At 43.2% G+C, this 114,335-nt stretch overlaps 3 protein-coding genes across 5 annotated transcripts in view; all 3 read right to left on the bottom strand.

Annotated features, from left to right (window-relative positions):
* The window catches only part of tmtc1 (transmembrane O-mannosyltransferase targeting cadherins 1), a 117,491-nt gene extending 84,212 nt beyond the window's left edge, over window positions 1-33,279 (bottom strand). The window contains exons 1-4 of the mRNA XM_080754675.1: window positions 32,729-33,279; window positions 20,655-20,832; window positions 8,251-8,324; window positions 6,589-6,765 (exon numbers count right to left, since the gene is read on the bottom strand). Coding sequence (XP_080610801.1) covers window positions 6,589-6,765; window positions 8,251-8,324; window positions 20,655-20,832; window positions 32,729-33,132 — 833 coding nt within the window. The 5' untranslated portion in view covers window positions 33,133-33,279. The remainder of the gene's footprint in view (window positions 1-6,588; window positions 6,766-8,250; window positions 8,325-20,654; window positions 20,833-32,728) is intronic.
* Window positions 33,280-47,714: 14,435 nt separating this feature from the next.
* ipo8 (importin 8) lies at window positions 47,715-87,325 on the bottom strand (the record flags this gene model as incomplete). 3 transcript variants are annotated; one of them, XM_080754179.1, is made up of 25 exons in its annotated part: window positions 87,181-87,325; window positions 83,433-83,514; window positions 82,541-82,697; window positions 81,054-81,212; window positions 80,691-80,847; window positions 79,476-79,565; window positions 78,027-78,121; window positions 77,447-77,531; window positions 76,484-76,618; window positions 75,410-75,509; window positions 72,922-72,998; window positions 71,130-71,246; window positions 69,426-69,515; window positions 68,339-68,504; window positions 67,206-67,366; window positions 65,712-65,837; window positions 64,362-64,437; window positions 61,469-61,594; window positions 60,435-60,532; window positions 59,636-59,731; window positions 55,873-56,093; window positions 54,491-54,696; window positions 52,131-52,367; window positions 50,722-50,851; window positions 47,715-49,269 (listed from the first exon to the last, which is right to left on the bottom strand). In XM_080754179.1, coding segments are annotated over exons 1-25 (3,072 nt in total). In that variant the 5' UTR covers window positions 87,265-87,325. The 3 variants fall into 3 exon arrangements, with proteins under 3 accessions (XP_080610305.1, XP_080610306.1, XP_080610304.1); XM_080754180.1 differs by having other exon boundaries at window positions 64,371-64,437; XM_080754178.1 differs by lacking the exon at window positions 47,715-49,269 and having other exon boundaries at window positions 50,718-50,851.
* Window positions 87,326-90,037: 2,712 nt separating this feature from the next.
* caprin2 (caprin family member 2) lies at window positions 90,038-112,929 on the bottom strand (the record flags this gene model as incomplete). The annotated part of the gene is made up of 21 exons (XM_080754272.1): window positions 112,837-112,929; window positions 111,504-111,756; window positions 110,516-110,578; window positions 108,991-109,077; window positions 107,985-108,223; window positions 102,492-102,574; window positions 101,572-101,685; window positions 101,022-101,056; window positions 100,706-100,927; window positions 99,819-99,950; window positions 99,344-99,428; window positions 97,244-97,296; window positions 97,030-97,137; window positions 96,699-96,803; window positions 95,513-95,650; window positions 95,056-95,200; window positions 93,112-93,291; window positions 92,208-92,269; window positions 91,543-91,609; window positions 91,102-91,419; window positions 90,038-90,294 (listed from the first exon to the last, which is right to left on the bottom strand). The coding sequence occupies exons 2-21, from the start codon at window positions 111,738-111,740 to the stop codon at window positions 90,038-90,040; spliced, it is 2,730 nt and encodes a 909-aa protein (XP_080610398.1). The 5' UTR covers window positions 111,741-111,756; window positions 112,837-112,929.
* Window positions 112,930-114,335: the final 1,406 nt, after the last annotated feature.

Genomic DNA, 114,335 nt, shown 5'->3' with positions numbered 1-114,335 from the left:
TGTGTGTGTGTGTGTGTGTGTGTGTGTGTGTGTGTGTGTGTGTGTGTGGTCAGGAAGTGGACCACCCTGCACTTGACTTTACCCAGCAGCAGGCTCCATAAACAGAGCGTACTGTACACACTGCAGTAACAACACCTGACTGACTGCACTGTAATTAGGAGCCGGCAGGACGCAGTCAACACAGTGTGTTTAACACTGAGTCACTGAGAGAGAGAGAGAGAGAGAGAGAGAGAGAGAGAGAGAGAGAGAGAGAGAGAGAGAGAGAGAGATTCTTAAAACCTGCTGAAAACATTGTATTAATCTATATACTATAATCCTCCTACTATAAAAAGAGGAAACCTCTGTCTGTGAATCTGTGGGTTGACCAGCTGATCTGAAACTTGCACACAGGTAGTGATCAGAGTGACAAAGCCAATTCTTCCACTTTTCTCGCTATGGGAGATATAGTCAAGGAATGTGGACCCGTTGCCCGGCTGGAGCTTGGCTGGAAATGTCGGCTATGGACTACAAGTGATGATAATAATGTAGACCGTATTAATCCCGCACGGGAAAATCAGTTTCAACTTCACCCAGATGATGGCTGCTCAAGAATATCGAGTACCCGACATGGGAGGAGTTAGAGTTACGTGTCTTTCTCATGGATGCATTCAACACATTGCCAGGGCTGGGAATCAAACCTGGGACCTTATGGGTGCGTTTGGAAACCCGCACCGGGTGTGTGCTCAGTGTAATGAGTGCAGTGGGCGTGACGTTGTACAGTGCGTTCAGTGTGGCTTATTTACGAACGACCAGTTGAGAGGCAACTGTGAGCTTTTTCACTCTGAAGGTAAACTTTCTGAAAAGCAGCAGTTGCTAACGTAACGTTGATATTGAAAGGAGATGTAATTCATAACATTGGCATACCTGCTGTTAGTTTACACGTTGATGCGTGTGAAACTATCAAGCCCAAACGACCAATTAAGCTGCAAATGCTGCATTTTGCGGTAATTTCCTCCATTGTTCACACTTCACAGCTGAGAAGCGCTGCGCTCGAGACATGGCCATGAAAACCAACCAATCAAAACACTGCACTTACGCACCACACCGTCAAACCCCATCTTCTGAGTAGGGTCGGTCAGTGCGTGCACTCAGCACACTGGTGCGCCGCGCACTGGATTTCCGAACGACAACGCACCAAGTGCACCGAATAAACGAACGACAACATGGCACACCAGTGCGTTGAGTGCGTATTTCCGAACGCACCCTATGTTTCCCAGACGATCCCTCTGTACCAACTGGTCGCCTCCCAGTGAGGTCCATATCAGCTTTACTCTACCACAACAACCCATTACTTAGGCTTACTGCTTTCTCTGTGTGCATGTCTGTGTACTCTACTGTATGTGCATTCGTGTGTGCACTGTGCATGCATTCTGTGCGTGTGTGCATGGCATAAGGCAGAGTAGAGTCTCACGGTGGCTGGTGATAATCTGAGAGACGAACATAAACAAGACTTAATTTCTAAGCCTTGCGCTAAAGCTGAAAACATCTGATCTCCAAGCTCAACGTGTCACAAGCTTGGAGATCAGCCGTTTCCGGTGCACGACACCGAAGCGCAACTAAGCATCAAAAGGGCAAACCCTAAAAATGAACTAACCCCTAGAACTATCCTCGAACGGTCTAATCCTAATCCCCGATTCCCCGGTTGATTCTTGTCCTGACTAAACAGCACTCCCTCTCGCGAGGTCCAGGATAATTGTTGTACAAGATCTTGTAGATCGTCTATTTTCAAAATTTAAATATATTTTTTTCTTTTTTTTTTAAGGGAAGGTTTTGGACATACAATATTTCCACCTGACAACGACGATATATTCGCGGGAACGTATGGTACACACAGACAGATGCACGCACACACACACACACACACACACACACACACACACTGTGGCAGGAGCAGTACAGCAGATGTGTGTCATAAGCCAAATCCCCCCCTTCCTTCCCTGCAGCCTTACGGGGTTAACATGCTATCAGCCTGCAGCAGGAGGCAGGCTAATTCCACCGCATTCCAACAGGGCTTTGCGCTGCAACTATGACCCCCGAAACATCTGGAGGCGGGCGGGCGCCATGCATACTGCCATTCGACAAGCTCCCAGTCACGCTGCAAGGGTGTCGCACCAAATTCTGGGCCCTGGGTACAAGGATTCACTGCGGGCCCCCCATGAATGTTCTTCATAGGGGGGAACTGGGAACGCATTATTACGCATTTATTTTGTGCTTTAACTATGGAAAAATATCAGATATACAAGCTCACAGCGCGACACCGAGTGCCACGCTGCGAGCTTGTAGATCTGCAATTTTTTTTAAATCGTGAACATTTGCGCAAGTATTTGAATGTTTCAAATCCTTCTAAGGTTTTTTGAAAAAACCTATGTTTCTATGTCAGTGGTGGTGCTCAAACTTTTTCGTGTGAAGGACCCCCAAAATGATGTGTATTTGGCCACGGACTCCTATCTCAAAATATTTAGTTCCAGGGACGCCCCTGATTTACAAATGTTCGCTTAAAAAATACATATATTAAAAGATCTGCACACATTTTCACGACTTTTCAAAAATTGATCTACAGGCTCGCAGCGCGGCACTCGGTGCCACGCTGTGAGCTTGTATATCTGCTATTTTTGCTATTTGTCAATAGCTAAAGTATAAAATAATTGAAGCTCCACCGGCTGTCTGTCCGTCCGTCCGTCATGTCACACTTTTGCCCCTACTCTATCTCTGGCACCGTTGGCCCTATCGATGCAAATTTACCCTCCACCTTGGGTCCTAGTACCTCAGTCCCACTTTTCCCCCCTTGTGATGCCCCTTGTGATGCCCCTGCTCCTGTGGTTCTTTTTTTGTAGATCTAAAGGCATTTCTTTGATAGTGTGGTTACTAATAGGCAACACACTATTGTTCTAGATTCGAGAATTCCTTGCCTGCAAGTGAATTAGACAGGATTGGTCATGCTTCACTTGACTTCACTATATACAATATACAGGGTAAGATGGAATTCATTTCCCACTGATTGACGCGCGTCAGTGCAACCACACTTGCAATTTCACAGAATTGCACCTTTATTCTATTTTTAAAATTATGTTATTTTGAAATAATAATAAACTAAAGAAAACTAAAGAAGAGGAAAACAACAGATATTTAACTTAAGACCAATAAAAATGGGTCCGCGACCCAAACATGTGCCTGGAGCTCTGGACCCTGTGTTTGGGGAAAAGGAGCCATCAGAGAGCTCCAGTGCTGGCTGCTGGCAGTGGGGACGGGTGGGGAGTGGGGACACACCCACCCATGGGAGGTGGGGACGTCTTTATGAAGGAACACAACAGCAACGTCTGCCAAAATAGCTCTGGGTGAACGTGAACACAAGCTACTTGTTTTGCACACACAGAGTCTAAACAACAGGAAATGAGTCAAGAGATATTGTGGTAAAGCAAGAGCGTGCATTCAATTTGGTACAACTTTGCGTGCATGCGTGTGCATGTGATAGGGATAGGTCAATATGAAAATGTCATATCACGATTATTGTGACCAAAAAAATTGTGATTTACGATATTATCGCAATAATCAAAATCCATTATCCTGGGGCGGAGCATTTGCGACACGTTGTGAGCTTGTAGATCGGCTATTTTTTGGCAGAGACATTTGATAGAGATACAAAGACTGTATGTAGTACATAATATTAGAAGTACATTTTACCAATTATAGAGGGTTTAAATGGTACTGGATATACAGCTCGGCAAATAAAAGCTGAATTGATCCCAGTGCATGACGGAGGACGATATCACGATAAATTAAATCAACACGATACGATTATCGTGAGTGTTTTTTATCACGATACAAACGATAATATTGCGTATCGTCCCATCCCTAGCGTGTGATGTATATTACTTTGCTTATTGTAAGTCGCTCTGGATTAACTTTTTCTCTGCCATTTTAAACATAGCTGTAAGCAGCTGCCAAATTGTCCTTACCTTTTAACGTGGGCACGCGCACGCATCGTGCACAATCTGTGCGCGACTCATCTAGTAGACGTGTAGACTCGGTGACAAGCTTTCGAATACAAAAAACCCCATTGAAAAAGACATATCCGTTGCCACGCTGCATCTCTGCTTATCAGCCAGTGTTTACATGAAAAAGCATTGAAAAAAGACAACTGTGCGCTATGGTAACACGTGGACACGTTCGCGCACAAAACGCACGATATGTGCGGGGATCATAATCCAGGCGTGTAGAGACTGGATCAAAGTTTCCAAACGCAAAAATCCGATTGAAAAACGAGCGTTCCATCGCCCAGTAGCTTCCACTTCTGTTACACAGTAAACCAATGGAGGCGGGACTATGGCCCAGGCTCAGACTGGATACGGAAAGCTGGATCCGGTCCAGACCGGAAATGACCGGATACAGTTAGGGGGGCGGGCCTAAAGAGCCAGAATCAGCGAAAATCTGCGCTAATACTTTTAATCCTTTCATAATGATTAAAGCTAATTAAACTTTGCGGGCTCTACGGGCATGGCAGCGCGGTACAGCGGGAAATCTACGGTCTCTACGGGGATCGCGAGGTATGAGTTAAGAGCGCCTGCTAAATGCTTAAATTGTAAATTGTGCGCGTCTCCATGTGCATCCTGTGTGGGTTGTAAATGGTTTAAATTTATGAACCTTCAGGAGAACACCAGAAGCAACCTTTTCAGAGCGGTAATGTAGCCTATCGCTATCATTTATCGGACAGTGGAGCGGACTGTGAAAATATTCATGTTCATCTATTCTATGTAGATGACAAGCCATAAATAATGCAATTGCCCTTGTGCCAGAGGCGATGAAGAAACAAACACGCACGCACGCGCGCGCGCACACACACACACACACACACACACACACACACACACACACACACACACACACACACACACACACACACACACACACACACACACACACACACACACACACACACACACACACACACACACACACACACACACACACACACACAGGAATAAATTGTCCAATGCGTCATACAGCATGCTCGGCCTCATGTGCGCTCCATAACACACATCTATACTATAATTTTGCGAATTTTGCGAATGTCTGTCTGTCTGAGTGAGTGAGTGTCTGTCACAGCGTTTCTCCTCAGTGGCTGGAGCAATTGATCTGAAATCGCATCACCATAAGCATATGAACACACCTAACATAACTGTGAAGCCCGTTTGTCACTTTCACAAATCGTATGCTGTATATTAGCATTTTTATGGTGTATCTACTATCTATTCTGCATCTAGCTTGAGGCTCATCTATTCTGCATCTAGCATGAGGCAACATGTTTAACCAGCTCTCTCTGTGTGTGTGTGTGTGTGTGTGTGTGTGTGTGTGTGTGTGTGTGTGCAGGCAGGCGGGTGTGTGCGCAGGCGGGTGGGTGGGTGGGCTGGGGGGGGGGGGGGGATGGGGGGGGTAGCCATTAAACAAAACGGGTTTCTTACATTGATGCTCCTACAGTACATCATGCAAGCACCAGTTAAAGTTACTTTCCATCCCTCATATACTGTGTGCACAGTGCACATCCCATAACCCACACACTGCACATCATTTTGGAGCTCATATCTTTGAACGGGTAAGGGCTAGTTCTTGTATAAATAAACACACATAACATTCGGTGTAATTTTTGTATTTTGCGGCGGCCATTCAAAAATAAACTGGCTGCGCGTCACACACTGGGAGCTTGTACATCTGCCATTTCTGAACTTTTGGGGAAGAATCTTGAAAGTGTGAGAAGAGAAGAGAACATGTGAGAAGTGTGATAACTAGAAGGCATTTGTAGAATGGACCTCGGGTCTTAATGGGTTAAAGCAGCGGTTCCCAAACCTTCTAGCTCAAGACCCAAAAAAGAAATCAGACCTCTGCCAGGGACCCAAACTAGTGAAAATAGCAGATCGGCTATTTTCACTACTTCTTAAAGGACAACTTTAGTTTTTTACAACAAGGGTTCATATTTTAGATTGTAATTAAAGAATATAAGAGATGAGTGTTACAATTATTTCATTAACTTCTTTCTATTGTTTTAGAGATTCTTATTTCAGTGGTTTGGGGCATGCGTACAAGTGGCTAAATATGTAATTTTACACAGAATAAGCCCATTCCCAAGATACAACGCAACCTTTCATGGTTGGATGTGACTTATGGGGGCTAAAAGTGTTACTGTATATATCAATGAAGAAACTGCTGGCTTATTGTGTCTAAAAAGACATATTTAGCCACTTGTACGCATGCCCCAATGCGTACGCATGCCCCACATTTTAGCACGCTAAATGCGATAAAACAATAGAACGAAGCAAATGTAAAAGATTTAACACTAACTTTTTATTTTCTCTAATTACTAAAATATGAACCCTTGTTGTAAAAAAACAAAGTTGTCCTTTAAACACTTGTTTTCTAATGTATGGAATTTCTTTGATTTCTTATAAAATTACAGAAAAAAACATTGCATTAAAAAAAAATGTAGGAAGCAAACCCAGTGTTTGGGAACCAGCGCGTTAAAGAAAACAAAGATTACTTCTAAAGGGGAAAACTCACGAGAGCAGAGGCTTGCGGCAGAGCACCAAGGCGTCGTAGAGCACACACACTCCGAAGGCGGTGATGCCCGTCTCTTTGACCAGCATGGCACAGGTACCCAGCAGCAGGCTGCCCACCAGCCACCACGGAGCCACCGTGGAGGGCAAGCAGTCCGCAGAGTCACACACATCCACACTCCTGTGGAGGGGGAGGAGGGTTATGAGCAGGGGTCATCGTCAGGGGCGTCACAAGGGAGGGGAAGTACTTGGGCCCAAGGTGGAGGGGCCTGGAATTATTTAATACTTTAGCTGTTGAAAAATAGCAGATCTACAAGCTCACAGCGCGGCACCGAGTGCCGCGCTGCGAGCTTGTAGATCTGCTATTTTTGAAAAGCTGTGAAAATGTGTGCAAATGTGTATTTTTTAAACATTTGTAACTCATATTTTGCTTCCGGGGGGTCTCTGGAACTAAATATTTTGAGATGGGGGTCCGTGGTCAAATACATATCATTTTGGGGGTCCTTCACGTGAAAAGGTTTGAGCACCACTGACATAGAAACATGGGTTTTTCAAAGAACCTTAGAAGGATTTGAAATATTCAAAGACTTGCACAAATTTTCACGATTTTTCAAAAATAGCAGATCTACAAGCTTGCAGCGCAGACCGTGCTGTGAGCTTGTATATCTGCTATTTTTCAATAGTTAAAGCACAAAATGTGAGTGAATCCTTGTACCCAGGGCCCAGAATTTGGTGTGACACCCATAGGTCATGGGCATCGCCATGCTGGCTTGTGGTGGACATTTTTTGTCAAAATTTGATTTTTGCCACAGACATACAAACTGAGAAGACAATGAATGATATTACCAGAAACACACGAAGAGATAGCCCCTAATGACCTTGTAAATAAAACATTTGAGATCCACTAGTACTAGTGGAATCCTAATGCCGTAGAGTGTTGTTGCGACCATCAAGTCGCAAGTTACTATGAAAAGCTCCACCGGCTGTCTGTCCGTCCGTCCGTCATGTCACACTTTTGCCCCTACTCTATCTCTGGCACCGTTGGCCCTATCGATGCAAAGCTTTGCACACACACTCCTTGGATGGCAAATCACAACCTCTAGCCCTGATTTCTCACTCTTTTAGCGCCACCATCAGGCAGATTTTTGCAAAACACATTTTTGGACACTACTCCTACAGATTTTGGCCTAAAATCACGCAAAGTGGTACACAGTATCTCTAAAGTCATGTCATCAACATGGATCTGTCCCATTTCCCATATTCCCTCCTGATTGGCTACGGTTGCCTTCTAAAGTTAGTGTATGCGACGTGGCGGTCGCTTATCTCCCGAAAATGTGTTTTGCAAAGAATCGGCCTCATGGTGGAGCTAGAAGAGGGCCATGAAATGAGGGGTGGAGGTTGTGTGTAGTAACTTAAAAATAAATTATATAAATACATATAAATCAGTGAAAACAATCGAAACATCACTCGCTCATTACAGAAAAGGCCCATATACTGTATGTCCATCTCACTATCACAGGCATAGACAAGAGTTCTGTGTGTGTGTGTGTGTGTGTGTGTGTGTGTGTGTGTGTGTGTGTGTGTGTGTGTGTGTGTGTGTGTGTGTGTGTGTGTGTGTGTGTGTGTGTGTGTGTGTGCATGTGTGTGCGCTGAGGAGTCTTCTTACCTTATATAGCAGAGGAATGTCAGCAGGAACAGCAGGCAGGCCAACACATCAGCCCTGCCCACGATACCAGACACCTACACACGCACACGCACACACACACACACACACACACACACACACATACACACACACACACACACACACAGAGAGAGAAAGGGATTATTGTGGTGACATATCTAGAGAATACACAGAACAGAATGGCATATGGGATGCATCAGGTTTCTAGGCTCCAACAATGTGCACAGCTTAGTCTTGCTGTTACATAAAACTGTAATGTCTTCAGCATTGTGGCATGGGGTCAACGCTGGCTTCCTCCACACACAATGCACACACGTACTGTATGCACCTTATGTCTAACCTCATGTACTGTACATGCACTGTACAGTACTGTTCAGCTGGATTACGCTATACGCAGTGGTGGAAAGTACCCAACTATACTAGTACTGTACTTAAGTACAACTTTTACTTAATTGGAATATTTCTCCACTACAATTATTTGAAAACTTTATTTACTAGTTACTTTGTAGATTTAGATTATGACAACAAAACAGACATTAACCACTTGCCATTTGAAAATAGCTGATCATCTACATGCTAAAAATGCATCATGTTGTGAGCTCGGAGGTCGGCTATGTTCGGAGTGAGATACCGCACTGTGACTGAGCTAAGCATAATCAAGCCAATACTGGAGATGTGGCATATACGGCATGGATTTCTACACAGAGAGGGCAATTCTTTCAACATAAAATGCTGCATTCAAGTTCAGGAGAGTTTGGAAAAGGCAATTCTCTTGAATGCTGCCAAAAACTGCATTCATGGTCGGGTTAAAGACCGGTAAAAGGGCAGGGGCTCAAGCCCCCCTTTGATTTCTACGTGTGCACGTGCCTGGCGTGAGTTAGTAAACATGTCGTACGGGCAGGAAAAAAAATGGGTAAGTTCATCCTGGCGGGATGCGAAAGGAGGGGTGGATGGAGGGATGGGAAGAAGTAATGGAGGAAGAGGAAGAGAGATGGGAGGGAAGGAACAGAGGGAGAGAGACCGTTTCGGGGAGTAGCGGACGGAGAGAGATGGAGGGGAATACATTAAGATGCTGGGGAGAGCTGGAAGAGGGTGCAGGGAGAAAGGCTTTGATGGAGGGCTCCTGAATCTGATACAGTGAGAGGGATGGGGGGATGAAAGAGACGCAAGTAGACAGATAGAGGACAGAGGGCAAGGGATGGAAAGAGGGATGAGTAGAGAGATAAGAACAGGGGGCAACAAGGGATGGAAAGAGAGATAAGTAGAGGGATACTGTAGGGACGGCTTTGGTAACAAAAGTGAGCTTGTATACTGTAAATCAGGCTTAGTGTCGTGCTTAGTGGTCCTCCAGGTTGGGCGTGGGGCTAAAAGTACCCCACCCCGTAAAACAATGGCAGTTACAGAAACGCCAACAAGAAGACTAAATACCCTTGTCGACGGCCTATACCCCAGTAGGGGTGTAAGGCGTAAGTAAGTAAGTCGTGCGGTATCGGGAGATTATGATGTCCGCACGAGTCACGACAGTGCCGCGTGTCAAATATATTGGGGAATATTGGGGAAACAGTAAGTATGAATCGAGCTCAAGTGTTTGTTTCTATCTGTCTCTCCTAGACCTAGACGATCCCTCTGCTTAATGAAAGCAATTGGTTTACTGCTGCCTGCTGCTGCCTGCATGCTTAGAAAAATATGTATTTTGTTTTTTGCGTGCGTGTATGTGTGTTTGCGGGTGCGTGTGTGTTTAAGAGCTCATTAGATTGCGAGGGAGGATGCGAACACCTTCATGCAGAGAGAGAAAGAGAGAGAAGACTTTCCCCTGTCTTTCATCCTCTCTCGTTCCCTCCCCTCACTTCTTTCATCTCCCCCCTCAACCTGCTCCGTCTGTCTACCTCTCTTTTCATCATCACTCCATCCTGCTCTCCGTCTGTCTACCCGACTTATGGTAAATGGTGCATTTATACAGCACCTTTATCAAAAGTGCATTACAATGTGTATAACAATTGCTTTCACATACAGTACACCAGGGTTCCCCAATTAGTTTTCCCCAAGCATTATGTCTAGGGTACCAAGCCGAGGGCCACAACATTGCGGGGCGAAGGCGGCGTTCCCGCTACTCCAGCGACAGTTCAGCTATACTAGTATTCAGCAGCGAAGTGTGATGTCACTTCCGTGAAATGGCGTGAAATGTCGCCCTCTACGGGGTTCATGCTGGTATTGTTTTGTATTCAAATCGCCATTGAGGAATTTGCGATCACCGCATATAAGAACTGTGTTAAAAATATAAACACACCATGTGCGCGGACATGCTCTCAGCGACAGTCTGTCCCAGACACGAGTGTCTCTCTGTAGTTTCCAACATTTAGGACAGCGTTGATTACATTTTCTCTGACAACAGGCTATATCAGATATGAATGAATATCATAAACTATGCAGAACCCCCCCGCTGACAGAAACACGCACACGGTGTGTTTATTTTTTTAACACAGTCCTTATATGCGGCAATCGCAAATTTCCCAATGGCGATTTGAATACAAAACAATACCAGCATGAACCCCCTAGAGGGCGTCATTACGCACAAATGACGACATGGCTTCGTTTCTCTATTGTTGCCGCTCTTATGCCTCATTCACACTACAGATATATAGTTGAACGTTTAGCTTGGTAATTCAATGTAATCTCAATGGAAACCAGCTTTAAAGCTTTCAAAGCTTTGTTCGGAGCATCTCCTGCATCTTTAAAGCTGGTTTCCATTGAGATTACATTGAATTACCAAGCAAAACGTTCAACTATATATCTGTAGTGTGAATGAGGCATTATACCACCATTATTATTATTATTATGAGAAATGCACTCCTTAAAGTTAAAACAAAATAAGCTAAGAACCAATTAACCAGTCTGCTTGAAAAGTATGCAGCTGTACAACAGCAGCTAGTTGACAGTGCAGAGACATAATTGCCTTCCTTTGATCCATTAACGAGGGTCCGTCAACTACTTACTGGCATCAGCTGGGCACACACACACACACACACACACACACACACACACACACACACACACACACACACACACACACACACACACACACACACACACACACACACACACACACACACACACACACACACACACACACACACACACACACACACACACACACACACACACACACACACACACACACACACACCTTCCCTCTGCAGTGCTCTGTGTCTGTCTCATTTCTCTCCAAAAGCCCTTGAATATGATTGAAAATGATTATGGATTACTGTGATTATGGTAAGCCTACGTTTCATATTGCACTCGCCATACCTGTAACTTTCACTAAAGGCCCGCGGGCCACCTATTGGGGAACCCTGTAGTACACCGATGGTGGAAGCAACCATGCAAGGCACCCACTTGCTGATCAGGAGCAGTTAGGTGGTTCATGGTCTTGCTCAAGGACACTTCGGCAGTAACAAAGGGGAAGCCCGGGATCGAACCACGGGAACCTTTGCGATTCCCAAGCGTCCGCTCGACCTTCTGAACCACTGCTGCCCCTTATAACCGACTAACTGAGAAACAAGGTCATCTTGTGATCAGTGTTTTCTTATATACCAACGAATAATCTACATGCAATAATCCAAAAGATATTTGTGTTATCGACTAAATTGATTACCACTTAACCCTGCATTATACTTTGTTGTACACAATGTATACACATAATGAAAATAGCAGATCTAAAAGTTCACAACAAAACGTTTGAGCCCTATGTCCTACCTCCTTTTCAAAACCTCTCCATCCTACTCTCCATCTCAGGTATGTGAACACATAGACATCAAAGGAGGCTTGAGCCCCTGCCCTTTTATATCCATGAATGCAGTTTTTACTGTGGTGAAAGAAATGCAAATGCCCCCTTTCCATGCCATACCTGAAGGCAGCATTCAAGAGTCCAAACTCTCCTGAACTTGAATCCAGCATCTAATGTTGAAAGAATTGCCCTTTCTGTGTAGAATTCCATGCCCTATCTCCAGTATTCACTTGATTATGCTTAGTTTAGTGTGGTATCAAGCACCGAAAATAGCCGGTCTCCAAGCTCACAACGTGACGCAGTGCGAGCTTGGAGGTCTGCTATTTTCGGTATTTTCACCAAAAGGCCCTTTTAGAAATGTCAGCCCCTGCCTCTCTAACATTCTCTGCACGTCCCTGCTCCATCTGCCTCTCTTTGCACATATTTGCATCCAAACCTCCAAAATGGTACGTGGGTGATGAGGCATCATTATAATGCACATGCAAACGCACTGACATGCACACACCATAACCACTTACGTAAAAATGTGAGAAATTCCTCTTATCTGGCACAAAGATCAAACTGTGTGTGTGTGCGTGCATGCACGTACGCACGCGTGCACGTGTTTTCCAGAAGGTTGTGTGCCCCACCCCTTCAGGGCTGCAGCTGCTTCCAATAAGAATGCTCTCGCAGACACACCCTCTGCCCCTGGATCTGCCAAACGGGACATTTGGCTCTGATTTATGTGTGTACGTGTGCACGTGCGTTGTGCGCATGCTCGTGTTTGGCTTTTTTCCTCTGAGAGGCCAAGACATCCAATAAGCCTATGATCATAATCACGCGCCCACAGCCATTACCACAGTACCACACGCACGCACACGCACACACACGCACGCACACGCACGCACGCACGCACGCATGTTGTCGCGCAGTGGTGGACAGTAAATAAGTACATTTAATTTTTACTTCACTTGTCTCTATTTCTGTTTTTCTAGAGCAGGGGTCTTCAACGGGGGGTCCGGGACCCCTAGGGGGTCCGGGACCCCTAGGGGGTCCTCAGAATTACTACAGGGGGTCCGTCAAATCTATGTGTGATAGGATCATTCTGAGCATCCCTATTCTGAGGAGAACTTTAGCCAAAAATAGCAGATCTACAAGCTCTCAACGCCTCACGCTGAGAGCTTGTAGATCTGCTATTTTTGGCAAATAGGTTTGGAGAGGTACAGAGTGAAAGGTCAAATTGACTAAGTAAACGGTCAACGATTTAAGTGGTTAAATGTCTGAGAAAGAGAAAAACACATTAACACGAATCCAACTGATGATATAGTGCTGTCAAACAAGTCGATGAAAATCTGCAACAAAATTGTATAAATATGTAGTGGGGGTCCCTGCTTTATCTCCCTCTCATCAGCTAAGGGGTCCTTGGCCTGAAAACAATGAAGACCCCTGTTCTAGAGGTAGGATGTTAGAAGTGACTATTGTACTGTACTTTTTACACCACTAAAGTTGTTTTGTTGCCGTCAGGCAGAAACCCAAACCTCTCCAACTTTTAGTTATTTTTTCTCGTAAATTAAGGCCCCACTTGATCACACTACAGCATCACACAAAAGCAGCAAAAGTGACCACTTCGCGCTTGTAGATCTGTTACTTGAGAGCTGCTACTAATATGCATGCACCAGAGAGCCTTATTATTGTCCACTGTCCTCCACAACTAGGTGTTCAATAATAACAGCCTCTGTGGCCATAATGGATCATAATAATAAGCTACCTTCAGAAACATTCTTCTCTCTCGCTCTGTCTATTTTGTTGTCATTGGATATAGGGGTGGGCGATATGGTGATAATTATCGTTGAGGCGATACAATGTCTCCACGATATGCCTTTTCAGAGGTATCGTATATATATCGTGATACAATTGAGGGAGCCTTGTAAAAAATCCTGTTTAATCGTTAATACAGAGATTCATTGCAGAATTCAATTTAAACCTGCATTTTGATCTATATCAGTAGTTCTCAAACTTTAAAATGTCAAGGTCTCCACTTAACTCTGACAGTATACAAATGAAACCAAATGGACCCGTAAGGGTCCATTTGGTTTCATTTGTATACTGTCAGAGTTACATACTTGTAAAGTTCAATTTAGACATCCCAAAAGGAACCCAGAGAGTCTAGTTTTTGTCAAGTAACTTGAAAAATAACCATAAAAACCAACGTGAAAAAAGAATCGTGATAAAATCGTGTATCGTGATACAGCTTAGGAAAATATCGTGATATTGTATTTTTCCATATCGCCCACCCCTAATTGGATATGATTTTGTCAACACTTCCATGCTGTATTGACATGGCACCATAGGAGAGATGACAGGCAAACGCTGAACAAAATAACAATTCCTCTTGTAAATTAAGTAATGCAGATGTTTAACAATAGTTTAACAATAAATTAAACCAAATGTTAAACTCTCAAGAGTTAAAGATCTATGAGGGTCCATGTGGTTACCAACTCTTCATCATTTAGCTGGGGACCACCTGGGACCCCCTCAAGGACCACTGGTGGTCCCCGGACCACTGGTTGAGAACCACTGATCTACAAGGTCACAATGCATCGCATTGAAAAAGAAAAAAAAGAAAACACGTTGAAATATGGAGATACAAGGTTTCTGCCCAACAGCGGCGATGCAATTCGGACCAGTTACATAATAGAGCAGGAATTCCATACAAACACACAGCTGCAGCAGCCTCCCCTCCTTCTAAAACCTCAACTCAAGGGGATAAGGACCAAAAAAAAACTCAAATACACTCACACACGTTTGTATTACTTATGAGGACATCCACATTTTAGAATGCCGATTTTAGGAATGCCATTTAAAGGTTCTTTGGCCATGGTTGACGCAGCAGTACGGGAACCTATAGGCTCCAATGTAGCCTGAGAGCGCATCGCAGGATCGAGTCCCGTTCCAGACGGGACTTTGCTGCATGTCTCCCCCCATCTCTCTCCCCCTGTGTCCTGCCTGTCTCTACTGAAATGCCAAAAATAGCCGATCTACAAGCTCACAATCAGCTATTTTCAGCACATGATGATGACACAGGAACAGAACTTATTATAAATCTGACATAACTCCAATCCTTACCGCTAAATGACTAATCCTAACCACCCTGAATCTTTTCCTAATTGTAATCTCTAAATAAACTAAACATTTTTAACGATGAAACACATTTTTATCTTGTGAGGACCAGTCTATTTCTCACACTCTACTGTACTTAAAATTCTACTACACACACACACACACACCCACACACGCAGATGACTTTAGCAGGCAGCCTCTCACCTCAGGCAGATTCTTGGATGACTTGTTTAGTATTCCCACAGTGCTGGCTTGTCCTGGCCTTCAATGACAGCTCAAACACCCAGGGAACACTTTATTGTGTGTGTGCGTGCGTGCGTGTGCGTGTGTGTGTGTGCGTGTGTGTGTGTGTGTGTGCTGTGTACACACAGAGACATCGTGAGGACAATTTTTCTGGTCATCACAAGAGAATTACTTGTTTTATGGTTAGAGAAATATATATTTTTTTAAGTTAGGCTTTCAAGGAAAAGACCGAAAATAGACAATCTACAAGCTCACATTGCCTTGCAGCGTGACACATTTGTGATCTTGGAGGCTTTAGAGTTATGCTTAAATTCTTTAAAAAAAAACCTGCCAAGTATAAAATCACTGTCCTAGAATGTTGATGTCCTCACAAGCATAGTAATACAAACGCGTGCATGTGTGTGTGCGTGCGCGGCTGTGCGCAACCAGAAGGGCACACATATGGTCGGTGCGATCCACACACATGGCCAGCACTCTGTCGTCAAGCCTCCACAGAGAGGAGTAGAGAGAGAAAGGGATGAATAGAGGCTTTTCAGGCCTGAAACAGGAGCCTTCATTCACCGATTACAGACAGAAGGCAGAGCTACAGCAACTCCATACGGGACACAGAGAGACACAGAGAGACACAGAGAGAGAGAGGAGCAGTGTTGCCATGTATAATGTGTATTAAAAGCGACTTTTTTTTCTGTTAAGTCGCTTGGCAGTGGCATGTTTGCACGATTTTCTGGGCTAATTTCTAAAGCTTATTTGGGCTTATTTGGGCTTATTTGGGCTTGCTAATTAAGCAATATTACACGAGAGGGTGTGCATTATCGTGGTTATTGACAGGCCAGCCTTGCTGCAGGAAGGAGGCGACAGCCGTGTTTCGTAGTCAGGGCTGAAGTATATAGAGGTTTAAAGTGCTCATGTGGCCTACAGTCGCCTCTTTTGCGCTCGTTTTCATAGACCTGGTTGCTCAATTCTCTTGCAGAATCTGGCAACCTTGTACAGGACTCAGAGACAGACAGAGAAACAGCAAAGCCGTCAGTGGGTGTCCCAGGTGAAACCGTAGAAACCTCGTATCTCCATATTTCAACTTTTTATGTTGTGGTTTTTGTGCCCTTCTTTGTCAAACTACGCACAAAGTCCAAAAGAATACTGGTACATCTGCCATTTCTGCTTTATATATTTTCTTTTTGTTGGATATTGCATATTTTTTTGCCTAAGTAAGTGGAGACCTGCTATGCACCTAGGCTACATTAGAGCCTAGGTGCCCAGAACGCTAGGCCGGCCCGGGCCTATTTCTGCTCTATTTGTTAAGTGACACTGAAAGTGGTGTCTCTGGGTTTTATAAATAATTAACCAATGGAAAGTACTGTATAAACGAGAGCTTGTGTCTAAATAATAACTTCTGGATCACATTTCTTTCCATTTCCTGAAAAGTAACGGTTTTGGACATGCAGTAGGAGGTTTCCATCCGACAGCGACACAATGTGATAGAGCAGGAGGCAGGGGAGCACTCAGAGATGTCAGAGTGTGTGGAGCCAGTGAGGAGTATGACATGTCCCAGGGATATAGAGACATAAAGGACTGGGGACAGTAGTAGAGGGAGCTCGGCGATGGAAGCGTCTTTTTTCCAATGGGATTTTTTTATTTGAAAGCGGTGATTGCGTGTACACACGCCTGGTGCATGATCCGTGCACAGATTGTGCGCGATGTACACACACGCGCCCACGTTAAAAGGTAAGGAAACGTGGCAGACAAGCCCGACAGTCGATGTTTTAAAAGACACCAAATGAGTTAATTCAAACATTTAAACATTTTTTTGATCTACAGGGTCATGTTGTGATGCATTTAAAGATTGTAGATCGACATGTCCAAAATTGGGAAGCCAAATATTTATGGGTCCCTCTATCTTTTGTTTCCCACATTTTGTTTTTAATTATTATTAAAAAAAACCTTCCCAGAAAAAACGTTTTTTTTTTCATGAATTAACGCTTTCAATGCCACCTTTTCACCACTAGAGGGTGCCCAGTGGCCATAGAAAACACCCATCCACAAGCGCTGTAACAGCACAAGCCGTGCGCAGCCATGACAAGCCTCAACACTTTCCTTTGTGTCATCAACAGGGACAGGATGAAGTTAGCTTGAAGTTAGCAATTGGCTACCAAGCATTTTAGAAGCCCTAATTTCGGCGATTTAGCCATGATTAAACCTTGCACACCTCATGGATATGCATGGAACAGAGAAAATGAGCTCTAAAGATCCTGGATTGCATTGGAGTGGATGGTAAATATCGGGGCGCGACGCTCTCGCGGGCCGTGTAAACAGATGACGGCCGGCGGCCGGCTCGAAAAAAAAAATAAAATAAATAAATTAAAAGCCGAACTAGTTCGGGATAGGCACCCAGGACGGTCCAAATGATCCCGAACTAGTTCGGGATAGGCACTAAAGCAGTTAAAAACAAAATTCAACGTTTTTTGTTTTTCAATAATTTCATGAAGAAATCAAAGAAAAATCGAAGAAATTCCATAAATTAGAAAACATTTTTTTAAGAAGTAGTGAAAAGAGACAATCTACAAGCTCACAACGCTGCACGAAGCGACATGTTGTGAGCTTGTAGATCTGCCGTTTTCACAAGTTTGGGTCCCGGGCAAATGTCGAATCCCTCTTTTGGGTCTCGACGAAAAATTTAGAGCAGTGGTTCTCAGAGTGAGGTCGGTGTCTTAAGCATAGAAGATGAAAAGCGTTTGCGGGCAGAATCTTCAGGTGGTTGATGACGTGTCGTGGGTTCTGGGGTGTGTGTTGTGCCTGTGTCGGTGTGGCGTACACAAGTCTGTGCCTGTGTGCACCTCAACCCCATCTCATTCCTCTTGGAGATAAGTGAAACCGGCTACTGTCTGCATTGGGCTTAATGACTGAACCGGTTTCTATTTAGTTGGGATCATCGGGCTCTCAATGTGTGTGACTGTGGGTGCATGTGCACATTATGCATTCTTGTGCATGCATGCCTTTGTGCGTTCGTGTATCTCTCTGTGCATGTGGGAGGTGTGTGTGTGTGGGTGCGCGCGTGTGTGTGTGTGTGTGTGTGTGTGAGTGAGTGAGTGAGTGAGTGAGTGAGTGAGTGAGTGAGTGAGTGAGTGAGTGAGTGAGCGAGAGATAGAGAGAGATAGAGAGAGGGTGTCTGAGAGAGAGTGCAGTGAAAAACCCTGTCAAAGAGGTGCCACAATCCAGTTCTTCAATCTCCCTCCCCATCAAACTGACTCCAGGCTTCTCTCTGCATAACTGAATGACAGAGTTATTGACTGACTAGTAGATGAACATGAAAGCAAGAGTTCACTATGTCACCCTCTTTTTCTCCACCTTCCATTGGGAACACCCCATTTTCGCTCATCTAGTTTTCATCTCTGGTCCTCATTATGTCTATTTCTCAAATTATACTAAAATACTTTAAAATGAATTCAAGTACAAACAGCATTCATTCACTCTCTCTCCCTCCCTCTATCTCTCACCCTGGCCAACACTCAGAGCATCCCAGCACACATGAATACGTCTACATTTTCAACCCAAACCCTCAAGTACGACTTTAATAATTGCGTACTGGTGTCGTCATCCACCCAAAATATTTTGGGTGAGCGACAGCTTCGAACAACTAATTCGAAATGTAACGTTTCTTTTTTTAGAACCATGAAACAACCATTTTTGGTCCCCACAATGTCTATTTCTCAAATTAAACTATACTTGTGAAGAGATTACAATTAACACACGCACACGCGCACGCGCACACACACACACACACACACACACACACACACACACACACACACACACACACACACACACACACACACACACACACACACACACACACACACACACACACACACACACACACACACACACACACACACACACACACACACACACACACAAAGAGTTCACTCTCCCTCCCTCCCTCTCACCCTGGCCAACGCTGAGAGCATCCCAGACTCTTCTCCCCCCTGGCTCCCAAGCTGCAGAATTAGTCACGCGCACACACACACGCGCACACGCACACACGCACACACACACACACACTCACACACTCTCCCCTTTCTTCTCCCTCCAATCTACCCTCTTCCAATGGCTTCTGCAGAGCCTGTGAGCGTGAGAGAGCTCTTTTATTCTCGCCTCACCTGTTGGAGGGAATAACAATGTCCTTTTTGCTGCGGCGGCACAGAAAATGTCGCAACTCGCACAACTCGCCCTGTAACTTTTCAGAGCCTTTCCCACAAAAAGGCATCAAAGCGAGGTGCACAGTTTTCATTTTCACAGCGAGGAGAGAGAGGCTGAGAAGCACAGCAAGGCTGCAGACAGTGGTGCAAGAAGTACTCAGATTATTTTTTAAGTCTTAAGTTTTCTGAAAAATGTCAATTATTAAAAAAAAAAAACATGTTGCTACATACTGTACATGTTTTCAACATTGAACTATGTTACTAATATACCTTGGAGAATGGAGGCGTTGTTGTTGATGATGTCATTAAAGTGTACTTTGCAAGCCAAACCCCACAATCAATCCTCCAGTTCTAGGCAACACAGAAGGGCTTTTTTCTTATTTTCACACAACTCCAAGCTATATTAATGACATAGTTCAATGTTCAAAATGAGTGGTATTCCCGTTGAAAGCTGCACTATGTAACTTTTCTCTTGTACCCCTGATTTGAACCCGGTTTTATGCAGATGTCCCGATTTATTTGTAGGCCTGTCACAATATGCTGCGGCGGCACAATATAGGATATACTATTTATTTATTTTTAAACCTCCTTTTTTCAGCACTGAGAGCTATATGACTATTAATTTAGGCTATTGTTTTGATTTATAAGTCACTTTTATTTGAATGACAATTGAGAATGAGAATAACAATAGGTTTAACATAAACAATATAAAATGTGGGTTTTTTGCCCCAACAACTGACATTTTCATGCACAGAAGTGCATCGTGATTCGGACTGTGATTTCAATTCATTGAATCGAACGTCAATTTCGGTTCGATTCGTGATTCGAAATCGTGACAGCCCTATTTATTATTTGTATTATTATTTTTTACCATTGAGCTAATAGAGCCTGCCTGCTTGCTCAGGGGATACATGTAATCTATGGTTATGGCCGAGTCATAGTGACAACGTGGCCCGCTGGCTCGTCAGCCTGTACTCCCTTGCCTTGAGGCAATTTTAATATAGAGGTGTGATGTGTTGGTATGAAGTGTGTGTGTGTGTGTGTGTGTGTGTGTGTGTGCTACTCACAGCCTCGGTGTGGATGGGGTGCACGGAGAACAGGAGCGCCGCCAGGAAGGCGAGGCGCGAGTCGTGGAACACGCAGCACTCACACGTGTGCATGAACAGGCAGGTCACGGCCGAGTGCAGACACACGTTCACCACATGGAAGTAGAACGGAGTCATACCGCCTAGAAGGATGTTCAGCCTGAGAGATAGAGAGAGAGAGAGAGAGAGAGAGAGAGAGAGAGAGAGAGAGAGAGAGAGACAAAGAGAGATGGGTTTAATACGTGAATAAGTGAAAGCAAAACATTTAATTATTGCTGCCATTTCGTTGTTGTCTGGCGGAAACCTTGTATCTCCACGTTTCAAATTTGAATGTTTTCTCATAAATTAAAGCCCTGCTTCATCATACAAGACTGTCACACAAAACCAGTGAAAATAGCTGATCTACAAGAACACAACATTGCGAGGCGTTGCTTGTAGATCAGCTATTTTCACAATTTAAATCGTTTTTAAAATACAAATCGGTTTCTACCCGACAACAACGATTTGTTTATGCCAAGCTAACTTTTCTTCTTATGGTTTTGTAAGATAGCTTTTCTTTCTAACTATACACAGCTCTCTTTACACATTTCATTATTTCCTTTTAAATTGTACAAACATTATTTTGTTTGTATTTGTTTTGTTCCACTTTTGCATTGGCAATCTAAGCATGCCAAAAAAGCTAGTTTAAATTGAAATTGATAGAGATAGAGACATTCAGTGGCTCCGTGATGAGATTTGCATTATGCATTGCCAGACGTGCTTTTCCATGCATGGTACTGGCTCAACTCAACTCTATAAACCTTTTAGTGTTTTTTTTTTAACTTTTTTTAAGTACAGTAGTATTCTTTTTGGTAATATCCCAATTGATGTTCCTAGATTGTTATCCGAGGGTGATAACAATCAATATGTGAGGTGAAATCAATGGAGATTAGAGATTACTGACTGATCAGAGAGAATTGTCACTAGCTTCATTGCGTTAAAGTTTTTTAATCTATTTTCTTTGCACCAGAAATCATTTTTGTTGAACTGTACAGGTGAAATAGAGATTGTTTAAGCCACATTGGGGGGGTTGCTATCTGCAATGCTACCAAAGGTGAGTGGTGGTGGCAACATGCCATGGCAATGTGAAACATTGGGTTTTAACTTTATCTGTTACACAAATTCAAACTGGTCTATTAAACAACTTCTTAAGAATGTGCCCCCCTCCCCCCTCCCCCTCCCTAAAATCTATTAGTTTGATTATGTAAAATGCAGTTACATTCTCTGGAACACGGCAATAGTCCAAACCTTGAACAGAATTCCAATTCATTAACAGTGTCTGAATTTCAAATGAAACAGCCTGCTTGCTAAACTGAACATTGCATTCTTGGGATTCAAATCACAGCCTGCTTAAGCTCTACCAATATGTAATTCCTTGTGAGGAATAGAGGTCTGATATGTAATTTAATTAAATATATCATAGTCGAACATTATGACAATCACTTTAGATAATAAGCCAAAGTGTAGTGAGCCATCGATTCAGATTCTATTACACATTCACTGCATTTAGATAATTGCCTTGCCTTGTGTTGAATCCACCATTCTCATCTCATTGTAAAAACCCACCAACAGCCAATAATGGCAGATTCAATTACATAGCCTCTCTAAAATCTGTCTTTTCTTCCTTTATCAAACTACTAGAGTATATTAATATGAAATGCCCTGCTCGGAAAAATCCAGCTCTTTGAAGATCAAAGGCTTTGCAGACCAGAACAAAAATCACAAGTTGAACAGAACGCAGATTTGGATAAAATTGCAGATCTTACATGAAAAAGGACCAGCATCTTTTTAAGAATTATGTTTATCATACGGCACAATGCACATCCCAAGATTCCAGTGATCATATCTGTAAACCATTTTTAAATTGGCACCACAGTTACAGAGAGATGTCCACTGGAAGGTTCTCAGCATTTTGTAACAATGCTAATGGGAATTATTGGATTAATTTATGCTACCCCTTATCTACTGGATGACCTCAGTCATTGTCCATTATTTGACAAAAACACTGGGGATGTGAGGTATCACAGAAAACGGAACTATCCTATTTTGAATGGTATGTCTCTGATGTGACCTGGCGTTTGTCAACGAACCCAAGCACAGCTGTGTGGTGGGCAAGGAGGTAGGGAGCACTTCGCTGTGTTCACTTGGACCGCGCAGAGGTGCCGAAAGTCAGGGGAACGAAGATTACTATAGATACCATTGCTATAGATACTATTCTGTCCATATCGTGACATAACTCGGTAACAGTAACAGCGCTGAGTCGGCTCATGTGACCTTCGCAACGCTCGACACGGCGACTCGCTCACTCGACGGTGTCTCACATGGCTCATGGTCGCCTGAGACGGCGAGCCTCCGTCATCATCACCGAAAACAAGCGCTCCTTTCCCTTGCAGCCCCCCGCGCCCCCACCGTTGGTCTTAGGTTCATTGGCAAAAACAATCACGCCTCTCTGATAACAGACTCCACGTCTTTGATGGTAATTGGTGATAATGTAACTCAAAGCCAACATCTGATTCATTACATCAAGAAGAATACTCTGTCCTTTCCTGTCCCTAGTCCATTGAGTTCTACCCTGTTCTATTCTGTTGTGTTCATAATTCAATTGATAAAGAATGTGAAAGCTTGTAGAGAAAGCAAGTTTACCCTAAAGATTATAATACAGATCTGACAGCTGATAAGTCACACCCTGGTTTTTAAAGTTGAGCTGATACATTTGTTTTAACACTTTTAGACCACATCCTTAGTCATAGTGTGCACACAATTATATGCCCCCCCCCAAAATACAAAGAAAACTAGAAGCAGTGCTCTTCTGAGCACAGGTGTGCTGGTGGTGCTACTGTATAATAGGCCAATGTAAAAAGGGTGGCATATGTTCTTCACCTTAGAAGACCTTTCATGGCAATCGGACGCTTGAGGCATTGTGTTCCAAAAATGTGCTTTGCTAAAGTCTACCTGCTGGTGGCGCTATAACAGGCCAATGTGAAAAGGATAGCGTTTGTTCCTTGACATAGTGGGAATATGTGTGGCAAATTTCACGGTAATCGCAAGCTGCGTTGATGATTTGAGGCATTTTGTTCAAAAACGGAGCAATCCTGCAAACTTTGGAAGCCAATATTAGCCATTCAGGATGGAATATGAAATATCAGACAGATCAGACTTGATCACATGACTATAGAGGTACTGTGTACTGATTTGTGTTATTTTTGGAGAAAATCTGGAGTAAGGAGTAATATCCAAAAATGTGTTTTACAAGTCGGCCCAAAGGTGGCTCTATAAAAGGCTGGTGTGAAAAATGCAGTGAAAAGGTTTTTCCTTGAAACTCTAGGGAGTGCGTGTACAAAGTTTGACACTGATCGGTGGAGTTATAGGTAAAAACACAAATTGGCCTGTTATAGCACCACCATGGGGCTGATTTGAACATTTTGACGTGGCATTTCTTCCTCGGCCTAGTGGGAATGTGTGTGTGCGATTTCATGATAATTGCACATTGCGTTTGTGATTTGAGGCATTTTGTTCAAAACGGCTCAATCCTACCAACTTTGGAAGCCAATCTTAGCCAATCAGGATGGAATATGCAAAATCGGACAGATCCATGTCAATCACATGACTGTTGAGATACTGCCTACCGATTTGTAGGATTTTTGGACAAAATCTGTAAGAGTAGAAATGTGTTTTGCGAACATCTGCCTCATGGTGGCGCTAGAACAGGCCCATTTGAAAAATGTGGGTCAAAGGTTCTGATTTGGCATCCAGGGAGTGTGTGTGCTCATTTTGGCAGCGACCGGGCCAACGGCGACTGAGATTAGGTGGTAACAAACTGCGAGGACGCACGGACGGACGGACGGACGCACAGACGGACGGATGGAGGGGAAAACATCCGTCCATCACGAAAACACGTGATTGGATCAAAATCCAATCACGGTTTCTTCCTATAAAACAAAATATGAAGTGTGCTTGCATCGGCACAAGTGGGGATTCTCTTAAAAAGTAAGGTAAAGACTTGACAGAAGTGGCTGCTGCTTGTGACCGTCCTCTCTCACTACGTCCACCTCTCGATACATTTCTGAATGTTGAACGGCATCGACTCATCCATTAAATATACAAACAGATCGCTAGGGTGAGTCATGCCAACCTGGGGGTCGTTCTTCTGGTACATAACAGTGTTTGACAGCGCAGGCGAGGGGAGCTGCATGGGCTTTGTGTCACTGCTCAGCCCGCATGTCCCTGGAGGGACACTAGAGTCCTCTGATGTCTCGCTGGTAGAAGACGCGGAGGGTACCTGACGGGTGAGATGACACAGCTCTCTTGTGCGCTCTCTCTCTCTCGCTCACTCTCTCTCTTACCGCACAGCAGCAGCAGGAGTGGAGCGGAACACAAACTACATTGGTCTATCCCAGTGATGTAAAGAAACTAAGTACATTTAATTACAATATTATAAAACATACGTAAACCACTTTAGCCCTATTTTATACCATGGCTATTTGAAAAAGCTCACAACGTGTCGCATCACGACACATTGTGAGCTTGAAGATCGGCTATTTTCAAACATTTATTACTTTTCCTTTTGGATGGTACTTTAAAGGATAATTTAGTTTTTGTATAACAAGGGTTTGTAAGTAGAGAAAAGAAAAGAAAATATGAGTGTTTTCATTTACCAAGTTCTATTTTTTTGTTTTAGGGATTTTAGTATTTTGATTTCAGTGGGTGGAGGCATGCATACAAGTGGCTAAATATGTCTTTTTAAGACACAATAAGCCGGCAACTTCTTTGTTACTATTTACACCAGCCCCCATAAATCCCATCTGCCCATGAAAGTTTGCGGTGCATCTTGGGAATGGGCTTAGTGTGTCTAAAAATACATATTTAGCCACTTGCATGCCCCCAACCTCTGGGCATGCATGCAAATCTAAATTGTTAAAATCACTCAAATGATGAAAATGATCATCTTTTCTTTTCTCTAATGACTATCTAAAATATGAACCCTTGTTGTAAAAAAACAAAGTTGTCCATTTTGATGCCAATACTTTTGTACTTTTACACAAGTACATTTTGAATTCTGGACTTTTACTTGTAACAGAGTATTTCTACATTGCAGTATTGATACTTTTACTTAAGTAAAACATGCAAGTACTTTTTCCACCACTGCACAGCAGCAGCAGGAGTGGAGGGAAACACACACTACATTGGTCTATCCTGGCTGGTATAGCCCGCCACTAATTATTCCGGAGGCGAATGTATCAGCAAGTAAGGACTAGGACTACATTTTTCTCCCGAGCACCCTGCAACGTTGTCTCGACTCAGTGCATTACATTACACCAGAGGAGGAGCAGCGTAAAATGGCATCACCTTTTTAGGTCAAATTGGAGAATCTCTCGAGGGAATACAGTTCAATGGTCTCAAACAGAAACTTACATTATTTTTCAAATTGATTAGAAAATGTTGCCGTTTTTGACCAAATATCGACCAAAATCCTTGGTCCGTAATTGGATCGGCATCGGTCTCAAAATTCAGTTGGACGTTGGTCGGACTCTAGCCATCAGTACATAGTGTTTTTAAACTGAGGCTTTGATATTTCTTCATCCATTTTGGCATGAGAGTAGTCTTGTTTGTGTTGAGTCCATACATCCATCACTTGGTTCTCTCATCCTTTTCTTGCCTCCATCCAGTACAGCAGGGGTCTTCAATGTTTTCAAGCCAGGGACCCCTTAGCTGAGAGAGAGATACAGCAGGGACCACCTCTACATATAAAATTGTGTTGCAGATTTTCATTGATTTCATAGATAGATTTATAGACTTGTTTGACAGCACTGGCATCCGTCTATGTTGGATTTGTGTTAATGTGTTTTTTCAGACATTTAACTACTTAAAATGTACTTGTACTTGTTCTGCTAACTAACTCTGAGGACCCACTAGGGGTCCCGGACCCCCTGTTGAAGACCCCTGCAGACAGTACAGTGTAGAATCCCCAGTGTTGATTTAACTGAAGAGTTACAAACGGACAAATTAACAGAGGATTCTACTAAAGAGAGCATGTTAACAAGAGTGACTGAGGAGAACGCAGAGAAAACAGAAGCAGATGGATGTGGCAACCCCGGAATTATCCAAAAGAAGATGCAATTTAAAAAGAGCATGAATGCCACCTCCTGTTTCTCATTACGACAGATTAAAACAGTGTTCTGTTCTTTCTTTTTTTTTACAGTCTCCCTCGTCATCCCTTGTTATTCACTTTCTCTTTTTACTCTCTCATTGACTTGTGTGCTTCAAAGTCATTTCATGCTGCAGTGTGTCTCTCCATACTGTCTCTCTCTATTCTCCCCATCCCACCTCTTCTCTCCCCAGGTTTATATCCACCTGAGCTAGAAACGTGTGCACCCCCAGTGATGGAAAAAGTACTCAAATGTTTAAAGTAAAGGTATCAATACTGCAGTATAGATATACTACAAGTTTTCAAGTAAAAGGGTGCCCTCAGACCAAAATACCTATGAGAGTGGAATCCGCGTTCTGCCAATGCATTTCAATGATAAGGGAGCGTTTTTCGCAGAAATCCTCTGCTGGCATGAAACCGCTTCACTCTCATTGAAATGCATTGACGGAACGCGGATTCCACTCTCATAGGTATTTTGGTCTGAGGGCACCCAAAGTCTGGAATACAAAGTAGAAAGTACTCATAATACAGAATTTCAAATGTCCGAAATGTTTATGGCTGAAGTCGTTAACGGCCTACTTCGTCATACAAGAGTGTCGCCACAAGAGTTGCAAAAAATCATCAAATTCACCGTCTACTTTTGAAAGATTTAAGGGTGGATAATAAGGGTGTCTGGGTATTATAAACCTTAAAACAATGAAAAGTATTAACAAGACTTGCGGCTAAATAATGACTACACTGGATGATCCATTAGAAACATTTGTTTCTTCTGTACAATTTGAAATCTGAAATGTAACGTTTTGGAAATGATGAAATGCTGCATGGATTGTAAATTCTCCCCCGCCAGTCGTTTCTCCGTCCAATGTGCTGCTCATCAGTGCTTGCCTTCATGTAACACTGTGTGTGTGTGTGTGTGTGTGTGTGTGTGTGTGTGTGTGTGTGTGTGTGTGTGTGTGTGTGTGTGTGTGTCTTCCTTCTATCTCAAAGGTCCCACAGTGCCATAAACAGACTGCTAGCTATACTGCGCCCCCAGGTCCCTGCTGGCACACTGCAGGTGTGTGCACGTGAGTGTGAATATCATTGTCTGCCCATGTGTGACCACAAATAAAACGACCCCAAAGAGCGCGCGTGTGGAATAAAGAGTGCTGTGAATGTGACCACACACACCATGAGTTTGTCTCAATTATTGCTTACACACCTGATCGCAATAGTTTCAATGTTGAAAATATTCAGATACATTCATTACTACATTACTTAAATTACAACAACAAAAAGAGTAGAAATAGCAGATCTACAAGCTCACAGCGAACAAATGTTGAGTATAAAAAATATGACAGTACAATATTTATAATGATTATTGGTATACAGTCAGTTCTTTGTACATTTAAGTTATTTGCCACATCTGCCCTGTGCAGTTTTTGTTTGTTTATGAAGCTATTAGAAACAGAAATATAAATAACATTTACATGTTCCAATGTTCAAAGCCATAAACACAATTTAATCATTAATCAGCATTATTCTTTGACAATTACTCGTCAAGTAAAATGTCATGATGGTGACAGCCTTACACGTTGAGTGTGTGAATATCATTCATGTCTGCCCAGGCGTGACTCAAATACAATACACCTTTAAAACGACCTCAAGGGCACAGGTGTGGAAAGCGTGAATGTGACCGCTATAAACCGTTCATGCATGGGGGGGGGGGGGGGGGGGTCTAATTCGTCCTGAGCTACTGCAGTGGGAAGCAATTTAAATTGGAGCTCACTGCTAGTCTTGGGTGATTAATTTAGCAGCCTATGCTGATGCGAGAGACTTGCGCTGAATGGGGACTGGCGTGGAGCTGACAGCTAAATAGCTCTGCTGGGCTAGTGTCCAAAAAAAATCTACCCCCCTCCCCCCCCCCCCCCCCTCCCATTCTAGAGAACAATATGGTAAAGACTGATCGCTGAGTCATTCCTGAATCACCTCCACTGTCGATGGCCATTACTGCTCTCTCTCTCCCTTTCTCAAACACACACACGTGTGTGTGTGTGTGTGTGTGTGTGTGTGTGTGTGTGTGTGTGTGTGTGTGTGTGTGTGTGCGCTTCGAGCCACTTTACTGAGAGCAGATGCTCTTGCAAAGTGAATGGTGCGGTCGTACCCAGAAGAAACATGATTAAACGTATAGATGTTCAACAACTGTACCTCCGGAAGGGAAAAGAGCTTGCATTCAGCTGCTTCTACACTGGAAGGCCGACTGCGGTGAGTGTACTGTGTACTATACAGGTTTTCGACCTCGTCTGGATCATTCAGGGCTAGGGATGGGACGATAAGCGATATTATCGTTTATCGTGATAAAAAAACACTCACGATAATCGTATTGCGGAAATTTAATTCATTGTGATATCGTCCTCCGTCATGCACTGGGATCAATTCACCTTTTATTTGCTGAGCTGCATTTCCAATACCACTTTAACCCTCCATCATTGGTAAAAGGTTCTTATAATATACGTACTTGATACAGTATTTTTTTCAATCTATCAAATGCCGCCCCAGGATAATGGATTTTGATTATCGCGATAATAACGTAAATCATGATTTATTTTGTCACAATAATCGTGATATGAAATTTTCATATCGTCCCATCCCTATTCAGGGCCCACTTGAACATCTCAAAAAGCGCTCACGGACCACCGCTCTGACCACTTAACACGGCAGCAGCCGAAAGGTTAAGTGTTCAGATGGGTGGGCCGCGGGCAGAGCGTGTTTATTTTAACACGCCATCAATCGATTGTGTTCCAGCTTGGATCGATGGAAGTTATCATTTCTCTGTACCACGATGAAAACTCATTTTTCAAGGTTTCAAACAAAAAGAAAAATACAACTTTTTTTTTTTTTTTTTTAAATGTCACATTATCATTCAAATCTTAGTGTCTGGCCAATTATTTGGGGGCCCCAGTTTGCAATATCCTCACGGGCCCACCAGTATTAGACCATCATTGGACAACATCGCCTCGCTAGTTCTATTAACACTGCATAAAAGCATTGGTTTGTTTCTCTCTCTCTCTCTTTCTCACACACACACACACACACACCCACACACACAGCAAGTGACGACCTCACTGTTCGTTAATCTACTACTCAGCGGACCTGTTTGAAAGGCTCCATTATTCAGAGCAGGTCTTTGTTATCTTTTCTCCACTGCGAGAGATGTAGAAAAGGAAGGGAGAAAAACAATCCTGTATCTTTGAAACGTCTTTCTCTCGCAGACTGGTGCAACGCACTGGGAGGAGCTGTCATCGTGGTTGGTTGCTCAGGGTCTGACAGCACAGTGACATACAGCCATGCAGTGTGTGTGTGTGTGTGTGTGTGTGTGTGTGTGTGTGTGTGTGTGTGTGTGTGTGTGTGTGTGTGTGTGTGTGTGCGCACGTGCGTGCGTGCGTGCGTGTGTGCGTGCAGGGGCGTCAAAAGGTGTGTGGGGGGGGGGGGGGGGGGGGGGACTGAGTTACTAGGGCCAAAGGTGGACCGTGGAGGGCCCTTAATTATTTTATACTTTAGCTATTGAAAAATAGCAGATATACAAGCTCACAGTGTGGCACCGAGTGCTGCGCTGCGAGCTTGTAGATCTGCTATTTTTGAAAAGTTGTGTGCAAATCTTTGAATATATGTGTTTTTTAAGCGAACATTTGTAACTCAACTTTTGCTTCTGGGGGGTTCCTGGAACTAAATATTTTGAGATGGGAAAGATAGGTTCTTAAAAACTTAAAAGGATTTGAAATATTCAAAGACTTGTTCATGTTTTTTCAAAAAATAGCAGATACAAGCTCACAGCGCGGCACCAAAAGTTAACGCACAAAATAATGCGTAATAATGCGTTTCCCAGTCTAAATGGGTTAAACCCCCTCCCCCTATGAAGAACATTCATGGGGGCCCCGCAGTGAATCCTTGTATCCAGAATTTGGAGAAACACCCTGGAGAAACACCCTGTGTGTGTGTGTGTGTGTGTGTGTGTGTGTGTGTGTGTGTGTGTGTGTGTGTGTGTGTGTGTGTGTGTGTGTGTGTGTGTGTGTGCGCGTTAGGGTTGGGATCCGCAGGAATTGGGGAACCGGATCCAACATTGAGGATTTTATCACACAGTCAGGGCTGGTTTATGCAGACTTCCAACTGCTATACATCTACAATACCGGTGTGGTTCACAAACTTTATAATTTCAAGGACCAACCATGCATATCTCTGAGAGTGAACAAATGGAACCAAAAGGACCTGTGAGTCTGTGAGTGTCCATTTGTACGCTCTCTGAGTGCAATTTAATTGCAAAGGATGTGCAAATGTGGAGCCATGTCATGAACTACCATCAGCACAGACCACACTATGATGAATTTACAACTCTTATTATCAGCCTCACAAACATAGATTGTTTGTCATTGATTGTTTGTTTATCCATCATGTTGTCAAAGACAAGACTGTAGGCCAGGGCGTGCTATATACATACAAATGAATACACAATACAATTCCACTCCACTCAAGTTCACAACACTGACAGCATATATTATGATATCCTACTGCAGGGGTCTTAAACAGAGGGTCCGGAACCTTAGGGGGTCCTCAGAGTTACTACAGGGGGTCCTCCAAATCTTCCAATCCTTTATTAACAACTTGAACCCTCGTATCCATATTCTGAGAACTGTAGCAGAAAATAGCAGATCTACAAGATCGGCTATTTTTGACAAAGAGGTTTGGTGTAGAGGGGAAAAAGAGCAGACTGAGTACAGAGTGAAAGGTCAAGTTTATTAGGTGATGACAGCTCAAGTGGTTAAATACCTGAAAACAAATTGACATGAATCCAAAATACACTGATGATTGTGCTGTCAAACGATGACACTATATGGAATCTCTGAAAGGTTGTGGGGGTCCCTGCTTCATCTCTCTCTCAACTCAAGGGGTCCTTGGCCTGAAAACGTTGAAGACCCCTGTCCTACTGATTTCCACGACATCACAGTTTACCATTAAATGCCATTCTGCAGAGACACGCCCTCCTCTCGGTCAGAGAACCCAACTCTACCGGTGCTCTGCTCCCATTGAGCCCCCCGCCCCCGGTCTCATGGTCGTGTTTTCAACTCAAGCCCGTTGCTGCACTTTCAGGGCTGTTTATCTATGACCCACCCACCTAAAATAATAATAACAATAGGCTACACGTTCAATAAACTGCATTGAAATGCTGGGAAAGTTCCAGCAATGCTGCGCAACAAGTAGTCCTACTTCTTTTTATCGGAAAAACATCTGACACAATGTTTTAGCCTGCTGGCTAAATCTGACGTCGTGTCTTGACTTTCTTTTTCTGTTTTATCGCTTTATAATTATTTATTTTGGTAATGCTTCGTTGTGTGCATGCATGCGCCTCTGCTCTGCACCCTAATGTGTTGTTTGCTTAGCCTTAGAGTCTGTAGACTCTGTGCAGCTGAATATTTCCATGCAGATTGCAAAAGCATGTCGCAGTGTTTTTTTTTGTTTGTTTTTTTATTTTTTTTATAAACTATTATTTTGTAATACCCCAACCCCCAGACAGACAGACAGACAGACAGACAGACAGACAGACAGACAGACAGAGGTCCAAAGTCAAACGTTAACCGTTTTTTTTTTTTTTTACATAACATAAGAAGAACTCCAAACTTCCCATGCAGACAGCGCATCTGTATAGCTCCAGATGTTTGAAAGGATTGTGCCGAGCTTGTAGATCGGCTATTGGCTATCACATTTGTCGGCCACATCTGGGGGCTTTTTAGAACAGTTACTTTGTAGCGGGACGCAGTCAGCGCTGCGCAGGGCAACATGTGGAACGGGAACGGATCAGGAGGAGGAGGGTTTGGTGTTGGTCGGAGAGAAAGAAACTTACTTGAAGGTGAGGATGCACAGCGGCCGGTAGGACTTGTGGCTCGTGTTGTCCGCCATCCTCTTGCCCCAGAAGTCGTCCTGGAAGACGCTCCGCAGGCTGGAGCCGGGGCGCACGTCCGGGTTGTTGGCGATCGCCCACACGTCGTCGTGCACGAACTCGCCGCGCAGCGAGTTGCCGTAGCAGAGCGCGCACAGGGCGACCAGCACGCAGAGCCTGCCGGCTCGCAGGCGGCCGCCGCCGCGCATGGCGGCGACGGCCAGGATCGGGTCCAGCCGGACCTGCAGCCGCAGGAGCGGCTGGCGATGATGGCCCTTGTTGGAGGTGGGGACGGTCGTCTTGTCGCGTCCTCCTGCGGTTCCTCCGTGGTGCTGCTGCTGCTGCTGGTGGCGCGCTGACGCTGTCATGTCGCCGCCGGCCTGGTCGCTTCTTGCTGCTGGGGGAGAAGAACGCACGGCGGCGGTGCGTCGGAGCCCATGTCCGTTCCTCTGGGGTTGGATGGTAGCGACTGACTGACTGGCTGCCCCGTGCCACCGATCTGCAGCAGCGGGACTGACTCAGTCTGACTGGCTGACTGACTGTGTGAGTGTGTGTATTATTCTATTGCTGAGCCTGAGTCTGACTCTGAACAGCAAAGCAAGCAACCGCCTTCTGACGCATGCGCAGGACACGGCTGCCTTTCTCTCCTTGCCAGATTCCATCAGCAGCACCAGTGGTGGAAACTGAGTAGGCCTACACCACACACACACACACACACACACACACACACACACACACACACACACACACACACACACACACACACACACACACACACACACACACACACACACACACACACACAAAGAGTTCACACACAGCTAGAGGTACTTTTACCTTTTTTTCCCTCTCTCATTTTAATGCAATTGTACGCAATTTTAATGCAACACTTTACTTGAGTGTAGGCAAAACAAGAAAAGAAAAAATATATATACGTGTGTGTGTGTGTGTGTGTGTGTGTGTGTGTGTGTGTGTGTGTGTGTGTGTGTGTGTGTGTGTGTGTGTGTGTGTGTGTGTGTGTGTGTGTGTGTGTGTGTGTGTGTGTGTGTGTGTGTGTGGTTAAAGATCAATAATTGAAGCCCAATAACATGAATCATGATCATATATGATTCTGAAATGGACAGTCACTTTTTGCATAATGAGCAATGGTTCTCAAACCTTTTCATGTCAAGGTCCCCCAAATTGACACTTTATTAGTCTGCGGACTACGGACCCCCATTTAATGGCATTTCTATCTCTGAGACACCAATTTATATTATAAAATCAATGTTAATTTAACTCAGAGAGTGTACAACATCTACAAATGAACTATCATTTATAGCTGGGTACCCCCTGGAACTCCCTCAAGGACCCCTGGGGGTCCCCGGACCGCACCTTGAGAACCAAGGCTATAAAGTACAAAAGTAGGCTACTATACTGGCAGGCTACTTCCTCACCACTGCTGATGATGGCCTCTCTCTCTGTGCAAGAGAGAGAGAGATGTTCATCAGCACCCACCTACACCAGAGAAATCAATAGCGCTCAACCGATGATTGCAACGGCAGAGATTTGACCTTTCTCTGCAGACAAGGCCGATAATAAACTAATGATGCGCTGCTAAGCGCCCGGGATGCACCCGGTAATAGAGTGTCAGCACTGTCTGGGACACACTTTAGGTCAGGATCATCATCATCATCATCATGGTTAGGGAGGCAAGGAGAAAACTTAATTTGGATAGTCCTGCAAACCTTGGAAGCCAATCTTAGTATAATCAGGATGGAATATGAAAAATCTGACCTGTTTCCTTTAATGACTATTCAGAGATACTATACTGTGTACCAATTTGCGTGATCTTTGGACTAAATAGGAGTACTGTCCAAAAATGTGTTTTGCACAAATCAGCCTCCTGGTGGCGTTATAACAGTGTGAAAGATTCCGGGCAGAGGTTCTGCTCTGGCACCCAGGGAGTGTACATGCACAGTTGATTGTGGAGATTAGCTGTCCACAGACGGAAGGACACGCGTCGCGGACACACGGACGGATGGAAGGACAGTGTGCAAAACATAGTTTCCCTATGCCTTTCGGCCTGGCGCAGACAAAAAACGATTCACCACGGAATTCTCCTTTAAGTGTCTGTAAGTGTACAATTGGAACCAAATGGACTGTTACGGGTCAATTTGGTTAAAATGTGAACACTCTCTTGAGTAAGCCCATGCATCTTTATTCTGGTGGACGGAAAAAAAACTGGTCCACGATAGTGCATAACCAATTCAGGTCCAGCTTACGAACTCTAGGGTTTAAGTGGTTAAGTGAGCACTCAGGATGAGTGTAAAACTGTAGGCCTAATAGGTCAGCACAAGACATTTCAAGGACCCCCATAACTCTGAGTGTGTAACAATGGAACGGTTCCATTTGGTTCCATTGGTTCACTCTCAGAGTTACAGACCACCTTCATGGGACCCCAAAGTCCCTTGACCACATACTGTGCTATACTGTACATACAGTATATTATGGGTTTCTGGTTATTGTCTGGACATTTCTATGTCCGTGGCAAAAATATAATTTTAACAAAAATGTCCACCACAAGCTAGCATGTTAATGACCCCTGATTTAAAGCTATAATTAAGGCCATGGCTACACGGAGCTGGATTTTTCATATATCCTGGTTTTTCAGATATCCACATAGAAAAATATCTAGGTCCACACGGAGCTGGATATTTCATATATCCCGGTTTTTCAGATATCCACATAGAAAAATATCTAGGTCCACACGACAAAGATATCTAGGTCTAACAAGCACACCCACAGTAAAGTCTTCAGAGATATCCGGGAATCATGACTACACGGATCCAGTGAAGCGGATATTTTTCAGTGTCTCCACTTATTTATCCGGATTGAAAAATATCCAGATTCACTGCCAAAATATCCAGCTTCGTGTGGCTACAAGCCCCAACAGCACCAAAAAATGTCTAGATTCACAAATATCCAGCTCCGTGTAGCCTTGGCCTTAGTCAACCACCAATCTATCAGATGCATAAGTAAGGACAGGGAACATTATATGTCAACAGGTTCGGGTCAAGGTCACCGACTGGAATTGCAGGAAGATGTCGCTCAAGGCATTAAGACGTGAGCTCAGCTTTTACTATCCAGAACACACACACACACACACACACACACACACACACACACACACACACACACCTTCAAAGGGTGGGCTTAATAATTCATATGAGGGTACATGGTCGGCTGATCCAGAGCATCCATCAGTTCCAGGTGGGTGAGGAACAGATGGTGTTCTTGTTTGTTGTGTGTGTGTGTGTGTGTGTGTGTGTGCGCGCGCGCGTGTGTGCGTGTGTGTGTGCGCGCGCGTGTGTGTGTGTGTGTGTGTGTGTGTGTGTGTGTGTGTGTGTGTGTGTGTGTGTGTGTGTGTGTGTGTGTGTGTGTGTGTGTGTGTGTGTGTGTGTGTGTGTGTGTGTGCATGCATGTCACGTGACAGCCAGCACAGCAGAGGAACCCTCTTCCAACTGCAAAAACAAGTCAGGTTTTTAATTTGTGATGGAGAAGTTGATGCATTCAACAACAACAACAACAAAATCATTCCGACTTGTTGGACACTCATGAAGAAACTGGACAATCAGAACATGCAAATACATATTTATTATTTAAAGCAACTGTTAATTAAAATGCTTCTTTTTAACGAAATAGTGTAGTAGGGGTCAGTAATACCCCAAAAGCCTAAATTATGCTTCATCGGTTGACAGTGTCAACATTAACAGATTAACAGCACACACACAACCAGACAGCCTAAGGGTAGACAAGACAGTATCAGACAATTATAGCGAGAACATCTGATGTCCCTCTTGTGGACACAGAAACTCATTGCCATTCATGTCCTGTTGTAGCTGGCTTGCCACTGACCTTTCTGTCTCATTGGTGCTCAGCTCAGTCAGTCCAACAAACCTCGTGTTTTGAGTTTGAGGCAACAAAAGCACAAATCCCTGGTGCTCTAGACTAGATAGCCTGGAGGAATAAACTATGTTTTTTGTTCAAGGTTTCTTTATTATTTTTTATTTTTAAACAATTAGTTTTTTTCAACAAACTGAATGAGGACATCGGTGGAAGCTAGCCTGTGGTTGTCCCTCTACCCAACAGTCATTTACCACTCCAGAACTACAGAAGTTAAAGGGATAGTTCAACTCCAAAATGACTTATTTTCCTATTGATTACTCACGCCATGGAGACTTGAATTCACACACACACACACACACACACACACACACACACACACACACACACACACATATATATATATATATATATATATATATATATATATATATATATATATTTTTTTTCCATTCTTTTGATCGTCGCATTCCTAAGCCAATAGTTTGAGGAGACTCTTTGTGTATCCATAGGTAACGAAGCAGACTCTTTGTGTCTCCATAGGGAACCACTGCTGGTCATCAAATTATTGGCTTAGGAATGGGACCAAAACAAAAAGATATCCATGAATTCAAGTCTCCATGGGATGAGTAATCGATATAAGTGTAATAATTTTTGGGCTGAACAATCTTTTTAAATTAGAGTCCTCTGTTCCTTTGTTGTGTGCGTGTGTGTGTGTGTGTGTGTGTGTGTGTGTGTGTGTGTGTGTGTGTGAGTGTGAGAGAGAGAGAGAGAGAGAGAGAGAGAGAGAGAGAGAGAGAGAGAGAGAGAGAGAGAAAAGACATGGACAGAAGTTGACAGTGACTCCCTGTGTCGTCCAGTTCACCCGGCACATGAGTGGCACCTGAGCAGCACAAGCTGACAGGCTGCCAGCCCGCCTAGACTGGTGTCTGTCTGTAGTAGAAGCAGGGGTGTCACAAAAAATTCTGGGCCCTGGGTACAAGGATTCACTGCGGGGGGAGGGGGTTTAACCCATTTGGACTGGGAACGCATTTTACGCATTATTTTGTGGTTTAACTTAAAAACTTAGAACGTAAAACTTAAAATCTTTGAATATGTTTGACCCGATTCTTAAAGTCTCCTAAATCCTTCTAAGGTCTTTTGAAAAAACGATGTTTCTATGTCAGTGGTGCTCAAACATTTTCATGTGAAGGACCCCAAAATGATATGTATTTGGCTACGGACCCCCATCTCAAAATATTTCGTTCCAGGGACCCCCCCAGAAGCAAAATTTGAGTTACAAATGTTCGCTTAAAAATACATATATTCAAAGATTTGCACACATTTTCACATCTTTTCAAAAACAGTCCCACTCCCCCCCTTGTGACGCCCCTGAGTAGAAGACATCGTTATGCTGTGCTCTACCACGCGCACGCATACACACAAACATACTATACTTGTGAGGACATCAACGTTTGTTTTTCCATTTTAGGACAGCATTGAAAATAGGTGAAAATAGCTGGTGTGTGACACCACAACTAAGTATAAATTAGATGTAATTCCAACAATAACACATAAACCCCTAAATCTAATCCTAACTCCAACCTGAAACTTTTCCTAATCGTAAGCCTATAACCTAAAACTCTGTTTTAACCAAGAACAAGTTTTTATTTACTCATGAAAGGAGGTCTGGCTTTGTCCGGTTCCACAAAAATGTCCGATAAAAACGGGAGGCTTGATGAGATTAACTCATACATAGCACCTCTCACTTTACACTAGGTGTGATTTTTCAATGTCTTATTCTCAACTTTTACTACACTTGTGGGGACATTTGGACCGCTACAGTAATACAATACACACACACACGCACACGCACACGCACACACCTCATTAGCAAGGCTTCTAATTGCCGGGGCAGTGCCTCAGAGAGTGGGTGGATGGTGACACCTCAGCGGGGGGACGGGGGCAAAGATTACTGGGAGGCATGTTAACATCCCAGCAGGACATGCTGCCTTCACCCTGTACACACACACACACACACACACACACACACGCACACTGACCTCAGTCGTGTGCGTGTGTGTGTGTGTGTGTGTGTGTGTGTGTGTGTGTGCGTGCGTGCGTGCGTGCGTGCGTGCGTGTGTGTGTGCAGAATGGAGAGATGCGGGAAGTTTGAGGGAAAAATGCATCTAATAATGAGAGAGAGAGACAGAGAGAGAGAGGGGCGGCTGATTTCAAGGACCTCCATTTTGATATGCATTAGGCCACGGACCCCCTTTTGATAACATTTCTTATCCCTGGGATAATCTCCACTGAAAATCAGAGAGTGTATGAATGCGCTCATGCTTTTCAGTGCCATTTTCAGATGGCAATTGGATCTCTTGTCTTGGAACTCTCTGAGTTACAGGCCCGTAAGTCCACGAACCCCACGTTATGAGAACCACTGGTCTATACCACATCTATACTTGGGTCACTGAAGATATGCTGCTCTTGGTCACAAAAGTTCACAATGATGACGATGATTGAAGCCTTGTCTTTTCCAAACTTTACCTTCACTCCTCACTATCATCACATAACCATCATAGTCCCGGTGAAGCCAGCTTTGGGCCTGTTCTCGAGCCTCGGATCAAAGGTCGTCATCTCGACGTTGGTCGGCCAAAACATCCCATCCTCTACCCATGTGACCGACACAGAGAAACACCTGTTCTCGGAGTCGGGGTTGGGGCCTATAGGGGGATGGCACCCTGGTCACATGAATCTGCAGACACCGGAAGTGCTGGTTAACGGAAGTTACGTCATGCGTTGGTTGCAGTCTTTCGGTGAAATTCTCCCGGCGGAAGTAGCACCATTTCATGCCGTTTCAGCCTATGGTCGTAACCAGGCTTTTCTCTTCGCAGATGAGTAAGCCTGGCGAGGCTAGGGGGATGGCGGGGAGAAGGGGGGAACATGGGGCGATGGTGGGGAGAAGGGGGGAGCGCTTGTCCTTAATCAAGGTCTCCGTGTAATCACAGCCACTGTAATCACTACATCAGCTACTCAACACTCTGGTGTGACTCTCGCCAGAGACCTGCTGCTGGGAGAGAGAGAGGAAAATTAAACAGCTGCTCTCTCATTCAATTTCTCCCCCTGCCCTTCCTCTGTTTCGCTGCACCGCCCCACCCTCCCCATCCCCGTTTCGCTCCTCTCTGTGTCCATAGGAACAGCTCGGTCAGTGGACCGCTCAGCTCACCGCTATAAGTCATTTGAAATATGAGCCCGGCACTCTCTCTCCCGAGCTAGAGTTTTCTGTTTGTTTAAAGGGCGTGCTTTCTCGCGGAGAGCTTTGTACAGTCTGCCAGCTATAATTACCCTCTAAACAAAGAAACCCCCCAGTGCACAATATTAATCAACAGAGTGCACGGCAAGTCCAAATAACAGTTTCATGTTCTCAATATAGGCGCGCCGTGCCGGCATCCTCCACACAGTAGCATTTTGATTGCGTTATTACAGCCGGGGCCAGATGATTGCTGTTCAAACAAGGTGACGATTCCCGTTATGTGGACGTGGCCTGTGCCGACCCCGAGTGCACTCCGCACGCTCGAGTCTCGCAAGTAGTGCTTGAGAGCAAATTGGCCATTAGCGGAAAAGGGTGATTAGCTCTGAAGAGCATAGGGACACTTAGGAGACCGCCTCAATGATGCAACACAAGGGACACGGTCAGGGGCGTCACAAGGTGGGGGGGGGGGGGGGGGGGGGGGGACTGAGTTACGAGGGCCCAAGGTGGAGGGGCCTTAATTATTTTATACTTTAGCTATTGAAAAATAGCAGATCTACAAGCTCTGAGCTTGTAGATCTGCAATTTTTGAAAAGTTGTGAAAATGTGTGCAAATCTTTGAATATTATATGTATTTTTTAAGCGAACATTTGGAACTCAAATTTTGCTTCTGGGGGGGGTCCCTGGAACTAAATCTTTTGAGATGGCGGTCTGTGGCCAAATACATATCATTTTGGGGGTCCTTCACATGAAACAGTTTGAGCTCCACTGACACAGAAACATAGGTTTTTAAAAAAGAGCTTAGGAGCTAAGTCTAGCACACATTTTTACGTTTTTTCAAAAATAGCAGATCTACAAGCTCGCAGCGCGGCACTCGGTGCCACGCTGTGAGCTTGTAGATCTGCTATTTTTCAATAGTTAAAGTACCCAGGGCCCAGAAGTTGGTGCGACACCCCTGGGGACACTTAGGAGACCGCCTCAAGGATGCAACACAAGGGACACGGTGACAAGACGAGGCAGGGGGATGGAGCAGGTGCAACGTTTAACATGCAGTCTTGACAGTACAATTAACAGCGCTAATGTAATTAGCTGCCATTGTGAGACAGGCTGCAGCTAAGAGGTTCATTATGTCTTTGGAGATGATAAAAGCTGCCGTTGCAAGGCGGAGGTCATCTTGGACGTCAGGGTCACGGCGGCGTTTAGCGGACACCAGATGGAAGGGGGTGGTCCTCCTTAACTCAGGGGCTGTACCAGACAGCACAGGCATGAATGTATTCGTGCGCGCATGCACACAAAACACACACACACACACACACACACACACACACACACACACACACACACACACACACACACACACACACACACACACACACACACACACACACACACACACACACACACACACACACACACACACAGGGTTATGGGGCTCCATCAGTGTCTAAATTCCCACCCGCGTGTAACACATCTGTGCTTTGATGCCTGCGCAGCAACGCATGACGTGTCATGTACTTCTCCATTAACTTAAAGGACAACGTCACCACTTTTCAACCCATCTTCACACCAGTAAGACCACCGACCGTCACGTCGCATACACAAACTTTAGAAGGCAATCGTAGCCAATCAGGAGGGAATATGGGAAATGGGACAGATCCATGTTGATGACATGACTTTAGAGATTCTGTGTACCGCTTTCACTTTGCGTGGTTTTGGGCCAAAATCGGTAGGAGCAGTGTCCAAAAATGTGTTTTACAAAAAATTGGCTTGATGGTGGTGCTAGAAGAGGGCCATGTGAGAAATCAGTGGCAGAGGTTGTGATTTGCCATCCAAGGAGTGTGTGTGCAAAGTTTGGCATCAATAGGGCCAACAGTGGCGGAGATAAGAGTAGGGGCAAAAGTGTGACGTGACAGACAGACAGACAGAGGGACAGACGGACGGACAGACAGCCGGTGGAGCGTTTCAGTCAGATCACAATAATTCGTCCTCACTAATTTTGATGATAAAATAGCACAATTTCTTTCTACTCGATCTGTGTCCCCTAGGAGGGCTGTGGGCTGTGGCAGTTCAGAAACCTGTCTGACCAATTATATGAAGATAGGTTGAACAGTGGTGAAGTCGTTCTTTAAAAAGTGATTACACACAGTAGTCGCGTACATAGCCTATTATATGGTAGGCGTAGTCGCCTGCCATATAAATAGTACGCTAAGCAATTCAGGTGGGAATTTAGACACTAATTGAGCCCCGTGTGTGTGTGTGTGTGTGGGGGGGGGGGGGGCAGTCACTGGAGGAGAAGAAAGCACATCGACACTGTTAAAAAGTAAAACTCTACACTTGATCAAATATGGGGTTATTTCCTATATAGTACCATCATTGTGCAAGGCTAATTAAAAGGAAAATTTGATCACCTTTTCAACTTATCTGTGCTAATTGGGAGGTAGACCTTGATTTTCTTCTATTAACTTAAAATGTTAATCTATTTTTGTCATGTTTACATAATCTTTAAACAAAGGAAGTAAAATTGCAGTGTTCAAATGAAAAAACCTTTCCGCAAATGCATCTATCCAGGTATGTGGGTCACTTCCTCTGACACACACACACACACAAGCTTAGTGAGAGCTTTCTGCTGGAGGGAACAGACACGCGGTGGTGTCACAGTACACCAGCACTGCACACAGCTTAAACTGTCATTGTAAAAGCTTGTCATCTGACTATGGAACTGTCTGAGCCTTCTTCCACCATCCTCATCATTTAGTGCTGAATGGGTAGAGAGGCGCGGCATGGGAAGCCCAATGTTCCAAGTTTGATTCCTGGCCCCCAGAAATGCGCTGAGTTGTCCCTGAGTAAGACACTGATGATGACTGATCCCCCCCCCCCCCCCCCCCCCCCCCCCGTGCTCACTTCAGAAGCACAGCTCGGTGAAGCTGAAAACGGAATTCCCCCCATGGGATTAAGGTCTAATTATCAGCCTCGCCCTGAAACTAACTTTAATCTCTACCTCTGTGGACTTGTGCCCCTTTGTCTCTTTTTTTGCGTCGCCCCACCAACCTCTTTTTTTTTTACTCTGTTTTGTATTCATTATTATTCTTTCCCCAACCATTTCCATGGCCCAAGAGTTCAAAACCTTTAATCCCTATCCGAATGGATCAGATCAGAATCAGAAAACATGACTGGGGTGGCTTTTATATCTGATCCTGAAAATGATCTTAGCAAACATTACGTCAATAAGATATACGTTTAGTTAATATCTTTGGACAGTACACCCCAAATCCAAATCCCTTGGATAGGAATTCAAAGTGTTGTCCTCTTGGGGCCCAGGGCGTTTGAGGTCCAAGCCAGGCTGGACAACATGCTTAGAGAGGTTACAGACAGCTAAATGTGACAGAGCTGGCATCATACATTAATCCTTTTTAGAGACTTTAAGAGACTCTACACATCACCTACTGTAAGTGTGTCTGTGTCTGGAAAGCCAGAGAAGGAGGCCGCAAATCTCCCCAAGTACGTCCAGTGACATCCTAACCTTTTTCTTCTTTATTTTTCACTTCATCCTCTTTGCCCTCCAACTGTCTTTTGACTTTTCACCACTACCTCTGGATCCCATCTCCTCTCTCCAACTGGTGCAGTGCTGCTCATTACTGCTGCTGTTCGTTACCAGTGTTGCCACTAGGTCCGCTTATTTTAAGCGACTTTGGGCTTGTTGTGATTTTCTGTAAAGTAGTGTTTTTTGGGGCAAAGGTTGCTAATTTGGGCTTGTTTCCTAAGCAGTGGTTCAACATTTTCATGTCAAGGACCTCCTAATTCAAGGGTCTTCAACAGGGGGTACGGGACCCCTAGGTGGTCCTCAGAGTTACTACAGGGGGTCCTCCAAATCTTTGTGTGATAGAAACTTTTTTTCTCCCTTTTTATATCAACCACTTTCCCACAAGCTTACAACGCCTCGCGCTGCGTAAAAATAGCCGAAAAATAGCCGATCTACAAGCTCACAACGTATTGCAGCGTGAGGCGTTGTGAGCTTGTAGATCGGCTATTTTTGGCAACGAGGTTTGGTGTAGAGGGGAAAAAGAGCAGACTAAGTACAGAGTGAAAGGTCAAGTTTATTAAGTATTGACGGAATCCAGAATATACTGATGATTGTGCTGATGAAACTATATGGAATCTATGAAAAGGTTGTGTGGGGTCCCTGCTTCATCTCTCTCTCAACTAAGGGGTCCTTGGCCTGAAAACGTTGAAGACCCCTGCAATGGTCCCACTGCCTGGCCTCGGTGAGGCGCTTACCTGACAGGCGGCTTCCCCTGCGATATGTTTAAAGTGCTCATGTGTGGCCTATCGTTGCCTCTTTTGGGCTGGTTTTCAAAGACCCCATTGCTTATTTCTCTTGCAACATCTGGAAACAGTGTTCGTTTCTGTGCTGCTACTGTAACTCCTTACAGTAGCCTACTGCTGTTCGTTACTGCACTGCTCGTTACTGTACGGGCACAGCATTCTCGCTTGGCCTAGAAACGCCAAAATGCTCGTGCTCACATGCTCAACAGAGGATTACAACGCTCAGATACACACTATACTTTGCCATACGACCCTGTCACTCGCCGATCATTTTATTTATTTTTTCCGTAGCAATTCTTATCCCATGATTTTTGTAACCCATTCTTTTCACCCAGTGTCAATTGTCTAATCATGTAATCCTAGGTGCTACACTACACTCCCTCTGCCAACCTGGGGAGAGCAACGGAGACCAAGCCGCTCCTTTTCACCTGACGGGGGTTTCCCTGGTAGGACGTAGCGTGTGGAAGGAACACATTATTCATTTTTTTTCCTTTTATAATTTTTATCCCAAGATTTTGGAACCCATTTTTTACCGTACGTAATCTTGGGCTCTGCTCTCCCTCTGCCGCGCCTGGGGAGACAACGGACTGACCTCATGCTTCCTTCTATGCATGAGTAGTCCAAGTTGTTTCTTTTCACCTGACAGGGGGGATTTCCCTGGTATGGACGTAGCGCGAGGAAGGAACCCGTTATTCCAACCAGTTCCTTTCCCCTCCATCAGGCGCCCCGGCTGGCCAGTGGGAGGCATTATAGAGACCAGGATTACTGCATGTTTTTGTGAGGGTATCTATACCCTACGAGACACGGGGAGAACATGCAAACTCCAGTTCCTCTCCCCTCCATCAGGCTGGCCTGGGGAGAGTAACTTTTTTCATATATTTTTTATTGTATTAACATTTTTTCCATTTTCCCAAAGAATTATTAAAAAAAAATGAAAAAAAAAATGAAAAAGAAAAAAACATGGCCTGCTCACGTATTAGGAGGGTAGTATGAGTCACTAGAAAAAATAATGGGTGTTTTTAATGAATCTATCCTGGTTAAAATGGAGTTTGAAGTTACAATGGGTGTGTTTGGGGCCCTCCTCCTGGAGGAGGACTGATAGCATTTACATCAAATATCTAAATATTGAATGAAGCAAATTAAAAACTGTCCAGGGTGTTAATAAAAGCCTGATTAGAAGATAACATGACCAAAAGTGTTTTTGAAAGTGAAATATCCCTTTAAGTAAAGCGCTGAGGCGAACACGACCATTAAAAACACCTCCTTAAAGACTGCGCCTTTCATCTAACAAAAAGCCCAATTGGCACAGAGTTTTCCAGACCTCGTTGGGGGACTATTATGAATTATTGGCACAGTTTACACCAGGCGACACCGGCTATAAAAAGGGGCCCACACCTGTCTTCTCTGACGTATCCCATAATACTAGAAGACCTACATAGAGGCCTCGTGCAACCAGATTAGCTGAGAGAGAGAGAGAGAGAGAGAGAGAGAGAGAGAAAGAGAGAGAGAGAGAGGATCATGAATGGATTACCAGTGTTCTGGAATAACTCTCACTCTTTTGTCACAGTCTAGACAGATCTATGACCAGTGGTGTAACAAGAACTGTAATTTCTTACTAAAAGCTAAAAGTAAAAGTATTAATACCACAATGTAGAAATACTTTGTTACAAGTAATAGTCCGGAATTCAAAATGTGCTTGAGTAAAAGTACAAAAGTATTGGCATTGAAATATACTTAAAGTACCGAAAGTAAAAGCACTCATTATGCAGAATGTCTCGTTTCAAGTTTTCGAAATGTATATAAATCTTTTGAAAATAGCCGATCTGCAAGCTCACAACGCGCCTAGATGCAACGCATTGTTATTATTATGACCTTTTTTTTGGAGCGGTGGTCACACCGTCTCCTATACGTGGCCGTGTGTGTGGGTATGTATGCGTCCGTCCGTCCGGCCGTGTATGTAGCCTGGCAGTACCTTTTCTGACCACACATGTTAAGGGAGGGGCGCTGTTGTTCACACACACACACACACACACACACACACACACACACACACACACACACACACACACACACACACACACACACACACACACACACACACACACACACACACACACACACACACACACACACACACACACACACACACACACACACGGGGGGGGGGGTTGGTGGGTAAACCACCGCTCAGTTCACACGGGTGTGATTTATTTTAATCTATCTGCTGTTTAAACGATTAATATTTGTTTTGTAATGACAATCTAAATCTTAACTCTCCCAACGCTTTGAACGTTCACGTTCGCCCGATTTCGCAAGACCTCTCCGCCAATACGGCGCTCGTTCGGTTCGTTCGTCTGTAAGCTGTAGAGGGGTCGCGCGGCCGTCTACTGTAAACCCATTTTCCGCGGTGATGGTGTAAAAAATCCATTATGCGTTAGATCAACGGAGAACAATTCACTTCCTTGTTGATTTCCTCTGGCTGTAAGGCTCTGTGGCCAGTGACTGGTCTTCTTCTTCTTCAACACATAACAGGCAAATTCACATTCATTCTTGCATAACGCCGCCTTCTGCTGCCTGGCAGACCAAAGTGCACTATTGCACAACCAAAAAAAATAAAAAAATAAAAATAAATGTCTGTCTGTCTATCTACTATAACGTCGCAAAGGTAAGCCGCTTTTTGATGGCACCAGACCCAATAAATAAATAAATAATCTGGCAGTAGGAGAGTTAATAATGGTAGTGAAGTAAAAGTACAATATATTCCTCAAAGACGTAGTGGAGTAGAAGTAAAAGTATTGGAGAATTGACCCCAGGGGGGTCCCCAAATTATTTTGGGCGGTCCCCAGATGATTAACTTAATGTGCAACTTAGTGTTTTCTCACTCAGTAAACAAGTAAACAAACCACATAAAGTTTAAGTGAATAGACGGTATCTGCGCATTTCTAAAGCGACAATTTAAGGACTTTACCTTAAAATGACAAACTAAACATTGGCAGAAATTGTGAAAATAGCCTATCTACATGCTCACAACGCCTAGCAGCGCGAGGCGTTGTGAGCATGTAGATCTGCTATTTTCACAATAGAACCGTGTTATAAAAAATGTAATGCCTCAACGCTTAGTACTCGTCAGGGTGGGGGGGGTCCCCAGTTACAATATGATTATTTTGGGGGTCAAAGACTGTAAAGGTTGAGAACCACTGCTTTCCACCACTGGCTACGGCACTCCCTGAAAAGAGGAGGGAAAAAAGGGAGTAGGAAAGGAAAGGAAAAGAAAGGGGAAATGTAAGAAGGGAGAACGAGGGGAGGGTGGTGTGTGAGTCAGCATTAATGGAATAAGTAGCGAAACAACACCCAGAGAGATGTTACAGGAACTTTTATGATTTTTCTTAAGTTAGTTTCTGAAAATATTACAAAAACAAAACCCAGAGACAAACAGAAAAAAAAACAAGAAGAAAAGTAACTGCTTCTTCTTCCAATTATGCCCCTCCCCCTCCCCCACCACCACCATCATTTCATGTGTGTGTCCATTTCCTATTATTATATATATATATTTTACATTTCATGTGTGCGTCCATTTCCTATTATATATTTGTTTTACATTTCATGTGTGTGACGCGAAGATCACCAGGCGTCAACCCTTTAAAAAAAAAACACACAATAACAGAAAACAGAAAAGACACCGACATGGGGTTTGTTTAAGTGGTTCAACCCCGTCTCCGTTCGTCCCATCCTCTGTCCGTGTACAAGGCACCCTTCTAGGGGTGGGCGATATGGCGATAAATATCGTTGAGGCGATAAAATGTCTCCACGATATTCCTTTTCAGAGACATTGTATGTATCATGATACAATGAGGGAGCCTTATAGAAAACCCTGTTGAATTGTTAATACAGAGATTCATTGCAGAATGCATTTAAACCTACATTTTGGTCTAAATCTCAAACTTTAAAATGTCAAGGTCTTCCCTTAACTCTGACGGTTGTATACCGTCAGAGTTACATACCTGTAAGGGTCAATTTAGACCTCCCAAAAGGAACCTCGCCTCTAAATGGTCTCTTACTCCTTTTTCTTTTAGTTTTTGTTACCTTGTAGGTGGTTGTACTGTTAAGTTGAAAAATAACCATAAAAACCAACATGAAAAAGAATCGTGATGAGATTGTGTATCATGATACAGCTTGGAAGAATATCGTGATATTGTATTTTTCCATATCGTTCACCCCTACACCCTTCTAGTCCACTCCGACGCTCCCATCTCCACTGAGATGATTTAAGGTGGCGAAATACGCGCGTGACCGCTGCCGCGCGTTCCGTCACTCGACACGTGCGCTCCGCAAAACGCCCCGGGAGGCGTGCACACATTCGTGTGCTCACGCGCTCAAACGCAAGTTGACGACTAACTCCAGACCAAAGGACTGCACCGCACGAAGGACACAAATCAACTTAGCTGGTCGATGATATTATATATATATATATATATATATACACACATATATATATATATAAAATGCAGACTTTACTCTACACATGCATCCGTGCCTCTCTCTCTCGCACGTACATATTAACTCATCCTTCCTAACACGCACGCGCGCGCACACACACACACACACACACACACACACACACACACACACACACACACACACACACACACACACACACACACACACACACACACACACACACACACACACACACACACACACACACACACACACACACACACACACACACACACACACACACACACACACACACACACCTCAGCGGTACAGTCCTGGTTGTAGCAATAGTCCAATAGGGGCTGTGGTTCGGTGTACAGGGTCTCAGGCTCCTGGGGGCTAAAACGTCACACTGAACCAGTCCACTTTGTAACTCAAAGTCCAGCTGCGATGGAACCCTAGAACCTGGTCTCGCTGGGGATCCACAAAGACCTCCGCTGATCCGCGATCTGGTCTGATCTGGATTGGAAGCCAGCAGCGGATCCATTTCAGATCAGGTCAGGCCAACTCTTCTTCTCTCTTCTCCGCCGTCGGGGTCTGCAGTCCTCGCCGTCGGCACCTCAGCGCTCTGAGAACAAACACATCGAGGTCGTGAGGGATTGTTCAAACAAAGCCATGGGACAATGAACGGGAACAGGAAATTATAGTTAGAACTGATGCCATGTACCTTCAGGGAAATTGGGACTTTTTCTTTTAACAAATTCACAGAGATTCATTGACTTGGATGGCCAAGACATGGCGCGACCTCGCCCGGTGGGATCGGGATTCGAATCCGCGACACGCCGTCAGGTCCCCCAACTGGGACTAAAGTAGGGATGGGACCATCACCATACGCGATATTATCGTTTATCGTGATAAAAAACACTTTTTTAATTTATCGTGATATCGTCCTCCATCATGCACTGGGATACATTCACCTTTTATTTGCCGAGCTGTATGTACTTGATACAGTTTTTTTTCACTCTCTATCAAATGTCTTTGCCAAAAAATTGCCGATCTACAAGCTTTCAACGCGTCGCAATGCGACGCGGTGTAAGCTTGTAGATCGGCTATTTTTTTTTTAATGTTCTGCCCCAGGATAATGGATTCTGATTATCGCGTTAATATCGTAAATCGCGATTTATTTTGTCACAATAATCGTGATATGACATTTTTATATCGTCCGATCCCTAGACTTAACTCACCCACCGCTATTTTTAAGACCCTTCTGAGGGTCCACACCGCCAGGATTTTGCCTACCTTTAACGTGGGCGCGCGCGTGAATCCATTGCGCGATGGTTCACCGATTGCATTTACAATACGATCCAGGCAGGGTAAGCAACAAAGCACTACAGCCTTCCATCGCTCAAAGCGAAACCGACGGAGCGCCACGCTGGTGTTGCACAACATTGAACCGGATGATATTTCGGCAGACAGGATACAGGCGTCGTTGTCCCGCCCCCCCATTTCCGTTCTGGAACATCCAGATCCGTTTTTTGTGAATAGGGCGGGTCCACAGAGCGCTATGGACGGCGAATCGGCGATCATACTTTTTTGTTTTATAGTTATTAAAGCTAATTGATAGCTCGTCATATTCGTCATAAGCAGAGTGGACCCATAACTATAGCTCGTCAAACTCGTCCAATGTAGTGGATGAGTTAAAGGAGTAATTCACCCCCAAAATGACTTTTTTTCTATTGATTAGTCACGCCATGGAGACTAGAGTTCAATAATATTTTTTGGTTTTTGTCGCATTCCTAAGACAAAAATTTGATAACAATAAATGTACCCCCATTCGTTCCGGATACCATCCGGAATCAATGGGGGTAAATTTACTCAAATCAATTTTTTGTCTTAGGAATGTGACAAAAAACAAAAAATATTATTGAACTCTACTCTCCATGGCATAAGTAATCAATAGAAAAAAAGTCATTTTGGGGGTGAACTACTCCTTTAAGTTACGCAATATGTGCCTATTGGCCCACAGAGCTCTCTTTCTGTCCCCTCTGCTGATTGGCCCATTGCCCCATGGTTTCCTCACCATTGTCCCTTGGCGGCGGTGCTTCTCCTCTGCTGGGACAGGCTGTAGATCTCCTGCAGCTGCTTCTTCTGGTCGTCACTGAGAGGTGCTGTGAGAGTCTGGTACCAGCCTGCGTCTGTGTTCTGCACCCCTACACACAGGGGCGTCACAAGTTACCGGTAGTTTATAATATTAACATCAAAACGAGAAAGGATCGCTCTAGGCTATTTTAAGTAATTTTCAGGTTCCCCCCATCGTTTGATGATGACGTCATCAAACGATAAAGTCGACTTCAACACAACTTTTTACTTCGTCGACTTGCAAAAATCACAAGTCGTTAACACATGGGCTGCTCAGGTTTATAACATTTCTAGCTGTTGCTGCTGCCGCAGTTCACTCACGCTTTATTTTGAAGAGCCTCGGAAGCTTTGTGCGTGTGCACGTGGGTGTCCACTGACGATTGAGGAAGATAATCCCTTTGTTTACAAACGCTCGCGAAACTAAAATCCAAACGGGAGCCGACCATCGCATTATAGTGTCGCCGTGAAAACAATCAGATCTCTGCTTCCCTGGCGTTCTTTTCACCTCATTCAGAGATAAAGCCCTTTTTATGTTTCAGAGTAGAATGGAAATCAATGCAACCAGCTCGTGCCATTTTCTCTCTCTCCCTCTCTCTCTCTCTGCTACAGGGTGACGTATGGACTCGGGTCATTCAGAGGGCAGGCAGCTGCACGTACAGTTAACCCTTCGTTGACTCGTTCAGGGACGAGACAACTCCTTTTGGCAGGGTGACACCTAGTGGCCTTAACTCGTTACTGAACGAGTTTGGCTCCTTGGGTGTTAATGCCCTACATTGCACTAGTCCAGGGGTTCCCAAACTGTTTTGTCTCAGGGCACCCCATAAATATTGTTTTAATCCGAGGCACCCATACATTATAATTTTCACTCCCAGCACCTTATATTTATAGCATATCGTCGTTGTCGGGTGGAAACCTTGTATGTCCAAAACCTTTCGTTTTGTATTTATCATCTATAAAATGTACTAAACTAGTGAAAACAGCAGATCTACAAGTACACAACACTTCGCATCGCGAGGCGTTGTGTGCTTGTAGATCGGCTGTTTTCACTAGTTTTGTGCGACTGTCTTGAATGATGAAGCAGGGCTTTGCTTTACCAAAAGACGTACACATTTGAAACTTGTAGATACAAGGTTTCTGCCCGACAGTGACGATATTTTAGTGATTATGTTGCGAGGAAAACGTTGAGATAATAGCCATTTTGGTTAGAACTGACTGAAAATAACTTTGTACTTTAAGTTTAAAATGATACTAAATAATCTTTCAAGTTATCTCACGGCACCCCTGGACCGCCGGCACGGCACCCCAGGGTGGCCCGTCACACACTTTGAAAACCACTGCGCTAGTCCTTACTGAGCAGGGCAGCCGTGAAGAACTGATACTCGTCCTCTCCGTTGTCGTAGTCCAGCGGCGTGCTGTACTCCTCCAGTGGCGTGCCCTCAAAGCCCTCCTCCTCCCAGTAGTCATCCTCCTCTTCCTCCTCCTCCTCCTCCTCCCCCCCCTGGCCCCCCTGGCCCGCCATGCTGGACTGCTGCTGCATCATGGCGCCGTGGTTCTCCTTCACCTCGTCCTCGTCGCTGGGAATCTCCTCTGGTTGGCACCGAAAAGGAGCAGAAACAATGTGTCACCCAGGGACGTGCAGAGAATGTTAGAGAGGCAGGGACTGACATTTCTATAAGGGCCTTTTTGTGAAAATATTGAAAATAGCAGACCTCCAAGCTCACAACGCGCATATATTGGCATTCCCAGAAACAAAATCCCTTTTATGCCCATATGGAGATTCCTGATGTCATCAATCCCAGGCCCTAACTGGTCCAAGAGCATGCTTTACTCGGATTTACACCCTACCTTCCCCGAAAACATTAATATTAAGTCCATATATGTATATGGATATATATTAATAAAGGATAAAATAAATAAAATGTCCATATAGATGATGCCCTGATAGGGTACCCCTTATGCCCATATACTGTATGGAGATCCCCAGGCACTAACAATGCAGTGTTGTAGTTAAGGGTTAGTGGTATGTTTAAAATGTCAGTGTTCAGTGTTTAAAACACATTAAACAAATGGGAACCTGAACTTGGGCTAGCCTAGCGCCCCAAGTACATTCCCTTCTCATGGTAAACTTCCATAGTTTCTGGCCACCAGCTTTTAAAAGAAAACAAAACAAAAACAATAGAGACTACAGTAATTGTGTCCCTGGAAAGATCCCTTAGCCCTCACCTCAGGTCTAAGTCCATTTATGCATTTACCTGCACTACAAGCACTATACACAGTTTAGAAGTCTAAATCTTTACGTAGGACAGCCAGAACTATAGGGTCTGTGCAGGGACATGTGGTACAGCTAACTGGACCTCAGTGCAGGGCTGAGGTTTGTACGTCAGGGTTTCTCAGGTCAAAAGCAAAAATCTATATACCTGTACTGTAGTTTAACTTCAGTATACTTTCCCCCCTTTATGCCCGCAATCGGTCCATTTTTATTATCTTCACTCTTTATCATTTTGTCCTGTCTCAGTCTTTAGGTCTCTGCCTCTCAGTTCGTCCCTCTGTAACCTTTGCTCCTCTCTCATTTCTCATCCCATCTCTTACCTGCAGCCTCAGCCTCAGCCATCAGACTCTTAATGGTAAAGAGTGACTGTGCAATAACACTTGGTACTTTCTGTTGATATTGTGCCCTGTTTGTTCCGTTTTTATCGACTCCTTTTAGATTTAGATTGTCTTTATATCCACTCGTTTTTGGTTTTTAAGATTAGTTTTTGCTTTTCTGCCTTTATTGATAGTTCAAGATAAAAATGGACAGGAAAGAGGGAGAGAGAGCGAGACAGGGACCGACATGCAGCAAAGATTGACAGGAACACATTAGAGCCTATCAGCTGTATTTTTCGTCCATTATACCTTCTTTGCCTTTTTTTTTACTATTTTGAAAACCATTTTAAAATAGTTTAACTAGCCAATCTACATTGACACATTGTAAGCTTGTAGATCGGCTATTTGAAGTAAAATGTTTTTTCAAAATAGTAAAAAAAGGCAAAGAAGTTTAGGGATAAGGGGTAAGGCATGTATGAAAATAGAGCCCTATACTGTATGTCGTATATGCACCCAGACTGCTAGGGCAGGGGTGTCGCACCAAATACTGGGCCCTGGATATAAAGATTCACTGTGGGCCCCCCATGAAAGTTCTTCATAGGGGGAGGGGGTTAACTCATTTAGTCTGGGAACGCATTATTATGCATTATGTTGTGCTTTAACTATTGAAAAATAGCAGATATATAAGCTTCTAGAACTGCTATTTTTGAAAAATCTTGAAAATTGTCTTTGAATATTTCAAATCCTTCCAAGGTTTGTTTGAAAAATGTATGTTTCTATGTCATTGGTTCTCAAACCTTTTCATGTGTAGGACCCCCAAAATGATATGTATTTGGCCACATACACCCATCTCAAAATATTTATTTCGAGGGACCCCCCCAGAAGCAAAATTTGAGTTACAAATGTGTTAAAAAATGCATATATATATAAATGCATATATTCAAAGATTTGCACACATTATCAGAACTTTTCAAAAATAGCTCACAGCGTGCCGCGCTGTGAGCTTGCATATCTGCTATTTTTCAATAGCTAAAGTATAAAATAATTAAGGCCCCTCCACCTTGGGCCCTGGTAACTCAGTCCCACTGCCCCCCCCGTGACGCCCCTGCTTCCAGCTTTCTCACCGTTCTGGTCTTCGTCCTGGGTCGCGGCGCGGGCCAGCAGGTCGGGCTTGTTGAGGAGGCGGGAGGCGTACAGGTGCTTGAGGCCCAGGAAGAGGAGCAGGACGGAGGGCACGATCTGCGCCGCCACCCCATCCAGCACGGCCGGCCGGCGAGGCAGCTCCATCAGCACGCTCAGCCCGATGATGCACATCTTACGGTCATGGAGGCTGGTGAGCCCGGAGGGAAGGTGTGGTGAGTGGAGAGACGGAAGGAATGGAGAGAGAGAGAGAGAATTACAAGAGCTCCAACTCCAGAACAAAGAATGAGTATTTTTACAAAATGATGGGTGGACAAAACTAAACATTTATAGGTCAGAAAAACTAAGTTAAAGGAGTAGCTCACCCCAAAATGACTTTTTTTCTATTGATTACTCATGCCATGGAGACTTGATTTCAATAATATTTTTATGTTTTTTGTCGCATTCCTAAGACAAAAAAAGAAAAGTACCCTGACGGTTTCTCCATCCACTGCCATTCATTCGGGTCCCCAACCAGGGCCATGCATCCGGGTCCCCATCCAGAATCAATGGGGGTACATTTACTATAATCACATTTTTGTCTTAGGAATGCGATAAATAAATACAAATATTATTGAACTCAAGTCTCCATGGGGTGAGTAATCAATAGAAAAAAAGTCATTTTGTAGGTGAACTACTCCTTTAAGTGGCATCATCTAGTCTAGTGATCATTGGTTGCTGTTGCTTGGTCGGACAAAGCAACAGCATTACATTCACTACCATTAAAAAAAGTTTTTTCAGTTCCCTGGTATTTATATTTCATGTATTAATTTATTATCTTCAACTTGGCCTCAGTAAAAAAAAAGACAATCCCAGCTGCAGTAGCCAATTACTGCCTTTTTGTGCTCCAAAAACCGAGCTCAGCTTAAACCAGAAGTAGGCAGAACAAGGCGGAAGCAGCCAGCTGGTTGGTCAGTCAGGGACCAATCAGAAGGCTGACAATGGGTCAATGACGCATATTTACAGTCTACGACAGTGTTTTGCCAAGGACTATCCATACTCTGATTGGTTGAAATGAAAGAAAAAGGAACTGGCTGTTTCAACACCTTTTCTTCTCCGCCGTATGTTCTGTCTGCGACCTATCAGGACTGAGTTGTCCCGATAGAATCGTAAATCACGTTTTGGCGGGTGAGCATTCGGCACAACTGCCAATGACCACTGGCCAATCCCGGCGGGTCTTTTCTGGGACTCGGAAAAACACTGTTGTAGATTTTATACGATGTCAAAGCCACAATGGAATGAGGTTCTTGGAGATCAAATTTTGTCTGACATTTTTGGCCGCTATGACCTATGAGCTTATTATGCCACGTCACCCCCCCAGCCTCACCCCAGGAAGAACTCTGTGTCGTTCATCCACTGGTTGATGAAGTGCGCCGTGATTGGCTGGGGGTTGTGCGGGAAGTGCATGTTGTCCAGGGTGTGGACCAATAGGGCGGGGTTGTAGTAGAGGGCGGCGATAGCCACCTGCAGGCACATGGTCCTCAGCTCGCTGGACTTCACCCTGCGCGTCAGCCGCTCCAGCACCGCCTCCACAAACAGGGGGATGCACTGGGGACAAGTGGGGGGAGAAGGTACCCTTTTTTACTTAACCCATTTAGGCATAGAATTATTTAACCCATTTAGAACGGGAACACATATTGTGTATCATTATTTTATGCTTTAAAGTTATACTATGTAACTTTTTTTATAAAACATATCTTAAAATTGTCCTAACTATTAAATCGCTAATGTTTTAGAACCCCCACTCCGTTAATTTCAGCCCCAAAAGCCTTTTCTTTATATGTTTTCTACTTAGCCGTGACAGGGGCAGGATTACGCGGCAAAATGACATCATCTGCATCATCCGTATACGTTGTGTATACGTTGGCCAATCACATTGCAGATCATACACACATGATACACTACCGGCCAATGACAGTGCATCTTGAGGTCTCTTCAGGAAATAGCTTGCTTCAACAGCTTTGTTTACACTGGTCTAGAAGTCTAGCCTGTAAACCTCCCCAACGCCGGTCCGCAGAGGGACACTACGGATGCGTGACGACTTGGCGAGGCGGGCGAGGCGGACGCGGGGGTCTGAAGGCCCGGTCCGCGGCGAAAAACGGCCGAAAAAAGCAGACGCGACCGCGGTTTGCTATAGCGCTACTGACCACTAGTTGAGCAACTTACACAGTATAGCTTTAACTATTGAAAAATAGCAGATATACAAGCTCACAGCGCGGCACCGAGTGCCACGCTGCAAGCTTGTAGATTTGCTATTTTTGAAAAATCGTGAAAATTAGAATTTTTACCCGATTCTATACGTGTCTTTTGAATCCTTCTAAGATTTTTGGGATAAACCAATGTTTCTATGTCAGCAATCTGGCCAGCCATCGTCAAAGAAAAGGTCCTTTTCACTTAAATGGAGCTCAGTTAGTCTGTTCTTGAGAGACTACTATGACAGTGGTTCTCAAACCTTTTCATGTTAAGGACCTCCAAACTGATATTTATTTGGCCACGGATCCACATCTCACAATATCTAGTTCCAGGGACCACCCAGAAGCAAAATTTGATTTATAAACATACGCTTTGAAAATACATATATTCAAAGATTTGCACACATTTTCACAACTTTTTCAAAAATAGCAGATCTACAAGCTCGCAGCGCGGCACTCGGTGCCGCGCTGTGAGCTTGTATATCTGCTATTTTTCACTGGTTAAAGCATTCAATAATTCTAGGCCTAAATGGGTTAATGCTTTAACTATTGAAAAGTAGCAGATATACAAGCTACACAACATTTTTGCACGATCTGACCCGATTCTAAAAATGTCTTCTAAAATCCTTCTTCTAAATCAGTGGTTCTCAAACCTTTTCATGTCAAGGACCCCCAAATTGAATTGACCACAGACCCCAAGTCTTTGAATTAAATACTTTTAAAAGTGAACATTTGTAACTGACTACGACTAGTGATGCATTTTGCATCACTAGTACATGATGAAATACTAAAATATCTAAAATCACAGATTGAACACGAAAAATAACTCAGGATTGTGTTGATCGTGTCCCAAATAACAATACAATAAGATCTGGTTGTCCCAGAGGTGAAGTGGCCCTTTAAGTAAAGGTTCATGGCTTAAGTAAAAGTATCAATACTAACAGTGTAGAAACATTGTTAGGAGTAAAATGTACAAAAGTATTTTTTTGTACACACAACACAGGCACAGGGTCAAGGTCACGAGTATGACACTTTACACAACAATTAATTGTCATATAATTGATTGGGATTAACAATTTAATTGTGTGGCTGTTTATGTCTTGTAAACAAAGGTTGCAGGGGGAAGATGACTGACAATTACTACAATGACAATTGTCAAAAATAAATAATGTATTTTGGCCAAGATACGTTGTTGGAAATAGAAAATTTATGAGCTTGCATCGTGTCACTCTGCTTTTAACGGCAGTTTCTAAAATGTTCTCCATATTTTTTAATGACAGCCCAAAAGTCTAAAGTTAACGTTAAACTGACACAATAATGTTATTCATTGAATTTAAGTTACTGCACACTTCCCCCCCTTCATTTTCCTGTTCTTTCCAATTGGCTGCTCTGGTGCCCTCTGGTGGCCCCCACTTTCTAAAACACTGAACACTTAAAATTTCAGGTGTCTTCAACGTTTTCAGGCCAAGGACCCCTTAGTTTAGAGAGAGATGAAGCAGGGACCCCCACAGCCTTTTCATAGATTCCATATACGGTAGTTTCATCGTTTGACAGCACAATCATCAGTGTATTTGGATTCATGTCAATGTGTGTTATCAGACTTAACCACTTGATCCGTCAATACTTAATAAACTTGACCTTTCACTATGTACTTGGTCTGCTCTTTTTCCTCTCTACACCAAAGCTCTTTGCTAAAAATAGCCGATCTACAAGCTCACAACGCCTCGCAACGTTGCAGATCTGCTATTTTGGGTTAAAGTTCTCAGAATATGGACACTAGGGTTCAAGTGATTAATATAAAAAAGGAGACTTTCTATCACTCAAAGATTCGGAGGACCCTCTGTAGTAACTCTGAGAAACCCCTAGGGGTCCCGGACCCCCTGTTGAAGACCCATGTTTTAAATTCCAAAGACCCCCACAACTCCCAGAGTTACAGACCTGTAAGGGTCCATTTAGAACTGCCCTCAAGTAACCCCGACTTTTAAAACCACTGCACTAGAAAAGGAGGTGGAAGCAGCAGCACAGGTGATCGGCACAGATAAAGTAACAGGTGTCGGGCCAGCTGCACCTCACTAATCACACATCAACTCATGCATTTTGAATGAGCTGCGGCTTAAAAAGACACCCTGCACGGGTAGAGAAGGCTTTAAATATTTCAACATTGTTACAACTATTGTCTCCCTGCCACCGATATTTACAGGGCCATTTTCTGATTTGTGTCTCTATGTCTTGCTTTTTAGCACCCTTTTCTCCACAATGTAGTAGTTACACCAATTAATTCCACCCATCACGCCACACATGTGTGTTGTCACTAGGTGTTGTATCATACTGGCTCACCCGCCAGTGAGGAGCACCCACCGGGAGAGCCTTCTACTCTTCCTGTCCCAACACTCCCTGCCCAGAGTAGTGTCAAGAGGAGAGTAGCATCACACTTTGATTTCGCCGCAAAGCGGAAGTTGTGTCACTGGAACCTGGTGACATTCCTAAAAACAGCCTGCTGCTCTTCAGCCCCGTCCACCTCCATTGCAACCAAGGCATTTTCACTCGCTGGTAAGTAGACTAAATCACGTCTTTTCCGCCTTTTAACGCATTCACAGGCTTCTCCAAGTTAGGCAACATTGTTATTTCATGTAATCGGGGTGGAAATGGGGGAAATTACATGTCCCGATTATTGTGGCGAAAATAATTGCGATCAACAATATTATTATTGAACCCCCAGCATCCCCGTTCTGGTGGGGAACCTTTGGCGAATTGAATTGTGTAGAGTGAAATAAGAGTGTACCAAATGCACTCCTCGCGTGCCTGTTTCGTCAATTTGCAGCTCAACGACAGCCAATTCATCCCAGTGCATGGCGGGGACAATTTAATCGCGATAAAGGTCCCATCTCTAGTTCTGACCTGGTCGATGCCCCTGCCTCTGCACTGCAGGATGATCACTTCCAGCAGCTTGGCAGCGTGGCACTCTGCATCTTCACCCGCATCGCTGGTCAGCACCTATACAGCAAGACACCAGTTAGAATCACAATTATTATGAAAAATTATATATTTTAATAACATCATCGATTTAGGGGGGGACATTATAATTGCAACCATAGGTCGCAGTATATGAACGGTCACAGCTTGACCTTATCTCTGTCTGTCTCTAACGCCTGACACATCACTGTGACATCACATGTGACATCAGTTTGATATCAGGGGAACCACTCTTAACAGATTGGGTTTGCCCCTCTGACATCACGCTCTGGCTTCACTGTGATGTCACACTAACAGAATTCCTTTTATGCTCATATATGGAGTTCCCTGATGTCATCAATATTAAGCCCATATCTAACATGACTTCATAATAGGGAATGCCCATATATGGAGGCCACATCGGCCACATACCACACTAACAGAATCCATATATGGCCAAGACAGATGGCCAAGACAGCCCATATCTGTGTGGCTGATTCTATAGACAGGGATCTCCATGTATGGGCATAAAAGGGTATGATGTCAGATGTCATAGACATCATAGGACTTTCACATAACGAATAACTGAGTAAGCATGTTTGGACTCTCACAGCACATCTCCATATACAGTACATGGATCTCCATATATGGGTACCAGGGGTCTCCATATATGGGTAACTGGTCTGATATATACATCACTGGCCAGATGGCCAAGAATTGGCGCGATTTTCCAGAGAATACTGACCTTTTTGCACATGGTATAGATGACCTCTAAATGTTTGGGGTTGGACAAGAGCATGTCTGTGTCCACTGTAACGTAGTTGTGCAACAGAGGCATCATATCTGTGGAGGAAAACAGTCCAAACTTCAATGCAACCGTAGTTCCAATCGTTAACACGTGCATAGTTACCGGCTAATACATGCATAATAAAGTATATTCTAATGTGAATAAAGCAACAAATGAGCGTGGGAACATTTTGGTCCACCTTTAAATACTAAAATGTATTTTTCATAAAGTTTGTTCAAATAAAAGGTTGCATTGCGTGAGGCGCATTCCGCGCCCGATCAAGTGCAGTATGTTTATTGACAGCAGGACTCATTGAGATGGCAGAGCATTTCTTGCATTTGCAGGCAGAGAGTGAGTGAGTGAGTGAGTGAGAGAGAGAGTGAGTGAGTGAGTGAGAGAGTGAGAGAGAGAGTGAGTGAGAGAGAGTGAGTGAGTGAGTGAGAGAGAGTGAGTGAGTGAGTGAGAGAGTGAGTGAGTGAAATAGAAGGCCCTTTTTAAGTACCAGGTCTTATGACTTAACTTAAGACCTAGAGGAGTGGTTAATGATGTTTAACCCCTCAAAATATCTAATGTATTAAAAGTTAATTTATTTTCATAATGTCATTAATTTATTTGAAAAATGTTTTGCTTTTAATTCATGACAAATTTGTCGGAAAATCATTAGCGCCTGCTCTCGTGCACAATTATAATAAAAACAAATGTAATATTGGGTATGTATCGGGGATGCATCCTGGTGAAATATCTGGCAGTGGGTGATCCCTTGTCGGTGAACATCTTATCGGCGAAAACCACAACGATATTATGACAGCCGATTTCAAGAAAGTCACTTGTGTAGTGTGAAATACTCTAACGATCTGATGACTGATGACTCGCCACGCAATGTCGTACAATGTGTTCGAGCCCTAAAGGTTGTTCCAGTGGAGTAATATGCGTCCACCTGTGGTTCAATCAAACCAGCATGCCATGTGGCGACAGCGTGTGCGAGGTCATACCCGTGAAGTAGTCGAAGCAGTCGTGCTGGAAGACCTCGTAGAGGACGCCCAGGAGCTGCCACATCTGGGGGGAGATGGTCTGACAGGTCAGGCCGAACGCCAGGGAGAGGATCTCCTCGTAGAACTCTGCATGGGAGAGTCAGCCAAGGGCATGTTACTCTAGCACAGTGGTTCTCAATCTTTTCAGGCCGCGACTCCCAAAATAATCATATTGGAATTGTAGATATTACATTTAACGTGACCCGGTTCCACAGATAAATATTGTGTTGCGAGGCGTTGTGAGCATGTAGGTGTTGAAAGTCCTTAAATTGCCACTTTATAAATGTGCAGATACCCTGTATACACTTATGTAGGTTTGTTTACCGTTGAGTGAGACATTTTTTTTTTTACATTAAGCTAATCATCTGGGGACCCCACAAAATAATTTGGGGTCCCGACCCCAAGTTTGAGAACCACTGCTCTAGCACCACACACACACACACACACACACACACACACACACACACACACACACACACACACACACACACACACACACACACACACACACACACACACACACACACACACACACACACACACACACACACACACACACACACACACACACACACACACACCAGGTCATGGGAGCTCGGTAGAACATGCATGCAGAAACCACACGTCTCCATATTTCTGAGAACTTTTCAATTTGTTTTCATAAATGAATGCCCTACTAATTGACGCCCCTCATACTTACAGTGTAACAGACAAGTAGCAGAAATAACCGGCTATTTGGGGATGTGAACGTGGTTAAGTGTGTGTGTGTGTGTGTGTGTGTGTGTGTGTGTGTGTGTGTGTTTTATAAATATTGAACCAATGAAAAAAATGTAAAGTATGAATTAATAAGAGCTTGTGACAATAAATAATAACTACACAGAATACATTGGAACACGAGTCCCCCCCCCCCATTTCCTGAAAAGTAGTGGGTTTGGAGGACATGCAAGGTTCCCACCGTGACAGCGATGATATCAGGCTGCGAGGGAGAGGGAGAAACGTGGACTGAAGATGATCAAATGAGATGGCACTGCACAGCGTGAATTCAATTGATGAGGGGGTGTTCGGCTTCTGCGCTGTGTGTGTGTCTATGTGTAACCGCGCGCTTGAAAAGATTTCCCTGGGAGAGAAATTAGCCTGACCTCTCCATCTTTCACTTTGTTAATTTTAGCCTCTGTCCTGCTGTTCTCTCCGTCTCTACGCCGCACAGAGCTTTTCCACAGGAGCAGGCAGGGGGAAAATCAGTGCAGCCATTCTTTACCGACAAAGTCGACTGGATTCAATTCTCCACCAGACACAGGGGCCCAATTACCGGGGATCACGCACGCACGCACACATGCACGCACACACACACACTTACAGACCACTGCCAGAGGTAATTACACTAGCACGCAATGGTTCTGGTCATTTGGGGCCTTCTAGAAAGTACAAAGAGAACTTTTACTTTGATAGTTGTGCAACTGTGTTTTCTCTGGAAGAGGACTATAGGAACACAGCATATTTTAACAAGTAAGAGCATACAAGGTGGGTAGAGCGCAGCTACAAGCGGGCGCTCACGGAGCAATGTCAATGCAGCGTTCCCTCAAACAATGTATTTTGACAGAGACACCCATTTGAAAAGGCTTTGTGCCAGGGACCACCATAAAGATTTTTATTTTTTATGTTCAAAACGTTTCACATTCTTTCAAGATTATAATTCTATTTATTATTGTACCGCTTGAAACCCTACTAGTGCGCCTTGATCGGTGCTCAAGTCTTCCGCATTTGAACACCAGCATAAGGTGCACGAATCAAGAACAATGCAGAAGTAGAGTGTTAATCTCGGTGCTTCATGCGCTGGTGAGCAACATTTATTGAAATTAATAGGTGGGGGCAGGGCAGTCCGCCCACAGTTATATATTTATAACCAGTGGTATAAAGTAACTATTAAGTACATTTACTTAAGTACTGTACTTACTTAAGTGCAATTTTGAGGTTTTTGTACTTTACTTGAGTATTTCCAATATCCATTACTTTTTTTTTTAAATATATTTGTTTTTGGGTCTTTTTATGCCTTTATTTGATAGGACAGTAGACCGACAGGAAATGGGGAGAGAGACGGGGAGTGACACGCGGCAAAGGTCATCCGGACCGGGAATCGAACCGGTGACGCCGCCAGGCTACACAAAGCCCATGTGGTATGCGCCCGGACCAATAGGCCAGCGGGCGCCCTCCATTCTCCATTACTTTTACTTCTAAAACTAAAATGTTGGCAGGGACACTGTGTGTGTGTGTGTGTGTGTGTGTGTGTGTGTGTGTGTGTGTGTGTGTGTGTGTGTGTGTGTGTTTGTGTGTGTGTGTGTGGACAGGTTTTTATTACTTTGTGGGGACCACATGTCCCCACAAAGATAGTAGAATTGGAGAAATAAAACCTTGTGGGGACAAATGTAGGTCCCCACAGGTTTTTGGGTTAGGTTTAGGGGTTAGGTTAAGGGTTAGGGATAGAGGTTAGGGTAAGGCCACAGAAAATGAATGGAAGGTCCCCACAAAGATAGTAGACTATGTGTAATGTCCCCACAAGGTAGGCTTACAAACCTGTGTGTGTGTGTGTGTGTGTGTGTGTGTGTGTGTGTGTGTGTGTGTGTGTGTGTGTGTGTGTGAGTGTGGCTCGAGTGAGTGAGTGAGTGAGTGAGTGAGTGAGTGAGTGAGTGAGTGAGTGAGTGAGTGAGTGAGTGAGTGAGTGAGTGAGTGAGTGAGTGAGTGAGTGAGTGAGTGAGTGAGGGAAGGAAGGAAGGAAGGAAGGAAGGAAGGAAGGAATGAATGAATGAATGAATGAATGAATGAATAATGAATGAAGGAAGCGTGCGTGCACACACACCTGCCATACCTATGATGGGCTTCTGAAGGACCAGACCAATCACCTGCAGACATATCCCCTCCAACTGCTGAGTGATCTGAGTGAGAGTGAGAGAGAGACAATGATCAAGAGAACCAGGAAGATATAGTGAAAGACAGGGATACACACAAACACACAAACGCACACACACACACACACACACACACACAGACACAGACACAGACACAGACACAGACACACACACACACACACACACACACACACACACACACACACACACACACACACACACAATTACAATACTTTCACTAAGGATGGAGCTCGTTAATTTGAATTGATGAGCTGATAATGAGCTTTTATCAAGCCCACTAACAAGCGTTTTCTAATATTTTGTGGAAAGATATGAGACGACAATTTCAGAACATAACTGGTATCTTTTTCATTGGCCAGTTGTTGCAACTGTGAGTTTGTGTCTGACCACCATCTATGAAGATAAAAGTAACAAATAATAAAACATTAAATACTGTTATGCCTAGACAACAATACCGTTATGCCTAGACAACTCCGCTGCCTCTGCCTGGGGTCAAGGCAGCGTGTCGCGTGTGTGATGTCATCGTGCATGCATGCAGGCATCGATAGCGGCTCCCAGACCCAACTTTGAGAATAGCGATTACCGGTGATATTTTTTTTATGGCACGATAAGAGTCTCGCGTTATCGCAGCATGTTAACGCCAATATCGGTCAGAGCACACGAGCGGAGTGGAGCGATGACAAAAGCCGCTCCGCACTCCAAAGGGCTCTTGTCCCACTCGCTCGTCGCTCTGGTCGGCCACCGGGACGCTCCGCTCCCCACCGCTCCGTCGCTCAACTTGATTTTCGCATCTCTCGCTCCACGCTCCGCTCAGGGCCGTCAATCAGAGTCAAAAAAGTAGTTTGCTACCATGTCCGAAACACTTTCTCCTTTGCCAGTGTGTTCCCAACACAAATGGCTGCGCTAATGTGAGCCTCGGCTTTGATGGAGACTTGGAGAGCTGTTCACTCGCCACTGTTTTGTTGGAAACATGCGGCGCGCGGTCCCAACAGGATCGGCTCGGAGCGGAGGAGGGTCGGCGCTCAGACCCATTATAAAAGTCGCTCGCTCACGCTCAACTAAAAAAACGGCTCGCTCCGCACCGCTCGCGCTCCACTCCGCTCGTATGCTCTGATATCGGTCCACCTACTGTATAATCCATATACAGAATATATATGTTGTTCCAGGGACCGCCCAGAAGCAAATATTTGAGTTACAAATGTTCACTTTTAAAAAGATATATCGAAAGACTTGCAAAAAAATGAATACATTTGGACGACCAGTGGACGACAGTGGCCTACCTCCTTGTGGTCCTCCATGACGGTGAGGATGGTGTCGATGGTGCTCAGGATGCCCAGGGCCATCACCGTCTTGTCCTCACTCTCCTCGTACTCCTCGCTCTGCAGCACCTTGGTGAAGATCTCCGCCTGGTGAGACAGCACAACCACATTAGGGATGTACCTGGTGATACAGCACAACCACATTAGGGATGTACCTGGTGATGCAGCACTAGCCTAGCACAGCTAAACAACCACTCATGTTAAAACAAGGTGGGGATGGTCTAGTTGCATGTGCTAGCTCTTCAAATGTGTGTCTCCAGATTCGTGAGTAGCCCCTGATTGGCTAGTTACAAAGTAAGGCGGACTTTGTCTCTCTCGCAGCATGTCTCATATGAGCACATCTCATTCTCCATGCAGCAACAGAACAGACAACATGGGTCTTATTTGCATACTGAGGGCTCCTGGGGGTGCATTCCTGAGGTTTCTGTCTTTGAATAGGAATGTCACCTGCTGTGTTTTTTAGCTGATAGTTTGGGTATACTGTAAGGTGTAAACAGTGACAGTGACTCCCCCCTACCCAGCTCCCCTCCACCCCTAGTTTTTGTAACCTCCCATCATGGAATTGTTTCGGAATGGGATAGGCTCCAGACTACTATACTGCAGTTAGTTATAGTCTGGCCAAGACATGCTAATGCAGCACAACCACATTAGGGATGTACCTGGTGATACAGCACAACCACATTAGGGATGTACCTGGTGATACAGCACAACCACATTAGGGATGTACCTGGTGATACAGCACAACCACATTAGGGATGTACCTGGTGATACAGCACAACCACATTAGGGATGTACCTGGTGATACAGCACAACCACATTAGGGATGGACCCATAGCATCTGTTCCTTCCCCATACCAATTCCGATACTTGCGTATCGGTCGATAGAGGGGTAGTAGGGGTGGGACGATTCACTTACCTCCCGATTCCATTCGATTTCGATACCTAGGGTGACGATTCAATTTATATCACGATTCTTTTTTTTTTGTACAGACAGAGAAGGGGGGTTAGAGAAGGGTAATGAACCACTGGAGTAATGGACGCTTACGGTCCATTTGGTTCCATTTGTACACTTCATTTAGGGAAAAAACTTAAAAGATAAAATATGGAGATTTCAACGATATGACAGGATTCACATGTACAGTACATACTATCGTGTTAAAACCGCAGGCTTTTCATGTGGTCACTATTATATGTCATTCAGACAGTCAGTCAGTCACTAGACAGTACATTATAAATGAACCACTTAGGTCTACAAGCTCACTGTAAAGCTTGTAGATCGGCTATTGGCTAAACATAACCAATCTATATACTGTACTGTTGATGCCATATTAAAACATTTTGCTGGGTCCCCGCCCCGGACCCCACTTTGAGAACCACTGCGATGGATACGTAAATGAGGAGACAGATAGACAGACATAAGCAGACTGACTGACAGACCAATAGTTCCATCCCTACCAGGTTATGGGTCATGTCCACCGCGATGGCAGCCACCTCCTGGTTGTATTCACAGATCATCTTCTGGATGACGTTGGTCAGGTCATCGTTCTCTGTCTCCTTGACCACGTGCAGCAGCTCCTGCATGACCGGGCGAATGAACGGCCTGACGTACACCTTGGCTGCATGCACACACATTGAACATTACTTAATTAGAGAATTACTAGAGAGCGAGAAAGACACAGAAAATATTGAAGACAGATGGTGATGGAGACAGATGAGGCTTCCATAAACCATAATATAAACACTATTTCCTGCATTTGTCATCATTCAAATGATCAGATTCAGAAGACATGTATGTAATTCTGTAGTCTGTATGTTTAACGCCCGGGATTTGAACATGGATCTCCCACACGGGAACGGACGGTACTATAAAAGCCAAACATGTTATCCACTAGCCTAAAGTGGGATTCCCCATGCCTGAGACTTGTGAACCTTCCCCCACATACACACACGCATGCACACAGTTTCCTAAACAATTAGCACTATCGTTCTATAGCTATGTTGTTGCTGTTCTACATACTGCCAAACCAGTTGAAGAAATTGCAGACTGAGCCTTTAACCTTTGCTTTTATGAAACATCCGACACCATTAGGATTTATGGAAGACACTTCTGAACATGTATTGCTAGTTTGCCCACTTCAGAATACTCATTAATTAACCCATTGAGACCTGGAAGGCATCATTATTTTATACTTTTAGCTTTTAAAAAAATAGCAGATATAAAAGCTCATAGCGTGGCACCAAGTGCCGTGCCACGAGCTTGTAGATCTGTTACCTTTGAAAAATCATGTGTGCAAATCTTTGTATATATACATGAAAAAGTTTGAGCACCACTGACATAGAAACATACGTTTTTCAAAAACCTTAGAAGGATTTAGACGACATTTGTAGAATCGGCCTCATGTTAATGGGTCAAAATAACTCATAACCAGAAATAGGCCATCTATAAGCTTTAACACGCTGTGAGCTTGTAGATCGTCTATTTTTGGTACGCGGCATGTCTTCCGCAGAAGACGTGCTGCCGGCTTCTATGCAAATGACTGAAATCGAGTCGTGACTGAGAACCTCAACCCATGCGTGTTAGAGCAGACCTTGCTCCTGGTTGCTGACCAGGGTCTGCAAAGCGATGGCGGCCTCCACCTTCACGGGCATCTCCTTGTCGGCGATCAGGTCCTGTTTGACCAGCTCCACGGCGTTCCTCAGCACCAGCTCGTCGTGGAACCGCAGCGGGCTGAAGCAGTGGAGCACCCAGCAGGACTGAGAAGGAACCAGGGTTCATTTTGTTGGCTTAAACCATGACCGCAAAGGTATCTGTCGACTCTACCTTTTTTCACTGATGAAAACTACATAAAAACGAAATAAAAGCTAAGCTATGATGACTAAAAGTAAGACTAAATATATTGACAATTTTGTCACCAAATAAAACCTAGACTAAAATTTGGGGGAGGGACTAGTGTAGAAGAGAAATAAAATACAAGTTATTTTATGTTTATATTTTATGGTTGCGTTCTGAAAATAGCAAATCAGGAAATGTCATTCCAAAATGGTACTTAAATCATTGAACAAATGGCTTTTTGAAAGAATTGCAGGCCAATCTTACTCGCATAAAACAGAACTGAGAATAAAAGGGAAATTCAAGTATACTATGTTGATTCCATCTTGATCAGCGGGAACATGATCAATTGATCGACTGATTAAAATAAACACGCTCTGAAAATGCACCAGACCACATTCCGCTGCCATGTTAAGGTGGGTGTTAATGGGCGGGCCGCAAATGCTTGAGATTTTCCAGTGGGCCATGGTCCAGAAAAGGTTGGGAACCGCAGGCCCAAGAATGTTTTTTATGTTCTATGAATAAAGCACAGCTAAAAGCTAAACAACTCATAAAGAACCCTGACTACAATTAAATCCAACACCATGAAATCAATGTTGAATGCCTCCTAATACTCCACTAACATGTTCCCCATACAAGCATTAAAAGATTATCACAAACATGAACGTCCTTGTTATAAAGTACAACTGTATATTACCTACAATCACATTCCTGCATTCTATTCTAGCACGCTCCGTATCCGAGGGGTTGGGATGTTGCAAATGTAAACATAATTGAGGGCAGACAGTCTGGTGAGGAACAAAGGCGGCATTGTTTGTGAGGAATATAAAGACGCGCTCACTCACCCGAGCTCTCAGGTATCCCAGGGGAGAATTGAGCAAGGGGAACACGTAGTTCTGTAACATCAGCTCCATTTGGTCCCTGTACACCCGCTTCTGTGGTGGATGGGAAGAGACACAGCAGAGGAGTCACGGTCACAGAGCTAGTCACAACACGGCCCGGTCAACTAACCCATACTGATATCCATCACCTCAAGGACAAGGCAAGGACCTTGGGCCTAGAATTATTGAATGCTTTAACCAGTGAAAAATAGCAGATATACAAGCTCACAGCGCGGCACTGCGAGCTTGTAGATCTGCTATTTTTGAAAAAGTCGTGAAAATGTGTGCAAATCTTTGAATATATGTATTTTCAAAGCAAACGTTTGTAACTAAAAGTTTGCTTCTGGGGGGTCCCTGGAACTAAATATTTTGAGATGGGGGTCTGTGGCCAAATAAATATCAGTTTGGGGGTCCTTCACATGAAAAGGTTTGAGAACCACTGACATAGTAGTCTCTCAAGAACAGACTAACTGAGCTCCAGTTCAAGTGAAAAGGACCTTTTCTTTGACAATGGCTGGCCAGATTGCTGACATAGAAACATAGGGTTTTTCAAAAAACCTTAGAAGGATTCAAAAGACAATTATAGAATCGGGTCAAAATTCTAATTTTCAAGATTTTTCAAAAATAGCAGATCTACAAGCTCGCAGCGCGGCACTTGGTGCCGCGCTGTGAGCTTGCATATCTGCTATTTTTCAATAGTTATAGCATTCAATAATGATACACAATAATGTGTACCCGTTCTAAATGGGTTAAAACAGGATGTAATAGCGACGCGTTGTTAGCTTGTAGATCTGCTATTTCCACTATTTTTGAAAATGTTTGAAAACATGAACATTTTTCAACATGTAAACGATTACAGGTATAATGATTATGACAAATTAATTGTGATTGTGTCAAATAATTGCGATTACACGATTATGTAATAATTGTGACAGGCCTAGCTAGGGTGTTACGACTTAAAATGGATGGAAATTCGCTTCTAGCATGAGATCATTTTCAATTGATTGATTTCTTTGAATTGTTCAGTAAATAAACAAATAATGTAAAGTAAAGCAAATTAATATCATAATTATTTCAAACTTTTGCCTCGATTATAATTAATGAATTAATTGAATGAACAAAAAATAGAAATACATTGAACTAGTGATTTGTTGATATATAAGAAAAAAGTCAAATAAAAACGTAGCTTCTCAATTATTCAGTCATAAGTCAGTTGCCCGCTCTAAATATTTGCGTATATATTTTCAGTTAATTGCCCAGCACTAGCACAAGCCTGTGTGTTGTACTGAGGTTGGTCAGTGTATTTACTGTGTCTGGGCATTTGGCTGTGTATATATCGAATAGCAACACAACCAGTCCAACAAAACTGGACCTCAACGGAAATGAACCTTAGACTTCACTGTCATTTATTTCCCTTTCTTTTTTAATTATGGAAAAATAAACCAAACCCAATTGGACTCTCCCTTAGTGAAGAAGCCTCTCTCACATGGTCACTTCCACAAGCGATGTACACACACACACACACACACACACACACACACACACACACACACACACACACACACACACACACACACACACACACACACACACACACACACACACACACACACACACACACACACACACACACACACACACACACACACACACACGAGGTGTACATGCCTTTAGTAAGAGCTCAGCCAGAGCACCGATGCAGTGCAGTGCCCCGTCCTTCCTGCGGGGGTCAGCAGAGGGGTCCATCAGGATCTGGTGACAGAACTCCATCATCTGGGGAAGGACCTGAGCAAAATGCAGTGGTGGAAAGTAACTAAGCACATTGAGGTATTTGCACTTTTCTTCTACTCTACTCTGGTCCATGCTCAAGTTCCCTCAGGAACAGAGGGTTGAGGGAACATAGCCATGATCCCCTCTAATCCAATAAATGCTTTTACTCCACTACAATTATCTGAAAACTTTAGTTACTACCGGTAGTTACTAAGTAGATTGATTATTATTATTATTATTATTATTACAAAACATACATTAACCACTTCAGCCCTATATACATTTCGGCTATTTGAAAATGAGCTGATCTAAAAGCTATTGTGGGCTTGTAGATCTTATATTTTCTAGTATTTGTATACATTCTAAAACCTGTGAAATGGGACATTCTTGCATAATGAGTACTCTCTACTTTTGTGCTTTATGTACATTTTGATACCAATAATGTTGTACTTTTACTTAAGAAAATGTTGAATTACAGACCTTTACTTGTAACAGAGTGTTTCTACATTGCAGTAGTGATACTTTTAGGCCTAGAATTATTTAATGCTTTAACTATTGAAAAATAGCAGGTATACAAGCTATTTTTGAAAAATCGGATATCTTTTTATAAGCGAACATTGTTAACCAACCTCTTAAGCCCCAGGGGGGTCCAGGGGAAAAATCCGCCTAAAATGCATCCCCAAATTGGAACAATTGTGGACACAAAACTACAATGATTGTGGCTACTCTTGACTCACCAAATGTCAGCTAACCCTTGAAAATTCACAAATGCAGTGTAAAACCTCACATTTCTCTTACCAAATTGTCCTGCTATGATCACTTACCTAGGAAAAGATGATTGATAAAGACCTCCGTCTATGGAAATTTTGCCTTTTGAATAGTGAATGAGCCTCAAGACCTCATTGAAAACATATATAGTGAATAGAGAAATTGTTTACCAAGGTGTCATCAATTGATTGGCAAAATTGTATGAATATATTCCAAACTATGTAAACTGTACTGATGTTTTAGTGAGAGTAGTGCTGTAATATTTGTAATGTTAAAGTATAGGGTGAAAAATGATAAAAACGAGTAACAATAAGTAGTAATAATACTGTAATTGGAGTAATTTATGGATGAAAAGTACAATGGCAGCTGTTTACTATGCTGTAGGCCCACTGTAACAATAATCAACAATGAAATTGTAGTTTTATTTGGTCTATATTGATTTATTGACATTTATTGACAGCTGTTCAGAGGTCAACACCTTTTGCCCCCACCGGCGGGGGCAATGGGGTTCAAGAGGTTAAATATTTGCTTCTGGGTGGTCCCTGGAACAACATATTTTGAGATGGGGGTCCGCAGCCAAATACATGTAATTTTGGGGGTCCTTGACATGAAAAGGTTTTGAGAACCACTGATTTAGAAGACATTTATAGAATCGGGTCAAAAAAGAAAAAAGAAAAAAAAAATATATATATATATATATATATATATATTATTAAAATATAAAATATGCACAAATGTTTTCTTTTATTTTTTTAAATAGCAGATATATACAAGCAGCTTGTATATATATATATATGCTATTTTTTTAATAGCTAAAGCATAAAATAATGGTTAAAGTGGTTAAAATCTAAAGTGACACAGATTTACGTTCAGGCCTAAATGGCTTAAAAAGGATAACCGGGCCCTAAAATGTTATGTTCACCTCCTTCCTCTTGCGCGCAGCTTTGCACAGCAGGCTCTGGGCAGCAGTGGCGGGGAGAGCGTGGTCATCATACAGATCTACAACACACAAAAACATACTGTACAGGCTGGCATAGAGGTCTACAACACACTAGGGACAGGGTTCCTGCACATTTGGAATTTCAAAATTCCATACTTTTTCCAGACTCAAATTTCCAGACTTTCTGAGAACTTTCTGAGTAAATATATAAATAGATATATGTAATTAAATGATCTAATCATCAGCTTGTACATCGTATATATATTGTTGCAAAATAATTTCCAGAATATTGTAGCAAGGTAGTAGGTACTATACCAAATCCAGATAAGTTCAATACACTGCATTTTATTCAAGCTGCACGTGAACAGATCAATACTTTTTTTTTTATTACGATTTGACCATTTCATGTCACGATTATTGTGACCAAAGAAATTGTGATTTACGATATTATCACGAAAATCTAAATATCCCCAACATCCAGTATCCTGGGGCGGAACATTTGCCCCAAAAATAGCCGACCTACAAGCTCGCAACGTGACATGTTGATAGGCCTTTTTTTTTTGGCAAAGAGAAAAAAAGACTGTATCAAGTACATTATTTCCAGGTCCGTTTTACCAATTGTAGAGGGTTTAAATGGTACCGGATATGCAGCTCTTCAAATAAAAGTTGAATTGATCCCAATCCCAGTGTATGGCGGAAGATAATTTCACGATAAATGTAAATCTCCACAATACGATTATTGTGAGTGTTTTTTTATCACAATAAATGATAATAACAATTATCGTCCCATCCCTACAACACACAACAACAACATACAGGCTGGAAAACGCAGAATGGACTAGGGGGTCTTCAGAGTTACTACAGGGGGTCCTCCAAATCTTTGTGTGATAGGAACTTTATTTTTTCCACATAAACCACTTGAACCCTAGTATCCCTATTCTGTGTGGAACATTAGCCAAAAATAGCAGATCTACAAGCTCACAACGCTTGTAGATCTGCTATTCTTGGCAAAGAGGTTTGGTGTAGAAGGAAAAGAGTGGACTAAGTATTGATGGTTCAATGTCCAAAACCTACACTGATGATATTGCTGTCAGACAAAGTCTAGTCTAAGCTAAGAAATCTATGAACATTTTTAATATGCAACACAACTTTATACAATATTAGTACAATATTAGCTTCATCTCTCCCAGCTAAGGGGTCCTTGGCCTGAAAACGTTGAAGACCCCTGGACTACTGTAGTGGTTCTCAAACCCATTTCCCAACAAAAGAACTTTGGTTCTAGAACTGGTTCCGTTCTAGATTCTTGGAACCTTGCTGCTTTCCCGGAACCAGGGGCCATTTTTTGTTTCCAGTTCCCGAACTAACTTTTAGGGGTTCTGAACCAATTCATTTTCAGTGGTAACACTCTGATCAGGTTCAATATTAGGCGGGGGAAAAAAGAAATTAACCGGTTCAACCCCGGCGGAAAAGGGGCCTGAGAGTGTGCAAATGGACCTGCAAGGGTCCATTTTGTTCCATTTTACAGTCTAAAGAGTTACAGACCTGTAAGTGTCCATTTCTACAGTCTCAGAGTTACAGAACTGTAAGGGTCCATTTGGAACCCCCACAAGGAAACCAGAGGGGTCCCTCCCTGGGCCTGGACACCCACAACCTGTTCATAGATTCCATATAGTTTCATCGTTTGACAGCACAATCATCAGTGTATTTTGGATTCATGTCAATTTGTGTTTTCAGATATTTAACCACTTGAGCCGTCATTACCTAATAAACTTGACCTTTTACACTGTACTTAGTCTGCTCTTTTTCCTCCTCTACACCAAACCTCTTTCGCAGCACGAGGCGTTGTGAGCTTGTAGATCTGCTCTTTTTGGCTACAGTAGTTAGAATATGGTTCACGTTGTTAATATAAAAAGGATTGTAAGATTTGGAGGACCCCCTGTAGTAACTCTGAGGACCCCGGACCCTCTGTTGAAGACCCCTGCACCCCTGCACTAGACAACAGGTATGTTATGAGATCTGTTACCCACAGAAACCTGCCACTAGGTGTCACAGTATCTACAAATACAAAACTCCCTAAGCATTGATAAACATCTCCTGCATAAATCTCTATATTGCTGTGTGCTGTGTGTGTGTGTGTGTGTGTGTGTGTGTGTGTGTGTGTGTGTGTGTGTGTGTGTGTGTGTGTGTGTGTGTGTTCCTGTTTTAACCACCATCTGGGGACTAAAAACTGTTAACACAGTCACATTCTGGGGACCTCCCTAAGGAAAAGGGTTAGGGTTAGGTTTAGGGTTAGGGTTAGGGATAGAGGTTAGGGTAAGGCCACAGAAAACGAATGGAAGTCTATGTAATGTCCCCACAAGGTAGGTGCGCAAGCCTGTGTGTGTGTGTGTGTGTGTGTGTGTGTGTGTGTGTGTGTGTGTGTGTGTGTGTGTGTGTGTGTGTGTGTGTGTGTGTGTGTGTTTCCACTCACTGAATTTCATCCGGATGTATTCATAGGGGTCTTCCTGCCAGAGTTTCTCGTCCTCGTCTTTGTAACACATGAGCGGGAAGATGACCTCCTGACTTATGGTCTGTCAAGCACACATCAGCCATGAACACACTTTTAATTCGGCTTTTTATACTCAATCTATAAAGCAATCTATAAAAGGGGTCATGACATCAAAAAATTAAAAATGTAAATGTTGTGGCTTTCTTGTTTCCTGACCTCAATTACACCCAAACAAATGAACATTCAACATTCAGTGGTTTTTCTGTAATCTGTAGTTTTTGGAATATAGGCTCAGAAATGTGGGTTCAGACAGAGAAACTTTCATTTGATTTAAACAGAGATACAGTCTAACTTTCAGAACTTGAGTTACTAATAGTTTAGACATTTTCATTAGTTTTATATTTTACTTTAGTTTCGATCCGTAAAGCAGGTTTGCTAGCTTAGTTACAACTTTTAGTTTGTTTTGTTTCAGTCATGATTAGTTAGCTTGAGTTATTTTTTACTGTAATATACAGTAGGGTAGTCAGAGGGAAAGTTTCAAAAAGACCAGAAGAACAGCAGCTCTATAAGATGTACAAGCTGAGCTTGAAAATAGCAGACCTCCAAGCTCACAACGCTTCACGCTGCAACATGTTGTGAGCTTGGAGGTCGGCTATTTTCGGTGCTTGATACCACACTGAACTAAGTATAACCAAGTGAATATTGTGGTGTACAGCATGGATTTCTACACAGAGAGGGCAATTCTTTCAACATAAGATGCTGCAGTCAAGTTCAGGAGAGTTTGGACAAGGCAATTCTCTTGAATGCTGCCTTCAGGTATGGCATGGAAAGATGGCATTTGCATTTCTTTCACCATAGTAAAAACTGCATTCATGGTCTAGAGAGGGCACTTTTTACAGACAGGATAAAAGGGCAGGCTCAGGCTCAAGCCCCCTTTGATGTCTATGTGTGCATGTGCCTGTATATACCGTATATACATGTATTTTATTTTAATACATTATTCTAGTTTTCGTTATTTGGTTAGGTTTTAGTGACCACTATTGACCCTGGTCCCACCTGCATGTGTGGTTTCATCTGTTTCCAGGTGATGGAGTGAGACAGGCCCTGGTTGAGGTAGTTGAGCGACTGCTGCAGGACATGCGGCGTGACGTACTGCTTCTGTCTGTACTGGTCCACCACCTTCAGCAGCACCTGGACACAACACACCAACCACTTCACAGAGGGGTTCCGGGACCCCTAGGGCAGTGTTCACTGGTTCTCAAACCAGTGGACCCCCCCTATAAACGATATGTATTTGGCTAAGGAACCCCCATCAGAAAAATATTTGGGGCCAAGGACCTCCAGGAGCAAAGATTTGAGTTAAAAAATGTTCGCTTTAAAAATAAATATCCAAAAAGAGTTGCACAAAAGTGCATGATTTTCCCAAAATAGCAGATCTACAAGCTCATAGTAGCCAAATTATAAAATATGGTTAAAGTAGTTCAAATGATCGTGACGCCATATTAACACTTATGTTGCAATGATTTTTTTCTCTTCAATGTCTCGCGTTGCCATGGTTACCATAGACTTCCATGTAATTGTGCAATTGTGTAAAAAGTGCACGCCCATGCCTAGATGATGCACCACGTGTGTAGATGCTGTTCACAGCTTTCAAACAAAAAAATCCGCTTGGAAATCCGTTCAGGCATTCATGATTTATCAGCCATTATGTTTTCTTCAGATGTAAACAAACATGGCTGCCATGTTTGAAAGAATGAGTTGGTATGGGGGTTAAACATGCAATTTCGCGATCGCGATCATGCCTAATACATTTCTGGAGGTCCAAAAACATTTTTTGAAAAAAAAAAATTGAAAAAAAAAAACTTTTTTTTTTTTTCAAAAACGGCCCAAACTCGGGAAACTCGGGGTTGGCACAGCGGTAGTACCAATACAAACTCGGGAAACTCGGGGTTGGCACCATATGTGTTAACACATTTTGCTGGGGACCCCAGCAGAAATGAAGGAGAGGTATGTACATACCTGTTGTATGCCCACTGAGTATGTCTTCAGGAAAAAGTCGGCAAACTCAAAGTACTCCTTTGTCACGTTGCCTGGGCTTCCATACCTATACGACCCGCACCACAGGGACACAACCAGAGGGAACGGAAGAAATGGGAATCAGTCATGTCAATCCCTATGCACACCAAATGGTGTTTCAGTAACACTTGCTATGAAGCACATCTGTAATGCATCGTAAACATCTATCCATGGGCAATGCAAAACTGGAAGGGTGTGCATTCCCAAGTCAGTTCTTATAATGCATTATGATCCGCAAAACAATAAATAAAATAATAAATATATATATATACAGTATATATATTTATTATTTTTATGATTTTTTATTTTTACAGAATCAAATATTTCATGATCATGATTCACCAGGATCCTGGATGGCTTGATTCTAGGCTAATTGATATAAATATTGTTGTAAAAGTCTACGGGAAAAATGAATGGCTGATTTTTTTTTGTGTGTGTAAACCACGCCCACTGCTATGCCCTACATAGACAGCACACAGGCTTCATAAAACGCGTGACTGAGGTTTCTGATGAAGAGTCTCACCTCTCAAACAGTCTAGTAATGATGTGCAAGGCCCACTTCTTACACTTCCACCACACCAACTCTGGACGGTCATCCTCGTCCACCTCCAATGTCTCCTAGCACGCACAATGACAAACAAATCCATAGTGAGGGTCATTTGTACACATTAAAGGGCCGTTCACACTGAGCACTACAACAATAACTATAATAACTATATAATTTGCCATTGTATTTTTGGAGTGTTGCTCCTGGAACAGGAACTATAGCTCCAACATCTGCCTTTGTCTGGTCAAAAAAACGATGGGAAAAACGTGTTAAAAAAAGTCCGGGCAACTGAGGCGTGGATAGGGATGGGTATCGTTCACCTTTGAATCGATACGATACCTTTTTCGATACCTGGGAATCGAAACGATACCCTTCCCTAGGCGTGGCCTACATCTTGGCACAAATGGCTCAAAGTTTGTTGTGTAAAATGTCCGGGACTTAAGTAAACTGAAGCATGACCTACATCTGGCCTAGATATGGCCTACATCTTGGCACAAACGGCTCAAAGTTTGTTGTACGCTCAGGGTCCCATTGGCCAAGCTTCGCAGGAAGCGCTGTGATTGGCTAGCCAAATTAATTCATAAATAGTACAGCTCACTTCACACTAAGTGTGATTTTTGGTGTTGCTGTTGTTAGTCATGGCTGCCACAATCTGGCTAGCCATCGTCAAAGAAAAGGGAACGCCCACTCGGGTTGTCCCTCTTCCTTTGAGAGGAAGAAGCGTAAGCTATCATGACTCTGTTTCGAGAGAATGTGGCTGCTAGTTCCCACCTGATGTCGTGTGTGAGCTCTGACTGTTCCAGATCATAGTAAATAACTGCTAGATTGCATAGCGTCTTAAGTCTAGGAAAAAACCTTTTGGTCATCTTATCGTCTAATCAGACTTTTTTAATTTATTTTTTATAATGGAAAATGGAAACATTTAGTAAGATAAAAAATTATAAAGAATAAATGAAAAGAAGTTATCAAACAAAAACATGGCCTGCTCACGTATTAGGAGGGTAGTATGAGTCACTAGAAAAGATAATGGGTGTTTTTAATGAATCTATCCTGGTTAAAATGGATAATAGGTGTGTATGGGGAGGCGTCCTACAGGAGGAAGATCTGGTAAAATTTACATCAAATATGTAAATATTGAATCAAGCAAATTGGTCAGGGTGTTAATAAAAGCCTGATTAGACGATAAAATGACCAAACGTTTTTTTGAAAGTGAAATATCCCTTTAAGTCTAAGATGAACAGGTTAATTCTCCAAAGAGGATGATACAATATCCCACTATGCAACAGTTACAGTGCATCCAATTCACTGAACAAGGTCTTTTCCCTCAACCTTCTTCCAGGAGAAGGACTCTGGACTGAATTTCCACAGATCCTGGTAAACAATTTAAGCAGAGGAACTCAGAACAGAGTGTTGTATGTGTCTTACAGGAGGCACGTCTCTGTCCATGACGGCTCTGAGGATCTCCATCCACTGGGTCATGACGGTGTTGTTGATCAGCTGGAGAGGCAGGGAGTACTGCGGGGGAAATCACACCCACAACTCTTGTCATGGTCACCACCATCGATGCGTCAAAACAACACACACAAAGACACAGAAACTCAGCCCAGCTATTAGAAACTATGGTCCCGTTTAGGCGATAGTGGCCTCTAGAGAAAACGGTGAAATAAAATGTCAGGCGTGCCGTCCGCTTAGACGATAACGGCGTTTTCGGGGGGTTGAATCCTCAACAGGCACGTGCACACATAGACATCAAAGGGGGCTTGAGCCCCTTCCCTTTTATCTGTCTGTAAGAAGTGCCCTCTCCAGACCATGAATGTTGTTTTTACTATGGTGAAAGAAATGTAAAATTCCCTCTTTCCATGCCATACCTGAAGGCAACATTCAATAGAATTAGCTTGTCCAAACTCTCCTGAACTTGAATACAGTAGTGACGTAGACATACAAAAATGGCACACAAAAAAATAGCTACTCTACAAGCTCACAACATGGTGCATCGCCATAGCCATTGCAAAGAAAGATTTACCTTGGCAGATTAGGTCTGGCTCCGCTCAATTATTCAAATATGTCAATGCTGAGGAATCAACCAGGAGCCCAGTATGCAAATGTAGGCCGGGCGTATCACCTTTGCACTACTCTGATTGGTTGTAGGTTTGAATCGTTTTGTAACCAAAATTGTAATGACACCAACCAGGGGCCAGTATGCAAATATAGGGCGGGCGTATCACCTTTGCACTACACTGACTGGTTGTAGGTCTAACCAATAGAGTCTGTTTGAATCTTTTTCTAACCGTCCCTTGGGGGGGAAAAAATAACACTGATAAGAACCAGACTAATATCAACGCAGTGATATTGTCTGGCTATGCGAGGCTAGCATCGCCATCCATTGTGAGCATGTAGATCTACTATGTTCACTCGTAAAAAACTAAGTTCATCAATCGTAATGAGAGATTAATGTACGATTCAAAATCTAAACAATCCCACTGATCCCTGCGAAAGGGACTCTCATCTTTGGTGGAACTTTCACATTACTGTCAATGACACTTAGCTCTTCTTTTTTTAAATCATCATTGACTTGACTTTGAATCTCGATCACCGTAAAAGCCGGCTCACACACACGCACACACACGCACACAAACCCACCTGTACAAGAGCGTGGAAGATCTTGAGGATCTGTTTCTGGATGAGTACAGAGAAAATGGTGGCGTCTGCCAGGAGCTGGCTGATGAGCTGCTGAATGCGAGGCAAGAAAATCTGCATCGCTGCCATCAACGGTTCCCTCTCATCCGCCTTCTTATACCTGACACACACACACGTGCACACACACACACGTGCACACACACACGTGCACACACACACACACACACACACCCAGATCATCAATATGTCCGTACCAAGACTTGGCCATGTCCGTGGAACATTTAATATATTTTCTGTTTTACACACCATTACAATGTTCTTATTTTGATCATAATACCCAATTACTACTGAGTGTCAACGACTCACTCGTAGGTCTTCACCAGCTGGTAGAGGGCCAGCAGACTGCCATACCAGCTGCTGCTGTTCTGGGACTGCAGGTACACGCCCAGCTTGTCCACGATGCCCGTCCAGCGGCCGGGGAAGTCATGCTTTATGATGGCGCGCAGACACATCGTCAGCTGGGCCCTGGTAGGACGAGAGACAGGGGCGTCACAAGGGGGGAGAAAGTGGGGGGGGCTTTCATTATTTTATACTTTAGCTATTGAAAAATAGCAGATATACAGGCTCGCAGCGCAGATCTGCTATTTTTGAAAAGTCATGAAAACTTGTTAAGCGAACATTTACAGTATAATTAAAATTTTGCTTCTGGAGGGTCCCTGGAACTAAATATGTTGAGATGGGGGTCTTGTAGATTGTCTATTTTCAGCAAAGAGGTTTGGTGTAGAGGGGGAAAAGAGCAGACTAAAGTACCATGCATAGTAGTACATAAGGACCGCAGGAATACACAAGCAACGGAGGGTGAGATAACTTTACTCCGTTTGGTCCGGTTAGACTCCCAGTACGTAACACTTCGGATGATTTATCTCCGTATACGGACCATTACGGACAGCACCCAACTGGACGGACTCAACGTACAAGATGTATCCGTAGCAAGAAGTACCCACGGCCACCGTTGTCAAACATAGGCGCAGTAGTGAGGAAAATTACTTTTCCTCTGCTTTATGACAGCGGTTCTCAAACTATGTGTCCCAATGAGAAATATATTGTATCAAGAAACGGTAAAAAAAGGAACGTCGGACTCGCAACAGGACGGCTTGACACACACACACACACACACACACACGCACACGCACCGCCTATCCTCCTCCAACAGCTGCCAACAAGACGAGGCACACAAGAAGAGCTGATTAATTAGCTCAGCGGCTCATCATATACTTGGGAATTATAAGCGGGTGTGTTTTTTTTTGTTAATCACTCCAGGTCCTGATCCATATGTGATTAAATCTGTACCCTCGTGGACTTTTACATTTACCGCGAATCCGCGAAACAACTTTGCCGACAGACAGCAGAACCTGCAGTCCAGACTGTTACCACTTATAACATCACGTCGTCGGGTCAAGAAATTCTGTGGTTCTACATATTTTGTCTGCTTCGCTTTTGTTAGCTATTCTGTTCTGTGCTGCGAGGCACAATATGTGGTGTGCGGCCCAACGGAGAGCGGGTCGGCACGGACATAACGTAGAGGAGGAACTATGTACGTCGACGGAATTACTGTACGTAATCTCTCACCCAAAACGTACACAAAATGAACCATACGTAACTATAAATGGCCCTTAAATGGGAGCACACACTGAACGTGGACGGCTGCGTATCGGCCCTGCTTCATCTCTCTCTCAACTAAGGGCTCCTTGGCCTGAAAAGGTTGAAGACCCCTGGACTATGTAGACTACCTGGACTATGTAGACTACCCGAGACTAGTCCTGTACCTCTGGTGGATGATGATGTGTTGTTACCTGATGGACTCTGGACACTGGATGATGCCCTCCACGATGTGCTGTCTGATCTGCTGACGGTCGTTCTCGTGGATGTTGAAGGGGAACACCACCTCACCCACAGAGGGCTCTCTGTCCTGCCAGTACTGACTCACCATGTTCTTCAGGTAGATGGCAGCTGTGGCACGCGCGCGCGCACACACACACACACACACACACACACACACACACACACACACACACACACACACACACACACACACACACACACACACACACACACACACACACACACACACACACACACACACACACACACACACACACACACACACACACACACACACACACACACACACACACACACAGGATCAGTCTCAGGTTTAAATGGGTTAATCAGATGTGTGGTTCTCATCCTTTTCAGGCCGCGACCGCGCAAAATAATCATATCTGAACTGGGGACCCCTACCAACCTGATAGCATTTAGAATTGTAGGAGTTGGGAGGCATTCGATTTTGTTTGACTCGGTTCCACAGATACGGTAAATATTGTGAAAATAGCAGTGTTGCGAAGCATCAACATTTTTGCCTTTTTCTTATATTCTTATCTTGATTCGACCAGTGTCAAATACTGGTCGTTTTCTTTTTAGGTATTAAAAAAGGTCTTAAAAGTCCTTCAATTGTTACTTCACTGTCATCTGCCCCCCACAAAATCATGTGTCGACCCCCCTAGGGGTCCCAACCCACAGGTTGAGAACCACGGATCTAGATCAACAACATTACACGCAACCACAAGTGAGGAATGCACAGAGGAGAGCAACAACATCACTCAAGGCTTCTACCACAGCCGTATGGATTCAAAAAGCCACAATTCAACAGCAGCCCAGTGCAGCGTCTCTCACTCTCTCTCTTACCTGCCTGGCGGACAGGGAAGTCCACCTGTTCAGACACAATGATCTGCAGCAGCGTGGGGGCAAAGTTGATGATCTTGAAGGACTGAAAAGACAAAGGGAGCGCACTTATTGGAACGTAACACAGGGATAGTATTAAGGATGGGACAATATAAAGCAATATTATCGTTTATCGTGATAAAAAACAGTCACGGTAATCGTATTGTGGAGATTTATTTTATCGTTATATTGTCCTCCGTCATGCACTGGGATCAATTCACCATTTATTTGCAGAGCTGCATATCCACTACCATTTAAACCCTTTATTGGTAAAACGTACTTATAATATACGTACTTGATAGTACTTTTTTCACTCTACCAAATCTTTTTGCCGAAAAATAGCAGATCTACAAGCTCACAACGTGCCGTGAGCTTGTAGATCTGCAAGATTTTGGCCAATTTTCTGCCCCAGGATAATGGATGTTGGGGATATTTTGATTATTGCAATAATATCGTAAATCACGATTTCTTTGGTCACAATAATCTTGATATGAAATTTTCATATCTTCCCATTCCTAAATTGTATTCTGTGGTATGACTTTTTACTTGACGATTAATTGTCACTCAAATAACTGCGATTAACGATTTAATTGTGTTTGTCATTGAACATTATGAATACAAAAAAAAAAAATCACATTCACTTTGGGCAGATACTGTATGACACTAGCATACATTTAATTACTCGTCACACACACACACACACACACACACACACACACACACACACACACACACACACACACACACACACACACACACACACACACACACACACACACACACACACACACACACACACACACACACACACACACACACACACATACATACATAGTGGAAAGAGCAGATCTACAAGCGCTTTGAGTTTTGAGGATCAGCCCAGGTTCGGTTTGGGGATAAAACAAGAGAGGAGAGCTTGAGATGGTCTGGACATGCGAATAGGAGAGAGTAGGGGTACATTGGGAGAATGATGAAGATGGAACTGCCAGGTAGGAATAGAATGGGAACGCCAGAGGAGCTTAATGGATGCGGTGAGAGACGACATGCAGGGTGCCGGAGTCACCGAGGAAGATGCAGAAAACAGATCCAGATGGAAACATAGGGATGGAAACTAATGATCCGCCGAATGGGGATTAGCCAAAATCAGAAGACAAAGACAAGCAAAAGCTTTGCGCTTGTAGATCGGCTATTTCAAATATTTTGAGGGAAATGTTTTAACATGGAATATTCCCTAATGTCTATATATATAGGCCTTGTGATAAAATGTCCTTGACATTTGTTACATTTTTCAAAGAAAGAAAGGTGACTTGATAAAAAAAAGAAAAAGAAAAAACACAGAGACAAAAGACAAAGTGATCTCTGTAGGCCTACTGTCTGTATGCCAATCTGTCAGCGATGTGATTGTGAAGTGTCAGTCAGCATTCCTATAAACTGAGAGTGGCACTGACTGCAATTTAATCACACAGATTCCTCTTGGCTGCATCACTTTTGTATTGCTCACCATTGTCGACTAACTAAACCACTAGGCTGCATGTTTAAAGCCTTCATGAAAATCCAATGTTTAACATTAACACAAAACTTTCAGCGTTGCAATTTTGCATGCAAGTCATCTGGCTGTGTGGAGGACATGCACGCACACACAGATCTGGCCAAGATCAGAACTAGACACTGTTGTTTCTAACAACAACAAAAAAAAATTATATATATATATATATATATATATATATATATATATATATATATATATATATATATATTATACACACACACACACACACACACACACACACACACACACACACACACACACACACACACACACTACAAGTACAAGAAACTACAAGTGAACATAATATCCAGTTTAATGCAAAACAATATCAACAAACTAAAATGTTTACAAACATCAAACATATTAACCAGGAAGGCTGGACTCACACAGCTGCGTGAAACATCTTCTCCGTATCGCCTGAGAATGGCCACTGGGGGCGCCGTACTAATGCATTGTCAATGGAAGGTTGTTTGGTTTTTTGTCGTTGCCGTGTCTCTAGCTCAACCGCAACCTGTCTTTTGGCCAAGAGACACGGCAACGACAAAACACCAAACAACCTTCCATTGACAATGCATTAGTACGGCGCCCCCAGTGGCCATTCTCAGGCGATACGGAGAAGATGTTTCACGCAAATGTCTGTACAGCGCCTAAGACTCCCTAATCGGGAGATAAGCAACCGTCAGGTCACAGTATACCCAAAGAGGCCTGTAAGTGGCACTGGTTCCACCCACAAGTTTGTACGACAAACGGTTGATGAGTAAAGCCAAATAAAGTTCCGGCCAATCAGAGGAGGGGGTGGGGCAAAGTTAAACCAATTAAGGTGAAGGACTCTTAATGAAGTTAATTGACACCAGCCACAAGTGTGTACGACAAACAGTTAATGAGTAAAGCCAAATAAAGTTTGGGCCAATCAGAGGAGGGGGCGGGGCTAAGTTAAACCAATTAAGGTGAAGGACTCTTAATCAAGTCAATTGACAGCAGCCACAAGTTTGTAGGACAAACGGTTGATGAGTAAAGCCAAATAAAGTTTCGGCCAATCAGAGGAGGGGGCGGGGCAAAGTTAAACCAATTAAGGTTAAGGACTCTTAATCAAGTCAATTGACACCACCCACAGGTTTGTAGGACAAACGGTTGATGAGTAAAGCCAAATAAAGTTTTGGCCAATGAGGGGAGGGGGCGGGGCAAAATTAAACCAATGAAGGTGAATGACTGTTGGAGCAGCAGGAGTGGGTGGTCCCCGGGAATTCCCTGTGAGCAGCCCAGTTGGGGTGTTGATTTGGTCATTTTTGCACTATTTGGTGGCGGTGGCAGGGGGTCCCTGGGGGTCCGTGGAAGTGCGGGGGTCCTGAAGGTTATGGTTTGGCAGGCAAGGAGTGTGTGTAGAAAATTCCACATGGATAGGGGCAACGATGGCGGAGATATGAGTAGTAGGGCAAAAGTGTGACGTGACAGACAGACAGACAGACTGACGGACAGACAGACAGCGGGTGGAGGTTTTGATACTGTAAATGCGACCTGACGGTTGCAATTAACTGCAAGGCGTTGTGAGCTTGTAGATCGGCTATTTTTGGCAAAGAGCTTTGGTGTAGAGGGGGAAAAGAGCAGACTAAGTACACAGTGAAAGGTCAAGTTTATTAAGTATTGACGGTCCAAGTGGGTTAAATATCTCAAAACACAAATTGACATGAATCCAAAATACACTGATGATTGTGCTGTCAAACTATTAAACTATATGGAATCTATGAACAGGTTGTGGGGGTCCCTGCTTCATCTCTCTCTCAACTAAGGGGCCCCTTAGCCTGAAAACGTTGACCCTGATAAAGGCTATAGGCATGCTGTTCAACAAACAAAATACTGTGGTGTTCTTCGGTGCTAGCAAGCCGCAAGCAGCAGCCTTTTATCACCGATATATATGGAATACAATTTGGCAGGCCTGATCTATAATAACCCTACAAATGGAAGGTTTGTAAATTGTATTCTATCTATCCCTAAAAAAAATATATATATAGGGCCCACGACGTTATATCACGATGATCCGTATTAGTACTTCGAGGCATCGTTTCAGGCAAAATGGGGGGGTTGGATGGATGCTACCCCCCCCCATCTAACAAAAACACAAACTACTTTGTGTGTGTTGTTGTTGTTGTGGCTGCAGAAACCCACCTGATTGAGTTCATTTTCAGCCGCTATCCTCAGGTTGGGGTCGATCGTGCCCTTCAGTGCCTGTATAATCCGATTGGGATCCATTATGTATTGTTAAAATGTGTTCAGTTTCCCCAAAGATCGGGTTTCTCTTCTGTGTGTTCTTCCTTCTCTTTCTCACAATCACATACATGTACTGGCCTGATTTATGCTTCGGCCGCACCGCGGTGGGAAAACAGCAGAGCTACAAGCCCACAGAGCGTCGCTTCCGCGACCCGCGGTGGGCTTGTAGGTCTGCTGTTTTCTAGATCTGCATAATATACACTTTTGGCCCTGCCCCGTTTTACCGGCAACCGGCTGACGGCGGACGTAAAGCAAAGTAAACAGACAGACTTCACTTTACGGCTTCTCTCTCTCGCTCTCAGTGCGTGTAAAGTAACTAAGTACATTTACTTGAGTACTGTACGTACAAGTACAATTTTGAGGTACCTTTACTTTACTGGAGTAGGCCTATTTCCAATTTTTCAGTAGCCTACCTTAACTTCTACTCCACTATACATCTCAGAGGCAAATATTGTAGCCTACTTTTACTCCACTACACAATTGTTTGACAACTTTAGTTACTAGTTGTTACTTTGTAGATTTAGATTATTACAAAATATACATTAACCACCTCAGTCCTGTAGATCTGCTATTTTCAAAATATTTTTATTTTATACATTTGAAAACTTGAAATGGGAAAATTCTGCATAATGAGTACTTTTACTTTTGGTATTTTAAGTAGGCCAACATTTTGATGCCAACACTTTTGTACTTAATATTCCAGTATTGATACTTTTACTTGAGTAAAACATTTGAGTACTTTTCCCACCACTGTCTCTTTTCATGTCCTGGCTTTATTCATATCGCTTCTCTCTCTGGCATATATGGCATTTTGCTGCCACCTTGCGTTGGAGTGGAGTTGCTTTTGAAACAACCAGATGTACAGTATATTATGTCTGACATCCATCTATGTATGTAGTGTATTGTATATCAGAAGTATTACATTATATAAATCTTTCATTATCACGTTCCTTTATTTTTATATTTCAATTAGATTTAATTCTATGTTGTCTCAATGCATATAGTCAAATATAATTGTGTCCCCTTTATGGATATTTTGTAGTAGATTATCTTTTAAAACCCTCCTCATTAATTCACCCTCTGTCATTTCCCTAACTGTCTATTATTGAGGTCTTCAACAGGGGGTCCGGGACCCCAAGGAGGTCCTCCAAATCTTTGAGTGATAGGAACTTTTTTTACTTCTTTTTTTTTTTATATTAACCACTTGAACCCTAGACTAGTGTTAGCCAAAAATAGCAGATCTACAAGCTCTTAACCGCCGTTGTGAGCCTGTAGATCTGCCATTTTCGGTAACGACTAACGAGGTTTGGTGTAGAGGGGAAAAAGAGCAGACAGAGTGAGAGGTCAAGTTTGTTAAGTATTGATGGTTCAAGTGGTTAAATATCTGAAAATTGTCATTAATCCAAAATAGACAGATGATTGTGCGGTCAAACAATGAAATGATGGAATCTCTGAACATGGTTACTTGTGGGGGGTCTCTGCTTCATCTTTCTCTCAGCTAAGGGGTTCCTGGCCTGAAAACGTTGAAGACCCCTGGTCTAATATTTTTACCAGCACCCATGATGGGGCACAAGGTCAAGGTGACGACCCATTCATGTACGGCCTACCCTCTGGCCCGGATTTGAACCCAAATCTACTCTCCAGGCCCGGGGGTTCTCATTTACCTTTCTACACATGAAAAGATTGCAATTTTTTTTTATATCTCTCTATCCGTGGCTTATTGGTCAGCAATGCCTCTCATAGTATGGTGACTGGCGTACAATAGCATACATGGAGGGCAAGAGTATGGAATAAAAGCTCTTCAAAGAACTTAATTATTCCATCATTTCAATAAAAACATATATATAAAAAAGAAAAAAAAAACTACATTACTTCAAGAACCAAAGGATTTCATATGTAGAACTGTTGAGTTAATAATACAAAATAAAACACTACAGGACAAAGATTAAATGCTCATTTTCTTTTATTGAGGCACATCAAGGGACCATGTCCTCCACAGTAGGCAAGTTAGTGCAACGATTCAAGTGCTAAACACCTTATCCATCACCCATCACCATCCTCTCTTCCTACCTTACTTCTTGGCTCACACAAGGCAACACTAAACGCATTTGTTTGACACAGTGTTCGTTGTCAAGTTAAATGCTTATTGTAAAGCTGCTTACACGATTCATCCCATAAATAAGCCAGTCATTCGTTAGCCATTCAACAAACCCAGTCAGTCTTCAAAAAAGCCATTCGGAAAAAAACGAAACAAAAAAAGGCACAACATAAGATTGCATCAGAGGTTTCACCCGAAGCCTGGATTTGTGACCTGTAGCTTTAAACGCAGTGTTATGCTACAGTAGGCATTTACAGCAAGAGTGAGACTTGGCCAAGTTGTACAACATTATGCTCCCAAACACATGATTCAGAGTTACAAGAGTCTCCAGACTCCCAACAATGTGAACCAACATTCACTGGGAAATGCACACTTTGTGTAAGAGGTCAACTATTCACAATCAATTCACAACCTCCGTTTCAAACCTAGAGAACGGCTCCAATTACAACTTGACAGTGACACATTTTCTCCATACACTAGTTTTGGCCATTGACACGTCCCCCGTATTATGTTAATGAAATGGCAATGGGTTTTTGATGGTGAAGTAGGGCACTGGCATGCAGCCTGACCGCATGATACAGAAATATCACAGTTGAATCACCGCTTAGTGCAAAGCAATAGTCCCAGACACACACAGGCCAGAAGCCCACGGCTGCTTCAGTCCTGGTAGAGCATGAAACCAGAGAAGGTGCTGTACTTCCAGGTGCTCCCGTAGATGGCGCCACGGTGCAGCCGCAGCCACACCTGGTCGCCCTGGTAGAGGGGCAAGATGGCGTGGTTGCTGGCCGTCTCGTGGTCGGGCGCGCCGTCGTTGGCGTACGCCGACACCATCACCTCCTCGTTGCGCATCAGGTTGATGTAGAGCGGCACGTTGATGGCCAGCTTGAGGATGTGGAAGAGGAAGACGTAGGTGCCTGTGGAGGAATTCAGATCAATCAATAAGAAAATGAGGAGACAAGACAATGTATTCGGTAGTGGTGGTTATGCTTTATGCCGGTGGTTCTCAACCTGTGGGTCCCCAAATTATTTTGGGGGATCCCCAGATGACTATCTTAATGTGCAACATTGTTTTCTCACTCAACAGTAAACAAACATAAAGTTTAAGGGTATATAGTGTATAGGAACATTTTTAAAGTGACAATTTAAGGACTTTTTAAAGGACAACTTTGTTTGTTTTTTACAACAAGGGTTCATATTTTAGATTGTAATTAGAGAAAAGATGAGTTAAAATGTCTTCATTTACTGCTTTCTATTGTTTTAGTGATTTTAGTAGTTTGTACAAGTGTCCAAATATGTATTTTTAGACAGAATAAGCCAGCATTTTCTGTGTTACTATTTACACCAGCCCCCCATAAGTCACATCTGTCAATGAAAGATTGCGGTGCATCTTGGGAACAGGCTTATTGTGTCTAGAATACATATTAGCCACTTGCATGCAAAATCGTTAAAAATCACTAAAACGATTAATACAAAAAAAAAAAAATCATTTTAACACTCATCTTTTCTTTTCCCATATATGGAGATATGGAGATCCCTGCGATGCCAGAGAAACACATCCCTTTTATGCCCATATATGGAGGTCCCTGATGTACACATCACTGTGGTGCCCTTGTCGCCCTGAGGCGTCTTACTAGTACTAGATATTAATATAATCAATGAACACATGATCTACTCTAATAACGTCACACATTATCAATCATAATACATAATCCACAACGTGCCGTTGGCGGGGCAGGTGAAGCGTCCGATGTGCGGGTCGTACATCTCGCCCAGGTTGCTGTGCAGCTGGTCGAACACGATGGGCTGGTCCAGGTTGCCCGGCGCGTAGTTGGCGGTGCGCGAGGCGGTGAAGGCCACGCGCATGGGCTGGGAGACGGGGTACAGCTGCATGGGCATCAGGGTGGCGTGGTGGGGGTGGTGGTGGGGGCCGACGGACACCTCCAGCGTGGAGACGGAGGAGTCCCCGTGGCCGGAGTCCACCACGGTGTAGAGGCCCTCGCGGTCCGGGCTGCTCACCTGGGACGAGTCGCTCCAGCCGGCTGAGGAGCAGAGACACAGTTGATGATGAGACTAGGGCTGTCACGATATGACATTTTACATATTAATTGTCACTCAAATAATTAACGATTTAATTGTACTTTTTTGTTGATAGTCTTACGTACCACTGGAGTTATGTCGTGCTCCTACGCTCCCTCCACCTCGCCTGTAACCGTGCTGGTATCCAAGGTCCTGGGAGAAAAACAGAAATGTCACCGCCACCCTGACTCCATTGTCACCGTTTTCATTCCTGCAGTCAGACACCGGTGGCTAGTAGCATAATAAATAAATGGTCCATTTGGTTAACGTAAAATATACACAGAGTATTCAGCTGTGAGACTATGTAGCTCTAATCATGAAATGTTAATTTGTCAAACAGGTCCGTTGTTTCATTTATTCTAAGTCCACATTTACAAAGAAAACCTTTTGTTAGTACACATATTAGCGCGGCTGCTGCTGCGCTTAATTATTTATTTAGCCCTGGCCCTGTTCTGTTGCTGTGCTTTTTTGAAGGGGTGTCTGTCTGGGTCGGGTCTCGGAATCTAGGAAATAATCGGAATTCGGGACAATTTTCAACAGCCCAATTAGGGTACGGGTCCTTAAAAAAAGGATAAAAGACGGAACAGGTCGGAATCAGACGAGACCGCAACGGGTCCACTCGGGTTCGGTTTTGTAATTTGATTATATTTTCGAAAGAGGTTGGAATCGGTCGAAATTTGACGGGCCATTTCGATTTCGGGTCCATTTTTTTGGACCTGTGAAGACCTCTACTAGGTACCACATGACTTACCCTAGCTCCATACAGGAGAGGGCCAGAGTCCCTGAGATGTGCCTGGTGGATGAAGGCTCCTCCTGGGTGGGGAGAGAGAGAGAGGAACCACAAGCTCGTAAGACTCAAATTCCACATTCAAAAAGACCATGTGTCATGCTTCGAGTTGGTCAAAACCTGGAGGACCCACTACTGTAGACCAGTGATTCTCAACGTTCTTAGTTTCAAGGACCCTCATTTGATTATTATCTTTTATAATGTATTTATTTTTAAATCTCTGGAACCCCAATACTGTAAAATCCCCAGTGTTCATTAAACTCCTGAGTGTACAAATGGATCCAAACGGACCTGTAAGGGTCCATTTGGTTCCATTTGTTCACTCTCAAGAGTTACAGACGCGCGTGGGTCCATCTGGACCCCGTAGCGTCTCGTTGTAGAAATGATCCAATCCCTTTAGTGCAGCGGTCCCCAACCAGGGGGTCCCCAAATTATTCCAAATTATCCCAAGATGATTAGCTTAATGTGCAACATTGTTTTCTCAATCAACAGTAAATAAGCCAACATAAAGTTTATAGAGGGTATCTGCACATTTCTAAAGTGACAATTTAAGGACTTTTTAAATACCTCTAAAATGACATTAGAGGCAGAAATTGTGAAAATAGCAGATCTACACGCTCACAACGCCTCACGTTTGCGAGGCGTTGTGAGCATGTAGATCTGCCATTTTCACAATAGAACTGTGTTGTCTCAACTCTTAGTGCTCGTAGGGTGTGGGGTCCCCAGTTGAAATATGATTATTTTGGGTTCGCGGCCTGAAAAGGTTGAGAACCACTGCTTTAGTGGACGTGAATGAAATGGAACAGGACGCCAGGGAAAGGAAGGGAAGAGACCATTAGAGAGGTGAACAGAAACTCTTTGAGGATACCTCGATACCAACCAGGAGTGCGAAAGGGGTGAGCCAGTCCCTTGCCACCACCACGCGCCATACCTCTCACAGATCCTCTGGTGTAGTACGCCTGGCCACCTCGACCCGCGCCACCACCTGATTGGCCAGGGGACAGGAAGAGCTGTACACCATTACCCACTGTGTAATCTGACTGGTACACTGCCAAAGGGGTGACACAGCACAACATTGAGGAAACACTCAACGGGTTAGCCAAAGATGCTTACTTTAGGAAGATACGCCATCCCAAGCTTCGCCACAAGGAGTGAACAGTATACAAATGGTCTCGTAAAGCTTAATGTATGCTCCGCCGCGTCGAAAATAGCACCCCTTCAGCTATTTTCGGCGCAAGACACAGTCGAGCGATGGAAGTAAGAAGAAGTGGGCACTGTCTGACATCAGATCTCGCGAACAAACCTCCTATGATTACTGTTGCTAGATCTCGCCAGTGTGTTGCTGGGGGGTGTCGCTCTCCATTCCGACATGCCACCACTCCGAAATTGACTTCTTATTGTCGGAGTGGCGACACTTCCATCGGGGTTAAGTTTAGGGTAAGGGTTAGCGATAGGGTTAGTGTCGGAATGGAGACATGTCGGAAAGGAGACATGTCGGAGTGGCGGGGTGTAACGCTGCTGGGACAGAGAAATATTTACGACAAAGTTGATTTTCTCCTGATTTGTCTCACTGAAAAATGCCATTTTAATGTCAGAAGAATGTATGGCAGATGTGTTACGTGTGTAGAATAGGTCCAATATGTAGTTCAGTGACCACCTCCACGGGCTGTCTGTCAGTCAGTCAGTCCGTCAGTCAGTCACACTTTTGCCCTGCTCATATCTCCACAACCGTTGCCCCCATCCATGCCAGATTTTGCACACACACTCCTTGACTGCCAAACTACAACCTCCAAGGACCCCCAGAGCCCCAGGGACCCCCAGGTCCCTGGGGGACCCCCAGATGTAAAAAATTACCAAATGTGCTCACACGTCACACTTTTTCCCTGCTTATATCTCCGCACCCGTTGACCCGATCCATGCCAGATTTTACACACACACTCCTTGCCTGCCAAACTACAACCTCCAAGGACCCCCGGAGCCCCAGGGGGACCCCCAGATGTAAAAAATTACCAAATGTGCAAAAATGACCAAATTACCACCCCAACGGGGCTGCTCACGGGGAATTCCCGGGGACCACCGACTCCTGCTGCTCCAGAACGGATGCAAAAGTGGTGGTGACCCCAGTGGAGGACCCCCTGCCACTGCAGCGCACATAAAATGCCGAAACTCGGGCTAGGAGCGTCCGAGAGAGCCGGGGCCGGTACCTATTCGTCCGCCAAGGCAACGCGGAGACCCCACCCCTCATTTCTCACATGGCCCTATTCTAGCGCCACCTTCAGGCCGATTTTTAAAACACATTTTTGGACACTGCTCCTACAGTTTTTGCCCTAAAATCACGAATATCACTACACAGCATGTCTACACTCATGTCATCAACATGGATCAGGAAGATTTGGGAAAAACACATTTTTGCCCTATTTGTGGAGATAAGCCACCTACGGTCGCTTATCTCCCGATTAGGGAGTCTTACTGGTGCTAAAGAATGGGTCAGAAGCTGTGTTCACGTTCACTTCACGTTTGAAACGCTGAGGAAGGCCGACAGGCCGAAACACGTCCGTTTCTCTGGATAGACACTGCTGCTGTGCTTATTTAATTAATAAAAAAAGTTCTAAAGAAATTAGAGAGTGCAGATATTTCCTTCACGTTCACTTCTCTCATTGTAATTAATAAATAGACTCACAACCTACTTCTGTCACTTATTTCACACAATACTGGAAGTAAAGCGGAGATGGCACATCTTTCTTTTCTATCATTTGTCTTGGTTTTAGCCTAGTATTGCCCGTTGTGGTTCTTGGTCGGGCGATTAGCATACCCGTCTCTGGTTGGTCTTCCGGCAGCACAAACTCCGGTGGTGTTTGGGTACTGGCAGTGCTGTATCTGGTCTCCGAGAACACACCGCTGTCCACTTTGTAGCTCAAATCTCCATTCGGGGGTAAAGGGGCATTGACCTTGAAAACCTCCAGCGGAAGGGGAAAAAAAAAAAGAGTGTGGATAGCTAAGTAAGCAGTTAGTGGCTTCTCCTGGTGGTCTGGCACTTTTTAGCAATTACGAATCACAACTTCATAAAAATGCCGAATTTATTTGATCATGTTATGCAAAAACATTGAAATTGGCTCATCTAAAAGTTCACAACATTCAAATGTTCACGCCTTCTTACCACCGACAAAAAACTTTCAGCCAACATAATAATTCCAACGCTTTAGAAAACAGTCATGCCAGACCACTGGTATATGAGACTATTCTATGAAACTGGTTTTGGTGTCACTTACTGAGTGAATGTTTTGAAAGGGAGTAGAGGTCAGACTTCTTCTAGTGGGAGGTGTAGAGAAGCCCTGGTTCTGAGGAGGGGTGCTGCAAGGGACCACTCCGTTACAGGGGGACTGTTTCCCTGATTCAGAGACGGGGGTCTGGGGATACAGACGAGACAGCAGGCAGGTCATTACATTATTCCCAATGTATGAATGAATGAACCATTGTAAAGCGCTTTGAGCACTTGGAAAAGTGCTATAAAAATGCAATTCATTATTATTATTATAGACAACAGCAGTGGTTCCCAAACCTTTTAGCTCAAGACTCAAAAGAGGAATTTCATGTGACCCAAACTAGTGAAAATAGCAATTTCTTTTAACAAATAAGTCCTGAACAAGAGTTTGGGAAACACTGGACTACAGTATTTTTTCACCAGCTGCACAGTGTCTGAACCAGGTAAGCTGTGTCAGTTCAGTATAGCAGTAAATAAATTGCGTTTACCCATTTAGGCCCAAGTCAGATTATAAAAATGCCTTAAAGTCGTTTTAGAAAATTACCCACAGTCTTTCTGGACGTATTACACAGCCTCTGTAGCATCTAGAAACTAAATTCCAAAACTATTTGATAGCTTACACCTTTGGCTTTCATAAAAAATAATCCGAACATTTTCAAATAATCTTTTCAAGAATTACTGTACTACATACTGTGCATACTGTAATACACAAAAATTTTCCAGGCCTGAGGGGGTAATACACACTGTCTCTGGCGCATGACTTCCCCCACGGGATCAATAAAAGGTATCTTTCCATCTTCTCAGTCAGGTGGAAACATAATATGTCCAACACTTACTTTTCAGGATTCAAATTCAAATATTGCACATGTACAAGCTAGTACAAGTCTTTTTAATAAAACTTCTGCCAATTATTTTTCTTCTACTGCCTTAATTAGCATCTACCCCAGGGGTCTTACGTTGTTGCCTTTGTTATTTTTATGCCTTCGTTTTTAAACCCCGTAGCACTTTGTGATTTGCAAAAATGTTAGTGTTAGAAATAAAATTGATTAAAAGGTGTCACTTCAGCCTGCGTTACGAGCTTGCAGACGCTGCAGTATAATCAAGTAGGACGTTAGTTAACAAAAAAATAAAAAATAAGAGAAAAGACCCCAAAGAATATGAATATGGATGAGGTTTCTGCCATGCTCCCTTACCCGAGGTCGGCTCTTCTCGTCCAGGCTGACAGAGATGGTGGACTCCCTGCGGTACAGAGGAGGTGTGGTAAACGCTGGGTCAGCATCAGGCAACTGCAGCGCTTCCTAGAGAGACAAAGATAGAATGACCATGTGTTACTGGACATGAATCTGATGCATTAACATCCATTCTGATGCATCAGAGGCCTGTAACAATTATTACATATAAACAGAAATCTTGTTCCAATGGTCATTGTGAAAAACACAATTGTGTTAATTAGAATGACAATTAATCATCCAAGTAAGATGTCATGTTGGACACAGCCCTAATGACAAGTGTGGTAGTCATTACATCAGGTAGTTCGTCTGTGGTGAGGTCAAGGTCACAGGTCACAAGGGACGGCTCCCCATTGGTCAGATTGGCATTTTGATCCACAAGACTGGCGGCCCGCGGAGTGGACTAAACAGGAGGGGAAATATATGATGATCATCATGACAATGTTAAGTCCTTTTAAATTCCCAACCACATGAACGGGATGCACGTGTAAAAGAGAAGCAGATCTTACATGCATTGCTGTGGGAAGGACAGCAACTGGACTTCTCATCGATTCCCTCTGAGCTGTTCAGTGGTGGAAAACGACAAAACACAATTTACTCTACATCAGGGGTCTTCAACATTTTCAGGCCAAGGACCCTTTAGTTGATAGAGAGATGAAGCAGGGACTTCCGCAACCTTTTCACAGATTCCATATAGTTTCATCGTTTGACAGCACAATCAGTGTATTTTGGATTCACGTCAATTTGTGTTTTCAGATATTTAACCACTTGAACCGTCAATACTTAATAAACTTGAACTTTCACTCTGTACTTAGTCTGCTCTTTTACCCCCCTCTACACCAAAGCTTGTTGGCGTTATGAGCTTGTAGATCTGCTATTTTTGGCTAAAGTTCTCAGAATATGGACACTAGGGTTCAAGACAAGTGGTTAATATAAAAAAGGAGAAAAGAACTTTCTATCACACAAAGATTTGGAGGACCCCCTGTAGAAACTCTGAGGACCCCCTGTTGAAGACCCATGCTCTACATTACAACATACGCTAGAAGTGTGTTTGAAATAAAATTGCTTGCAGTTGACCACCTACTGTGCATAAGCACCTACCACTCTGCACCCCATTAGAGACGCATTGTGTTGACAGATTTTGGAAGTCAGTTTTATCACTTTAAACTAACATCGGGCATTTCCAAAAAGCCACTAATCTGTTGTTTTTATGTTACCTTTATGTGAAACCGTTTCTGCTGCGGTCTTAGCCAGGACTCCCTTGCAAAAGAGAACTTGCACCTCAACGGGACTATTCCTCGTCAATAAAAGGTTAAATAAAATAAAACCATTGTCTGTAAATATAGGCTAAACAACCGCACTACATTTTTACTAGCCAGGCCTGGTTCCAGCAATTGACCTCAATTTTTGTTTAATAAACCCTTTTGTAAATCCCGCCCCATTCTGCCCTGTTACTATGATGGGACATTAACCCTGGGCAGATTGTTTTTATAGTGGAAGTGGATGGGATTTTTTTTTTCCCTTCATAGCCTCATTACAGCTATATAAAGTACCAAAGGAAAAACACCTAGGTGATATTAATAAAAAGGGAAGACAAAGGTACAGTAGTTACATTGCAAAACAGGGGGTTTACCCGAAAATATATGTATTAATTTGTTTAATCCCAGTGGGACAGAATCCTCTTTGCAGATTCTTTTATAGTGGTAGTGGATGGGATTTTTTTTCCCTTCATAGCCTCATTACAGCTATATAAAGTACCACAAAATCTACGTGATATTAATAAAAAGGGAAGAAAAAGGTACAGTAATTACATAGCAAAACAGTAGTTTTCCCCCGAAAAATAAATGTTTTAATTAGTTTAATCCTCTGGATCAGAGATAGAAAGAGAAGCGCATTGCATCTTGGGTACTAGGAAGAGGACAGAGAGAATGTTTCTCCTCACATAATAGGCTGGCTTTTCGTAATTCTGCCCATTTAAATTATATGTACCCAATCGTGACTCTTAGACCATTGATAAGGTACATGTGAACTAGTTTGTTGAAGCTTATTCGTTATGATGAGCGAGATCGCTTGACGCTTGCCGTCGCTATCACCGTACCGGCCGATCTCCGTGTCGCGCACTGCGGACAGTTGTTGAAAGGCACATTCAACATTCTCCACTGCACAAACTCCACCCCCGATAGCAAAAAGTGAATGTTTTTTTCTGGTTGGCCAGTCAGGGAGTCTCAGGGACCAATCAGAAGGCTGACAAACGGTCTATTAGAAACAGCAGTGTCTATCCAGAAACAGCATTTAATGCGTCCTTTATTAATGGAAACGGTGGGGCACCTGAAACCATCTGAGCCTAAATAATCCACTGTGCAATCTTCTAGAAAATAAACTAAATCCATAAAGTAGAGTGGTGGACAGTAACTAAGTATGTTTTTTTATTCATTTATAAATCAGCCTCTTGGTAACGTCTTAGCCGGTAAATTGTAATGTAAGTTGTACTGTAATCAGGCCACTCATCCATGGCAAATAAAGGGAGGATAAAGAGAATGAACTCCCTGTACAAGAATTACAGTGCCAATACAACTAGACTAAATCAAAGTTTGTGTGCAGTGCTGTACCATTTGGAGATGGGGAGCCAGATGTCCGTCGACCCAGTCTGGGATGGCCGTTCGTAGGAGACCCATCGCCCTCCAGAAGAGACTCCTGAATGAGATAGAATACAGTATCGTACTATTGTACTCAGGGGTGCACTGGTTGCTTCACGGGTCACCATGACATGATCCGTGCGCAGATCGTGCGCGATGTGCACGCATGCGCCCACGTTAAAAGGTAAGGACAACGTGGCAGTTAACCCCTTCAGTCGATGTTTTAAAAGACGGTGTATGAGTTAAGGTGAAATAAAATGCATGCAATGTGCAATGTGCGTGCGTACACGTGAATTCATTAAAATAGCGTACTGCCAGTAAAATAAATACACTCCTGACTGTACAACAGTCTAACATAACATAACAAAATAACTGAAAACCGTGCCAGTCAAGCAAATAAATTTACATTACATAATATTCTGGTATGGAACTCGCTTTTACAATGTACCTGCATAAAACTGAAGGAGCCAGTTCGTATCTTTGTCATGAGGTCCTCAAGTTGCTGTTTCCTCTGGATGGGGTCTTTGGGCAAGGAAGATGGGGAGCTGAACACCTCCACAGGGGTGCCTATGTGCATTGTCTGCCAGAAATGGAATCAGAGACCTATTGACCAGCAAGTTCAAACATTACCTGTTGAAGGTAGTGTGCATGATGATGGTTCTCTACTCACAGTTTTGGCAATATGTTCTCCTTTAGCCTTCTTCATGCTTATCTGTGAAAGTGAGGATATCAAATGTGTTAACAGTCAAGGCCCCAAGACCTTGTGATCCAGATATTCTCAGATGTTTTATCCGACTGTAAGCTCTCCCCCACTTTTATTAATTGTCTTTGCCAACAGTCAAAATAGTCAGCTGCTGTTACAAAAGAATACCCAACTTTTTGGAATACAGATTAGGCAAAGCAAGTTTTATTTTATTTTGACTTGCAACTACAGGATGAGGCTGAACTACAGGTTCAAGGCGGTCCTCAAGTTTATTTCTATAGCACTTTCCATTCACATTTCATAAAAGTGCTTATGAGCTTATTACATTATTTATTATTATTAATCTAGGACTGACTCCTACACCACCAGGTGTAGTCAAGGCCCACATAGTTGGTTTTACAACAAATGAGACATTAACGAAGATGGGTATGAGCCCACAACACCAGGGGACTCCAACACAAAGATCTACGATTATGGGACCAAATTCCATATTGAAATTAAGTAATGATTTTATTAGTTATGGGAGTAGAAATTCTCCTTGTTCCCAACAAAGAAATCAGATAAGACCACTAATGGTTGACAAGTGGTACAAAGGTCAAAGTTCATTTCTCCCCTAAGGCTTCACAACTCACCTGTTTGCTGTCGTGTTTCTTAATGGTGACAGGGATTTTGGGGACGAAGGTGGCCGCTCCTCTCCATGGCTTGTGGCCATAGGATTGAGGAGAGGCTGAGCCGTCTGCAAACTCCAATTCCCAGGAGTCGGGTGGCTCCCGCTCCTTGATGGCCTCAAACTCCTCCTTCCAGTTCTGAGGAGGAGGCGTTTCCGTCTCCCTCAAGTAGAGTCTGTTAAGAAACTGCCATATCACCCATAGAGCACATCAGCCAAACCTACAAGACCTGCTCACAACACAGCAACACATGTAGCAGTGAACAGATTCTTGTTCTTACCTCCTTTTTAGAACCGTCTTTTGGTTTCGATATATCTGACAACAGAAATTGAAAACTATAAGAACATGCAACACACATCGAAAAGATTTAGGAAAAAATATATATGTATTTACACAGTATATAAACATTTTATTGCAAGCATTTCCCTGCCTTACTTAAAGCTACAATCTGTAACGTTTTATGTCCTCGCCCAACGGAGAAAGGTACAGATACTGGGCTCATTAACTACTTGTCAAACACTTAAGTTCATCATTTCTGCAATAGAAAAGTAGAGAGACTGCAGATTTGCCCATTACATTTAATTGAAAAATACTCACGCACGAATACAGTTATTAAAATAAGTTCCAAATGGTAGCTTTAAAAAGGAAAAGTCAAACAGTTCAAAAACCAACCTACAGCAGGCATCTTAACAAACAAGATAAATATAGTCTGTTACTAAATGCACTTTGACGTAAGCAATCCTATAAACTAAAATACTGCAATGGTACAATTACCAGAACAATGCATTTATTAATCAGATGAAGGGTTTAAGTTGAGTATTTATTCCTACTAGTGAGGCTGGGTGAGCTCAGGAACACCTCTGTGGTCTTGCTTGGCGGAGGAGGAAGACAACGGAAGTACTTGCAATCCAACAGCCTATCGAGCTCTTGCTTCATGAGTTTAACTGCAAACACGAATGCAAGTCAACTACACCATGCCAAGGCACAAACTTTAAAGAGGTAGTTCACACCCTAATGACTTTCTCCCTATATTATTCTAACAGACTTAACTAGAGGAAAACTACATTTAAAATATTGGCTTATAACCCAATCTCTGTGTCAGCACCACTGCCATGGACAGGACATGTAGCGTTGTTGTTAGTAGGACAGTGTGGGACTGAGTAACTAGGGCCCAAGGTGGAGGGGCCTTAATTATTTTATACTTTAGCTATTGAAAAATAGCAGATATACAAGCTCACAGCGCGGCACTTGGATCTGCCATTTTTGAAAAGTCGTGAAAATGTGCAAAAATCTTTGAAATTTAAGCAAACATTTGTAACTCAAATTTTGGTCCCTGGAACTAAATATTTTGAGATGGGGGTCCGTGGCCAAATACATATCATTTTGGGAGTCCTTCACATGAAAAGGTTTGAGCACCACTGACAGAAACATAGGTTTTTCAAAAATATTCTGATTAGAAATGAAGAACATTCATGGTGGGCCCACAGTAAATCCTTGTACCCAGGGCCCAGAATTTGGTGCAACACCCCTGGCCCCCAGAGCCAAATACAAAAGGGATGTTTACTTCAATTCATCAAATATTGGATCAGGAATGCACCAAAAAGATAGATAGATACCTTTATTATCCCAAGGGGGAAATTCAGTAAAGAAAAGGCAATCTCCGTGAATTCAAGGGTAAGTAATTGATAGAAAAAGTCAACTTGGAGATGAACTACGCATTTAAATGTCTACAGAAAACATTCATCCTCACATGTGGAGCCAGCCACCGGTTTGTCTTTTCCCTCCAGGAGGTCCAAGTACGCCAGTGTAGACTGCTCCATCTGCTCCTGCAAACTAGCAAACACAGAAGAAAAACTTAAAACAGAATATCATGGCAGCCTGTAGACTACTCTCTAAGACTGAGTAAGACAAGAGGCAGACAAAGAAGAAGGGGACAGAGTCATAGGCACATAACAGAGAAAAGGAAAGAATCTGCTCCAGTGTAATTTATTGACGTTTCAAGCCAAGGCTCTTCTTTGGACCCGATGAACGATATGCTGTGAGCTTGTCAATAGGCCATTTCCGCACGCCACCATTGTACAAACGAAGTATAATACACAGCGTAAGTGATTAATCAGACAAATGGATTTACTTGATCAAAATTGGTACAAGAAAAAAATGAAAACCTGCTTCTCAATGATTTGATTAACATACATGAGCAAGATTAAGTCGATTAGAGATTCTAGATGTCAGTTGCAATACATTTCCAGTTAATAGGCTCTGTGCATAAATGTAACCAAATGTAGTTCCCTTTTCCAGAAGGTGGCAATCCTGATTCCTGTTCCGGGTGACTTTCTCATTTCTCAATCAAACGAAGCTATGAGATACCAATCTGGGAACCCGCAGAGATGACAGTTTTTTAAACAATTAACTGTATTTTAATGTTAAATTAATCTTCATTGATGTAATAACGGTGTAAAATTAATGCAGTAGGCCTAGGCTAAATATTTTAAATGCAAATAAAAACACTTACGTCTTCTTTTTGTCCCCACCATCACTACAAAAAACATGAAGCAAAACGAATGTAGCAAACAGAAATAGGTCTATTAACCGAAGAACCAACTAGATTTAATGCTTTGTGACCATTTGTTTGTGCGGTATGTTTGCCCCCTTGCGGTTTGAAATTGTAATATTGCGGTATGCGATTAATGCGATTATTACGACATCCCTAGACTTGAGAGATTAATGAGATACTGATCCGGAACAACAGGAAACAGGAATGCCACCATTCTGGAAAATGCGTGAATCAAAACAGCATCCCGGTTTCGACAATGGAACAAGGGGGGAGTGCTTGTTTTCGGTGGAGATGACGGAGGCACGCCGGTAGGGGTGGGCGATACTGGAAAAAATCATTATCACGATACTCTTCATGCAGTATCACGATACACGATATTATCACGATACTGTTTCATGCTAGTTTTTAGGTTTATTATGATTATTAATAACAATATACAAACACACAGATTTTCTATTGATAATCTATTTATTTTTATGCTGCAGATAGAAATATAGATATAGCCTAATCTAGGATTTTCATAGCATATTTTGATCAAACAATTAACATTTTTTACCTCAAAATATTTACTAGTTGGTGTGATGATGGGTCGGGTCATTCAAATGGGTCCCAGAAATGTTTTACGGGTTCCCATAAAATGTTTTTGAGTGTTGTGAGCTTGTAGATCGGCTATTTTCAAAACAATTTGGCTAATGTTTTCATTGTCTAGTTTGATGATTATTTTGACGCAGTAATGGGATTTTCTTCTTTCTTGAGGTAGGCTATTAAAAAGGTCTTCAAGAAGTCCTTATAAGGTTCAGGACACCTCACCTCTATTTATTTTATTTATCAGATATGAAAAAGAAATATTGTGATGCCTTACCAACAGAAACTGGGGGGAAACAAATTACCTTATGACCACAGCAGTCAGGAAGTGTGTTATGATGAAGTTTAAGCTTTCTTTTTACAGAAGTATACTCTGTATTTTACAATGCAGATATCATCCTATTCGATATTTTAGCTTAACAAAAATATCATGGTTTTATAACTAAGCCAATTATGAAATAGACGCGAAATAGACGCGACGATTTCACCGCAATTCGCGACGACACACGCATGCATCGGCGGTGAAAACATAACAAACAAAAATAGCTACTTGTTTGTAGTTCATAAAAAACAGAAGCTCGGATTTACAAGGCGATCTCATCTAAATCACCTCTGTGGAGTGGAGACGACCAGCACAGTGAGCACTGAGCAGTGAGCACATCACAGCTCAGCTTTGCAGTGAGTGAAATGACTGATAACGGGATGGATAAAGTAGTTTGTTTGCGTCCTGTTAGTTCAATGCATCCTCACAACCTAATCAGAATGGGGTAGTGTATATGTGTGTGTATGTATGTGCATCTGCAACTCCACGTTCAGCAGTTGTTCAATTGTCTAAAACATAATACAAAAATCAATAACGCATATTCCTTGCTGACCATCAACTTTTCCACCTTCAAATGCGTCTCTACTTTTCATAATCACAGAATGTTTACAATTTTTTGACCAAATTTTGGCCTGTAGGCGGCGCAGGGCCAGGCTGGGGGACCAAACAGTATAGGCACTGCAGGCCCAGACTGGGCCACCACACAGGCAGTGCAGGGCCACACTGGGCCACCACACAGGCAGTGCAGGGCCACACAGCCAGTCCTGACAGAGTATTCTGAACATTCTGGCCAGTGCTGAAACGTCAAAATGATCATCAGAGTATCAAGTTACAGAGGGAGGGGGGGGGGGGGGAGGGAGGTGGGAGAGGAGCTGAGCAGAGTAGAGTATCGAATTACAACAGAGGGGTGTGTGTGTGTGTGTGTGTGTGTATCGAATTACAACAGAGGGGTGTGTGTGTGTGTGTGTGCGTGTGTGCGTGTGCGCGCACACACGTTTTTTTTTCCCAAATTTTTTTTTTCCAATTTTTTTTTCCCAAATTTTTTTTTTCCAAAAATCTTTTTTTCCAAAATTTTTTTTTCCAAAAATTTTTTTTCAATTTTTTTTTCCAAATTTTCTTTTTTCAAAAATGTTTTTTTTTTCCCAAAAAAATTTTTTTTTTCAAAAAACTTTTTTTTTCTCAAAAAACTTTTTTTTATGTCAAAATACTTTTTTTTTCTCAAAAATGTTTTTTCTCCCATATTTGCCCATTACACACACCACACTGTGGACACAACATGGCGGTGAAGGCCGCGCAGCGGCCGCAAACTTCTAGTCCATTATAAAAAATATGCTTCACTGAAAGCAGGGCAAGCTGCTGCATCACTGCTTTACAAAGTCCTGTGAAAGTGAAACTAAAATCGCCGGCCAGTGGTTCAGCTTCTTGTTCTTGTGTGCGTGTAGTGCATGCGTGCTACCCAGGGGAGGAGGGGCCGCAAGGGGACAGATCCACAAGCTATTGACACGTTGAGCACTGAGCAGCGACGACACGTTGCTTGCTTGTAGATCTGTTCTTTTTGGCGAATTACACCACCATACTATAGAAGTATAAATTAAGCAATCGAGCTGCGACTCATGGAACGTGCACTCGCTGTATATCCAGAGCCTTTTCTAAATGACTGTTTGTATCACGAGAGAAACGATATTCTGAAATGGCCTATCGTGGCAACGCTGTATCGTCGAGACGATAATTATCGTCATATCGCACACCCCTACACGCCGGCGTTATATTATAAACACAATCTGATCTAGCAATCATGACATAGGCTATTTATTATAATCACTAATTCACTATGAAGTGTCTTTAATTATAATTTAAGTAAAAATAGTCAAATAACAAACAAGGACAAATTGTTCTGCCCACAACCTTATCAAACCAAAATGCCTAAACTACTGTAAATGTAGGCCTATTATAACTACTAGAAGCTGGGCCGCCCTTCAGCGTCTAGTCGTCGACCTGGCCAACTCGGAACAATGTAAATAGGGAATGAATGCCCCGCCCTTTAATGCAAACCCCATTATACCTGTTTTCATAGGACCCGTTTTGACCATCTGTCTGCCTGTGTCCATTTATGCCCATATATGGAGATATCTGTATCTGTCTGTCTGTCTGTCGGCGTCCATTTTATGTCCATATATGGAGATCACTGCAGTTATAGTTCTGGGTCCATTTTATGCCCATATATGGAGATATCTGTCTATCTGCGTCCATTTTATGCCCATATATGGAGTATCTTTCTGTGCCTCCAACTGTGTTGCAGACACAGTGCCGGTTCCCCCTTTAATGCAAACCTCATTATACCTGTTGTCATAGGACCCGTTTTGAACATCTGTTTGCCTGTGTCCATTTATGCCCATATATGGAGATATCTGTATCTGTCTGTCTGCGTCCATTTTATGCCCATATATGGAGATCTTTGACCATCTGTTTGCCTCTGTCCATTTATGTCCATATATGGAGATATCTGTATCTGTCTGTCTGCAATCCATTTTATGCCCATATATGGGGGCATTCATTTTATGCCCATATATGGAGAACGCGCGTGCCCGTGGGACGAACGGTTCTCGAGATACGCGGATTACATACATACATACTCAGAGATTTTTTGTTGACTCATGTGGCGTACGTGATGTCAGAGCCTTTTATGAAGTGATGTCACAATGAGTCAGAGCTTTCGCCGATTTCCTCCGGAACAGCCTGATGTCAACAATCAACCCCACATAAGGAGATTCCGAACGTTTCGTGCCGGTTCGGGAAAACCGCGTGTCGGGTCGGGTCGAGACCCGGCACTGCACTCCGTGCCGCGGCGGGGAACGCGCGTGCCGAATCTGAAGCCGGTGGGACGAACGGTTCTCGAGATACGCGGATTACAGACAGACACACAGACAGACAGACAGACACGCAGAGACTTCTCGCATTTATAGATAGATGATAATGGTTCTTAATTAGTCCCAATTATTAACACTTATGTTGCAGTGATTTTTTCTCTCCAATGTCCCGTGATGCCATGGTCTCCATAGACTTCCATGTAATTTATAGTGCACGGATCGTGCACGCCCATGCCTAGATGATGCACCACATGTGTGCACACTGTTCACAGCTTTCAAACAAAAAAATCTGCTTGGAAATCCGTTCAGGCATTCATGATTTATCAGCCATTATGTTTTCTTCAGATGTAAACAAACATGGCTGCCATGTTTGAAATAATGGGTTGGTATGGGGGTTAAACATGCAATTTGCGATCGCGATCATGCCTAATACATTTCTGGAGGTCAAAAAATATTTTTGAAAAAAAAAATGAAAAAAAAAAAATATATATATATTTTTTTTCTTCAAAAACGGCCCAAACTCGGGAAACTCAGGGTTGGCACAGGGGTAGTACCTTTTCAAACTCGGGAAACTCGGGGTTGGCACTAGATGTGTGAAGTATAATACTTGACCTTATAAATATAGAATGTTTATGATTATATATGTTATGAAACATCGCATAGTCGAGTGTTGCGACGGTCGCATGAGCCGACTCAGCGCCGTTACCGACTTATGTGCCGTTATGGACAGAATAGTAAATCTTCAGCCCCCCGAATTTCGGCACCTCCGCGCGGTCCAGGGGAACACAACGGAGCACTCCCTACCTCCGGTTCAGCCAATCACAAGCTTCCACTGCCGATATCGGGATGCCGTTTTGATACACGCCTGGAAAATGGAACTATATTCATGCACAGAGCCTAATTGGCCAGCCCTACCTCAGGCTGTCATCTCTCTCGACGCCCAGCAGGGCGGCGAGCTGGGTGAGGCTGTGCAGCTGCGGGGCAGGGATGAGAGGGGCCTGGTTCTGTCCGGCCAGCAGGTCCCTCCTGATGTGCTCCTCCTGCAGGCAGTGCAGGAGGTGCTGGATCTGCAGCACGCTACGGAGTCGCCTCCGCTCCACCTCCAGCTTGGCCACTTGCTCCTTCTTCACCGCCTTCTTCTGGTCCCTCAGCAGCTGCAAAAAAGGGGAAGATTGTTGTGGACCACTGAAAAAACTCTGCTCTTGAATATCAAGATGAAACCTTTCCCAGGCTGAAGCCTTTCCCAAATATTGAGTTCTGAAACATGTCATAGATCAATGCTCCTCAAACTTCTTGATTTCAAGGACCCCTATAACTCTGAAAGTGTACAAGAATTACACTCTGAGAGTTACATAACAAACATGTAAGAGTCCTTTAGGAACCCTGAGGGTCCCTAGGCCCTACTTTGAGAACCACTGCATAGTCAGAATGGCTACAAGAAGTAAAAAACAAAGATATCAAAAATTCAGAATGCTAGATTCAGGTTGATGCAAGATAGGTGCAATGTTGTTTGGTATGAACGCGTACCAATTGGCATTTCCGTTTGTGCTTCCTGTCTTTAATGCAACAATGCTTTGTGAACTAAACAAGGATGACTAGATAACAGCGTGCTACATAGCAAGGCAGGGCATCGATCAAAACGTGGTGAACTGTCAATACAATGAGGAATGTAAATGTAGTTGTCTTGTGACCTTCACTCGACGATGTGAAATGACTTGGAAACAAGTCGAAGACACTGTGCAGAGGGGAACTCACAACTCATCAAGCCTGCCAGCATTGCTGCACAGTGCACACTCCCTTTCTCAACTAGAGAGGACATCGATGGCAGGGCAAAACAATCTAAGGTCAAGAATCACTGATGTAAGCAAGTATGTTTGTGTCCAAAAAGGCAAATGAATAAATCCTCAAAATGGGCCCTTACACTCTGGGTCAAATCGGACAGGGTTTTGTGCAGGTCTTGTGCAAACGCCAGGTTATGGATCACCTCATCGTACTTCTCCACAGCACCCTGGAGAGAAAACACAAAGACAGGCGAGCCACACAGAGAAGGTGAAAACTCATTCACATGATGCCAACACACCAAAGATAAAGTCACCAATGATGCATGTAGTCATACGTACTGTAGTACTTCACCATCCTTACCATTAGGGCTGTCACGATCATTAAATTGTTCTAAATGTGGGCATTAAATATTGGAACATATGAATAAAATGTACATGTTGTTTGCCTCCAAGACTTTGTAAACAAAACTTGAACAGGAAAGAAATATGACAAATAACTTAAATATCTAAAAACTATTACTGACATTTAATAATTGTATACTTTCACAATATTAAAACATTGTGATTGTGAGTAGCTGATCTACAGCTCACAAACTGAGATGAGTTGTGAGCTTGTAGATCTACCATTTCCGCTATCTTTGGAAGATATTTGGAAATGTAATATTTTTCAACATGGACATGATTATGACGATTACGCAAAACAATTGTGATCATCTCTAATGATTGCGTTTAGGCGATTATGTGTGACAGGCCTGCTTACATGGTTCATCGCCATACCAGCTTGTGGTTGACATTTTATATTTTTGCCATGGACACTGACATTGAGTATTTGGGTCTTATGATCAAAATATGAACATTATGTCATGTAAAAAAAAATACAAATAAAATAAATTGTCAACGACAAAGGATGTCCGTGTAGGGCATACATGGGCAACTGGCGGCCCGGGGGGGCCCCCACCTTCACTTAATGCGACCCTCAGGTTAATACCAGAATACTGATATATTATTGATTTAAGCTGTAATTCCAAACATGACTTGCTTTAATTCCGTCAGTCTATCTTAGTAGCTTAATGACTAGTATAGTAGTATTAAAATGTATTTTTTTTATGTCCAATGTATTTAGGTTCATGAAGTTAACATGAGTATATAACTAAATGCATTTGAAATTGAATCAAAATGTTACATCTTTTTTCTTTTATACTTTATTGTGTCAAAACATGCACATCATAACATTTTTCAAAACTTTTAACATGTTATGTCCTTTTTTTGTTTTTAAGGACATTTTGACACATTTTTATGTATTTTTTTTCTTTTTTCCCCACCACCACATAGACAAAGAAAAAAAAATCCACACAAAAAACTGTAAACAGAAACATTACAAAAAAGAAAATGTTACATTTCAGGATAAAATAAATAAATAAATCAGGATTCGAATTCAAAATAGGTAAAAATAGCCGATCTACAAGCTCAAAACGCATCGCAGCGCGATTCGTTTTGAGCTTGTAGATCTGCTATTTTTTCTTCTTTTGTTTGAGATACTAGAATGACAAAGTAGCAATATGCAATGTGGCCCTCTGGAGTGAAGGTGGAAATATAGTGGCCCTCGCCATCATCAAAGTTGCCCAAGCCTGGTGTAGGGACATCTTGCTGACCCCTGCTACTTACCATCTGATCGTTGTTTAAAGCCTCGCCCTGGTTCAGCCTCTTCGTGTAGTCTTCCAGTTTAAGCTGTGGACAGAAAACAAAACCATCACCCAGGATGTCAGGCATGAAATGAAATCTGTGTGTGCACTCTATATCAGTAGTCCTGTTGTATCGAGCTCACACGACCACAAAATGATTCCCACAATCCAGCAAACTCTCAACACAGGCACACACATGCAGAATGGTACATAAAGACTTATGTTCCCTGTATAGGCTTGATTACAGGGACGTGCTGGGCCCCTGATTCAGCCCGGGAAAAAAGAGTTGTAGAGGCCCTCATTGCACACTATAGAGAGAGATCTCTCTCTATAGCGCTGCTGCTACTCAAAGATTTGCCATTTCAGATCATGACAAGTGACAAGTCAGTGGGCCAATTACTGTACATGAGTTATATTTCATCGTTGTCGGGTGGAAACCTTGTATGTTTGTATTTATCATTTTAAAAATTATTTAAACTAGTGAAAACAGCCGATCTAAAAGATCAGCTGTTTTCACTACTTTTGTGCAACGGCCTTATACGATGAAGCAGGGCTTTGCTTCGCGAAAAAATGTATACATTTGAAACTTGGAGATACGAGGTTTCTGCCCGACAGTGACGATTTACTTTGTTGGCCGCCCTGCCCTCAAAATGGAACGAAGGCCGACATTTTATTTTTATTTTTTTCCTAATGGCCGGCCTGGACCGGCCGGGAATGAACGAGCCGTTCGGGAGTTGTCCCGCTTTTCCCAATGGCCAGCACGTCCCTGCTTGATTATATTTTGTTTAAGGCTCGAGGAGGCAAATCTTCAAGGGAAACGGGCATCTCTCACAATGGTTCAACATGTTATATCCTGCAAATCTGTCCATGATTCTCAAGTACTTGCACACGAACAATACCCCTGCAACAAGGTTTTAATACACTTATCCAGCTTTCAAACCCATCCAGCTCTCTGTGAAAATAAATCCTACCTTCTTTTTCTCCAAGTTGCGGACCTTGTGTTTGAGGCAGATGAGGCCGTCCTCTATGTAGCCATCATAGCCCTGGTAGGTGGTGGTGGTGGCCGTGCCATCCAGGGCGAGCTGGAGAGCACTCAGCCTGCCGGGGGAGCCCATCTTGGGGCTACTCTGCAGCAGTTTCTTCCCCTCCTCGGAGAGCTCAGGTGGGGGAGAGACATCCAGGACAGGGGAAGGAGACAGCTGCACCATGTTAATCAGACCCTTTCTGGAAGGGACACGTTCACATTAGTTGTGTCAAAATACCAAAAGTAAGCCAAGGCATCCTTTGTCATGACAAATGTAACACAGGAAAGGTGCTGCTGAATTGATTCCAACCAAGCATCCAGTGGTGTAAAGTAACAAAGTAAGTACAACATTGAGGTATTGGTAGGCTACTGTACTTTTACTAGTTACTTTGTAGATTTGGATTATTATTACAAAACTTACATTAACTTCAGCCATTTGAAAATAGCCGATATACGAGCTTGTAGATCGGCCATTTTCAAAATATTTGTACACATTTGAAAACTTGAAATGGGACTGCGTAACAATGAGTACTTTTACTTTTGATGCCAATACATTTGTACTTTTACTCAAGTAGGCCTACATTTCGGATTCAGGACTTTTGCTTTTAACTCTAGGCCATTTCTACATTGCAGTATTGATACCTTTACTTAAGTAAAACTAAAAATGAGTAGCCCACTTCTTCCATCACTGCTGGACTCACCCAGCTTGGGCCGTGGCCAACCGCGTGACACTGCATTTATACCAAGCCACTGAACACCGAGCTTTCCCTTGATGAATCACGAAAACCAAACAGACACAGACATTTAGTTCCTAATAACACGATCAAACAAAAACGCAAGGTGCGATTTGGGGGTTTAACCAGCCAGTTAAGACGGATTAAGCTATTCTGAATCCGTGCGCAATGATTTACGCACCGTTCATCTTGCGCGTAAATCTTACTTTATTCTAATAGTTGGCTTTAGCTCCTTTCGGAACCTCTCCCTCGGTCTTCCGCTAGAGATTCCGAAAGGAGACAAGTTGGCTTGTTATGATGTGCTTGCATCATCATAGTTACCAAACAGTCCATCACGAAATCTAGCATCACTATTCGGTGCCGTGCACGCAACTAAACACATATCACAAGATAAGCAAAGCACATGCGTGAGGAGAGCAGTCCTAAGTGACTACTGCCTCCATATACTTTGTATTTGCAGTCTGTTTCGTTATAATGCACGTCAGCAGCAGCATTTTGTGATAACAAACGCCAAAGCAGCACCAGCAGGGAAAACAGCTGACTAACCTCGTGTCTTTGCGTGTGCGTTCAGAAGGGTTGCTGCTGCAAAACGCTGCTCACGACATCCAAACAAGCCAGTGAACCACACGGACCCCTTTCCTTCACATCCGACCTTTTAATGGTGATGGTTTTTAGACTACTGAGGCAGCCAGCGCGATGCCAACTCATACCATTATATAGCGTCTGTGAAGAGCCACAAACACGCTCCACCCTGACGTCATCTGGTTCCGGGCACCTGTCACGCTCACGCACGGTGCGCATGCACATCATTTGGGTCAGTAAGGCAAACTTGCCTGGATCCCAGGCCAGAAGGCACTGGCACTGTCTGGTTCTCAAACCTTTTCATAAGGACCCCCCAAATTAACCTGGATTTAGCCGCTGACTCCCTTTAGAAAAAAATTATAATACAAAAAATACAATAACCCCCCCCCCCCCAAGATTTATGTTGTTAAATAACAAAATAGCAGATCTACGAGCACAACAAATTGCACCAGATGCATCGAGCTTGTAGATGACTTAACTGATATGACATACATTTCCAAAGTGCAGTGCATTTAGTAATTTCATTTCCACGACTCTATTAAAGCTTAAATTATCCTTAGATTTCATTAAATAGATAATTTATATGAATGTGTGCATTGAAAAGGAGAGCAACATGCCAATTTAAACTCTATTTAGTCTGATTAAGATCATTTAGACCCTGGCCTCATATTGTGGACTTAAATGTATTAGAACAGGACTCAAAAACAACAGAAATGCAGATGTTAACTCCAAACAGTAAAAGACTGATACATGAACAAATGACATTTATTGAACAATTACAAATTACAGGTGTGTATAAAAATACAAACTTTGTTACTAGAAATAAACAATAATGTAGCTCTGTGGAAAAGACTAAACAAAAATCATCATAAACTGGACAACTAAGATGCTTCTTTTGTAGAGATATAAATAAAAGTGCAAATCTACAACAAATAAAAAGAGGAAAACTACCAAAGCAAATGGAGACAATATTAACACAATCTACATCTATGTTGGACCCCTGCTCAGAAATAGTTATAAACAAAACGGCAGCATCATAATAAATAATTTTTTTTTTTTTTACCTTGTTTGGGGGGGACAAGACTTACTTACTGCCTATCAATTTCTGACAGAACTCGGCAGTGCCACCTTCTGGTGGGGAATAATAAAGGAATAAAATGAAATTGCACTGATTTTTCCGGTTAGTCTATTGCATATTCATTCAGTGATGACAAACATATTTTAGCACAAAACTTGGAAATGCATTGAGAGGCATAAACTGAAAATCAAAAAAGAAATACAAATTAAGTACGGCAACCACCTGCCGGCACATTTGCTAGAATCATTAAGGTCATGTTATTAAATGGTATATCCACCCTGGCTGTAACTTAAACAAATTACCTTTGTTATTCTTTGAACAACTAACTTAGTTTTTCTCCTTTATTTATATACAAAAATATATATTTCCGGGCGGTGTATCAATT

Source organism: Nannobrachium achirus (assembly GCF_963921795.1).
Source record: "Nannobrachium achirus genome assembly, chromosome: 23".
NCBI classification, from domain to species: domain Eukaryota; kingdom Metazoa; phylum Chordata; class Actinopteri; order Myctophiformes; family Myctophidae; genus Nannobrachium; species Nannobrachium achirus.
Note: the sequence above shows the minus strand (reverse complement) of the source record. Positions and strands in the feature narration are given on the sequence as shown.